The 144,179-nt window shown below is 39.5% G+C and overlaps 2 protein-coding genes and 1 long non-coding RNA gene across 8 annotated transcripts; 2 read left to right on the top strand and 1 right to left on the bottom strand.

Moving 5' to 3' along the window:
• Nucleotides 1-24,467: 24,467 nt before the first annotated feature.
• On the top strand, nucleotides 24,468-24,830 carry LOC135427373 (uncharacterized). Its single transcript, XR_010436040.1, has 3 exons — nucleotides 24,468-24,590; nucleotides 24,655-24,690; nucleotides 24,774-24,830. It is a non-coding gene; the product is annotated as an uncharacterized LOC135427373 (long non-coding RNA).
• Nucleotides 24,831-26,071: 1,241 nt separating this feature from the next.
• LOC135427419 (small ribosomal subunit protein uS7m-like) lies at nucleotides 26,072-26,997 on the top strand. The gene is made up of 2 exons (XM_064680935.1): nucleotides 26,072-26,202; nucleotides 26,269-26,997. Exons 1-2 carry the CDS (start codon nucleotides 26,165-26,167, stop codon nucleotides 26,879-26,881), a joined length of 651 nt encoding a protein of 216 aa, XP_064537005.1. The 5' UTR covers nucleotides 26,072-26,164; the 3' UTR covers nucleotides 26,882-26,997.
• Nucleotides 26,998-49,688: 22,691 nt separating this feature from the next.
• LOC135427388 (mitochondrial basic amino acids transporter) lies at nucleotides 49,689-78,281 on the bottom strand. Of its 6 annotated transcripts, none has more exons than XM_064680926.1 (4): nucleotides 78,263-78,281; nucleotides 63,595-63,699; nucleotides 50,395-50,856; nucleotides 49,689-50,319 (listed from the first exon to the last, which is right to left on the bottom strand). In XM_064680926.1, the coding sequence occupies exons 2-4, from the start codon at nucleotides 63,626-63,628 to the stop codon at nucleotides 49,724-49,726; spliced, it is 1,092 nt and encodes a 363-aa protein (XP_064536996.1). In that variant the 5' UTR covers nucleotides 63,629-63,699; nucleotides 78,263-78,281; the 3' UTR covers nucleotides 49,689-49,723. The 6 variants fall into 6 exon arrangements, with proteins under 6 accessions (XP_064536996.1, XP_064536969.1, XP_064536988.1 ...); XM_064680899.1 differs by lacking the exon at nucleotides 78,263-78,281 and adding an exon at nucleotides 77,826-78,019; XM_064680918.1 differs by lacking the exon at nucleotides 78,263-78,281 and adding an exon at nucleotides 77,526-77,635.
• Nucleotides 78,282-144,179: the final 65,898 nt, after the last annotated feature.

Below are 144,179 nucleotides of genomic sequence, written 5' to 3'. Positions count from 1 at the left end.
ATAGTATTGATACTCGGTGGGACAACGTCCGGACCTCTGCATTTTCGCCTAGCGTTTTGCCCACCAGGCTCCTAAATGCTGTTGTTATCTCTCCTTGTTGTTGAGCTGAAGAAGCAATTCTCCCTTTTGAGTCCTCTTTTCCGGCTAGCTTCTCGTCTGTCTTAACTTTTCGAAGTATTTCCGAGTATTTCGAAGCTCGCTTCGACTTTTTCTGAGATGACTATGGCACCCGGTCGCGACCTTTCCTTGAGCAGTCCCTAGCTCTTTTCAGGTTGTTTTTCTTTTGGGTGACCTCATTTCATTTATCGCCATCTCCTTTGGGGATCGGTGATACGGTTGATACGGCAGCCTGACTACCGACTGGTCCTCGGATTCTTTTTGTCTGGGGCGTTCGTGGCGTGGCCTACTCCCGCTTGACATCCGCCGTCGTCCTAAACAGAGGCGAGGTTTGTGGGGACTGATGCTTCCTAATAACCTCCTTTGCTCCGTCGTCGTGAAGCTCTTTATTGAGTCTCGCATGGGCTGGTGGATGGAGGGTCGCTTGCCATTTTTGAGCTTAACTACCAGCTTCGAGATCTCGTCCCCGAGTTCTCTAAGTTCCTCTGAGCTGCCGTCGTTTTATCCCGCTTAGAGGTCGTCTCACAGGTGACGGCTGTTGCTACACCTACTGACGATCCATTCTGCTGCTCTTTGCAAAAGCATTCGTTTGTTGGGTCCCAACTCCAAAGCCGTTGCCCTCGGTTGTTGTACAGTCGCGTTTTGATCTCATGGTTGTCTTTGCAAGCAGTGAGGCCATGCGAGGGTTGACACCCGCCTTCATGGGGTCGAGTGTTCAGAGCCAGATCCCCGTTAATCAGGAATATTACATCTGAACCTATACTGCCAACTAAATGGCGACGAGTCGAGGAGCGTGTTTGGAGATTTACCATGTTTTAACGGGATGAGGGCGGTAACAGCATTAGCCTAGCAGTCATTTCGGCCAGATTTCACACCGCTTACTGAGATGCTAGAATACTGTCAGCCATCAGCCCGGGGATCGTCTAATCCTATTGGGTTGTCCAGTGTTCGCAACCTTAGACGTTATTGGTCCCAGTCTCAGTCGCCTTCTCGTGTTAGCTAGGCGGTCACGGGAGGTCACGAGTTGCTTTAATTACCCAGGAACGGAATCGATCTGGCCATTGGCAGGTTAATGTCATTCAGAATCTTTCCGTCTACTAGAGGCACCTCTCCCGTAAGGCGCCGTCTATCCGAGCGTGCGTGTGTGTGTCGGTGTGTGTATGCACACTTTCATAAGTAAAGGACCATTTTGGAAAAATTAGTGATCGTCCTTCGTGTTCAGATCTCGTGAGGGTCACCAATGAGAGGGTTGTATTATTCCAACAGAGTTAATTAATGATCTTTGAAATTCTTTATTATCTATTTCGCCAGAAAGTAGGGATGAGAGTGAGAGAGGACAGGGATCCCAATCTGCTTAGCTCTTTCGATATCAATTAGAATAAAGTTTACAATAAATTAGGCCACCAACAATAGATGGCGTAAATCAGTGCCGCCACAGTACTCCCTTTCTAATGACTTTGTCACAAATTTGCAAACGTACACGGAGAAATTATACTTCTAATTGCGCAAGTTGGCATTTGCTCAGGTTGATGGAAAGGCCGTGGTCTCCCAGAATCTGTAGAACGGTGCGAAGATGTTGTTCATGCTTTGTAAGTGAATTGGACATGAATAATATCAAATGCCCCGAAAATTTTCATTCATTAACCTTTGGAAAGTCTGCGTAATTGAACAAGTCCAAAAGGAGTAGCTTCCGCTGTCTTTGGAATGTCACTGTCTACTTCGGATTGCGAAAGTAAGCACTTGCTCAGGTTGATGGAAAGGCCGTAGTCCCCCAGAATCTGTAGGACGGTGCGAAGATGTTGCTCATGTTCTGTAAGTGAATTGGACATGGCTCATATCTAATGCCCCGAAAAATGTCATTCAGTAACCTCTGGAAAGTCTGCGTAATTGAACAAGTCCAAAAGGAGTAGTTTCCGCTGTCTTTGGAATGTCACTGTCTACTTCTGATTGCGAAAGTAAGCACTTGCTAAGGTTGATGGAAAGGCCGTGGTCCCCCAGAATCTGTAGGACGGTGCGAAGATGTTTTTTGACTTTTGAAAGGAAAACGTTGCGGCGCTTAGGTTAATCAAAGCAACTCGATCACCTGTTTATTTAAAGAAGCGGTACTTTTTCAACTCACATGTTACCGACAACTGATGGTACACCAATATGTGAAATTTGAAAATGTGACATTTCTTAAGAATAGTGGACAAAGCCTATTATACATCTGCTTCGCTTAACATCAGTTTCATCATTGATTTTTATTGAAATTAAATTAACAACGAATACGACTTAGCATATTTATGCGAACATAGTCTGAGAGGGAGGGCGAACTCATGTATATATAGTTGCATTAACGTATTAGTACGCGTGCGGCTATGTATTTCTTGTACATAGTGCTCCCGGGCATTGCCCATGGGATGCATGGTCAGCGCTTATGCTTTAAGTTGGCATAAGACGGTGGCTGTCAAGTAGCTGATCACATTACATTTGATCGAGTCACTGAGTTGCACTTATGTTTTAATAACTTTGCTTATATCCATTGCTGTCAATGGCAATATTTCAGATTCTAACAAAGTGTTACAATGCGCATGCATGAATACACTACACCTGTGACTTCGTTCCACAGATCCTAACGTCTGGGGATGGTGTGCTGTATATTGGCTGTCTATTTATAGATATTTACATAAGTCGCTAATTATGGAATTCTTGTATTTAGTATCCAACAACAACATATTTTGATAAGTCTCAAATAATCGTGTCTGCATATTCGTTACCACATTCTGACTTAGGTAATGGACCAAAAATATTTTGCTCGTCCTAGTTATTTTTTTTTCAGTTTATATTTTTATTAACGATTTATCTCTTCGATAATAAGTAATTTATGTGGTTTGCATGTGGTTTTTGTGTGTGTTGGCAATGGTATTTTAAACGTTCTCACCAGTCGTTTCGCGGCCTAAAAACGCCGATCAAGTGGGTGGTATCTTTTAGGGCGTCGGGGGTGCAGGTTGCTGTCGAGGAGGTTTATTGCAAGGTGGTTGCATTGGTTATCCAGTCGGTCTGCGTGCTTCAGGCTTATTCGTTTCACTTCTTCGGTGACGGATGGGATTTTGAAGTCATAGTGTATTACACTGTTTTTTACGTAATAGAGAGTCTTATACAACCTGCGCAGAGTTTTATTTTGAAATCTTTGCAGGATTTCAATGTTGGAATTTGAGGCCGTGCCCCACAGCTGAATCCCGAATGTACAGATTGGCTGTAGAATGACCTTGTTTAAAAGCACTTTATTTCTCAAGTTTAGCAGCGATCTGTGCCCAAGAAGCCAGTTCATCTGCCGGAGTTTCAGGTTGAATTGCTTTCTTTTGTCTTTTATGTGAATTGACCACGTCGATTTCCTTTCTAGGGTTAGGACGAGATACTTTACTGTGTTTTCTGTTCGCAGCGTGTTACCGTTTAGGTTAACAGAAGGGCAGGCGGAGGCTTCAGCATGATCCGTTAACGAAACTACAAATGGAATGTCATCTGCAAAGGTGGCGATGAGCAGGTCGTCTCTGTTGGTAACGGGAAGGTCAGCTGTGTACAGGGTGTATAGGACTGGGCCCAACACGCTTCCTTTCAGGATACCAGCATTGATTTGGCATATTTCGGATTCGGCCCATTCGCTTCTCAGGTAAAACGACCACCTATGATGCCACATTCGGTCAAAAGCCTGATTTATAGCGAGAAAGGCCGCTGAACAGTATTTGTTAGCTTCAAAGGAGTTTAAGTTTGTTTGGTTTATCCTGTGACTCTGCTCTGGGGCTCCATGTTGGCTCCTAAAGCCAAATTGGAAATCAGGTATCATGTTCCCGTCCTCCAGTAGTGGCACTAGTCTGCCCAAACATAATCTTTCGAATACTTTCGGCAGTATTGCCAACAAGCTGATGGGACGGTAGGAGACAGGTTCTTGCTCAGGCTTCCCAGGTTAATGTATCATTATAATTTCCGCACACTTCCATTGCGAGGGAAAGAGGTGGATCCTAATGATGCCATTGTTGATGGCCGTAAGGAAAACAAGAGCATGTGGAGGAAGGAGCTTGATGGTGGCTGCGTCGATGTCGTCGTAGCTGTTTTTAAATTGGACACAACATTTTCGGCTTCTTCTGCTAGTATATGCCGTATCGGCAAGTCCATTTGCCAAGTAGCATCTAAAAAATAGCTATGTGGCTGTTACATCCGAGGCAGAACATATGTTGAAGGGTGTGAAAATTCTCTCCAGATGAAGTGCAAAAGTCTGGGCTCTCTCCTCGTTGGAGCGACACCAGGAGCCAGATGCGTTGAGAATGGATGCAATCCTTTTAGTTGGTCTCTTGAAGTATCTGGTGGCGTTCCACAGGTTGTGCTCTAGCCTATTAGGTTCAGCTGTGCGGAGATAGTCAGACAGTGCCTCGTTACGCAGTTCCAGTAGGAGAGTCTTCAGGTCTTTGCATGCACGGTTAAGGTCTGCCTTGTCGCGAGGATTTTGACTAAGCTGCCATATTCTGCGAAGACGACGCTTAGCTCTCAGTTGCTCGGTGACTTGCTCTGAGTGCAGATATCGGTCTCTGTCCGCTCTCTGGGTGTGAGCTGAGCTAGTAGAGTGCGAAGGAGTGCAAGAGTGTGCAGCATCATGTATTCTGCGTGTGAGAGTTTCAACAGCTTCCTCGTTATCCTCACCAGAGTCTAGATTGATGGTGGGATCCAATGTCTCCCCCAGTCTTGCCCTGAACCTGTTAACATTTGAGCTCCTAGTTAACAGCTGGTGATTCGCTTGCTGATACTTATATGTCTATTAATTCTTAGCACTACTGCACAGTGATCAGATAATAGATCAAAGTCATTCTCCACTTGCACTTGATTTGAGTTCACACCATGGGTAATCGCAAAGTCGAGAATGTCGGGCACCTTCCGAATATCCGTGGGCCAGTAGGTAGGATGTCCGGACGAAAGAGTGGTGAAATGCTTAGCTTGGATGCAGGATAGCAGGGAAATTCCCTTCGGTTTGCATAGCCTGGAACCCAACCAGGTTTTTTTTGAATTGAAGTCACCCCCAAATCTGTGCCCGAGATAATTAAAAATTTGGGTAAACATTTGTGCTGTTACTTGGTATCTGGGTGGTACATAGGCCGCTGCAAGTGTCAATCTTCCAGTTGGCGTGTCGTTTGTTGCCCGGCTGTTTCAACCAGGGCTCCAGGACAGGAGTGCGCTCAGCAAATTGAATCCTTGCTTTGATAAGAATGGCTGCACCGCCTCGAGCATTGCCATTCGGGTGGTTTTTGTGAAAATTAGGCTATATCCGTTTATTTTAATATTCAGAGATGTGCATACTATCTATATTGTTTCTCTTAAGGTACATATCAACCTCAGGCCTACTTTTGCATAGGCCGTTCGCATTCTATAATCTGGGCAAATGGCGTTTGCATTAATTTCATCATGGCCTGTATTTGGGCGATCAAAGGTTGATCTGGTGCGTGATTCACTTCGCTAAAAGTTGGGTTGGGGTGGGATCAACCTCCTGCTACATTGGCATTGCTAGCGTTACCATTCCTTACTTTTGAAGGGTTATTAATGGGCAATGTGTTTGTGAAGGTGGGTCTGACATCCTTCCTGCTTGACGTAAGCCTCGGTTTATCATGATCCCGTTGTTGCACAGTGGCTTTGTAAACTGTGCATCCATTGTAGGAAGCAGTATGGCTGTCTCCACAATGGAAGCATGAGACGGGAGCATCTCGACGTTTCGTGCAATTAGTGGATTTGTGATTACCACTGCATTTCACGCATCGATACGACTTTCAGCATTAGCGTTGAGTATGACCAAGCTCCTGGCACCTATGGCATTGAATAAGGTCATTAAACTTCCTTGGGGGAAGTCAACTAACAACATTGCCATGGGCGCCTTTGTAACTCTATTTTTGACATTTGCTATGTGGTGGACCGAGTGGCTTGGCTTAAGGCATTTCGGATGTGATCAAGCAGAGTACTGTGATGTAGATTCCTTATGACGGCTCTATATGCTCTCTCCTGTTTAAGCTGGTAAGTGTGGAATTGCACATCTCGCTAAATCATTTTCTTTTTTTTTAGCAGAGGAGAAAGCTTTTTGCGTTTGGGTGTCAATCGCTTGGATGTTTTTTGCCATGTCACGCTGGCAAGGGCGCTTCCGTGGACCCCGTCTCCATCGTTCAACTGGTGGCGAGACACCACACAATTTTTTAAGAGGAAAATGTAGAATTTTAAATAAACAAATATGTATATATATCTATTTTTATTTCGATCTGTTGATCAAGAATGATATGATTTGTTTAGGTGTTAACCAAAAATGTCACTATATCCTGCACATAGTTTATTTAATAGTTTATAAAATTGTTGGGGAAAATTCTTATTCCGGGTTAAGAATATTATATTTACTTAGGGGCTCAGAGGAAATATTTCATTAGTATGTGTGGTGTTTAATAGTCGGTTGTAATTGTTTGTCGAATCTGTAATATATTCTCAAATTAATATACCATTTTTTTGCCTACTTACACCCTATAAGTTAGTCGTGAAATATGTAACGCAAAGAAGGAGTCATCGTCGACCCTACTGAGTATATATATTTTTGATCAATATGAACAGCCGAGTCGATATATCCATGTCCTTCTATCCGTCTGGCTGTTTATATGCGAACTAGTCTCTCAGTTTTAAAGCTATCGTCATGAAACTTTGCAGAAGTGCCGCATTCTATTGAACGCAGTACATATGTCGGACTCAGCTGGATCGGACCACTATATCATATAGCTGCCATAGGAACGATCGGTCGAAAAGTGAACAACTTTTTTGTTTATAAAGATATTTTGATCTCATATATATGCAAAATCATATCAACATCGGAACACTATATTAAAAAGCTGCCATACCTTTCATGGGAACAATCGGTCGAAAATTAAGTTGTGTGAATAACTTTTCTTTTCAAGATATCTTAACCACATTCGGCAGTAACTAGTTTCCCTGTGCTTCTTATATACGGTCAAAGCACTATGAGCATTATGGAAAGGTTGGCACTGTAAGGGTATTAAATCTTCGACGTGCCAAGGATAGCCCTTCTTTCTCGATTATTTCTTGAATGGGTATGAAAACTTGTTGTTCAGATGATTTTATCTTAATTTGTCTAATAACTTCTGAACTGGCTGGGGGTAGAGTGGAATTGGTTCCGCACGCATGCGTGATTGCTATATGGATATTGTTTTGAATATTTTTGGATCTAACTATTAACCAATTTTGAGGTGTTTATAAATCTAGCAGGCAGTTGTACTTCGTGCGGAAATCCATTCCGATTATTTTATCACATGGCATTGAAAATTTGTCGTGCACTATATAAAAAATTATGAGATAAAATGTATATATCTGATTTACTCAGATAAAGAATATTTTTTTGTTTATTCATTAGCAAACTTTCGTATGATCCTTTGATCGACTCTATAGATTCTTGTGCTTTCCTTCGAATTCCGGAATTAGCCTTGAGTTTTTATCTAGAAAATCGACAGGGGATTCGGCCATGTTTACAATTGGTATTATGCTACTTGATTCTGCTTATTCGTCCTCCGTCGGCTGTGCCAGGAGTGACGGTTCAAACGTTACCGGTGTTTTATTACCGATGGTAAAGTAGCTGTAGATTGTATTTTTCGATTAAATTTATCAGATTATTCCTCAGACGTTGTTAAGTATCTGTAGTTTGCACTTTGTGTGAACTTAATAGTTTATGTTGACTGTTGACTAACCATTTTAATGATTTTATTGTTCTCATATACAAGTATCTCAATGGGTTTGATTATAGTTGGTCTTAAAACTGGTGCGCTTTTATTAAGGAATTTGTATTACTTTTCAAAGTTGGATTTATTCAGCTTTAATTTGTCAACTATTTAACGCCATTCTATGGGGAACTTTCCCCAGTTGGAAATTGGTTGTTATAGACTCGTGTTTAGACCTAATCTAGGTCGTAAGTCCGACTCATGTAACGCTTTCTCAGTGACTTTTTGTGAAGAAGGTATATCTTCAGAAGAAGGTCTACTGTGGTTATTACTATTAGTATAACTAACTACTACATTATTTTTTAGTTCATTCAATCAGTTTGTATTGAAAATAAATTGTTGAAACGGTAAGGCTTAAGATTGATCTCAATTAAAATTATTTATGTGATAATCATTGTTGGGCTAACAAGCTTTTTTATTAGCACTTAATCGCGAGAAGTTTATGGTGTTATAAAAATACAGCCTTTTCTTATAAATTCATACAACAGTTTTATTTTATTTATTTGCTTATACCGAGCGTAATTAACGAGACATACGACATACGAGACGAGAGTGAGTTGCGGCGTCGCTTGCTTTGATCCGCTAGCCGCTTAAGACAAAAGTGCAAAGGTAAAAGAGCGCGATAAAAGAAATGACGATGAGCGTAAAACGAGAAGCACTAGATAGTTAACAGCTAATAATATTGAGCTATTTTATGATATGCGAGAAGCGCCAAACAAACAAAATAGTTACATTGCTTGCCTCGCAGGGCAAGATGTAACTGAAATGTTATGCAAACATCATTCTAAATTAATTTTTAGCTGCTGAACATACTCCCCCCGTTGAACGATTGAGTTTCAACAAGATCGTTAAGAGGAAGCAGACACAGCTTATTAGTTGCTCGCTTTATGATTCCATTAGCAGTCTTGAGAACTGCAACGCGTGTGATGTTACATATCCTTTTACCAATTCAACCACTCTAGCTAGCGGCCATTTCAAAGGAGGTAAGTTCTCGTCTTTGACATGAACGATGTCGTTGAGAGCCACACCGGGCTTGGCAGTCTGCCATTTGGAACGCTGTTGAAGAAGATTTAAATATTCTTCTCGCCAGCGAGACCAAAAGACTTGGTGCATGTAGGACACTGGCTGCCAGCTACCCAGACGGTTAAAATTGAGCCGTTTCCCATCGGGTTCTGTGAACGTGGATTGTGGGCCTCCAACCAAAAAATGAGCTGGGGTAAGAGCATCAAGATCTTCTGAAATGGGAAGCAGTGGTCTAGAAATAATGACTGCCGTTATGTGGCACACAAGGGTACAAAGCTCTTCGAATCCCAGAACAGTTGACCCCACAACCCGATAGAAGTGTTGTTTTGCAGTTTTTACCGCGGCCTCCCAAAGTCCACCAAAGTGAGGGGAGAGCGGTGGAATGAAGCGCCAGTCAAGTGTGTTCGCCAAACAAAACTGGAGCACAGCCTCTTGATGACAGCTACTGAGGAAGAGATTTTTGAGCTCTACCAACTCGTTTTTGGCGCCGACAAAGTTGGTAGCATTGTCGGACCAAATCTGACGTGCCTTGCCACGAGTGCATATAAAGCGCTTTAGAGCTTTGAGAAATGCACATGTAGATAGTTCCTTGACCAACTCCAAATGAATGGCTTTCGTGGCGAAGCAAATAAATACGCTGATGTAGCATTTTATAGGAGCTTTGTTTCGAGTGCCAGGCTTGTAGTAGAATAGTCCGCAGAATTCCATACCAGTTATATCAAACACTCGAGTTTCAACAAATCGCTCCTTTGGAAGATTAGCCATTACGTGCTCCATCAAGCGGGGCTTGTTCCGGAAACATCTGATGCATTTGTTTACTATGCTGGAAACTGTTTTACGGCCACCAATCGGCCAATACTGCAGACGAATTGCTCCCAACAAGGCTCGTGGTCCAGCATGGAGATTCCGCTCATAAAAGTGAGTGACAATGGCGATGGTAACTGGATGTTGTCTGGGAAGTATAATAGGATGACGGACCTCATAAGGAAGGTTTGACTTTTCGAGGCGCCCACCAACTCGAAGAATACCAATTTCATCCTAAAAGGGCAATAATGATGAGAGTATATTGGAACGAGCGACCACGCCCTTTGATTGCACGTTCTTTATATCATCCCATAGAGAACCCTTTTGAACGTTTCGTAAAAGTATAAACGATCCAAAACGTATGTCGGAGATTAAAAGTCCGGGTCGCCGAATACGATGGATAAACTTGTACACATAGGCAAATACTCGTTGAATGGCAGAAAAAGAATTCACATATTTGCACCTTAATATGGCATCATCTGTAGGATCTGTGATGAGCAGCACTCTTTTGCGTAACTCCAGTATTGGTTTTTCAAAAAGACAAGACTCAGGCCAGCACTCTTGTGGACTACTCAAAAATGCAGGACCACATGAACAAAGTTTTGGCTCTATAAGCTCGTTGGGAGTGGCCCCTCTGGAGAGAATGTCAGCTGGATTAGTGGCTGTTGGAACATAATGCCACTGGAAGCCCGCTGTGATTTCCTGGATGGTGGTTATCCGATTTGCAACGAATAAGTTGAACTTCGACGAGTCATCTCGGATCCATGACAGACATATTGATGTAACTGACCAGCATTGGAATGTACCGGTAAATAATTTCATTACAGCTACTTCCTGCATCAATTGGGCCAACAGAATTGCGCCACAAAGCTCGAGTTTTGGTACCGTAAGAGTTTTAAGTGGACCCACTCGTGATTTAGAGCAAAAAAGACGTGAACTCGAATGATGTCCCTTTGAAACCACGTAAATGCAAGCTCCGTACGCAGTAATGCTGGCGTCACAGAAACCGTGAACCTCTACATCGCACATTGGATTGCAAACCAACCGGGGGAAGGTGAATAATTGGACATTGCTGAGAGTTTGGCAAAGTTCCTGCCAGGCATTATTTAGAGAAGTTGGAAGATTCTCATCCCACTCCAAGTTTTCCTTCCAAAGAAGCTGCATAAAGAACTTGGCCCTAACTATGACTGGTCCAATTAATCCTAGTGGGTCGTAAAATCAAGCTATAGTCGACAGAACAGATCTCTTGCAAGGCAGGCGTGAGGGAAAACATTAATTTATCTGTTGAAGGATCCCAAGCAAGGCCCAAAGTTTTTGTAATGTCCCTTCCATCACTAAATTTTAAAAACAAGTCCTTATCCTTGTCAGAAGTCGATCGCCTCGTGGACCGAGGCACCGCCAGATATAAGGTCATCTACATAGAAATCTCGGCGAAGAATTTTGGCACCAATTGGAAATGAATGTTGCTCGTCGACTGCCAATTGCTGCATTGCTCGAACTGCAAGAAAGGAGGCTGGTTTCGTGCCATACGTAACTGTGTCCAACTTGAAGACACTTATTTCAGAATCAGTAGAACTTGGCCACAAAATGCATTGTAGGTAGTTATCTGGGAACGTAACTCTGACACAGCGATACATCTTGCCAATGTCACCAGTAATGGCAACAGGAAACCTACGAAATCGCATCAAAATGTTAAACAGCTTCGGTTGTATGACGGGCCCAGCCATCAACACTTCATTCAGCGAACATCCAGTGCTGGTGACAGTCGAGCCATCAAAGACGACACGAAGTTTGGTGCTCGTGCTTTGTTCCTTCAGCACGCAATGATGAGGAAGAAAATATTTGCATAGACGTAACGACTCCGGAGGGACAAGAGTCATATGGCCGAGCTCCATATACTCTTGCATGAACGCGCAATACTGAGATTTAAGGTTGGGATGACGGTGCAACTTTCTCTCAAGCGATATAAATCTGCGAAATGCCTGTTGATAAGATTCACCTAATTGATCCAGACTGAGTTTGAGAGGGAGTCGCACGGAATATGCTCCTGTTGGCAACCTTTGGAAATTCTTAACAAAATGCTCCTCGCAGTCAAGCTCTTCCTTTGTTACTTTAGCAACAGGCTCTGGAAAACTTTCTACTTCCCAAAATCGTTGAATTAACTCATCTGTTCGGCCATCAGACTCAGTTCGGGCATCAGACGATACACGATTGGCCAAAAGAGAGGTACCGCCTTGCTGGGAACCGCCACCTGCAACTATCCATCCAAGGCGTGTCTTCTGCAGAAGAGGCAATCCCGGTAGCAGTTTTATTTGCCCGACACACATTAGCTCGTAGAAAAGACCAGCTCCGATTAATAGGTCAACTCGCTGCGGCTTGTAAAAGCAAGGATCAGCGAGGCGAATATTTCCAGGCACATTCCAATTAGTTGTATTAAGGGCGATACTTGGCTGGCGATCTGCTATAGTGGAAGCTACGATGGCTGTGATGATTGCAGAGTAATCTGACGTTTGAGATTGTAGATTGACGGTCACAGTGCATCCGTCAGTAGCGAAAGGAGCGTTTCCCAGGCCAGCAACTGCCGCTGAAGATGGACTTTTCTTCAACTGAAGCTGTTGAGCGAATCGGGACGTAATTAAATGCAGCTGTGACCCACCATCCAATACAGCGCGACACGGAACTAGAGTCCCAGACCGATTTTTAACTAGTACAATAGCAGTGGCCAGGAACACAACATCGCTGCTGAGGTTGTGGGCAACAAGAGAGGTAGAGGCGGGGGCTGAAGAAGCTGCAGTAGGAGTGACAGAGTGAGGAATCGAAGGCAAAACGTCTAAATGCAGCAATGTATGGTGTTTGGAGCCACATGTGCGACAAGTTCCGGAATTGCATGTTCGTAAAAGATGCCCCCTTTTAAGGCAGTTGAGGCATAAAGATAATCGTTTGCTTCCTTGAGACGCCATATATTAGCCTCTTCACCATTACAAAATACGCAAACAGTGGCCATTGAGTTAGCAACAACGAGTGATGTCCTACTGGGGTTAGTCTTTATGTTCTTGCCCACCTGAGAGCTCGGCGTATAGGTTGCCATAGCATAATCCACACTCTCTAGGGTTCTGCAGCGTTGCTCCAAAAATGTGGCAATTTGTGCCCATGACGGAATTAAATTTGCAAAGGCGGGATCCTCCAGCTTCTCTTCCCACTTCGCCTGCGTAACAGGATCCAGTTTTTGCAGTAGCACCTGAACAATGATGCAACCAGCAATTTGCTCCTTGCTACCCAAACTGGTGAGAGCACGAATATGGGCATTAAACTTATCCGACAATTCACGCAGCATGCCAGCGGAGCCATTCTCTACCTTCTTGAGCCCCAGCAGTTCAACTGTGTGTGCCTAAAAAACTAATCGACGGTTATCAAATCGCTTTTGTAATAAATTTAATGCTATGGAATAATTAGCCTCTGATATTTCCAATGATCGAATGGTATCCAGCGCAGAGTCCTTCAAGCAGAGCCGCAAATGCTGCATTTTTTCAATGTTTGTGAGTTCGGGATGATTTTCGATTACAGTTGTGAACATTGAAAAGAAATCCCTCCCTATACCTCCAGAAAAGTTGGCAATTTGATTGGCGGAAGGTCGGCCACGCTCTGGATCTAGTCATTGACGCAGCAGCAATAGGCTCATTTACAAATGTGGAGCTGGACGGCAATGCTCTATTGCGCTTAGCGATTTCAAACCGCACCGAAGTCTCAAAGTTACTGCAAGCTCATCAAAAGCCTCGCGTAGCCACTGCCGATTTCGTCAAAGTCTAGTTCTTCCAATTTGTTTTGAGCGTCTTCAAATGCAGATTCCATTTTTTCAATCCGTTTGAGCAGCACCGACAATGCAATTTCATCAGTATTGGCAAGGGGCGTTTGGTTGAGGATAGCTTGGAGCCACCTTGCGCTTTAAAAATGCCATCCTGTTTGTAGGCTGGGCAGCGATTCAGCACTAGAACTTTCCATGGCAACCGAAGAAACGAAAAAAAACCGAACAAAAACTGCACACGAAAGTTCGTTGACAGTTGACTTATTGTCAGCACTGTATTGTTAAGCGCGCGCAACAGTTAGGCGAATAAAAGCACAAGCAGAATGCAGAAAGCGAGTGCCAACGCGTCTGTATGTATGTGTATATATGCTTAGGTGCACAGACTCCGCTTTACTGCAACGACACTTGCTTGTACATATGTATGTATGTAAGAGCGGTTTTTAAATGCTGCCGAAACTAATAACAACCAGCTCAATTTTAATTTTAATAATTTTATGCAACAATACAATGTAATAAGATTCACGTCGGGGTCACCAAAATGTTGGGCTAACAAGCTTTTTTATTAGCACTTAATCGCGAGAAGTTATGGTATTATAAAAAACCACAGCCTTTTCTTATAAATTCATACAACAGTTTTATTTTATTTATATGTTTATAACAAGCGTAATTAAGTAATGCGAAATGTGCAAATTTTAACGGAGCGATCGATAAGAAATCCGATATAGCGAACATACGAGACGAGAGTGAGTTGCGGCGTTGCTAGCATTGATGCGCTAGCCGCTTAAGACAAAAGTGCAAAGGTAAAAGACCGCGATAAAAGAAATGACGATGAGCGTAAAGCGAGAAGCGCTAGATAGTTAACAGCTAATAATGTTGAGCTATTGAGCAAGATGTAACTGAAATGTTATGCAAACATAATTCTAAATTAATTTTTAGCTGCTGACCCGAACAATCATTTTTTTAATTCAGACAAATTTTAGAGGTTTCAGAATTTTATAACCTTACTTTACGTTTATTTTAAATAAAAGAGCAATGTTTTCTTTTTCTACAAATTAATATTAAAGAAAAATCGATGCGCGACATTTGAGCTCCTTCCTAAATTTTCATACGCCAGAAGCGCCAGATTGTCCTCGGTGACGACCATCACGACGACGCTTGGCAGGCAATGGTGCCACATGGTCCGAGCATGGATACTTAGCATTGCTTGAGCGACGGGACAGCTCGCCATCGGTTCAAGCAGGTCAGACCTTGCTGGTCCGGGGTCCCCTCTAAAGGCAGAGCCCTTAATATGCCTCCCACTAGTAGGTGGCTTGGCGTTAAAGCCTCGACTTTGATCGGCTCCACGCTTAGTGCTCCCAAGGGCCAAAAATTGAGCACGGCTTCTACTGCCTCTAAAGTCGTATGTAGCTGTTCGGCCGTTAGCAGCAGGCAGACTACCGTCCGTAGAATTAGGTGTTTTGCAGACCTCACAACTGTCTCCCACAGACCCCCAAAGTGCGGAGCTCTTGGCGGTATGAATGCAAATTCGCATCGGCTTTATGAAGCGTATTCGCCAATTGCGTCCGTATCTTCCCTGATTCGAGTTCGCAACTCCCGATTTGACGAAGTTTATCGCGTTGTCGCAATGCACCGTCTGTGGGACTCCTCGGCAGCCGACGAACATTTGAAAAGACATTAAAAATGTGTTAGTAGATAAGTCAGATACTAACTGCAACAGTTCGTGGGCTGGCACATAGATGGCGGTACTAGTATTGAATCTGTGGCGGCATTGTAATACACCGTCTGTTGTTCGTACCTAACATAATGTAAGATTAAAATTCATTTTATTGCATTCCTACGATTCTGGTGAAATGGAGGAGACTGTAGCGACAGCTCAAGTTTAAAATACCTATAATTTTGAAGTAATACAAATCTCCACATTGGTGACCCCGACGTGATCTGAAAACGCAGTACGATCACAAATTCTTCAAAAATTGACTTTTGTTTAGAAAAGTGTACATACACACACACACACAAGCACGCTCGCTAGACGGCGCCTTATTGGCGCGCTCAGCAAAAGGACGCGACTCACACACGTTTGCACAAAAGCTGACGCTATAAAATACAGTTCATGCACAAGTCTCGCTATAATTTACGATCATAAAAATGATCCATATAGAGGAGTCCAATAACGGCTACATTCTGCTTTCAGAGCAGATGCGAGAACTGCAGCGATTGATGCTCTGCAAATTGGTGCGTCTTCATCTGCAATGGCGGCTGTTCCTGTTGCGACCACACAACGTTCTGTAATTCATCTGCCAAAGTTCACCTGCAACAAGCCAAACTGTGCGCCCTGGTCTGTGGCTATTGTTTTTGGGCATCCAAACCGTGGGATCCAATTCGACCAGAACATTGAAGCAATAGTGTAAGCGGATATATCTTTCAATCGGTCGATCATGGTAAGGCAGTAACTAAATTCTCTAACCTCTGGCATTACAACAATGTCGATATGCACATGGTAAAATCGATTGTCCGGCATTTTGATCTTTTCCGGGATCATAGTATTGTGGCGATGGATCTTCGCTCGTTGACAGGGCAAACAGTTTCGAGCCCACGATGTCACATCCTTCCACATTAATTGCCAAACATATTTGTGGCGTATTTGCTGATTGGTGGCTCTGCTGCTGGGATGAGAGATACCATGATTTGACATAAAAACGCTATAGCGCAGTGGCTGTGGTACATATGGCCTAAATGCTCCATTGGATGTGTCGCAATAAACTGACACATTGTCAAATTTGATGAGCAGCGATTTAAGGCTCGTGCTACACAGTAATATATATTGAAGATCAATGTCGTCGTTTTGTACCTCTCTTATATTTTTTCCAGCGTGGGCATTGAGATGTATATATAGGGGGCTTGCGATATGTTTTGATGACAAAAACATGCACCTCCAGAATGTGCATGAAAAATCGTATGGCCTCATAGATAGCTAATAACTCTCTATCATACGTACTGTAGTTTTCTTCCGTTGGCGAAAGCTTGCGTGAGAAGAATCCCAGTGGCTGACATTCGCCATGAACTTGCTGTTCCAACGCTACACCTATTGCCGTGTCAGATGCATCGCAAATCAGGCTAAGCGGGGCTTTAGAAGCCGGATGGGCAATCATAGCAGCTTGAGCCACGGACTGTTTGCACGATTCGAATGCATTTACTGTCTGTTCATTCCACTCGATTTTGCGTTTGTCGTTCTTTTTCATGCCTCGACAAATTTCGCTGAGTGGTGCTTGAATGGCAGATACATGGCGAATATAACGACGATAATAATTAACAATTCCAAGGAATCGGCTGAGTTCGCAAACTGTGTCGGGTCTATTGAAGTTGACGATGGCGTTGGCCCGATCTTCTGGTGGCCGTATTCCATTTTTGTCAATGGTGTAGCTCAAAAATTTAACTTGAGACATTTATTTATATCAATGGCCAAACCATTCTTTTAAAGTATGGAGAGTACGGTTTGCAAATGTTTTTCGTGTTCGTCTGTGGTAGTGGACACAATCAAAACGTTGTCGATATAGCAATAGACAAAGTCAATGCCCCTGAATATGCTGTCCATAAGCCGTTGAAATGTTTGGGTAGCGTTTTTAAGACCAAACGGCATATAAAGAAATTCATTAAGTCCGATTTGCGTGCTGTTTTTTTATGTTCAATGTAATGTATGACGCTATGCGACTCTCGTTGTTCAGTTCTTTGCGGGAACTGTTGTACCGCTGACAAACGTTGATACAGAGGTCAACGTAGTATCTATCACTGTGCCATTGGTGTGGGCCTTTAGATCGATTAGCAAGTTATATTTGGAGAGCAGATCAGCTCCAATTATTGTACGTCGGCGATGATAAAAGGCCACCTCAGTGGACGACGCAGGCCCAAATTTAGAATCAGAACGTGCTATACATAGGTGTGAATTGTCGATTGATTTGCATAGAATAGATTAAGACTTTTAACTGTGGTTTTAAAACGAACTGTTAAACGTGGTATCACGGATACCACTGAGCCAGAATCGACAAGGAAAGGTGTCCTTGACTTGCGGTCGAAAATGTGTAGCGTGTATTCGATTTTGAGCAATAATTGGTGAGACTTTTGATTTCAAGCTGGAGCTTATTCACAGAGTCTATTAACATTTGTACAGTCGAATTGATGTCTGCTGACTTTGGCGATCGTGAAACAGCTTCCACACTAGTTGATGGTAGAATTTGCTGTTGCTGTATGGACATCTCGCACATAGCATTAGTGTTGGTTGCTTCCAACATTTTGTCAGCAATTTTGGCAAGACTGCTTAGATCATTCTCCTTCCAGACTGAAAATAGTGGCCGTACCGTTTGGGGCATTTTACAAATAAAAGTGTGCGTATGATGTGTTCGCTTCCAGCGTCTGGAGCTTGATTCCAGCTATTCCTTGGATCAGGCGCTGCAGTTTGCTTTCCTGTTTTTCTGCAAAACGAACCAGCAGACGATCTTTAGTGCTTGATAGCGATTTGTTAGTGGGGGCGTAGAAATAAGATCCTCAACTTCTTGCAGCACGTCGTCTTCCAGGTGGACTGCAATCAAATCAAATTTATCAGTTTCGGTTTCAGTCGGAACGATCATTCCAATTGGGCGAACTATAGTTCCGGGTGTTATTTGGCACGTGCACATGCTGCGGATTCGAGTGAAAACTCAGCTGCTATCCTAATGAAGCGCTAATTTGCTTCAAGTTGTTCTCAATGGCATCCAGTTTGTCGTCGAATTTTGTCGCAAATTTTATTGCACCATTTGTTGCGTCACTTTTTGCGCCGATCTGTTGTGAAATTCACACAGAAAAATGTTCTTCGATTTTGCGATGTTGCTGCAAGGTATGACGAATGCAGTCGATTGTTACGATCACGTGGGGGTCACCACTATAGTAATCCTGAATAACTAGTTTATTATTTAACATACAAGTTTTAGTTTTCTTAAACTAGTCGTAGTTTAACTCGATGCATCTCTATCACCTTCGTCGTGCTCTCGATCCGCTAATGATACCCATCGTTATCGGTATCGATAATTCGTAGTATTAGTTTGTGAGATATATCATTTCGAAAAAGCTACTTTTGTTAGTTTGAATGGGTGAAATGGGTAAAAAGGAATTTCGTGTGTTAATAAGGCATTGCTTTTTGGCGAAAAAAAAATACTGTTGAAGCCAAGGCTTGGCTTGATAAACATCATTCGGACTCTGCACCAGGAAAATCAAATGTTGAGAAGTGGTTTGCCAAATTTAAACGAGGCGATTTAAGCACCGATGATGACGAAATTACATAAATTAAGCTTCGAATTGCTTCCGCATCCACCGTATTCGCCAGATCTAGCCCCCGGCGACTTTTTCCTGTTCTCAGACCTCAAGAGAATGCTCTCGGGAATTAAATTTAGCGCCGATGAAGAGGTAATTGCCGAAACTTAAGCCTATTTTGAGGCTAAAGACAAATCGTACTACAAAAATGGTATCGAAAAATTGTATGACACCTATAATCGTTGTAATTAGCCAAAGTCACTCACGAGGAAGACTGATGAGTGCTCTTGGGCCAGCATGACAATTCATGAAATGCAGGTATCTAATTAAGCTTTTAACGAATTGCGAGCTTTTATTAAGAAGTAGCGTAAACTTAACATCATACGAAAGAAGACCATTTGCACTACTCGTAACAACGAAAAAGAGCACCAAAATCCATTATACTCATATATAAATAGATTGAGTCGCTGCAGGCTATAACTCACGCGCGCGCCCTTTCGAAATCTACTTATGACATCTTTTGAATTCAACTCGTTTGATGGCTTCATCTTTTTTCTCGAAAGCTACTTTCCTTTCGAGCGCCGTAGGGATACTTTCAAATTGTACTGCACGATTATTAAAATTTTCAACACATAAGCAGACACTCTCAGCAGCCTGGCATGCGATAAAAATCTTTTGATAGTTTCCAAGATATCTGGTCAGTCTACCATAGCTGCTATTCCAACAGCTGTTTTACGTACTTGTTAACTGGCCCATTAACTCGTCCGCATCGAAGCCTCTCGAAACTATATCTTCTGGGTTTTGCTTTGTAAGTACATGGCGCCATTCAGCGTTTTCTGTTCCCTTGGACTTCAGCTATGTACATATGCATGCGCAAAACGCTTTTATTGAAGCGTCGGCAAAACCATGTAACTTGATCGGTGAAGATGGCTCTGTAAACACATATCGTGGTATCTTTATTCTTTGCAACTGAATCAAAGTCGATTTCAGTTGCTATTGAATTATCTAAACTCTGAGGGATAGATTCATCCCAGTCTAACTTGTGAAGCCAGAGCTCTTGGCAAAGGATATTTTTCAAGCGAGTCAAATAGCGACGATATCACCGAGAGAATGTTCCGTATTGTCGCTCTGAGACTCATGAATGAATCGTCTAGCTTGAATTGAAAGGCATCTTCACTCGGCAACCACAACACGTCAAGTGTTTTAGTTGTGTCATGCTCTGAGAGCGTTATCGGCTTGGCTGCGTTTGTTGCGGAGAACACAAACTTTAAAGTCGTGCCTGATGACCTCAGCAACTTTAGGGTGTGATGACTCGCTCATGTCACTAAGCTTTGTTAAACACCGTATTGCCAAAAATGAGGCAGGCGCAGTGCCGTAAGTCACAGTGTTTAACCTGAAGGACCCCAAAGAGTCAGATGCGTTCTTTCTCCACACTATAAGCTAGAAATCTCGATCTGCTTCATGACTATGACTTGCCTATACATCTTTTGGATGTCAGCTGTCAATGCATGTTTGTGGAGCTTAAACCGAAGCAGAGTCGAATATAGCTCCTCTTGAATGATCGGTCCGACCATTAAAAGGTCGTTCAACGTAATTTGACGCGATGTCCTACAGGACGCGGCGAAACAACGCATAATTTCATCGACGTTCTTTGTGCTCTTAAACACACAATGATGCGGAGCGAAATAGTGTGGAGTACTTGGAATCTAATTATCTATTTCAGACATGTGACCCAACGTCAAATATTCTTCCACGAATTCCAAGTTCATATGAATAAGCTCGGGGTCTCGAGACAAGCGTCTTTCAAGCTACAAAATACGCCTTTAGCGCCTCGCCCATAACTACTGTTTAACTGTTCGAACTTTCTTTGCTAAAGTCAACTCTTCGATTGGCCATAATTTCTGCAACGTTTTGTCTATCGATATATAAGACTCCTGTTGAAACCGCAGGTTGACATTATGAGGTTTATATGATTTATCGGCACTCTGAGACAATCCAGTCAAAAAACTCTTTTCGATCTTCTGTGGCTTGTGAAAGTATGGATCAGCCAATAGCAGGATTTTAGGAATTTGACAAGAACTGACATTGACCATATGGTCAGGCTGGTAATCCGAAATGTTCTTTAAAATCTACAGATCTATCGAGAACTCGCTGCAATTGACTCGCACTTTCATTACCATATGAATCTTCTTATTTACTTGAGTGTTGCATTGAGCAATCCCAAGTAAGCTGATACTAGCCTTTTCTCTACTACAAAATTAATTTGTGAACCAGAATCGAGTTAAGATCTTGCCAAAACGAACTCGCGACCTCTCGTTTTCACGCTAACGACTGCTGTAGAAAAACTACACTATCACTCACATTCGCATGCGTAGCATGTGAAGTCGATGGTTGAACATGTGCGGAGACAAGGGGTGTTGGTAACGCTGCAGTTTTGGAAATGGCAGAATATCTATGCAACAATGTGTTATTGGAATAACTGCATAATCCGCACTTGGCCTAACATCTGGCAACAGTGTCCCTTCCGAAGGCAATTGATGCATTAAAGGAACGCCGAAGCGAACTCAAACCGCTGCTGTATCACTCCATAATGGAATGATTGCATTATTAAGTTTTATCTTCCTATTTTATCTGGTCATTGGGTCAACTTTGTTCATAACGATGAGAATGAGAATTGCGTTAGATATCTTTTTGTCATCACGTATTGAGAGGAGCGAGCCATAGATAACGGAGACAGTATCAATCATAAATTTCAATGACGCAGCAAAAAGTTTCGCTATTTTTGGCAGGTTTAAGAGAGCCAAAATATTTGCAATGAATATTATACATTCATTGTCGTATACTCTACTCAGACTGTCTAATGCTTTCAAATAATTTTCCTTGGTGACTTAAATGCTTAAGAGTTTTACCAGAGAGACATGAGCTCAGATGATTAAATTTCTCTATGCTCGGAAACGCATGTAAGTTATTAACAAGAGCTTCGAACAGGCTAATCTTCTTGAGCACGGAGATTTTCCACTAAACCTGGGAAGTTTCAGATGCGATAGACGTGGCGTGCTTTTGTCGCTATAGAGAAATTTTCTAGCGCCACAATAATCATCAACTGGGTCAAGTTTGATATTTTAACGAGTTTGATATTTTAACGCTGTATCTATATGTAAGGCCAGCATTTCTAATCTACATGTAGGTTTCATTTGCCCTTAATTATCTGAATATTTAAACTTCTCCTTCTTCTTCTTTTTTGAACCGTCAAAACTTTCTTTAGTTGCCTTGGAATATAAATTCAATCTAGTAATTATTAATTTAAATTAAAAATCGAATTAAATATTTGTTGCAACTATAACAAGTTAATTTTAGACTTTCACGCTTTATGTGCCAAAGGACTTCAGAAAAATGATCGGCCTGATTAATAAAGGGTAGGAGAGCGAACGTCTCTTGACCGAAACTCGCCGAGGGAAGTGCGTACAACAACAATTGCACAGCCACCGCTTAGCACACAGCGGAATGAAAATAAGCGGGCTGCAGCTGGCTTGCTATGTGCGTGCACTGCACTTATATACAAGAGCTTAGTCTCGAGCAACTGTGTAATTTACAGTGGTCGCGGGTAATTGCAAGAGAATTACACACAATTACAAACGACAACGACTTAATTTTGAGAATTAATTTTAACAACTAATTTAACATTCGCTCAGAAGCTCTAAAGATAACACAAATACTATATATTATATATTATATATAAAAGTCTCCAACCGGCTTTGCCACCCTCCAGCTAATTGGGGCTTACTGTGCGCTCGACTGCCCACCCCCCCCCCCCCCCCCCTCTGATACCATGACCTTGCAACGAAAAGATATCGACGGGCCGCTAATATCGGACGCAACCAAATAAGCAAACTATCGATGCTACCGATAATGTCAAAATGCGCATTTTCTATATTAGTTCGCCCAGCCGGCTATTAAGAACGCCCAACGTAGGCCACACCCACGACCCTGAGATATCAGCACTGGTACCATCGCCGCCAGCGTCTCTGCAGGAGTTCCATTCGGAAACCGAAGTCTTTGACGGGATCCGTGGCGTCCTTGCCGCCAAACCCGATGTCCCTCTGTTCGAGCTTCAGGTACGCCCCTTTGAATTCTTTAGTGCCCGCCTCCAGCGAAAATTCACCAGCTCTTCGGTCCCCTACCCGGAAGTTTCGGTTGTTGGCGCTGTGCCCGTTCCGTCTGAGGGCTCTCGACGAACCTCGGTCTGGGGGGTGAATACCTCTTCCTCCGCCTTTGTGGTTTCGGCGGTAACGGCGGTGAAACCTTCCGCTCTGGAGCCCTTCGTCATTCGGGATGGTACGTGCTCCCGGGTCCGGCGCGATGTGTCTTGGTACACCGGCTCCGGCTCACAGGTGCGGCGCAGAATCGAATATATATCGTCCAGGGTCACCTGTCTCCAAAGCTCATATAACTATGGCCAGCACACACATATTGTAAACACAGAGTGAGACAAAACAAATAGTAAACATTCAAAAAACTCTATGCAAAACCTACCCTAATATCACATTTTATCACAGGTTATTTTGTCATACCACCAGGCATTGATGGACAGTCGCAAACGCTTCGCCAGCATGCGAACATGTCTTATTGCCATCAACCGCGACAAGAAAACCCCTCATGTTAGGGTATGCTGTCCTAGGTCACCTGTCTCCAACTTAAACACAGAATTAGACAAACAAAACTAATAATTGAATAAATAAAATTAGACAAATCTACCATAATATCACATTTTTATCACAAGATCCCTTTGTCATCGCCAACCTGCGAACGTGACTTACAGCCATCAACCACGACAAGAAAAACTTCTCATACTCATGTGATATTCTGATAACTGCCTCCTTCGTGCTTCTTGGATTTCAATACACGCTGCGCGATTAAGGTCCACCTACTCGGGCCACATAAGACAAAAGCGGTGTGGATCCTAAAGCCAAAAAAAACTTTTGTCTGTACCTTCATTGATATTTTTTTTGATTTCCGCCCCGATTTCAAAGAATCCGGGCGCTTCTTCAAATTGGGCGCCATATTGTTACGAAACTGCTTGTTTCTCTTTCCGCGCCGGCTTGCTCATTGGTTCTCTGGGTGTTGTCTCAACCCGCAGTCCGCACAATCGATACCAAAACCGATAAAATCAAACAGCCGGAAATTAACATATGAACAACACTAACAGCTGTGACAACAAGTAAATATAAACAAAGAAGGTGAGACGCTATTATAAATTAATAAAAAAGACACCATTAATCCACACTACTCTTCTCCAGCGTACCCGCCCTACCTGTGACGATCACCTGATCTCGTCTCCCTAATTTTGGACACTAGATGGGCTTCATCAGCCCGTGTCGGCTGTCATGCCCCCTCTCCCCATCAATTGACATTTCTCCCTTCAGTAGGTGCGTATAATTGGTTGCGTTTCTTATAATTATTAATAATTTCAATATCTATTATCTCCTATTTGTACAGGGCATCCCCATTCTGCAATTTACCATTCCGGGCAAGCTGACATTTGTCTTCAACTCGTCAACAAGTGCGTATTATACTTTGCATATTCCTAAACATATTGACAATTAATTTTTTGAATTTCTAAAATTTCGTTTATAGCAGAACAACAAAAAAAAAGACGTCACCGAGAGTTATGGCCAATTGCCGCCGGGAACAACGTTGGAGAATTTATAAATCATAATTGAGCGATTGGCTCCCCCCACACATTCATGCCGTATATACGCATGTATAACCACGCTGAAATAATGGTATGTAGTAAAAATTCTTATAAATAAAATAGTAATATGAATTAAATCGCTTATTTACCCTTAGCCTACCTAAAGAGTTCTCTGGGATGCTAAGGGCGATGTAAGTAATTGATTATTTCGTTTTTATATGTATATACATATGTACGGATAGCGTGGAATCAAAAACTAACTTTTCCTTTTCAGATTCCCCTGGCACTGGCCGTAACCTTTGGGTCGTCTCTTTCGACGCAACCTCGGCTATGTATGTATTCCCTTCTTTTCTTTTAAGTTAAATTTTAGATAACAGAGAAGGCAAAAAAAAAACTAACTGATCATAATTATGTAAATATTTCTTGTTCATATTTTAGAGCAACTCAAATGGGACCCAGAGTTAGACTGCCCTTCGGGTTCCCTGGGCCCTGCCTCTAGACTGGGGGTGGCAAAACGCTCTTGGAACGGACTCACTCGATACTATGGGTGTGTTCTCGCCCGTGTCCGCTTCGTCTCCAGGTCGACTCTCGGCGTCAGCGACGGGGCGAAGAGATGCTGGCAGTCATCGACGCGTCTTCTAGTGTGGATCCTCTCGCGGCGATGAGATTGGCCGGGCCACAGATAACGGCTAGTGAGGCGGAAGAAACAGCCTGTCGTCCTCTGCGTGGCACCTTGGTTGGCACTTCGATTGTAATTCCTTTATTTTGTTATCTGCATCCAGCCACTGATATTTTGAGGCTGGGCTGAGCATTAAATGTGCGAATAAATTTTGGCGCACGACACAAAGTTTTTCTTCTTATTTACGGCCGACGATTTTGTGCGGCCCGACAATTTAAAGAAAATTAAATTTTTGCGCTGCCTGATCTATTTTCTAATTTATATATACATATATATATATATAAATATTATATACATATATGTTTTTTTTTATTGTGTGGCGTTATTTCAATTTATTTATTATTTCGGCACAATTAAACAAAAAAAATACCTGTTTTATATCGTTCGGTATAATCCAATCATACTTTATGTTCTCTGGAAATTTTTTTTAAAAGGTGCGCTTGCGCACAACACGCCTGCCGCTAACCGCTGACCAAATCAAACTCGGTGCCGTACATTTCGACACACGCATAAATGTAAGAGGTGGGCCCCGTTGCTGCCCATCTGTACAGCTGTACTCTAGTTGTAGAATATACAAATATACATATTGATCGACGCAGATAAGTTTTTCGGGAACAGCGTGGTGAATCTTTGGGCAAAATTCGTGTATATGCGGTTTAAAGGGGTGTTATCCGCAAACTACAATATTTAAAGAATAATGTTAACGTAGTAACTTAATTCCTTGGCTTACTTATTTCTTGATATTCTGTATTCACATTTATTTGGTTGCGCGCTCAATAACTTAATTCATTTATAAAAGAATGGTTCGCGCTACGAAACGAAATTCGAAAAATCGACACTATCTTACGATGCTAGTTTGACGCACGTACTAAATAATATGATTTAGTTCACTAAGGTGAACTACTGAATTAGTTCAGTAGCTCATCAATCACACCAAGTGTTGTCTGAGAGGTGTAATTCTTATTATCATTATATAAATAAAAATAATGGGATTTGTGCCGTATACTACTCTCAGTAGTTTAAGGTAATATTTTTGTTGTTGTTGCTATTAAAAATCACACATATTAACATAACTTTATTGGTGTATTAGGGTTTTAAAATGTTGCCGTTTAATGTCGATGTACCCAGCACATTTTGCTGAACCTATATTAAAAAAAGAGTCTGAAATCATAAACAAAAAGGACGTCTCTCATGTACCAATTAAAGCGGCTCCAAATGATTTATCCGATTCCATATTCTATGGTGCTCTTAAAAATAAACTTTTAAAATATATTACTAAGAAGGGTAATGGAAGTTTAGCTAAACAGCTTTTAACTGATACATTGGAAACTATTAAACGGACACAAATTGAAAGGTTGAACCTTAACAATGCCGAAAAGGAGAATGTTATTATTGATACCGAGAGAATTTTAATAAATGCAATTGAAAACTCTCGACCATTACTCCAGTTGTCAGAAATAAAAAGAGGTGGAGTAAAGTATCAAGTCCCCATACCTTTGACGGAGAAAAAATCTTATTTTCTTGCTATGAAGTGGCTCTTGGATGCAGCACGTGAGAAAGATCGTAAAGTTCATCTGCCAGATAAACTTGCCTGGGAAATATTGGACGCTGCGCATGGACAGGGCCGAGTAATTAAAAAAAAGGACGATTTGCATAGACAATGCGAAAGTAATCGAGCTTATGCCCATTATAGATGGAGTTAAAAACCAACGATTTTTGTGAGCAAAAATTTAATTGGGCAAGAGGTCTGCTTTTATTTTGAAATGTGAAATTTGAAACGGAAGTAAATAAATGTACGCTTACGCAATGTTTCAAGTTAGGCTTGACGGCTTTTATTGAAATATTGTACAAATGATCCGAATTATAATACAGATACAAATATGCCTCTACGAGATGACTGAGTAGTACGATACCTGCCAATCGTACGAGTTCTAACGACTGAAACCCTTATTCCCGATAAATAGAGTAGTTGTATACCTCTGGCAACTTGTTAATTCCTTTGGAAACACTGTATTATTGCATATCAGGGAAAGCCTCATATAGAAGGACTCCACCTAGCTTTTTTGCGGCGGTTTGAGCCTTAACAAAACAGTGGGAAATCGTGAATTCCCATACATCAACTTTTGTCGTAGATTATGATACAGAAAATGTTAAGGACATCTGGTCTTGTACTGCAAGAAGCAATAGAAGATACAGATATATAGTCGCTTACTTTAATTCAGTTGTCAAACTTTACTTGATCTACAGGGTTAATTTGAAAATAGAATCTCCGATTATTAGAAGAAAACGATTCCAATTGTGGACTTAACGTGAGCAATATTAACACTATTGACTTTTGAGGTGCTATTTTAGTTTAGTTCGCTTTTTTTATCGAAACTGATTTATTGGTATGGCTGTGGCAACGACAATATAAACACTAAGATGAGTAACGCCATACAATAAAATGTTACTATGCATCTGGACTCTCACAAAATTAAGAACGAAAACGAAATCAGTACCCTTTCGCTCTCACAGCTTAAAAAACGAATACGTTAAAACTATAATGTTCTTTTAGCTTCGGCTATTCAAGGGAAGAGTAAGGCAATTGTGTTTGCATGTGTGTGTCTATAAATACACCAAAGCATATTTGTAAGTGTTGCGATTCCCTGCAGTGGCTTTTGCTGCCGAAATTTTTTTCTACTATGATTTATCCCAAATTTGTATTCGCATATGTTTGTTGTGTACTAAGGTCTGTTCGGTAGAAATTCATTATCTTTCTTATATAATATCTTTAAATCCTGGGCACGCCGAAGATTTTATACCCTTGCAGTCCCAACCTTTCATAATGCTCAGTGCTTTGCCCATATCTAAGAAGCACAGGGAAAATAATTAATACTGAGTATTGCCAAGATATCTTGAAAAACAAATAATTTTTTCCAAACAGCAACTTACTTTTCGACCGATCATTCCTATGGCAGCTATATGATATAGTAGTCCGATGCAAATAAGATTTTGCATAAATGTAGGGAGCATAGTAAAACTAATAAATGCCGAGTTTAGTCAAGGTGCCTTGGAAAACAAAACAATTTTCCATACAACAACTTAATTTTTGACCGATTGTGCCTATGGCAGCTATATGATATAGTAGTCCGATGCTCATAGGATTTTGCATATATATGAGCAGCATATTAAAACTAATAAATGCCGAGTTTGGTCAAGATATCTTGATAAACAAAAATGTTTTTCATATAGAAACTTCTTTTCGAACGATCGTTCGTATGGCAGCTATACGATATCGGTCCGATCCAGCTGGTTTTGAGATATGTACTGCGTGCAACAGAATGAGGCACTTCTGCAAAGTTTCATAAAGATTGCTTTTAAACTGAGAGACTAGTTTGCATAAAACAGACAAACGGACATGGCTATATCGACTCGGCTGTTGATAATGCTCAGGAATATATATACTCTATGGGGTCGGAGATGTCTCCTTCTATGCGTTACACATTTCACTACAAAATTATAATACCCTCTGCAAGGGTATGAAAAAGTACGCAAATAAATTTAAAGAATTAACACTTAACATTATTAACAATTTAATATCACTTCTTCTTTGCAGGGAGAGCGAGAAAACGGCTTGACGAAACAGACGTAGAGGAAAAATAAAAAATTAAATTAATATAATTTTATCCTAAATAATAAATATTAAAAAAAAATAAGTTTAAGCAGTCGCCGCTTGCGCGCAGCCGCTTCTTATTTATTTTTTTATTTATATAAACTATTCATAGAGTTAAAACTAAATGATAAGTGAATATCAGCAATGGCTGCCAGGGCCTTCAGCTGGATAATAGTTGGTACGTAAATGTAAGAAGTATTACCACTTAATTACTTTAAAATATTGTATTTTTAAATGTAAGGTTGTTGGTGATAATTTATATAAATATATTTTTGTATTTGCTATATTTACATTTCAGTTAGCTTGTGTAGCTTAGTTTATTAAAATATCGTTGTACAACTGAGATTTTTTTATACATTTTTCTGTACATATGTATATTCTTTTAATTAGGGTTAGCAAGTCAGCAATTATTTTCTAATGTTGTTTTTTTTTTTCTATACTAAGTTGGTTATATATCTGGATATATCTGTATATATCATTAATGCTATTATTTTGTGTACAAATTAAAAGCATTTATGTGGCAATTTTTGCCACGTGATCCACTAACTTATTATCGTTAATTTGTGGATGGCCAGGGATCCAAATTAGCTTTACTTTAGGAAATAGGTTGATTATTAATAATATAATTGTATAAAGCCTGAGGACCCAACCAGGCTTGGCGATATATCACCTAAGCCAACTGTGTTTTAATAAAAATGTGTGCTATTTTTGATTCAATACAACAAACATTTAAAAAAAAAAATTTTTATTTTTTTTTATTTATTATTATCATGGTTGTTTGTATTCGAGTCGGAGCATATAATAAACCTTCCTCTCATATTCTTTGCTAATTTAACAGCTTTCAAAATGCAACTATTTCAGCGGTTAATACTGTTGAGAAGTAGGGTAGATTTACAAACTTTAGTGTGTGTGTGTGTTTCTGTTGTAATTGCATAGCCAGTAATGTTATTTTCTTGAGAACCGTCGGTGTTTTTTTTTTTTTTTTTTTTTTTGTATAGGTGGGAAAAGCATGCCGACGTTGAGAAGCGACACGTTGAGGGCTGCAAACGCGTCCAGAAAGAGACACCCACTTTGACTTGTTCTGCTGCTTCCCCACTCAACTGCCCACGCATTGAAATCGCCTGCTATGATTACGGCCGAACGGGTTCGTGCATCGTCCATGATGTTGTCCAGTATGTCGGCGAACTCGTTGATTTCTAAGCTGGGTGCAATATAGCAGCTATATATATATATACCTCTACACTTGGCTCTAGTGTATCCGGTTGCTGCTTTTCTTTGGGTAAGCTGCGCTGGTGGGCTTCCGCAGCTCCAAATTGCTACGCCACCTCCATTGCTCTGCATCCAAATGCTATCATGCTTGGGCCGGTATGGTTCACTGACGATAGCGAGGTCAGCGTTCTCTTTCCTTATAGTTTGGGCGAGTAGGTCCTGGGCCGCTCTGCAATGGTTCAAGTTAAGTTGTATTAACTTGATTTTTTGGCTGTTCCCTGCGACGCCTTGACGAACCACGGGCAGGCCCTGGTAAGGGTATTGTGTGCCGTGTTTGCGGTCTCGTGCCTTGTGCAAATTATGCATTTTTGCTTGCTGGTGCACTCCTTCGATGAGTGGTTGGCTTCTCCACAGCTGAAGCACAGTTTCGAGGCGTCGTGCTTACTTCGGCATCCTGCAGCCGTGTGCCCAAAGTCCAGGCACTTGAAGCATCGCGTCGGTTTCACTTTTTGGCGTATCCTGCCTTCTTGGGCAGGAGCATGGTAGCCGTCTGCTTTCCGCGGTATGCTTTCCTCAGCTTCGGTGAGGCTTCGGCAGGCAGGTCCTCTTCGATTTTAACAAATACGGCCCCTAGCACGTCGTTAGATGTGGATTCGTCCTCCGACTTGCTTATTCGTAGAATGAGCTCTCCGGCCGCAGTTCGCATGATGCCGCTAACCCTCTGTCTGTACTGCTTTAGTTCCTGATTGGTCTGCACAGTTTTGAGCACGTTGGCATATTCATCTGGGCTCTTGCATTTGACCAATATGGCATCTGGTCGAGTTCTTTTTGGCGGCTAATATTCCTTTGTTTCCCTGGCTTTTTGATGATATCTGGAGCCTCATTTCTTTCCGTAGTCCCGCGTTTGTCCTTATTTCGCCACTGGGATGTTCGCGCTGCTACTGGCGTCGCCTTCCTGGCAGACGTTGGGTTCGCACTCCGCTCCAGCTTATCTGTCGGGGGTTTTCTCCGTGATTGCAGCAGTGCCGGGGAAGTTTGCACTGCACTCTCTCTGCTAATTTTATGTACTTTAGCCGGTGCGCATGGCTGTACATGCGTGTTATGCTGGCAGGATTGCTGCGCTGATTGCTCACTTGCCAATTGTGCTGTGGCTGCCATTTGGATCTCTTTTATCCTGGTAAGGTCATCTTTCATACCCTGATTGATATGAAGCACCGGTGGTTTTTTGCCTCCAACAGTCGCGAGGAGCCTGTCCAAAATCGCTCCCAGCTCAAGGAGTAGTGTGCTGGTGCTCACGCCATGCCCTTTTGATTTTTTCCACGGGCGATCGCTTGTTGCGTTAGGGGGACTGCCTATATTCCTGCTGCGCTTAATGGTCGGTGTGCCATTGGCAGCGTCTCCAGCCTTGCGCTCATCTGCTTGAGCTGCCTGCGGTACCTTTAATGTTGTTTGCGGGGGGGTCCTTGTCATCTTCGAATTTTTGCGGAAGGGATCCATTTCTGTTGTTGCTGCTGTAGTGTTGCTTGTCGCATTGTCCGCTACGATAGCCAAGTGTGCTACCATCGTAGTAGTTTGATTGGTAACGGTTGTTGGAACCTCCAGAATGCGTGCCCCGACCGTGGACTGTGCCACGGGTGGATTTTCACTTGTGTGACTGCCACCTGGAGTAGTTTCGTTAAAACAATCCATTCCTTTCCATATTTTGCATTTGATGCCAACTGCCAGGCTTTTACAGTTTATACCAGCTGCCTGGTTTAGTTATACTGCCGGCCGATTCGGCGCAGACGCAGACCACCAAGCCGTTCAATGTGAAGCAGACGCTTGGTGGATTTGTGGTTGTGTGCGAGGTGCAGTCAAGTCTCCGCAAGGGTCCCGCGGTGGCCCAAGGTTTTCCTCAGCATTTAACCGTTCGGAGTTATACCGCTCCGACTCGGTCACCAGAGCTTTAGGTACACCACATGCGTGGTGGGGTTGACCATTGGTCGGTTCCGTGACCTTATGTACCTTTCCCCCTGGGAGAATTGTGATGTTAATTCTGAAAATGCCTTGATTTGCATATCAGTAAACATTAAGTATTGCGCCTTGTGGGTATGCAATGTTTCCCGCTTTACAGGTGGTGTGTGTCCCGGCTACGATTGGCAGCGCCCTCTATCGTTGGTTAACAACGCTTAGTAGAGCGCCCAATATCTGCAGCGCCACTACCGCCTTGCTAGGTACCTTGTCTTGGATTGCCTCGCACCTTGCAGCACTGCCATCATCTGTTTGGTTGACCATCTGATTGATTTTTGCAATCTCGACGTGAGACAGCAATTTTTGTGGGCGGCGACATTTTCCTCTATTTGGAGTAGTTTGATAGAAAGAAAGAACATAGAATAGTGCTTTCCCCCCACACACTCGGAGCGGAATACCAGCTTGGTGTTAAAGCCGGAGGACCATCGGACACGTAGCGGAGCACCCTGACAGGTACGTATTGGTGTTGTTGTTTACACCAGTACTTACGCGTTTTCTTTTCCTTGTAGCCATCGCAGCCAAAGATGGGGAATAATGGGAGCGACGAACAAAACGCGACCGCACACTTTCACTCCACACTGCTATGTCAGAACCGTTGGTGTATATAAATGTGTGTGTCTTATGTTGGTATTTAGTTCTGGATAAGTATTGTCTGAAGATGGGTGGTGTAGTATATTGTTTTCTACTGAGCCTGTGACGCAAGGTAACAATAGGGAAAATAAATTGTATTAATATTAAGAACGAAACTAACTAAGGATATAATGAATGAGAAAATGAATTTGAATATGAATATAGAAGATCGATTAAAGTTTAGGTCTAATTAGAAACAACCCTGAATGTTTAAAACGATTACAGGAGGAGCAGAGGAGTAAGTATGCTTAAGAAAGAGTTCTCACCACACGACAAAGGGTGCGAGAGAGGGTCGAGACGGTGAAGCTAAACAGCAGGTTCACTTTGAAAACGACAAGCGTAAGTAGTGAACGTGCGAACGGAGAGGGTCATTTATGTTATTTAGCGACTAAAAGATCGCTCTTTTTGATCGTTCGGTAAGCGAGACCGAAAAGTGGCAGTTTATATACGATTTTAATTCTGTGGCGGGGCGATCCCAGCAGCACCCATTATACCTACGAAGCCTAACCTACACCACGGCGGAGCGATCCCTGCGGTCCGCCCTTTCCTCTAACATAACTACTCTGTGGTACAGCGATCCCCCATCTTTTCTAGCATCGCGTCTCGGCAAGTTACAATTTTCTTGTAAGTGGACCTGGGTAGCCTGAGTTCTACAACCCCGGCTAAAAACCCTACTGTACAAGTGGCACTAACGTGGCCTGAAGACCCACGAGAGTACCGCCAGAGTAGATTTAGGGCTAGAAGGCAGCAGCAGCTGAAAAACTGACTGCCTGCAGCATAGAGAAAGGGAAGTGTTCGAGTCCTACTGGGGTGTCGGCAGCCAATGTACACGTGCAGTCAGACAAATAACGCGACAACAGACGGACAAATAACAAACTAGAGACCGAAAAACTAACGGACGGTCATAACGATTTTGTTGAGTGAGCGGCGCGCACGAGTGAGAGTGCGGGCGTACACACAAACACAAGCCCATACGTTAAGGCACAGGCTCGCGGTCGAAAATCGACAGCATGTATACCGGCAAATGCAGTTGACGTCTAGGCTCACAATGGGGCGTCTTTTCGGTACGCGACAAAATTTAATGGTGAGCGAGCGAGCGACGGGAGAACGGGGTGCTAAAAATAAGGTGAAAGAAACTATTACAATTATAATAACAATAATGAATAACTAAAAGGAGCAAAAATAAATGTGTGTGTGTATGTGTGCGTGTGTAGAGCTCGAAATTCAGAAATGCCAAAAACTACAAATCTTGTCAACTCTGAATCGGGAAGGCAGGCAGGCAACCAACACGCACACAAACGCATAAATGCTTTCATCCATACAAAAAAGTGTGTGTGCTTGGGAGGCCCAAAAAGATATCATGCACTTATGCCAACGTACAGGTACAAATTTCGCACAAGAGCAGGCCAAACCCTTTTATAATATCACACGACTGTTCCCTCGATAGAGTGTGCGTGTGCACAAGTAGAAAGTCGCAAAAATTAAACATTTTCAATTTGTTGTATTTTCTTAAACAATTTGCTACCACAGGCACAAAGGGCACACAATTGAAGAAAATATCTCTGGCTCGCGACAGACTTGTTTGTATCTACTTGTGCGCACATCCACACAACACAAACATATGTATGTTTGTAGATCTCGGGGTTTCTTGAGAAGATATACAGGGAAGAAGAGATGCACACAAGTGCGCAAAAGCAATAAGTGAGAGCGAGGTACTCTCTGCACATGCATGCACACATATGTATTTGGGCTGTAAGGATTTAAAACTAACATACATAAATTAAGAAAAAGCATCAGCCGCAGCGACGTCGTGCGCTGAGCGAGATGCGGCTTCAAACTGAACGTTCGGCTTTTGCGATCCTCTGTTCTTCTTGGTGGCCCTCCAGGATCAGGCCATATCGTATGACATCAACGTGGACAGGCTACCAAGGGCAATGAAAGAGGTAATGGTCGGCGAGTCCGCACGGTGGTTCATGGAAAACGGTTATGTGACATAGGCCATGTTTAAAGAGGGGTATTTGGGGCGCTTCTTGACGCCACGGTTTTTGAGCAGCTATGGGTTCAAACGGAACGTGGTGGACCTGCGAGCATTAATGCACTTGGATTTATCCCCAATGCTGTCATTATCGCCTTCTCTAAGCGATTGTCCGAATATTACCTGAGCAGAGGTCCCACCGTCAGCTTCTGGCCGCAAAGGTAGACCTGCGCGCAATCTAGCTTGGATTGTTAAAAGCAATGACGGTGCCTCTTTGCCCCACCAACTCCTGATTTATCTTCAGCCCCATCAGCACCTATGTTGACTGTTGTTTCCCCTTGTAAGCAAGTTTTTGTATCCCGACTTTCGTCTGACATCACTTGAGATTCATTGGCTGCTAAATAATTATATTTAAGTTTTCCACCTCATAAAATAGCATCATTCAAAATTAATATTTCACATGATTCGTTCCCAATCATTTGTGAACCTAAATTTTAGCAAAAAACGAGAAACCAGCCTGTCACCCTTCCGGTCCCCTCGATACAGGGAAACGTAACTGCCACAAAAAACTAACTTCTTTATCAGAATGTCAGAGGTCTCATTTATAAGCTTAAAAATTCGATTCGAATATAATCGCATTTTAAGAAACATGGTCATGAAAAATTGTATTGTGCATAGAAATGATCGGCCGACTCGAGCTGGTGGGGTATAAACTGCCGTTAAAGCCACTAATCGATAAAAATCAATATCTAATTCCTGTTATAGAGCAAATTTGTTAAATAATAAGAACTAGAGTCACCACACTTGACATATAGCTTCCAGAATAGTGTATATATATCAAGTATCTTTCATTTAATAGTTATCGCCACCTCCCCGCTACCACCACATAACCATAAATCAAGTAAGTAAGCCGATTAATCTATTAAAGCACAAGAGCTTTGAAAGAAAACGTATGGTTTTATATATATATATTAGCAGCCCACGTGTATAACGAATAAAGTCAAGGAGCGGATGGGCGGTGCTCCAAGTCGGAGTATGCGCTGGCATTGGCTGTGACTCGTCGGCATGCGGGTGGGTTCACTAAATCCGCTGGTTAACTTGCTCCCAAAGTTATAAATCTACTTCGTAAAAATTCGCGTACTGAATGAGGAAGCGGGAGAGGAATGAGGGATAGGGAGTACAATAAGAAAAAAAAAGATTATAGAAAAGTTATAACAGGCACTACATATAATCGGACCACTCAGATGGCAGACTGGCAGCACAGCAAGTTCCGAGTGTCGTTGTAGTCACTAAAAAAATATCTTCTCAAGAGCACGTCTGTTCACTTTGACTAGCACGTTCGAATGAATGATTTTCATCGTCCTCTAGCACACTTCTCATTCTCTTGTCATTCTACATTCTTCTCTGACTTTTAGTACTGTTAGTGAACACTCAACACTCTATACCAAACCGAACGTTATACAACACACTCGGGCCATGCTCGGCAGAGACTATCTTCTTTGTCCCACACCCTGCTTTCAGTAGCAACCCTAATACAAGTAGGACAAAAATATTGAATTGCAGTACACTCTGTCATATTCTCAGTTTCTTACTAAAACTTAATCGTTAACATTCATAAATAATACTCACAATAATTTGTTGGATATACGACATATATCTATATTTTTCTTTAGGTGGGTGGTGCGTACTAGAATTTACACATTTAGTTTTTTAAACAGTTATTTTATCTCCTTGCCACTTAATTTGCACTTCCACAATTTTACCACTATTCAATTTTTAAAAGGACTAACTATCTCACTAGGACAAATTAATACTAATAAGGCATATTTTATTTCGCACCCAATATTATCGGGGTGCTGTTGAGGTTAGGGTTTTAACCAATAACAAAAAATAAGGGACACAGAGCCGGAAAATTGGCCATGCGCACTCGAGTCTAAAGTCTAAAAAGACAAAAATCGACAAAAATATTTCAGACAAAGCTTGAAAGCCACAAGTGAAACAGAAAATATTTAACCTTTTTTTTTTAAAGGATTTGGCACTTACATGTATATAGAAATTCTTGCAATTTGCGCTTGCTGCTGCACGTGTTTGCAGGGCAAAACACATTTTATTTCGTGTTTCTTAACCGATCTTGATGAAATTTTCAGTAGTAGATCTTATTGTACTATAAATTTTTCGTGTATTCTCAAAATGACAATTGCATTTAACTTTTGGCTTAATTAGATAGTTGGTTTACTAACATGATTTATAGCTTTGTGTTGGTAGCGGGGAGGTGGCGATAGCTATAAAATGAAAGATACTTGATATATATACTATTCTAGAAGCTACATGTCAAGTTTGGTGACTCTAGTTCTTACTATTTACCAAAATTGCTCAAAAAACAGGATTTTAATATCGATTTTTATTGATTACTTGGAAACGGGGCAAGTTATCAATTATCGGGAAACAAACTCGATCTGCGCAGGGACTAGGAGGATCTACAGCTAAAATTTCAAGTCTCTATCTCTAATAGGTTCTGAAATCCTTGCGTTCATACATACGGACGGACGGGCGGACCCACAGACGGACGGACAGACAGACGGACATGGTTAAATTGACTCGGCTGTTGATGTTGATCAAGATTATATATTCTTTATGGGGTCGGAGATGCTTCCTTCTCCCTGTTACATACATTTGCACAAATACATTATACTCTTTTTTCCCATTTTCAATGGGTTCAGGGTATAAAAAAAAAATAATAATACAAACACACACACATATGCACCTTGTCCTTCCATTTTGATAAGCAAACTACCTAGTTTACAATGCTATTGATCTTGTACAACAACCGATATATAACTTACGAATATTTTTACAAAATATATAAGAAAAAATAATACTGTCACAACCAATTACAGAAAGAGAAGTCTACACAGCCACAATACACTCCACTAATAATTCGTATAACAAACACTCACTACACTACACACATAATTATATTTAAATATTGTTAAGCCTAATTAAGTCAAAATAACTTAAGACCTTTCAAACAACATTAAATCTAGGATAACTAGCTTAAGACAGATAAACCAAGAACCAGACTCCAAATTAAACATTCACACCCATCAAAATTAGATGTCTTCTATTGGGAAAGTTAAGAAACTTATCCCAAACACTAGGAGTAGGACCAGGATTAGTACTAGTTTATCGGACATTAGGGAAGATCCCGACCAACAGCTCCAGACAGTGACAAGAATACCCTCAACACCGTCAATGACTTTGACTTCCAGCTCACCTCCACCTAACCAAGCTGCGATAACAGCAAGCAACATAGACTTAGTTTCGTCTCTTAGAATCCCGAACGTGATCCGCTTCCTACCGCCTTATGACGGTAATCCCAAAAAACTTAGCGATTTTATTAACAATGTAGAGGAAATCCTCCTTTTAATTAGAGGAACGGATAAGACCCCATACAGACAAATGCTCCTAAAGGCAATTAGGCAGAAAATTGAAGGCAAGGCTTATGATGCGGCTCACACATCTGGAGCCGACCTTAATTGGGATAAGATCAAAGATGCATTAATTCTGCATTGTTCCGACAAGCGAGAAAAACAAACTCTCATGTTCGAATTGCATAACCTCGCATTTTCTCAATACCCAATACAAATTTTATTCGAAAAAATTTGCGAAATCAAAACGGCCTTTTTCAAATTAACAGATACAAAAGAATACGAACCAATATTGACCAAAACAAAGAAAGAATGGTTCGCAAATACTTGTCTAATTACGTTCTTAACCGTTGTCAGAGGCCCACTGGGATTAGCAGGAAGATCTAGGAGACCTACTAACCTCCAGGAAGCTTTCGAATGGGCTATTAAAGAAAGGGACTTTTATTTCAAAGAAAATAGGAGGCAGCAAGAAACCAGTAAGCTAGATAACAGAAAACAGAGTAGCCAACCTAACGGACAACAAAAGGGATATCAGGGCAACCAAGGTAACGGTTACAAACCAAGAGACAACGGAAAGAAGAGGGACTACGCCCCAAATGAAAAAGACAACTACCAACATAAGAAAAATAACGTACTGGCAATAATGCCAAAAGACCACCAGAACGAACAGAGAAGACAGGCAAACTCAAACTCTAACAGAACCAGGGGTAACATGGAACAGACTTCAACGGATTATGCGCATAGTTTTCAACTCCATAATATAGATGAGGACTCAAATTTTCCACGAAGTGCCTCGAGAAACAAACTGGATATTTAGTTAAAAAAAAGCCAGGGTCACCCTTAAAGTCCGGATACCCCTAAAGTTTTTAATAGACGCAGGTGCAACCTTGTCGTTCATTGTCCCAAAAGTTGTCACCGATTCAGAGCAAATTAAATTAACAAATCCAATTTCAATTAAACAGTACTTAACGTACACACTCTGCATCAAAAGACAGTGCTACCCTTATTTAAGGAATTTTCAGATAACACACGTTATCAACTAATCCTATTTCAACTCCACCCATACTTCGACGGTTTAATTGGAATTGACATCTTACAACAGTTAAAAGCGATAGTCAATATTTCCAAGTTAATACTAGAAACTCAACGTTTCAACATTAAGAGGCACATAGAAATTAACACAACTTCAGATCTTCACATTTTGGACGAAACATCCAAAAACATAGTAATGCCGCCCGTTATCATCGCTAACGGCGTATTTTGGTGCGAAACTACGAAAATTTCCGAAGATGTACTCATATCTGGAGGACTCTACCAAGCCAAAAACAATTTTAGTTTTATGGAAGTAATCAATTACTCACAAGACAAACAGAAATTGTGCGTCGACGCAGAACTTCAAGTTAATAAAAACATCGAGAATGATTACATTGAGTTAAATGCCATATCCGTAACAAATGATAACAAACCAAAAGACAGTATCAATATACTTGCCCAACTGCGGACAGACCATCTAAACGCTGAAGAGTTAACAGAGTTAAAAGACCTTTGTACAAAGTTTCCGAAACTTTTTCATCGAGAGGGAGACAACCTCACCTTCAACAACTTAGTCAAACGTAGAATACAGACTACAGAATAAAGAATAAATTCCATTGCATACAAAACCATTCCGATACAGTCTTGTAGAAAAACAAGAAATTTAAAGACAAATCACTAAACTTCTAGAACAAGACATAATTAGACATAGTCATTCTCCATGGAGCGCACCAATTTTTCTCGTGTCAAAGAAACCCGACGCTTCAAATAATAAAAAATGGAGATTAGTAATCGATTACAGAAAACTAAACGAAAAGCCCGTTAGAGATAAATATCCCACGCCAAACATCAACGACGTCCTCGACAGGATAGGTAGAGCCAAATACTTTATGGCCTTAGATCTAGCAAGTGGATACCACCAAGTTGAGATGGATCCAAAAGATATAAGCAAAGCAGTATTAGGCAATAGGAGGACATTTTGAATTTATAAGAATGCCCTTCGGGCGTTCAAACGCCCCAGAGAACGATATCAGAATGATGCACAACATTTTAGCAGACCTTAACGGCAATTGTTGTTCAATCTATCTTGACGACATTATAGTATTTTCATCATCACTTCAAGAACACGTCAACGACCTAAAGTTAGTATTCGAACGGCTTAATAGAGCAAATTTAAAGCTCCAACCAGAAAAATCCGAATTTTTCAGTAAGGAAATCGAATACCTAGGTCACGTAGTAACCGATTCCGGTATAAAACCTAACCCCAACAATCTAATTGCCATTAAAGTACTCCCCATGCAAAGAACCACAAGACAAATCAAATCCTTCCTAGGATTGCTCGGTTACTATAAAAACTTCATAAAAGATTTCGCAGCAATCACTAAACCCTTGACACAACAACTGAAAGGCAAAGCCACAGTAAAAATAGATGAGGAATATAGTAAAGCATTTGAAACTTGCAAAACACTGCTATGTAACGACCCCATCCTCCAATATCCTGATTTCAAAATATTGGGGCAGTCTTGTCTCAAGGTACTCTTAATCACGACAAGCCGGTGTCTTTCGCTAGAAGAACGCTATCGGACACAGAGGTAAATTATTCAACTGTAGAAAAAGAAAAAGAAAACCATTTTCGTCCCTATTTATACGGTCAGAAATTGAAAATCGTTACAGATCATAGGCCATTGACTTGACTTATGAACTTCAAGGAACCAAATTCAAAATTGGTTCAATGGACCATGACTACGAGATAGTCTACAAGAAAGGACCCCAAAACGTAGTAGCCGACGCTCTTAGCCGCGTCACAGGCGACGTAAATACTAACGACGTCGCTCCCCCCATAAACCAGAATAACACTATCACAATTCCCATTTCTAACAAACCTTTATACGAATTTAATGTTTAAACTGTTTTCAAAGTTGGAACACTAGCTGAAATCTTGACTTCCGTGCCTTTCAAAAATAAAATCAGAAGAACGATATCAGAAACACATTACGATAAGAAGAAAATGACTAATATCTTAAAAAATCTCTACAGACCTAACAAAACATGCGCTATTTTTGCGCCTGACGAAGTCTTTAAAGCTATTGAAGAAACCCTAAAGGAATGCTTCTTACCAACCCAATTATACACGGTCATTAGATGCGTCACCCTACTAAGAGACATAACCCACCCGAACGAACAAGAAATTTAAGAAGATCCATATATTTCCCCTTTATTAAAGACCAAAACTTCGCACATTATTAATGACTGCGACATCTGACAAACACTCAAGTACGACAGGCAACCACAGAAACTAGAATATTCAGAAACAGAAACCCCGTAATGCCCTATGCAGATTATACACACACACATTTATACGATTAACGGAAAAACCATCTTGACTATCATTTACAAATTTTCCAAATTTGCTTCGGGCTATACAATCCCGACCAGAAATAGTTTAAACATATTCAAATCTATGAGAAATTTCTTCTCTACATTCGGAATCCCGAAAAAACTTATTTGCGATCAAGGTTCTGAATTCACAAACAAACTTTTTAAAGAATTTTGTGCACAATATAACATATTAGTGCATTTTACTTAATTTCAACAATCTTCGAGTAACTCCCCAGTGAAAAGACTCCATTCGTCTCTAACCGAGATATACAGAATAATTTTAAACAAAAGAAAAACAGAGAAACTCACCTGCGACCACGAAGACATTTTCTTCGAAACACTGACATACAATAATTCAATCCACTAAACAACAAAATACACACCCTATGAGATCTTCCACGGAAGACCGCACATACTAAATCAGGACGCTTCCCCTTATAGCGAACACGATCATCTTCAAAAACTTAACGAATTCCGTAATACTATCTATCCCGACATAAAAGAGAGCATAGATAATAAAATAAAAGAAAGAATAACTAAAATTAACGAAAACAGAAATCCACCAGAAACCCTCAATGAAGGCGACACAGTATTTAGAAAAGAAAATAGGAGAAATAAGTTAACGCCTAGATTCACTAAACACAAAGTCAAGCAGGACAAAGGTCCAACTTTTATATCACACAAGAATCAAAAGATTCACAAATCAAAAATTAAAAAAAGGACAAAATTGTATTTACAGTCATATTTTGCAGATTCTGCTGTGTAACAGCACAGATTATTAAAGTACAACAGCTGGAGGAACACGACAGACTCGCAAGAGTTATAATATCATATAAGCATCTTTTACACAAAATCAACACACAAAACTTGTTAGAAAACACAGAAAAATTCGAAACAGCATTAAACGACTTAAGACAAGTATAGTTTTCAGGATAAATTATAGACAGTCTTAAAGCAAAATTAGTAGAGAAAAAAGAGGTTTAAAAAATGGTCTTGGTAGTAACAGGAAATATGGACGCAAAAGACGGCCAATCTATTGCTGATAAATTTAATGTTATTAAAGAAAACGAAACCCAAATTTGATTAACAATCAAATAATATTTAACCAAGAAGCTATCCTAAGATTTGAAAATCTAACTGAACACATAAATCAAGAACAGGGAATAATTAACAGTTTTATTAAAAACTACAAAAACAATGTACACAAAACACTAAATGTAGAACACAACGAAACACATATACTTCAGTACATTACTAGAATAAATTTCAATATACATTTCAATGTACAATCATATAAATAATATAGCAGAAAGTATTCTGCTAACTAAACTAAATATGATACCTATATTTATATTATCTGAAAAAGAAATTAGATTTATAAACGAATTCATATCTAACCAAAATGTAATATTAGAATCCGACGAACACTTATAAAGATTGTTAACCTTAGAAGCCTACATCAACGATTTTAACATAACATTCCATGGAAAAATTCCCATATTCAACACAAAAATGTATAAATTTGCACACATTGTTCCTCTGCCGTTACATCAAACTAAATTCCTAATTGTACCCAACTACATTTTGTACGACCAAAAGGGTTAAATTTTGTACTTTGAGAAGAGATGTCCCAAAATTCACCAGACCTATATGCGAAAACACACTTGCACAAACCAACCTGGTCAACATCGACTGTCTCAAGGAAATACTCTATGACCAAACGGCAACATGCGACATCAAGGATGTCGTCACATCTTCATGCCAGAGACGCTTCACAATCAACGGCTTATCATAAGATGACACTGTAATGGAATTCAAGCAAAGGACAGAACTGTCCATAGAATCGTTACCGAATCTACCATACAGGGTATATCCGATTCGGTTCCACCCGCCGAGAAACAGTCATTGCTCACACAAGACCAACACAGCATTGTGACGCTCTGTTGCAATGCTGATCTAGCGCTTTAGCAGGATGTTGGTTGATATTTTCTTTTGCGCCTATGATCTGCCCATTAACACACATTTGTGTCTGTGTGTGTGTGTGTACAGCTCGAAATTCAGAAATCCCAAAATATTGTCAAATGTGCATCGGATAGGCAGGCAGGGACCACAGGCACACATGCGCATAAATGCTTCTCGTCCATTTAAAAGGGAAGATATTTGAGAAAAATTGAATTTGTGGGCACTTTTGCTTGTGCAGACACATACACACACAAACATTTAAACGGTACCTAGACATGAAGAGAGCATTGAGAGCACTGAGAGTAAGTGCGAGCGAGCTAAAAATAAAGAGCGATGCCGTTCTATCGCACAAATCATATGGAAGAGAGTAAGCCAAAGCAGTTTCCTGTAGTGTAAGCTAATAAAAGACATCATATGTATATCCTACACTTTTTTTGGACCAGATGCACCTATTTTTTTTGTCCACATTTATAGTACGGCATGTCCCATCTATATGTTATTTGGTTAGTGATATAACTCATTTGTATGGATAGTGTCAAATAACCCCAATGGTTCTTCTAAAAAAATATATATTGAATGCTTATTGATTATATAAAGTTAAATTAAGCAAACATTGCTGATAAATATCCAATACTTGAGATAAATGCTGTATTAGCCCCATTGGGCAACAGCATTTTTTCTCAAAGTTTTTTTATAAATTGGTTTCCAACAGATTCTTTTAAGAATCGGATATCGAAAAAACAGTATTCTCTATTGACAAATATGAGTTTACATGACTCTCATTCGGGTTGATGACCATATCAGAAAGATATTTTTTATTTATATAAATGACATTGTCTTTATCAAAGATAATAAATTGCATGCCAAAAACTTAGATATAATTTTGCAGGCTCGGCAACAAGCCAACATAAAATGCCAATTTAAATGAAATGTTGGCTATTATTTTGGCTTTAAAAGCGCTCAAGAATTACTTCGCCATAAAGGCCAAAGTCGTAATTTTTACGGATCATCCTGAGTCCAGTCCAGTCTCTTAGTAGTTGGATTTGGAATGGTAGAATAAGTTGGAAGGCATACTTCGCATACTTACGCATACAAAATGTTGTATAAGCCCCAATCACAACTATACAATGCATAGATATGTCAAACAGCAGAATAATCGAAACACGATAAATCACAACGAGTGAGCCCCATGGGTGCCTGCGCCCAATTTAGTGTGTCCAGAAAGAGTAAGACTGCTGAGAGTGGCTGCCGAACGCCGGCCTCGAAAGCCGAACGTTAAAGGTTATAAACGTATGTTGCATGAGGGCACCCCAAAACTATATTCGCGCCAAAGCACTATATTCTAGCTTGGACTGTCAGTATGTGTCATCTTGCGCAAGTGTAAACAACATACACAACAAGACCATTCAATATGTCGACTTTCGGGGCGAATAAACGGAATTTGCGGGAAGCTGTATTGTTCTGCTCCCATTTGAAGAAAACTGCTGCTGCGAGTCGGTTGCAGCTCGAGGAAGCTTACGGGGGTTATACTCCATCGATTTTAACATGTGAGTACTGGTTTCGACGCTTCAAAAGTGGTGATTTTAACACCGATGACAAGGAACGTCCGAGTCAAACGCTCCAAGAATTGTCCGTATCATTGGGGGTTGACTTGTCAACAGTCGGCAAACGTCTCAAAGCCATGGGTATGATTCAGAAGCAAGGAAATTGGGTAATATACGAGCTGAAGCCGAGAGACGTGGAGAGGCGGCTTATGACGTGCGAACAGATGCTCGCGCGTCAAAAAAGGAAAGGTTTTCTGCATCGCATCGTCAATGGCGATGAAAAGTGGATCCATTATGATAACCCCAAACGTAAAAAATCTTATGGATACCCCGGCCACACATCGTCATCAACGCCAAGACCGAATATCCATGGATCCAAGCCCATGCTCTGTATTTGGTGGGATCAGCTGGACGTCATTTATTATGAGCTGCTCAAACCGTACGAAACCATCACCGGGGTTGCGTTTGAGCCGGACATTGAAGGAAAAACGGCCGCAATTCGAGCAGCGGCACGACAAAGGCATTTTGCAACATGACAACGCTCGCCCTTATGCCTCAAAACCCGTCAAAAAGTACTTGGAAACGTTGAAATGGTATGTTCTGCCGCACCCGCCGTATTCCCAAGAAATTGCCCCGTCCGATTACTTCTTGTTCCGATCGATGGCACATGGCTTGCTTGACCAGCACTTCATCTCTTACGAGGAAACGAAAAAATGGATTGCATCAAAAGACGAACTGTTCTTCCGAGTTGGTATCCGAAAATTGACAGAAAGAAGGGGAAAAGTAGTGGCTAGTGATGGACAATACTTTAAATAATCGTTTTGTAACCATTTTTGCTCAATAAAGCCTCAAATTTCGAAAAAAAAAACCTTTAATTGTATTCCTGTGATAGCACACACATTTAAATGCTCTATCATGTATTTCTTCGTCCAGTCAGGCATAATGAGAAGAAGCTCATTATACCCTGAACCCATTTAAAATGAATTAAAAGGGTATTATGTATTTGTGCAAATGTATGTTACAGGCATAAAGTATATATATTCTCAACAGCCGAGTCGAATTAGCCATGTCCGTCTGTCTGTCCGTCTGTAAGTCCGTCTTTAAGTCCGTCCGTCCGTCCGTCCGTCCGTCCGTCCGTCCGTCCGTCCGTATGTATGAACGCAAGGATCTCAGAACCTATAGGAGCTAGAGACTTGAAATTTTAGCTGTGGGTCCGCCTAGTCCATGCGCAGATCGAGTTTGTTTCCGATAATCGATAATAGCAAACCAACTTGTATTGCCTATGTAATTAAGCCACAATTGAAATGCAATTGTCATTTTAAGAATACACGAATATTTTATAGTACAATATGAATTGCTACTGAAAATTTCATCAAGATCGGTTAAGAAACACGAAAGAAAATGTGTTTTGCCCTGCAAACACGTGCAGTAGGAAGCGCAAATTCCAAGAGTTTCTGTATACATGTACACACACATTGCGATTGTATTGTTTTCTGTGCTGCTATTTTAATTCGTTTTTTACTACTAAAGCAAACAAGAGCAAAGCGCGATCTGCATTTGGTGTATATGAGAATAAAAGGGTTCAGGGTATACCCTAGTCGGGAGCTCCCGACTAGAACCTCTTACTTGTTTTTTATTTAAATAAAAGTAAATGACACAAATGAAATATTTATATTTTTTATTCTTGTATTTTAGTTTTCAATAGTTTAAAATAGTTTAAAATAGGTCCCCACACTATTTTATTTAAAATAAAAAATAAACTAAGTCGTATTTCTGCGAGGGTAATTCATCGTCGGCTTGACGAAGAATTCTAAGAAAATACCAAAAATTGAACATTTTCCAATTTTGCGACTTGTGCACACGCACACTCTTTCGAGTGAGCATTCGTCTGATATTCATTCATGTGCAAAATTGCTATTTTCCATGCTTGTTGTAAGGGTAAGGGTACCTGAACGATGGCATAAGTGCATGATAACTTTTTGGGCCTGCCAAGCACGCACACTTACACACTTTTCTATATGGATGGAAGCATTTATGCGTCTGTGTGCCTGTGGTTGCCTGCCTGCCCGACGCGAATTTGACAAGATTTGAAGGTTTTGGCATTTCTGAATTTCGAGCTGTACACACACACACTCACATATGTGTGCGAATGTACCGATCAAGAGCTTGTCGTAAGACAGATATTTTCATCAATGGGTGCGTAAATTTAGGCGACGGGCACGGTCTTAGTATTATAACATTGACAGGCTCAGACAAAAACAGAATACAGTCATAAAAAATCGCAGCAAACAATCGAACGTCTGGACAAGAAATATTTGTAAAGGTTAACAGAAGATTACGTTAAAAGTTATCATCTATATTAAAAACTGAAATTGGTTAAGACGATAGCAACACGACAGTTATAACAAACTCGGCGAAAAAGGACATATGAACAAGAGGATCAAGGATACCAACACCAAATGCAGCGCGAGCTACAACACGTAAATAAAAAATAAAATTTCAATTGGACTAGATCCTGTAACTGACTGCGCTATTTACTACCATCTCTACACTACAGTCATAATACAAATTCATTTTTATCGAACATAAAATAAAAAAAGTGGCAGCACATACACACAGCTCAGAAAACACAATCGCAATTGCAATCCTGTTTATAAAATAGCTATTAAATGAAAGATACTTGATCTTTATATACTATCCTAAAAGCTACCTGTCAAGTTTAGTGAATAATTCTTGTAACCTACGAGTATTGTTAAAAAATAAAGAATTAGATTTTTAATCGAAACGGGATAATTGATCGATTATAGGGAAAAATCTCGTACTGGCTACAAGCACTAAACCACTAACCAAATAACATATAGACTGGGCGACCCGTACATTTGGTGGTGACAAGCGTTTAAAGTGCGGCTGGTCCAAAGTCGCCTTCGTTTTTGTTCGGGTTCTAGACATGCCCGTATGCTTTCACAGCAAGAGAGTAAGAATACATATGACCTGTGTCGTAGAACGGCATCGCTGTCTTTTTACTCGCTCACTCTACAGGAAACTGCTTTGGCTTACTCTCATCCATATGATTTGTGCGATAGAACGGCATCGCTGTTTTTATCACGCTCCCACTACAGGAAACTGCTTTGGTTTACTCTCAGTGCTCTTTCAATTTGTCTATGTACCGTTTAAAGTTTTGTGTGTGTATGTGTCCGCACAAGCAAAAAAGCCCACAAATTCAGTTTTTCTCAAATATCTTCCCTTTTGAATGGACGAGTAATATAAGCTTGCCACGTCGATGCGAAATTCTTGCATTTTAGCTCGTTATTGTTGGAAAGGGTACCTAAGTGTTGGCATGTGTGCATTTAAAAGTTTTTGGACTTGCCATTCACGGATACTTGCATATTTTCTACATGAATAGAAACATTTATGCGCTTGTGTGCCTGTTGGTGTCTGCCTGTCCGATGCAAATTTGACAATATTTAGGGATTTCTGAATTTCGAGTTATATAAAGAGAGCATTGAGAGCACTGAGAGTAAGTGCGAGCGAGATAAAAATAAACAGTTCTATCGCACAAATCATATGGAAGAGAGTAAGCCAAAGCAGCTTCCTGTAGTGTAAGCGAATAAAAGACATATGTATATCTTACTCTTTTTTTGGACCAGATGTCACCGATTTTTTAGTGCCCACATTTCTTCTACGGCATGTCCCATCTACATATACATACATATGCTCTTTGGTTAGTGCCACAAGTAAGTATTTAGCTCTTTAAGGTTCTGAGAGCGACGCGTTCATATATACGGACGAACACGCAGACAGACAGTCGGACGGACAGACAAACGGACGTGGCTAGATCGACTCGACTATTGATCAAAAATATATATACTTTATGGGCGGATATGCTGCCTTCTCCCTGTAACATACATTTGCTCAAAAGCAATAAGCCATGTTCACAAATTTTCAAAGGGTTCAGGCAAAGACTGTGAATACAAATTTGGGATAGGTGCATGATCAGCGCTACAAAAATAACAAAATTTATTTCTGTGCCAGCCAAAGCCAGAGCAGTGCATAACAACATATACATACATATTTTGATGTAGCTATGCATGCATAATTCATACATACAAACATAGGTGCTTGCACGCCATTGGCTAAACTTCTCTGGAGCATACACTGTCCAAAAACAAAAGTGAAATAAATCTATGTGTGATATTTTCTTAACATAGTTATTGCACAAGTTGCGCCCTGTAAAAAAATTATTTTATTTTTAAATTTTCCTGCAAAATTAATAGTTAGTATCTAGGGTAATGTATCATTTAAATAAAGCATGCATTTCATGGATAAACCAAAAGTACTTTGCGATCGTAAGTTTAAAACTATTCGCTCAATGTACTTCGAAAACGAAGCGACGCAAAGCACCATCGACCAGCTTTGCTGAAGGCAGGCTGGCGACTAACTTCGTTGCTCGTGTCAGCGCATCAGCAAGCCGCGACTTCGGCATTCCGTTCGTCTGAGCGAACAGCGAAAACTCCAACGCCAGATGAAACGCCAGACATGAAATTTTCCGTCGCATGCAAATGCATGGGCGTTACTCATCTTAGTGTTTATATTGTCTGTGGTTAAGGGTATAACAATTGCCGTACTTTGTGCAATCGCGTACTAGTACGTAATTGCGGTGATTAAAGCTAAAACTTAAAATGCCTTTCATTTTCGGTTTTTAATTTATTTATAATAAATTAAACTTATGATTGATCGGAACTATTTTTAACTTTTAATTGCGTGGTTTGGATGTTACTTTCGTATATTTGTTCACTTGGATAATAATCTATAAGTTTTCCATTAACGGTTTCATGTGTAGATTCACGAAGCTGTAATTCATTCTCCGAAATTATTTTTCGGACTAGTTCATCATCTGTTCCTTGTTCGCTTTGAACATAGGCTTGACTCCAGTTTTCCAAATTAACAATATTTAGAGATTGTTTTGAATGTCCAATCATATCGATTCCATTTTTCTTACAGAAATCTAATGTCCATGCAACCACAAAGAAGCATGCTGCATTCATTGGAAACGCTCGTAATAATGTAGAATTTAATCCGCGGAAAAAAAACTTTATGCCCTCTTTCTCATACTTTTTTACTGCACAGTCGACGAACCCATTATATAAAGCATGTTTCCCAAGGGCATCTGCTTGCATATGTGTTTTGACGACATCGATGGGATAGCAGGCTAACCACGATGACATTCCAGCACAGCCTCCTGCCATAAGCATATAGAGTACATTGGGCTTATCTTTAAGCTGCATTATATATTCGTATGAAACGAAGTAGCTGGCAAAACCTTACAGAAAATAAATAAAAATCTAGTTTTTATTAATTCATAACTAGGTTGGAAATTATATAGATTCTCTTTTACCTGGAATATCCCTTAGTATTGTTGCTGTAAGTCCTTTGAACGTGCCTTTGAAACCTTCTGTTCGATGTATGTAAAGCAAGCAATCAATAGGTCCTTTAAATTTATGCTGGCTGTCGATCTGATTCGATAATTGCAATCGCGTTTTCGCTAACTCCATGGGGGAACATATGAAGCCCTGTGCTATACCGGCAGTGGCTCCAGCCCAAAAGTGTGACATTAAAGAATTTGGGTTATCAGATAATCTCTGTATGTTTCCATAAACTCCAAACACTATTGCGTTTACTAAACCGATTCCCATCATTGGACTGCTGATTCCCCGATATAAGCCACGAATATTATCTAACATTAATATTGTTTTTAAACAGTGAATTGTTCCTTTATATTTTGGATTCTTAGGGTCATCAGTTTGCAAGTGAACTTTTACTGTATCGAAAGGGTGGCCGACAAGTACTCCTGCAGCACCTAAAATATTTATTAATAATTAAATATGAGTGTAGTTATTAAATCCGTAGGCAAAAATCATGGAATGCCGAAAATTAAAGACGCATCATTACAAGTATGTACATATGGATAAATTGAAATAAAGAGTATTACTTTGTCTATGTGGCACTCTCCATTACATAGTAAAAAATCTGATATTGATTGATAACTGGTTGATTGCTTATTAATGGTTGCAGACAAACTCGGAAAGTCGGCAGGACAGACCGACAAAGGTTAAGGAGGCGAAGTTTCGGTATAAGCTCATTCGGAAAGATTTGTCAGAAAATTCGGGTCACAGATTTTAGGTATCTCCCCAAAGTTTCGTCCGATCAGATATAAGTTTAATATCAAAGCTCCACATATTAACTTAATAAATACGTCTTTAAGCGATTTTGGAAATTCTATTCATATATAACTAGCTTAAGTTGCCTTATAAGGTAGTAGTGATCTTGTTAACAATAAAATATATATACATTTTTAATAAAAAAAATAAAAAAAAAAAGGAAATTCTATTCGAAACTGGGGTAAATTAGTCGGTTAAGGTCGTATGAAACTTAAATTCGTGAATTTAAAAAAATCTAGTCTTAGGCGTGCCCTTTACTGACAACAAGTAACCTAGTTCTTACAGCTTGGCTTGAACATCAACCCAAAAATTGAGTCAGCCAAACAGTCAGGACAATCAGTCTTATATAGATAACATTAATATTGTTATTTAAATTTATTAAAGAAGTTTTAAATATTTTTAAAAGTGGTAAACATAGTCATTGCATAAAAAGCTCGAACTGCCATCCAAATCTAGAGTCGATAGTATTATTTACTGTGCATCCCTTGTTGATGTTGAATGTTGACCTCGAGCTATTTTAAAAATGTACATGTTTATTGTACTTATCTAAATGTGAATGCATATGTATGTAAGCATTTAAGATACTATATGTAACTTTATATTATTGTGAAGTTAAATGATATTTTGCATTTTGCAAAAGGAAGCTTTTATTTTATTTTATTTTATTTGCGCTGGAATCGATCAGTGCCTTCTGATCTCTACCAAGCGAATATCTAAGGAAATGTTGTATAGTTACTATTAACTTATATGATATATACAATGAAATTATTTACAATGATGAGGAAGAAGATGATAAAATAATACGCCTGGTAGGTAGGTCGTCGGGGTGCAGCCTTCGGAGGCGCTCTCACTGATGGGGTCAGCCAGGACCTGCAGGTGCTGCAGCAGCTTGTCAGCAATCCAGTCTTCGATAAAAATCTATCATTCGTTTAACAAAAATTCAATTGAACTCAAAATATAAAGCTCTTCGGTTATTTCGAGTTTCCAATAAAATAAAATATTACAAATTTAAATTGGTTTTGCAGCGTTATATAGACAGTTCTTCAATATAATAAAATAATTACCATATTGAAAAAACTAACAATTAAGTGGACCAAAATGTGTTAATTTTGGTTAATGTGTTAATTAAAACCAAAATTTTTTGTTAACAATTTTTTTTTTTCATCTCCATATATAAATTGTTTATTCAGACTGACTGATATGTGATCAACGCCCCAGGGCAAACAGCTAGGAAGATGGAGTTACCTTACACGGGGCTTTAAAAAATTCTACCCGCTGGTGTAGAAATATCACAAAAAACATGTGTATGGCTTACCAACTGATAGGTTAAAATTCATTTATTAAGAAGCTTTATGAAAATTCGTTTGAGACGTTTTTCAGTCTTGTCCGATTTGCTTCAAAGTTATTTTCAAAGCCCTTTATATGGAGGAATCGATTTTGGAAACTCCACCCGCCACGGAAAACTATTGCTGCAACTTTTTTTTTGCCATCGGATCGGCTTTTTAATGGAAAATGCTCAAGGGTTTAATGAACAAGTTAATTTTTCGTCTTCAAGATTCTCACCACAAGAATAACATGTGTGGAAATCGTTGATTACAACTAATGGTTCTCTATTCGATTGACTTTAAAGTAGAAGTGGAGTTCAAGATAGAACGAGCAGAATTAAATTTTACACATGCGGAAACTGGGTGAAAAGTAATATCTAAAATGTTTAGCATAACACCCTCCACGGGAAAGGGCCGTTAGCGTTGGTCAAAGGTTCCATAGGGAATGATGAAGATGTGCGCTTTCAAACGTTTACTTGAACACCGTGAATCCATCTTTGACCTTCGGGAAAAAAGAGTAATAGTGACGCCGTAGAATGATATAGAGAAAAAACAACTGCTACTACGCAACGCAAATACATGATAAGGATACAAGAGCTGTAGCTCAAAGACCTAATGAAAATATTGGAGAGCTACAAGCAGGATGCTGAATTCTCTTTCAAAGACGAGTTACTCGACACAAGATATATAGATTACAAGATATTGATGACAATTTACGAGCTTGAGAGAAAGTTCTCAAAATCGTGCCATACAGCCAGCTTAGCAGTCTAAGTTAAAGAGAGATGCGAGAAACAATGTGACTTGCAAATTGAGCGTAGACTTCTTTCTGCAAGTTAAGCTCTTGAACAAAATAACTTTATCTGCAAAGTTGCCATGCAGCTGCAAAATAGGGAAAGCAGCCATATCAGAGCCATGGCGCGGCAGCAACAAACAAAAGCCCAACATATTCTGCAAATAAGCGAACAAATGGAAATCACAAGGTAGCTTGAAAGTGAAGTGCGAACAAAATTGTGCTGCAACTCAGCAACAAAACGTAACGGCAGCTACAGCATTGCCAGCGTTGCCTAGAACGAATGCTGAAACAGAGACGGAGGCATTGTCTATGCTACTGTTGCAGAAACTCAGCAAATTTGTGAAAGACCAGAAGAACAGCAAATCACTGCAGAATTCGCCTTAACAGAAAAAGCGACGTAGAATTCGACGGAAACGGTTGTGCACACATGTGCAAGATTTGGATGACAATTACTTACGCATGCTATTCAACACAAAACTGAAAGGAAATGCAGTGGTTATATGCCAATAAAACGCACATACTGGCGCCATTTCAAAATCAGACATACAACTAAAATTCGAGCAACGGAAGTAGCAAACATAAGAGAAGTTTTACTTTGAAGATAAGATAATGCTGACCAGACCATCAATGTCGACTTTGACAAGTTTTTAGAGCAAATTTTCGAGGGAGTACCGTACGAGACGTTGCGCGACCAAGCCCGGATACAACGCTTCGCTAATCCTGAGCAGATGTAACAGGCGTTTGTCAACATAGTTTTGCCAAAGCAAGAGAGGTGGACATCAACAACGCCACTGGCCAACAATGACCTACGTTGTCGAAACTGCAACTAACTAAAGAGATTTCCTGGATCTTATTTCGCATGCGGCAAAACTACAACAGCTGCGTAAGATGTTTAAAAATATATTTGTCGTAATATTAAACTATTTACTACTAGCGGGTATAACCCGGCCTTGCCCGTGGCACGTATGTTATAAAATCAAAGTTTTCTAAAAGCTTTGAAAATGATTTTGAAACTGATCGGACGGGAATCAAACAAACTTAAAATTTACCAAAAAAAACTTTGAAATGCATTTTACACCGAAGGAGGTTAGGTTTTTTCGAAAAATGTGAAACACGTCTCAAATGATTTTTCTTATAGATCTTTGGAAATAAATTTGAACACAAAACGTCATCCACCAAATCTTCGACCCCCATTTGCACCAAGGACGGATGGATTTTTCAAAAAGTGTGATGCACCCCTCAAATGAATTTGAACATAGATCTTTGAAAATGAGTTTGAGGCCGATCGGATGGTAAACAAAAAACTTTCATACAACCGTTTTCCGCCAATTTACCACTGTTGCGGGTGGAATTTTCCAAATCGCTGAAATACGTATTCATTTAGTTCTTATGGAGAGCTTTGAAAATAAGCTTGAAGCAAATCGGACACAACTTAAAACTTCGCCCAAAAAATCTTTGAGTCGCATTCCACCCGAGAAAGTTTGGATTCTGCGAAAAGTGTGAAACACGTCTCAAATGATTTTTCTTATAGATCTTTGGAAATGAATTTGAGCGCGAAACGTCACCCACCAAATCTTTGACCTCCATTTCCACCAAGGAGGAACGGATTATTCGAAAAGTGTGAAACACTCCTCAAATAAAATTGAACAATTATCTTTGAAAATAAGTTTGAGGCCGATCGGATGGTAAACAAAAAACTTTCAAACAACCGTTTTCCGCCAATTTACCACTGTTGCGGGTGGAATTTCCCAAATCGCTGAAATACGTGTTCATTAAGTTCTTATTTAGAGCTTTGAAAATTAGTTTGAAGCAAATCGGACACAACTTAAAACTTTGCCCAAAAAATCTTTGAATCGCATTCCCCCCGAAGAAGTTTGAATTCTGCGAAAAGTGAAAAACACGTCTCAAATGAATTTTCATATAGATACTTGGAAATGAATTTGAGGGCGAAACGTCACCCACCAAATTTTTGAGCCCCATTTCCACGAAGGAGGCATGCATTTTCCAAAAAGTGGGAAACACCCCTCAAATGAATTTGAACAAAGACCTTTGAAAATAAATTTGAGGCCGATCGGATGGTAAACAAAAAAGTTACATACAAACGTTTTTCGCGATTTTTCCACACTTGCGGGTGGAATTTCCCGAAACCCCGTCTTAACGTGCACCTACATCACATAAGGTAACTACAGTGAAAATTTCAGCTTCCTAGTTCTTACGGTTTGGGCTGTGCGTTGATCACCAATCAGTCAGTCAGTCAGTCAGGACAAACAGTTTTATATATAGAGATAACAGAATGCCTCATAGACTCCGGCAGCGCGATTTCATTCGTAAAAAATTTTGTATACCCAGTAAAATCCGTTTAATTCAGTTTTTAATTCATATTTTGGACTAATGAAAACAAGTATAATATATTTGGGATTTCTTTTAAGAAGGGAAGACATGAGAGTAGATGACAAGGGATTAGAATCGATATAAAATTTATCGGTACCAGGCAAAACGCATACAGTACATTTTTAGGTTTGTGTTCGTATTTAGAGCGATTCATTAAAAAATTTTCAACAAGGGCTAAGCCATTGTATGATCTCCTAAAGAAATACATAAAGGTCGAATTTAATGTAAAAGAATTGGAATACTTCGTCAGTCTTGAAATAAAACTAATTCTAGCACCAGTATTAACAATTTCTAATTATAAATATGAGATTGAGTTACATTGTAATGATAGTGCTCTTGGCTTTGGCGCGGTGCTAATAAAAAGAAAGAATGGAAAGTTGCATCCGGTATTATCTTTTTCTAAACCAACGTCTGAAGCTGAGTGAGATAGAACTGGAAACGTTGGCAATCATTTATATTCTTCGAAGATTTCGAATTTACTTACAAGGAAAATTTAGGACAATTTTATCATTTGCCAAGCAAAAGATAAAAACTTCGAAAAAAATGATCACAGGCGGTTTGAAATGAGAAACGGGGTTGCTTATAGGAAAACAAATGATGGTGGGTTACAGTTTTGCGTGCTAGAGGATATGAAAAACCATGTTTTGAACAAGTATCATAATGAGTTTGGGCAGTTCAGGCAGAGACAAGATGATGGATACAATTTCAAAGAGCTATTGAAAGATTAGCTGAAAGATTTTTACCAAATATACCCAAAGAAGATAAGCCTTTTGAATCAATGCATATAGATTATTATGGACGGGAAGAACAAACAAACTCATGTTTGTGGTAATCAACGGGTTAACCAAGTCTGTCAGGTTGTACACTACCAGATTTACAAACACAAGAGGTTGCTTTTATAATTGTTGTATTTGTTTTAGGGCAAACAGTGGGCCAGAATGCATAGTTTCTGACAGGGCAGTTTTTTCACGTCTATGGACTTCGAGTAGTTTTTTTCAGATTTGATCATAAAGCACATAAAAATAGCTATAGGATTTCCATAGGCAGATTAACAGGTTGAACGTGTTAGTAAGAGTTTAGGCACAATGATCAAAAAGCTGGAAGAAATAAATGAAGCAGCTAGGAAAGAAAGCTTAAACGAAATTAGAAAAGCGGTTAAGGAAAACCATTCGCAAGTACAGTCTTACAATGAGCATATTATAACAACACGAAAAGGAAAGTAACAGCTTATAAGAAAGTAGTCTGCGTCATAAAAATGTTTTAAAATGCATGCTGCTTTTAAGCATTTTTGATCTCCTTTGGGTTTTTTCTAAAAATAAGTATTATCTTCTCTAAATTAAAGACAGTATTTACTTCTGCAAGCAATGAAATTATGCCACTAACGTATCAGCTATTTTCAAAAGCCCTTTCGACGATAAAAGGAATTACTATAAAGACAAAAATTATATATGCACAAGAAAAAAAAAACAAACAGTTTGCATTGCTGGCTGAGCTATCTTTCTTCTTGCTCAGGTTATTCTTATATTTTTCTTTTCCTTATTGATACTTCGCCGCAACGAATTAAGAAAAATATTTAAAACATGTGAGAGGCTCTAGTTGGGAGCTCCCGACTAGGGGATACCCAGAACCCTCTTCTTCCATCACCAAATGCAGCTCGCATTTTTCCTCCGTAGGGTTCGAACTCGCAACAGACCGTACTACTTGCCGCCGTCTCTACTCCACAGCAATAATTGAGTCTTAGAAAAAAGCAATTAAAATAGCAGCACAGAAAACAATACAATCGCAATTGCCATGCTGTTGATAGAATTCAATAAAGGCGCGTATGAATGTGTGTGTATACAGAAATTCTTGTAATTTGCCCTAGCGAAGAAGATTTTCTGAACCACAGCCAAATAATCTTACAATTTATATAAAGTCGATAAATAAAACTGAATTATAATGTGTTGTTGTGAAAAGCCTAAATTGACTTTATTTCTTGGCTAAAGTTTCAAAGGAATTGCTAAAAAACATTAGCCACTCAACATTTGCCCCGGCGAGATTTAACATTGCAGTGCATATAAGCAAATTAATCTATTTCCAAATTAAAAACGCCATTATTCAAGTGCAACAAAATTATCGTAAAGGCAATTACAAACGCCAACTCCCAAATTTCGGATATACCAAGACGCCGCTAGTTGACTTACGCGTTCTCCCTTTTGTGCGGTCATTCGGCTCAGCTTACATACATACGCTAGTACATAAGCAGCTGCATAATTCGTCTCGTTTTCTGTGCTTACCGTTCTTCAGCTAGTCAGCAATGGTGTTCTGACGACAACCGAGACGCCCCAGAGTCCCCCGACTACCTACGTGATGATGCAGCCTTATTCAAAAAAGCCGCCTTAGACGTTTGTCTACGATAAAGCTTGAGGACTCAACCAGGCTTGGCGAAATATCACCTAAGCTAACTCTGTTGTAATAAAAATTAATGATATTTTTTTTTTCAATACAATAAAGATTTATAAAAAAAAACGAGAAAGAAGGGCGATTGAATAACCTTGCGGATCCAACCTTTTCATAATGCTCATAGTGCTTTGCCCGTATCTAAGAAGTACAGGAAATGCCGTGAATGGTTAAGCTATCTTGAAAAACAAAAAAATTTTCGATACAACAACTTAATTTTCGACTGATCGTTCCTATGGCAGCTATATAATATAGTAGTCCGCTGTAAATTAGATTTGGTTTAAACGGAGGGAGCATTGTAAAACTAATAAATGCCGAGTTTGGTCAAGATATCTTGATAAACAAAAAAATTTTCCATACATTAACTTAATTTTCGATCGATCGTTCCTATGGCAGCTATATAATATAGTAGTCCGATCTTAATAGGATTTTGCATATATATGAGGAGCATAAATACCGAGCGGTTCGATCTATTGATTAGAGCGAGCCTCTTCTACAAGCTTTTGTCTGTTGGGCAAATTATGCTTTTGCCAGGATTACCTCTTCTGCTGAAGACTCGCCTTGGCTGGGTCGTGAACGGGGGTTTTGAGAGACTACGCAGTACCTCGTTTTTGGCTGCTGGCCTCATTCCTGACAGCGATGCTGGATGCGATGCGATGTGAGCAGCACTTTGCCAAAAACTTCTCCCGCTTACCATCTGGCGAATACTCAGTGCGATTGCCTTTGAAGCGGAGTGCAGAGCTGCTAGGAGAGAGGCCATAAGGCCAGGCTTATCGTCGATTTCTCAGTCTTGAGGGAAAATTGGGTCGGCATTCGCATCTGATGGAGCAGTACTCGGCATACATCAAAGAATTTCTGGATCTGAATCACATGCTGCGAGTTAGTCCAGAGTTAAGTCGCTGTTGCAAATACTTCCTCCCACATCATTGCGTCTTGATGGAAGACAGTACAACAACCATATTCAAATCAGCATCAATTCAGCCCGTGCGCGCAATGCATCAGTTGGCCATAAATGAACGTGATTCATTTCCAATTGGATCGGATGCCATCAAGCAGGAGTTTTACGTTAGCGATTTCATTTCCGGAGCCAACTCAGGTGCTGAAGCCAGAGAGAAAATTCGTCAGACGATCGGGATATTGTCTCGTGGAAACTTCAAGCTTCGAAAGTGGTGTTCCAGTCACCAAGAAGTCCTCGATGGAATAGTTTATGAAGATAGGGAACAGTACTTGAAGTTCGATGATGGAAGCGATGTCACCAAGGTCCTTGGTCTTGTATGGGATCCAGCGATCGACCAGTTGCTATTTTCACTTTATGTTCTAGATTCTACTGTTAATGCCTGCAGACGCTCAGTTCTGTCTATTGTTGCCCAGTTTTATGATCCGCTTGGACTTTGGGACCAGTCATAAGCAAAGCAAATATCTTTCCTCAACGGCTTTGTAAGGACAAATTATCTTGGGATGAAAGCTTGCCGATTGCTCGTGATACGACTTGGAGGGAGCTATGCAGCAGTTTTCGCAACATTCGGCATGTGTCGTTTCCTAGAGTGGCGCTCTTCGAAGGAGCTGATGTTGAAAAACATGGATTTCGCGATGCCAGTGTGGAGGACTATGGAGCCTGCATCTACGTGGTGGCCAAAAGTTTTCTAACCACAAGTCGCATCCTTTGCTCCAAGTCTCGAGTAGCACCGCTAAAAACATTGACCGTCCCAAAACTGGAATTATGTGGAGCGAAGCTGTTGGCTAATCTGATGATGAAGTCAAGCGCACAGGCATTTTTGTCAGCCGGTTTTATTGCTGGTGCGATTCGTCCGTAGTCCTATCCTGAATAAGAGATGAGCCCTTCGAATTTAATCTTGTCGTGGCAAATCGTGTGGCTGCCATACAAGAACTCACCGCCACTATGGAGTGGCGATATGTTCCGACGGACAGAAATCCAGCTGACATTCTTTCTAGAGGCGCAGTTCCCGACGTCATAGCCCAATCGGAGCTGTGAAATAGTCCAGCTCCATCGCTGATCTGAAGACCACGGCTGGAATCATCCGAAGAGCCGTAAACAAGCTGTGTCTGCTGCTCCTTAAGGATTCTGTTGAAAGTCAGGCTTCCAACGGGGAGAGTATGTTGGATTCTACAGCAACCGCATCAAATCAGCATAATCAATTATTCATGTAAACATTAGAAGAGGTTGTAATCTTAGTTTAGTGAAACAGCTGTTCGTTGTAAACAAGGTTGGCAAGCCTCTCCTGCACTTGTCACATAAAAATGCTGCTATAAAAATGCATATCTTCTGAGCCACAGCCAAATAATCTTACAATTTATATAAATTCGATAAATAAAACTGAATTATAATGTGTTGTTGTGAAAAGCCTAAATTGACTTTATTTCTTGGCTAAAGTTTCAAAACAGTAGCTAATAAACATTAGCAACTCATCGAAGACAATTGCTTCAAAAATTTAGTTTAGGTTGGTGGGTAGTTGAAATGTATATGATTTACTGCTACGTAATGGCTTTTAACAATTTTTTATGTGTTCAGGGTATAAAAAAAAGGTACCTCAATAGGACTCCACCACGCGACAGACCACACTTCCCTTCACCACCCCTACTCAACAGGCAAACCAACAGTCCATCTCCATTCAGAAAAAAACGAATAATAATAACAGCACGTACACATAGCACATACACAGAATACAATACAATCGCAATTGCAATGCTGTTGATAGAATTCAATAAAGACGTGTGTGAATGTATGTGTACATGCATATAGCAAAAACATGTTTTCTTTTAATAACTTTTTGTTTTTATGAACCAATCTTGATGAAATTTTCAACAGCAGTCCTTAACGTGCTAAGGAATATTCGTCTATTCTCAAAAAGTCAATTGCAATAAAATTGTGGATTAAATTGGTGGGCAATACAAGTTGATTTATTAACTTGACTTATAGCATTGCGGTGGTATCGGGGAGGTGGCGATAGGTATTAAATGAAAGATACCCATTAAAAATGGGTAAACAGGGTATATTGTATTTGTGCAAATGTATGTAACAGGCAGAAGGAAGCATCTCCCACCCCATAAAGTATATATATTCTTGATCAGCATCAATGGCCGAGTCGATAAACACGTGCGCACATAAACTTTGTGTTTCTTTACCGATCTTAATGAAACTTTCGACAGTACATCTTATTGTACATCTTATTTAAATTGGCCATTCAAGTTGGATTATTAATTTGATTTATAGCTTTGTGGTGGTAGCGTGAGGTGATGATAGGTATAAAATAATAGATACTGAATATATATATAATAATCTAGAAGCTACAAGTCAAGTTTGGTGACTCTAGCTCATATTATTTACCAAAATTTCTCAAAAAGGGGATTTCGATATCGATGTTTTCGATTAGTTGGAAACGGGGCAAGTTATCGAATATTGGAAACAATCTCGATCTGCGCGGGCAGTAGAAGGACCTACATCTAAAATTAAAAAAATTTCAAGTCTCTAGCTCTTATAGGTTCTGAGATCTTTGCGTTCATACATACGGACGGACGGAGAGACAGACGGACGTGGCTAAATTGACTCGGTTACAGATGCTGATCAAGAATATATATACTTTATGGGGTCGGAGATGCTTCCTTCTGCCTGTTACATACATTTGCAAAAATACATTATACCCTTTCACCCATTTTTAATGGGTTCAGTATATAATAACTTTGGAATAACATTGCTAATGGCAAACCCTAACAATCTTATCAGACCACCCGTACTTAAAGTAGGAAAACAAGTACAAAACACATCAAAGACGGATGCATAGATAACTAGAATTCCAGCATCGAAGCAATGTGGAGAACCGAGAATAACTGATAGCACTCATTGCTGGTGTTGTTACACAAGCTATCAACGAACAAGTACCAAGCATAGTTAGAAAAATCAATAACCCAAACCAAAATTTCCTTAATGTACCAGATCGTGAAATTTGCCCAGAACATCCAGTGAACCTAGCTGAGTTAAACCGAACGTGGTGAAATGCATTCGCTAATTTTCGGCCCTACCTCCATTCTTGAATATCAAATGACAACAATCACACAGACTAACAACCAGTCAGTAGACGAATTCCAACAAGTAGTTTATAAACTATAGTTAATTAATTATTAATAATTAACAAAATTGGATTACTGCGAGAATTAGAAGAGCCGATGTCAAAGCTTTACCTAGTTAAAGCTTTGGATACTTTTATTCGAGGCCCTAGAGGCGACCTCCCACGGCTTCTGGGTACGAAAGAACTAACTGACCTACCGCAAGGTTTGCACTTGTGCCTCAAGATCGAAAATCAAACTTTCAGATTTAATAGGAACGGCTGGAAGGCTGACAATGCGGCTGCGACACTTTCATCAAGAACCAAACCTTAAATAATCTGCAAACCACGCCACGCGCTGGCGCTCTTCCACTGCGTACGTCGACGCTGCCGCTGACAACAAATTAATTATAAAGGGCCAACTCTTCAACTATTATTTAGTCTAAAACTTGTAATCAAACTTAAAGGTAAATATCTTCGGATCGTTAAATAAAAGAATATATATTTTTGTAAATAAAATAATCTCTTTATTTAACTTATATGCCTAATAATGCAAAAATTTGAGGGCTTGTAAGGCGACAGGCTTGATTGTATTAAAATTATAGCTCAGGGAGAGGTAAACTGAATAAAAAAAATGGGACTCGGTCAATATAGGGTCAGAAGCTGTTCTTGTTTAATGCTGCGCTAGTGTCAATACGACATCTGTTGCCCACCCTACTATAGTCACCTGAGCCGCTTGACCAGACAGAGGATGATCCCTAAACACAAATTAGCACATACTAAAATTCAGATCAAATTTATTGATTATAAGACAACATTTTATTGTACCTACCAAATTCGAAAACTACTCAAATGAACTTAGGAAAGCAATGAAAGGTGTATTTGTATAAAAGCAGGCGGGTATAGTGATAATAATAAAACTTACGGCTAAATATAGCAAGATTCTTTATTATAAGCCCCCATCTACATCAACACCAAATGCAGTTTGCGGTACGAGCTTCTTTGCTTAAGCACATAACAAATATTGTGACTCTTCCTCTTAAAATCTAAAATCTCGATTTTTACATATTATTTGAAAACAAAAAAAGGTATAGGTTAACGAAACAAACTCGTACTGCGCTGGCACTAGGAAGAAACACGTTTAATTGCAAAAGTCTAGCTCTTAAAGGTTCTGAGATCGACACGTTCATACATACTGACAGACGGATGGACGGACAGACAGACGAACATGGCTAGATCGACTCGGCTGTTGACGTTGATCAAGAATATATATACTTTAATTTGCACAAATGCATTATACCCTTTTTTATTTATTGATTTTTCTGTTTTTAAATATTAATTAGGTTAACGTAAAAACAGATATATTACCTCCAAAGAGCCCAGCAATAAAATCCACAATCATTTTTATTTGTCAGCAGCCACAAGTTTTTGCAATTTTCTCCTTTACTGTGGGAGGTCGTTTGATAATAGGAGCTGTAACGAATTTTTTATAAATTTTATTGATTAAATATACAGATTTGTAAGAAAAAATGATCTACTCGGGAGTGCCCGACTAGGACAAATACTAAACTAAGCTTGGCGTCACTAGCTTGTAAAATCTGCCAGTTATGGAAATAGCGCAAATTATTGATGATTTTAATGCCTTAGACTATAAGAGAAGCTACGTTTCTAGATGGTTTTCCTAGGCAATAGTATACATATATGGGGTCGGAGATGACTCGTTCTATATACATTTGCACAAAACTATTATACCAACTTTACTCATATTCAATATGTTCACAATAGAAAGTGGTTTCGAGGTAAACAGTAGTAGTATTGATTAGTCTATAGAGATATCTCTCAATATTAATTAATTAGAAAGATTTGGATTTAAAAGCATGGACTTTTATATTAATTTCGAAGCAAATTATATTTTCGAAATTAGTCGTTCTATCGTTCTATCTTTGTGACATATAGGATAAAATACACTTGTTAAATATGTGAGGAATAAGAAAGGTTGTAACAGCTTTGTTTTTCGGAAATATCTTATTCTTTCTAAAGAGCTATGTGATATGGAAGTGTGATCATAATTGCTCCATATATAAAGATCATAGAGATGCTAATCACCGCACGATTATTCCTTACTACTGCATATAAAAATGCAGAATATGGTTAATATAAGGTGATATATAAGCAGTTTTTTCATACAAAAACATAACCTTGGACCGATCATTTCTACAGCAGCTGTATGACATGGTGGTCAGATCCGCCAATTCCGACATAAATATGATCTGCGAAAGTTTTAAAAAAGAAAGACTAGTTTACATAGAAACATACAGACGGACTAATTTGTTGTTACTGGTCAAGGGTATATTTAATTGAAAAATATATTCTTTGATGCGTTACACATTTGACATATGACCAAATTATAATAAACTCTACAACGGTTTAAAAACAATACCACGGCTTCACAAAACCCATGAACGTAAGGTAATGGCACAGAAGAGAGAGGCAAGCAAACCTCCGTTATCTCCTATCCTACAGAGCTCACAACATCAAAAGTTAATTTTAAAGAAAATTACAACTGAACAATTCCTTCTTATTAGCATCAGCTTACCATAAAGCTGCCATAGGAACGGTCATTCGAAAAGTAGGTTCTTGTGTACAAAACTTTTTTTTTAATCTAAAAATCATGACCAAGCCCGGAATTTATTAGTTTGACTATGATGCTTACATATGAGCTAAATCTTTTCAATATCAAACTACTATATTATACAGCACTTTAGGAAGAATCGTTAGAAAATGAGTTGTTGATGGCAAAATATTCTGTTCTCGAAGATGTTTTAATAAATCTACGCAATTACGAGCTTCACAAGGGTATTAAATCTTCGGCGTGACGAAGACATACTTCACGTAAACCAAAGAATAGTTTCTCGGGTATTAGAGTGAATTATCTCTACGCTCCGTCTATAGAATAGACGAGTATCTGACGAGTAAGTGTATAAATACATAGTGTAACAAATATAAATGACAGGACGGACGAACGCTCCGCCACTCAGATATCGCATAATACAAAATTAGATCATCCAAAATTTTATCAGTAGTTTTCTAGTTTTTTTACCTAGTGTGCACATTGTGCGTATTCTGTCAATGTAAACAAGAGGTTCTAGTCGGGAGCTCCCGACTAGGGGATACCCTGAACCCTCTTATTCCAACCCCAAATGCAGCTCGCGCCGCGCGCTTGTTTGCTTTAGTAGTAATAAAGATAAATTAAAACAAGTAAGAGGTTCTAGTCGGGAGCTCCCGTTAGGGGATACCTAGTAATAAAGATAAATAAAAAAAAAAGTTCCCTTGGCAGGGTTCGAACTCGCAACTCACCGCATTACTTGCTGCCGCCTCTACTCAACAGCCACACCAGCCAAAAAAAAAAAACGAATTTACTTAGCAGCACAGAAAACAATACAATCGCAATTACAATGCGGCTGATAGAATTCAAAGCAGACGCGCATGAATGTGTGTGTGTACATGTATACAGAAATTCTTGGAATTTGCGCTTGCTGCCGCTGATACGAGGAAAGCCAAAACACGTTTTCTTTAATAACTGAGTTTCTTAACCGGTCTTGATGAAATTTTTTTTACAGTATCTACGTTTTATTGTGCTTTAGAATATATGTGTCTTCTCTAAAAGTCAATTGCATTTAAATTGTGGTTTATATTGGTGGGCAGCATAAATTGGTGTTTTTACTTGATTTATAATTATGAGATAGTAGCGGGGAGGTGGTGATAGCTATAAAATGAAAGATACTTTATTTATATATTCTAGAAGCTACATGTCAAGTTTGGTGACCTTAGCTCTTATTATTTACCAAAATTTCTCAAAAAACAGGATTCCGATATCGATTTTTATCGATTACTTAGAAACGGGGCAAGTTATCGAATATCGGAAACAAACTCGATCTGCGCGGGCAATAGGAGGACCAACAGACCAATTTCAAGTCTCTAGCTCTTATAGGTTCTAAGATCCTTGCGCTAATACATACGGACGGACAATAAATTTACGAAAATTAAATGGCAGCGTACCTTAATTTTTACAGCATACAGTCCACTATTTTTTTCGTTTAATATTGGAGTTACGTACCCCCGACATAAGACTTTAAGATATTAGATACCAGATGTTCAAAAATTGAAAGATATTTTAAACAAATGATTAGAATATTATTACATTATCATACTGGCTTACTTTTCCTAAATAAATTACCAAAGTAGCAGAAAATACCCCTGATTAAAATACATTCAGCCTAGCGTTTCCGACAGGACTTTTACCGCGTGCGTTTTGATTAGGACATCTGTGCAAACGCTACCCTGCCCCACCCTTTTAAAACAACCTTATCCATTTTTATACCCTAAACCCATTGAAAATGGATAAAAATGGTATAATGTTTTTGTGCATATGTTTGTAACAGGCAGAAAGAAGCATCTCCGATCCCATAAAGTGTATATATTCTTGATCAGCATCAATAGCCGAGTCGATCAAACCATGTCCGTCTGTCTGTCTGTCCGTCCATCCGTCCATCCGTATATATGAACGCAAGGATATCAGAACCTATAAGAGCTAGAGACTTTGACTGAAATTTAAGCTGTAGGTCCTCCTAGTGCCAGCGCAGATGGAGTTCATTTCCGTTATTCGAATATTTTCCCCGTTTCCATGTAATCGATAAAAATCGATATCGATAACCTGTTTTTTGAGCAATTTTGGTAAATAATAAGAGCTAAGGTCACCAAACTTGACATTTAGCTTCTAGAATAGTATAAATATATTAAGTATCTTTCATTTTTCATCTATCACCACCTCCCCGCTACTACCGCATAGCTATAAATTAAGTAAATAAACCAATTTAAACTGCCCACTAATAAAAGCCACAATTTACATGCAATTTACTTTTTGAGGATACACAATTATTCTTTAGCACAATAAGATGTATAGTAGAAAATTTCATCAAGATCGATTAAGAAACAGAAAATATTAAAGAAAACGTGTTTTGGCTTTCCTCTTATTAGCGACAGCAGCCGCAAATTGTAAAAATGTCTGTATACATGTACACACACACATTCATGCGCGTCTGCATTGAATTCTATTAACAGCATTGCAATTGCGATTGTATTGTTTTCTGTGCTGCTAATTAAATTGGTTTTTTTTGTTGGCTGGTGTGGCTGTTGAGTAGAGGCGGCAGCAAGTAATGCGGTGAGTTGCGAGTTCGATCCATGCCAAGGGAACTTTTTTTTTTATTTATCTTTATTACTAGGTATCCCCTAACGGGAGCTCCCGACTAGAACCTCTTACTTGTTTTAATTTATCTTTATTACTACTAAAGCAAACAAGCGCGCCGGCGCGAGCTGCATTTGGGGTTGGAATAAGAGGGTTCAGGGTATCCCCTAGTCGGGAGCTCCCGACTAGAACCTCTTGTTTACATTGACAGAATACGCACAATGTGCACACTAGGTAAGACTCAGGGATTGCTGTGGCTGTTGAGTAGGGCGGCGGCAAGTAGTGCGGTCCCCCATATGTGTACATGTATACAGAAATTATTGCAATTTGCGCTAGCTGCCGCAAACACGTGGCCTGCCAAAACACATTTACTTTTGTGTTTCTTACCCGATCCTGATATAATTTTCATCAGTAGATCTTATTGTACTTTAAAATATTCGTGTAATCTCACAATTGCATTTAAATTGTGGATTATATTGGTGAGCAGTATATGTAAATTGGTTTATTTACTTGATTTATAGCTTTGTGCTGGTAGCCGAGAGGTGGCGACAGGTATAAAATGAAAAATACTGACATATATATACTATTCTGAATGCAACATATCAAGTTTGGTGACTCTAGCTCTTATTATTTACCCAATTTGCTCAAAAACAGGATTTCAATACCGATTTTTATCGATTACTTGGAAACGGGGAAAGTTATCGAATATCGGAAACAAACTCGATCTGCGCGGGCATTAGGAGGACCTACAGCTAAAATTTCCAGTCTCTAGCTCTTATAGGTTCTGAGATCCTTGCGTTCATACATTCGGACGGACGGACGGACAGACGGACAGACAGACGGACATGGCTAGATCGACTCGGCTGTTAATGCTGGTCAAGAATATATATACTTTATGGGGTCGGAGACGCTTCCTTCTGCCTGTTACATACATTTGAACAAGTACATTATACACTTTTTACCCATTTTCAATGGGTTCAGAGTATAAAAATCAAGTAAGAGGCTCTAGTCGGAAACTCCCGACTAGGGAATATCCTGAACCCTATTTTACCAACACTAAATTAAGATCGCGCTACGCGCTCGTTTGCTTCAGCAGTAATAACAAGTAAGAGGTTCTTGTCAGGAGCTCCCGACTAGGGGATACCCAAAACCCTCTTCTTCCAACAGGCGATAGGTATAAAATGAAAGATACATGATATATATATTATATTCTAGAAGCTACATGTCAAGTTTGGTGACTCTAGCTTATATTATTCACTGAAATTGCTCAAAAACTGGATTTCGATATGAATTTTTATCGATTTCTTAAAAACGGTGCAAGTTATAGAATATCGGAAACAAATTCAATCTGCGCGGGCACTAGGAGGACCTACAGCTAAAATTTCCTGTCTCTAGCTCTTGTAGTTTCTGAGATCCTTGCGTTCATACATACGGACAGACGAATGGACACACAGACGGGCATGGATAGATCGACTTGGCTATCGATACTGATCAAGAAAATATATACGTAATGGGGACGGAGCTGCTTCCTTCTGCCTGTAAAATACATTTGCACAAACACATTATACCTTATACATGTGGAATGGGTTCAGGGTATAAAAATAGAATGTACCCTCAGCTTCGGCTCTTTGAGAGCCGTGCAAGCAATTATGTTTGTATGTGCTTGAATATACATACAAAACAGCATATTTGAATGTGTTGTTATTCACTGTTTTGCCTTTTGCTGGTTATGAAATAAATTTTGTTAGTTTTCTAGCGCTGATCATGACCTATCCCAAATTTGTGATGACATACTTATGAGTGCATGTTGTGTACTGAGGTTAGCTTCGTAGGAAATCTGTTTTTTAACGGGCATGGCTAGATCGACTAGTCCCTATGAACTTAATAGTTCCATAGTTCTCTTATATAATTACAATAAATAACCGGAAATAAAATGACAGCGTACCTTAATTTTCACAGCATACAGTCCGTCACTATTTTTGTGTTAATATTAGAGTTATTGACCCAGAACATAAGAAGGTACGAGATTAGTCACCAAATATTCATAAATTTCACAGATACTCTGAACAATATTTAGAAAATCATAACATTATCATACTGGCTTACTTATCCAAAAAAAAATTACCAAAGTATCAAATAATACACTAGATCCAAAAATATTTTAAACTAGCATTTCCGACGCGATGTTGTCCGCGTGCGTTTTGGTTAGGCCATCTGTGCAATCGCGTGCTACCCTGTCCCACCACTTTAACACAACCCTTTCAATTTATTAATTAACAAAGCTATAAATAAACCAGCCACGGTCATGGTTGATGAAGGTGCAGATCTACTCCAACCAAGGCTACCACGAACCACCTATGGGCTTCATTAAACTGGCAGCCGTCCCAAATTGTGGACCGCCCTTTTTAATTTTCTTCCACTGGCCGTGCTGACTTCTGCCACCCTAATAGTCACCGTCGCTTGAGTATTCGCTGAGCACTCCCAAGGGGCAGGAATTGAGCACAACTTCCAATGCAACTAGAGTCGACTGCAGCTCTTTGGCGGATAACAGCAGGCGTAGGTGCTTTGCAGACTCCACACCTGCTTCTAACAGACCCTCAAAGTGTGGACCTCTTGGCGGTAGGAACGCAAATACAAAACACGTCCTTCTCTTCATCGATTCGAGCTCGCAACTCTCACAACTAGCGACGCTCGTCGTGTTGTCGTAGTGGATAGTCTGTAAAAGTCCTCTACGGCCGGCAAGATAAGATTAGCGATGTACAACATATACGTAAGCTTTGTACGCATTCGAACGGTCGTGCTTTTTGGGCCACAATAATCGACGCCACAAAGAGAAAATGGGCGGAGCGTTCGGAATTCGAAAACCATTTGGTTAGTTCGAAATCTGCGCTTTGAAGTATTCACGGCACTTCTGACTTAATCGACTGATGGATCTCTACAAATTCAGCACCAGTCATTAAATCTTCTACATCAAAGTCGTGCCTAATAACGTCAGCAGCTTCTGGGTGTGACGACTCGCTGTTAAGCACCGTAATGTCAAACACCGGGCAGGCGTAGTGCCGTAAAATACAGTATTTACCCTGAAGCCTAAACCTCAAAGATTCCGACAGGTTCTTTCTCCACACTACGAGCTGTAAATCTCGATCTGCTTCATACACCACCTGCCTATACATCTTCTTGATGTCAGCTGTCAATGTATATTAATGGATACTTAATTGAAGCAGAGTCGAATATAGTCTTCTTGAATGCCCGATCGAACCATAAGAAGGTCATTCAACGCAATTTGAGACGAAGTCCGAAAGGACGTTTTGTGGTCTTAAGACACACTAATGCAGAATGAAATAGTGTGGAGAACTTTTGTTTTAGAATCTGATTATCTTTAATGTAAGATTTTCTTCCATGAATTCCAGGTACATGCGCCTAAGCTCGTTATCTCGAGATAAGCGTCGTTCAGGCAGCATAAACTGCAGATTAGCAACCTGGAAAGATGCGCCAAGTTGATTAGGATCTGATCTAAATGATTACAATACTAGCCTCTTCTCTACGAAGCTGCAATAGTTGTGCTAGCACGTCTGTTACAAAGTTAATTGTGAACAAGAATCGACTAAAGCTCTAGACAAAACAAAACCACTACTTCTCGTTTTGACACTAACGATTACACAATCAGACACTTTCGCATTGACAGCATGCTGAGGTCGACGGGTGATTTAGTGAAGAATCAAGGGGTGCTGTCAATGCTCGAGTGTTGAAAACGGCAGAGTAGATACTCTGCAACGGTGTGTTATGAGAACGACTGCATAGTCTGCATTTCTTCGCTTTACATCTGGCAACAGTGTGTCCCTTCTGAAGGCAATTTATGCATAAAGAAGCCGCTGGGTCGAACACAAACCGTTGATGCACTGTCAATGTGGCATATGCTGAGCAATTCAGTATAGAATGGTCTTCGGAAATGCAATAACAAGTTTTTTTGGGTCATAAAATAGTTTCTTACATTGTAACAGGGTAGCAAAAGACCTCGCTGGGAGTTGTGTAGTCAAGAGGCTCAAGAGAAGATCGTTCAAGGACCTCCTCCAACCATGACATAGGAGACGTCCCAGAGTCCCCCGACTAAAAGGCCGCCTTTGACGTTTTTCCACGATAAAGCCTGAATCAGTAAATGATCAAATAGATATATGCAAACGTGCAAGGTAAGCTGAACGATATTACAAACTTATTTATAAACTTATTTATTCAGAAAGCAGACAGTGTGGACACAGAGCACTTGTTATGAAACAATTTAAGCGAAAAGCCTGATAGGTATAAAACGTTTAAGGAGTTTAATATTTGCCATAACTTTATCGGAAATAAACCTGATCAGCCCTACCATTTTAGATGACATAAATGTTGAAGAAATAAAGAATGAACATGTCACCAATGCTAGCGTATCAGATAGCCTAGAATTAGCCAGTGTTAAAACATTTCAAAAAGAAAAATTATTGTTTTTACTTGTTGAGAGTGGGCAGCAGAGTGCAGTATATGCGCACACATTTGTAGCTCTTAGGCTATAATTGTGATTATGCTATTCTGCTGTTGGCTGCTGCGCACAAACGTCGGCAGAACGGTCGGTGTTGTCTGTCTTTGTTACTGAACCAAACATTCTCCCCTATTGAAAGGCAAGGGCTATCGACATCATTATATTTGGCAGCAAAGCAAATTTTTTTACGGCTCTGGGTATGACTCCAGTTGCGGTCTGAAGCAGATCCCGAGATCAGCTCAGTACTCTAACCAGTTGCCACAGCTGCTTCGCTCTTCCTTATTTGCTGTGAAATTAGTCTCGGTAGAGCATTCCACAATTGATGATTGGCCCTAGTTGCAACCCAACCAAGGCGAGTTTTATTTACCATCACCAGTCCAGCAAAAAGTGTAATCTGCACGACGCATAGCAGATCGAAAATCAAACTAACTCCAATCAACATGTCGACTGGCTATGATTTGAAGAATTCAATTTTAACTAGTTATATATTTTATTGAATGTTTCATGATGCTGGATCAAAGGTGAAGCTTGACTGGTTCACGGTGATGGAGGGTGCAATCAACGCCGGAATGCACGTGGAGTACTCCGACACTCGAGACTGGACAATATGTTGACCGAAAAACCATCGGATAAATAATGTGCATTTGCGAGTCGAGCAGCGCACGGCAGAGCACCAAGCAATCAGTGCGATTTTTTACATTGTTGACTGCAGTGGCAAGTAGGACAACATCGTGCTTGAGATGCTGGGCGGTGGTGGGATGAAGATGAAGTTGCAGCTAAGATGTTTCGGGATAAGGAAGAAGCTTGCTGTGTGTGCTCGGGTCTGCAAGTATTGAATCCGCAGACTTTCAGCTGATGGATCTTTTGCAAGCAATTTAAACACAGAGAAAATTTGCGAGGAAGGAGCATTGTAAACAGAATGGCCTGCGACGTCACAAAATAACCATGCACACGATCTACTGGTAGGAACTACAAATTTTCTTCTAGTACTGTTGTTCTGGCACAAGTGGGAGCTAGGCGCGTACATTGCCGTAGCATGATAAGTTTTTTCCAGCCTCTGGCACAAGTAAGCACTCGGTAAGGGCCGTAAGCTTCTCATAGAATGGAATAACGTCCAACGGCGATATGTTCCACACTGCCCATCGATTTTAGCGCACGTAATGAGAGTTTCCCTTATCCGAAAATTCACATAGTTGTGTTGTCGCACCCTTAACCACCTTTCTTAAGCCCAGAATCTCAGCGATGTGTGCCTGGAAAATAAGAAGCTTGTTATTAAAACGATTATCAAACACTTCAAAGCCGGCGGCCTAATTAGCGTTTGACATTTCCATTGAAGAGACACCCGTAACTGTCTAATGGTTGACTCAAATTTTGGCTGAAAATCCTCTTCAATGTTGGCATGATTCATATTCAGCATTCTATCATAAGTTGTTTTAAAGTTTGACTGCAATCCAGTTGCCATGCTTGTGCAATCATGCAGCTCGTAGTTATCAGCATCGCGAAGTCATTTGGGACCCAGTTTAGAGGATAATTTATTGAGGCGAGCACTTAAATTCTTTGTTTTTATTTAAAAAACAGCAGTCTGGTTTCCAACCGCCAGGCCATAGCCACTTGTACTTGCACTTTCATCAAACATTATAAGTGTAGCGCACAACAAGGTTTACACAGCCAAACTGCAACACAATAGTTACAGAGCACAACGATTAACGGTGGTTTTGCTGCATCGATCATGCATAATAAACAACTGTATGCAGTTGCAGGCAAAAAGCCCTGCACATTAGTTGAGGGGCGTAGCACTTTGCAAAAAAGTTAATTTCAAGTCCAATTGTATTTAACCACGCAGGGCATTTATTAGCGCTTATAACTATTATTTGGCAGCCAAATCGAATTAGTTGTGCCTAAATGGAGATCAACGAACAATGATATAAAAAGAGAATGAAGTGCAACTAACCGATCACCGAACGAATGCAAAGTGCTGAGAGCTAGGGAAAGAGGAGTTCAGCCTAGTGCAATGTGCGTGCCAACATTATTAGCTCTTAGGCTGTAAATGTGATTATGTTATGCTGCTGTTGGCTGCTGCGCACAGAGAGAAAGCTACCAGCGTTGACTGTGTTGGTTACCTGACCAAACATCTTTATTAAATTCGCCAAACCCAAATTGGTTTGTATAAGGGTTAAAGTTCATCCAGTTCAGCGTAATAGGTTAATTCTATATTTCGGAGACGGTAAATCTGTCGCTGAATGTGATACAAAAGCCTTCGGTGTCATCGAATGTGATTCATCGCTCGTGCTCTACACCTGATGTCCCCAACTGCCGCGCAATGCAACATTTAACCGGGTAATTTGGACACGGTTACTGTGGTCGACGAAGGAATGATTATTATCAATGACGCAACCATCTATAGTAATATTGATACAAATATAGGACTCAGTCTATCTAATATCCAAGAACCGAGCTTGTAAGCATTAGTAACTTACAAGCTAAGTTACTAACGAGAACAATGCTGATCTACTGCACCACCTTTGTCCTGACCTCCTAGTTTAAAATGATTCGAAAACAAACCCATAAAATCGATTCAAATTTATATCAAAACCAATTTTTTTAAATCTATGTATCGCAGCTATTACAGTACAGCTATTTTGGCATTAAGGCTCTCGTACAGGTGCACACTGATTATACAAGATTATTTTCAGGCCGGTCTAGTGTAAAATTTATGGTACTGCTTTAGTGGAAGAGGATGTTATTTGGTTCATAGATTTCGAGTTGACGGTGGTACGGTGGTACAAGGTGCCAAAATACCGACGTACATTATTCTCCGGAGAATCTAGGTACGCTTATAAAAGTCACCCATCCTGAGATCGGTTAAGAATTCAGAGGTCCGGCGCTGTATTATTTTTAATCATTTGCATTACTCATAGAGTGGGGCGTAGCGGCAAGTGTGTCTGTGTTTTTTTTTAATTGAATTTTTCTTAAATTTTTGTAGCATTTCTTACCTTTCGAAATAACGTCGATGCGAAATTGTTGCATTTTAGCTCGTTATGTTTGGTACCTGGGTACCTAAGCATGGGCAAGTGTCCATCGAAACTTTTTGGGCCGGCCATGCAAGCACACTTACATAAGTTTGAATATGGAAGCAATTATTATTGTGCGCTTGTGTGCCTCTTGATTGCCTGCCTATCCGATGCAAGTTTTACAAGATTGTACATTTTTGACTTTTTTTGAGGCAAAAGAAAATTTTATTTTTGCGATTTTGACGTGAGCCATTTTTTGTATACTTCAAATATATGTAAGTATTTATGTTATAAGGAACTTCACAAACTGTTGGTGTTAGAAGTGATCTTTTGTGTGATCAAGTCAGCCGGCTGTCTTATAGCCTGATTCTATTATAATATCAATATTTCCTTCATTTTTGCCATATTTCAAACTGTTATGAACGTGAAGTATATTACCTACATGTTCTGCCATAAAAAACAACATGCAGTATTTCAAAAATTGTTCTGACAAAACGAAAAATGCATATTTTCTAGATTAAGATGTTAATTAAAATGTTTTTATTTTTACATATTTTGTATCGATTTATTATCTTAGAACTAGTTTAAAAAAATATTTATCGAGATTCATTGCTTCAGACCATTTTAAAAAATTAACAAGTCGGGAGCTCCGACTATTGGATACCCTAAACCCTCTTATATCAACACCAAAAGCAGATAACGCTACGCGTTACTTCTATAGCAGTAAAAAAAATATAAAAAAAGTAGTTACATCGATAGGACTCGAACCCGTAACATACTGCACTACACGCAACCGCCTCTACTCAACAGCCATACCAATAACTGTCGGGTAACGAGAAAAAACGTATTAAAATAGCAGCACAGAAAGCAATACAATCGCAGTTGCAATGCTATTGATAGAATTCAATAAGTGCGCTGATGTGTTTGTGGTAGCTGCCGCTGCCAATATAATAATAATTTTAATAATTTCTGTTTTTTTAACCGATCTTGATGAAATTTTCAACAGTAGATCTTATTGTATTATAGAATATTTGTATATTCTCAATACAGCCACCTGCATTCAAAGTGTGGCCTTAATTGGCGGGCAATACAAATTGGTTTATTTACTTGATTTATAGCTATGTGGTGTTAGCGGGGAGGTGGCAATAGCTATATTATGAAAGTTACTTGATATATATTATATATATATATATATATACATATAATATTCTAGAAGCTACATGTCAATTTTGGTGACTCCAGCTCTTATAACGTACTAGATTTGCTCAAAAAACATGATTTCGATATCGCTTTTTATTACTTGGAAACGAAACAAATTATTGATTATTGGAAAAAAACTTGCACCACTAACCATTCAATGCATAGACATGTCAAACAGCAGAATAATATTATCACGATAAATCGTCAACGAGGGGACGCAAAGGGTGCCTGCGACCATTTTAGTGTGCCCATATAGAGTAAGACTGCTGAGAGTGGCAGCCGAGCCCCGGCCTAAAAAGCCGAAATTTCAGTATGAAGCCGCGTCTCGCTCAACGCACAATGTCGCTGCGGCTAATGCCATTCTTTATATATGTATGTTAGTTTTTCAACCCTTACAGACCAAAAACATATGAGTGTATGCATGTGCAGAGTTTGCCTCGCTCCCACTCATAGCTTTGCGCGCTTGTGTGCATCTCTTTCTCCCTGTATAGCTTGTCAAAAAACCCCGAGATCTACAAACATACATATGTTTGCGTTGTGTGGATGTGCGCACAAGTAGATCACGGCCCTAGTTTTTTTTTTGTCATGCTTGCGGTGGGCTAGCGGCCGCGTAAGGCACAAATGTGTGAACAGTCAATGAAAACAGGTGAACCGCCTTGTCGCTCGTTTACTCTATCTGGGCACACTAAAATGGCCGCAGGCACCCTTGGGGTTCCCTCGTTGACAATTTATCGGGATACGATTATTCTGCTGTTTGACATGTCTATGCATTGTATGGTTAGTGCTTGTTCTGCGTGGACTGCACTACAAGGACCTACGTTCAAAATTTCAAGTCTCTAGCTCTTATAAGTTCTGAGATCCTTGCGTTCATACATACGGACGGACGGACGAGCGGACAGACAAGCGGACAGACAGGCGGACATGGCTATATCGACTCGGCTCTTGATGCTTATCAAGAATATATCTTCTTTAGTGGGTCGGAGATGCTTCCTTCTGCCTCTCACATACATTTTCACAAATACATTATACCCTCCTTACCCATTTTTTATGTGTTCAGGGTATAAAAATTAAAATTTATCAAAAATTATTTTTGCAATTAGGAAATATAATATAAATATCGGACACCATATATCAGGTTAGCAGCCTAAAGTGTGTTGAAGCAGCAACCGACATGCCTGCGTTCATATATGACTTTATACATGTACATAATTATATAGAAGGAAGCTACTTATAATGCCTTTTTGATAAACTTTGAAGATGATAAACACGAATATAGCGAAAAGCGTATAAGTTATTTTTCTTTTGTCACGTACATAATAGAAATACGCACCATAATGGAAACTGACTTTTAGTCAGGTCTTGTCATTTACAAATCTTTAACTTGTTCGTGACTCCACATATTACATGATCAGCGTCAAGAATCTTTCTAGTAATATTTTTGATGACCGTGTCACCTGGAAGATATTCACAAATACATGCAAATACACATGTTATCCATTTTGAAATGTAACGTTTTGGATATCTCACCGGATCCCACCAAAGTTTAAAAAAAAAACTAACTAAGGAAAGTATACCCTTTACTATTTGTATGCATGGACATATATGGACTCTCGAGACATAGTTTGCTTACCTTTAATCCATCGAAAATGAGTCAAATAGGGTTTAATGGTATTTAGTAACATACATACATGTATGTTACAGGGTCATATGCTCGATTAGCATCAAAATTCATTCACTAGCCGGCCCCTCGGACTTAAAGGTAGACAGTTATTGTTCTAAGTTGTTAATATTGATTCTGCACAAAAAAACTTGTCACGCACTTATGCATATATGTATGTACATATGTCCGTATACATGTATAAATACGTATATATGTATGAATATTTTTGTATTTAATGTACATATATATGATTTACTAATGTACATACAATATTGTATATATTAGGAAAAATAGATATTCCTTATCCTTTATATACATTTACATTATATCGGTATTTGGGATCAATCCGTCTACTCTGTGTGGATCGCACATATTTATACGTAGATAAATATGTATTATATACATACGCCAGATATTCCTAAGAATTTGGTGTTAAATTTAATAATTTGAAGTCTTCGAAACTTAATTTTATTTTAATTTGTAAAGTTTGTACTTATACTTATGAACGTACAAATTAAAAAAAAAATCCGTACCGTATTTATTTTTGCTAAATTGAGAGGCAACTGAATTCCTATCAGTAATATGTATATGTATTGGAATGGACATCAAAATGAGCTTAGTTCCTGATTAGAAAATCAACGTGTCATAAGGTCACATACTAGATTTGGTTTATTTATTAACCCGTGTGGGCCTATAATTTGCCTTGCCAAATAAAATGCATTATCACACACCTTTTATACTTGTTTCGTTATTTATTTAAATTCCAAATTCGATGAATCGAAAACTAAATTATATCAGTATCAAATTATTATAAAAATAAAAAAGTCAGAAGCAGGAATGTCCTAATGTAGAGTTATTCTTGAACAGGATTACGAGCTGCGTTGATCTAGCCGAGTGGGTGGATCTCGAAAACTATAAAAGCTAGATATAAAATTGTGTGTCTTGACTGACTGACTGGTTGCTGATCAACGTACAAATGAAATTTTCACTTCACGTCAGCTTATGTACCGCCATTTTACCCGCAAATATGAAAGTGTACGAGGAGTGTTTTATACTATGCCAAAAATCGATTCCATCTTGGTATAAGTGGGGGTAGAATATTTGGTGGGTGCAGTTTCTAGGTCAAATTCATGATATCTGCAGACAGACTTGAAACTTATTTTCAAAGATATACGTGAAAATTCATCTAATACGTATTTTTTTTCTGCAGTAAGCTCATTTAATAAGATACTTAGGAAAATTTATTTAAGACGTGGTTCATAGTTTTCGGTGATTTCCATCCGCCTAGACAGTGCGGTAATTATTCCCTGAACCCATTAAAAATGGGTAAAAAGAGTATAATGTATTTGAGCAAATGTATGTAAAAGGCAGAAGGAACTATCTCCGACCCCATAATGTATATATATTCTTGATTATCATCAATAGCCTAGTCGGTCTAGCTATGTCCGTCAAAACCTATAAGACGTACAGAAATATTTATTTTTGAACGGTAGACCCTCCTAGTGCCCTCGCAACACGAGTTTGCTTCTGATAATCGATAACTTGTCCCGTTTCCAAGTTGTCGATATTGAAATCGTGTTTTTATGAGCAAATCTCTTACGTTTTAAGAGCCAGAGTCACCAAACTTGACATATAGCTTCTAGAATAGTAAATACATATGTATATATCAACTTTCTTTCATTTTATAACTATCGACACCTCCCCGCTACCACCTCATAGCTATAAATCAAGTAAATAACCCAATTTGTATAGCCCACTAATTTAAGCCAGAATTTCAATGTTTTTGATGTCATCAATATTGGTTAAGAAACACAAAAGTTATTAAAGAAAATGTGTTTTGGCTGCCACGTGGTTGAGGCCGCTATTTCTGTAGTCTTATAGAAGAAACTATTTTTTTTTATACTCTGAACCCATTGAAAATGGGTAAAGAGGGTACAATGTATTTGTTCAAATGTATGTGGCAGGCAGAAGGATGCTTCTCCGACCCCACAAAGTATATATATTCTTGATCGAAATCAACAGCCGAGTCGATCTACCCATGTCCGTCTGTGCGTTCGTCCGTCTGTCCGCATGTATGAACGCAAGGATCTCAGAACCTATAAGAGTTAGAGACTTGAAATTTTAGCTGTAGGTCCTCCTATTCCATGCGCAGTATGAGTTTGTTTCCGATAATTGATAACTTACTCAGTTTCCAAGCAATCGATAAAGCCAATAAGAGCTAAGGTCACCAAACTTGATGTGTTGCTTCTAGTATAATATATATGTATATATCAGTATCTTTCATTTTATGCATATCGGCACCTCTACGCTACCACCACAAAGCTATAATTCAAGTTAACAACCCAACTTGTATTGCCCACCAATACAAACCACAATTTAAATGCAGTTGTCATTTTAAGAATACACATAATGTTTTATAGTATAATAAAATCTACTGCTGGAAATTTCATCAAGGTCGGTTAAGAAATACAAATGAAAATGTATTTTGGCTGCCTACGTGTTTGCGGCAGCAAGCCCAAATTCCAAGAATTTTTGTAACCCTTGCCTGTGTCGCAAGAGCAGCGTTATCGCTTATGCTTAGTCGGCTTGCCGACTGCTGTTGCAAAAGCTACAGGTAATTATTTTATGCACCAGCTGCTGTGGCTTTTAGTTCTTAAGATTCAGTTCTGTTCACACTTTCAACAAGCGCACTTAAATATATATAATATATATATATTAAATATATACTCCGGCATTGCCGTATTTTACATCATATTGTTTTATTGCTGCGCCATAAGGCCAGCATTTGGAAAACTTCAAACTACAAACTTAGATTCCAGCACTCTGTAATTGGAATAACCTGGAGGACCATGTCATCGGAGACTCAGCCACTGCCTTCGAATTCCTTCAGTCTCACCAGCGACGACGACACCTAAGAAAAGTGACGACGCACGCAGGCAATTGCATAATTTGTACACCCACATATTCATGCGCTTCTGCTTTGAAGTCGGGAATTCCTAGAACCTCTTACTTGTTTTAAATTAATTTCTACTACTGTTAAAGCAAACGAGCACGTGGCGCGACCTCTTACTTGTTGCACCTCCAACAGTGGAAATTAGGCGCAACACTGGCATCTTTTTTAATTTTATCCGACCAGTTTCAAACTTATTTTCAAAAATCATTATGAATATTTATTTGATATGTGTTTAACATTCTTCTTAAAAGACATCCCTCATAGATAAAAAAAATACGGGTAAAAGGTTAAATGAACGAAAGTTTAATTTTAGACGTCCAGTTTCAATCCACGGGACTAAAATTTACGGAAAACGTAGATTACAATTTCCGGAAAACCTTTTTGTTTACCATCCAATCCTCCTTGGTGGAAATGGGGGTCAAAGATTTGGATGGGTGACGTTTCGTGTTCAAATTTATTTCCAAAGATCTGTACGAAAAATCATTTGAAATGGGTTCACTTTTTTGGGCTCAGTTTTGAGTTTTGTTCGATTTGCATCAAAGTTGCATAAGAAATTAATAAATACGTGTTTCAGTGATTGTAAAATTCCACCCACAACAGTGGTTAATTAACGAAAAACGGTTGTATGAAATATTATTGCTAACCATCTGATCGGGTTCAAAAACATTTTCAGAGATTTTTGTTCAAATTCATTTGAGGGGTGTCTCATAATTTTCGAAAATCCATCCCTCCTTGGTTGAAATGAGGGTGAAAGACTTGGTGGGTGACGTTCCGCTCTGAAATTCATTTCCAAAGATCTAAATAAAAAATCATTTGAGACGTGCTTCAGACTTTTCGCGGAATCAAACTTCTTCGGTAGAAATGCGATTCAAAGATTTTTTGGGAAAAGTTTTAAGTTTTGTCCGATTTGCTTCAAACTTATTTTCAAAGCTGTACATAAGAACATCATGAATACGTGTTCATCGGCAGCAATGGTCAATTGGCGGAAAACGATTGTATGAAAGTTTTTTGTTTACCATCCGATCGGCTTCAAACTCATTTTCAAATTAGCACGGGCAAGGCTAGTATATATATATATGTACTACATAGTACATACATATAAAAGAAATCTAAATCTTATACTTAGTATTATTTATTGCAGAAAAAGAAAACAAATGCGCAATAAGGTTTGGCCTTCTATTTCAACTCTCCGGTCTCTGCCTTTAGTCTGGGGGTGAAGAAGGGCTTCACGGAACGGATTCAATGGTTAAACGTCGCCATTGTCTCGCTCACTGCTGATTCTTAGGTTAGTCCTTCTGGTTCAGCTCCTAGGTAAAAGAAGCCGGGGATCGGCCAAAGTGCTCTACTGGACCGGATCCTTCTTTTGTTGGATCGCTGCCGACCACTCTGGTTCGAGAGCGTCGTGCACCCACCTGGCGTCTTCAACTTGGATCCCTTTGGTGCTGGAACCATTGAACTATTGTTTTAATTTGTTCGGTTATTAATTGTATATTTTTCGTCGATTGTAATGACTTTATATTTGTTAATTTTTGTTAGACGATCCCCATTGATATTTTTATCATCCGGAATGATTTTATATATGTATAATATATAGGTTTAGGTTTGTTATTTTTAGAATCATTATGCCGGAATTTTTTAAGACCGTCTTCGACCGCAAATCAGACTTTCTGTTGCTATGGGCAGCAACGAAGTAGATGCTCAAATCTGCATAAGCATACATTCATATTTTTGTGTGTTGGTGTTCATAGGAACAGCTGCTTATCTTGGTCAACGACCGTGGAAGGTCAAGGGCTTCCCAAAGGACACGGACTTCGCTCATTTATACCACCCACAGATTCCTAAGGACGGGAAGGTACTGCCGGAAGCACTGGAATGATTAAGCACTGGGCTCTTCGCTTGATCTCCTCCTGCCTGCGTCCAATTTGGCCAGCCTGTCACTTCATTGAACTGAGACGTGCCCAACATGAGGCACCCCACGACCTTCTTCTACGCACGTGTATCCTGTGCGTGGTATACTCTTATGGGTTTCCCTTGCAAGTCTTCCATCCCTGGCCCTTGCGAATTTCCTCGCAAATTTTGCGTTAAAGGCATTCCCGAAATCACTCAGTGCGAAGTTGCTTCGGCAGACTTAATGGTATGGTTTCGCGTGCTGATGACTGCGTTCGTAGACATCTAATTGCCCTTAGACTCCCTGCCGAGTGATATTTATGTTGTCTGCTGGGCGCAAAGAGAAATTTCATGATCATCCCTCCAATGGATATGAACACTTCTATTTTTGGAAGGTAGAGGTCCCACTAGCGGTGATCTTGCTCTAGGACGAAGATTCACCTGTGCCCTTGATTTGACTGCGGGTACTTCCCAAAAAGATCACGTGAAGCTTTTGGAACAGGTCTTCGGCACCTTTCTTTTTTTGCACATCGCATTACTGCAAGTAAAAGGCTTCCCTTTTATAAACGGTCTAAATTGATTAATGGGCAGTATCGACGCTAAGCACTCAGTCATGGAATATTTTTGTTAGCTGAAAAGGGGGCTATGGATCGTTACTGATTAACGGCGTCCTTTTGGAACAACGGCGCTCCCACCCCAAACTGATACGCATCGCACTGCAGCGGATGGTATAGCCTCTTCCGTCAACGCAAACTTGCCCTTATCCATCATCAGCATTTTCTTCAGTGGTGAGACCATGGTACTATCTAAAAATGGGCGGTTTTGCTTGCGCGAACGATGACTTGAGATTCACGTAAAGGCTATATCCCGTTCGGGGTCCAATAATAAAAACGGGATATATTAAAGATTTGAAGCATAATTTAAGTGTGAGCAGCCCGATGTAGAGATTTGCTTCCCATAGGCACTGTAACGTATCAAGTACCTTAGATGATTTTGGAAGTCTGGGCAATATTCAGCAGGTCATACAGATAAAGAAAATTTTTAGACCGCAGCTAGGTGGGGATTACCTTGTTCATCAGGCGAACTAGTCGTTGTGCTGCATTTCATAGCCCAATATTATGACTCGGAATTGATATAAGGGTCTGTAAATGTAGTTTAGGGATTGGTTTAAGTCTACACCAGAGGTGTAGCAGGTCCGATCTATCCTGGATAAAATACTTTCCATACAGAGTAGCGGATACGCGCCTTTCACTGTCAAATTTCTTGCATGCATGGGGGAAAATTTGGTTTTTTCCCGGTTCTCGCACTTTTATCGTGCTTTTTCACTCTTCTTTTACACTAAGCTCAACATTTTGTCCACTTCATTATCCACTACTTTCTGGATCGCTGGCGATAACGGGAAGGATCGATTTTTGAACGGTTGGGCACTTTCCACTTTGTTCAAAAGACAAAAACTCCCGCTTGACCGCTTCCAGCTCTAACCTTTCATCCACAAACAACTTCCATGAATCCATAGTGTGTCATCGACTCTTATATTTAGTTTTCTGTTGAGATTAGCTTCTCTGGACTCAAAACGAATTACATAGTATCAAATATCTCCTTTCTTTCTTTTCAATATTTCTTACATCTTTCTTCAGGAGCTAAATGCCGAATTAAATACCTATTCTTATTCCTACAAATTTCTTCCGGTCGCTCGGCTATTCCTTCTTTTGGTCGGATAACATACCCGAATAGTCTCGGAAATCGTGGTTGCATTCCCCACAGTTCCAGCATCCGAGTCTGTTAGTGCGCCTCTGATCAGAGCTCGAGTTCATGCTCAGACTACGAACTCCAAAACCTGTCAAGCATCGCCCTTCTCAGAACTGGCCAACTATCGACTGTCGATTGCCCCACTTGCAGCCAATACCAATTCCTAGCTTTGCCAGTCAAGAGCTCTGATCTGCTCCCTAATCGCAACACCTATCGCCTCGGATAACGACTGCCTATAAGTGGTCTTGAACCAACGCCACATTTATTTACAGAATTTACTCTTCCGCCGAACCCAATACCGGCGGTAATGACTCAAAAGTTGCTTGCGCTCATCCTCGTAAATGGGTTATGCTTAAACAATTAGCCAACATTATTTCGCTACAATACAAATGCCTATCAAAACTATTTCAAATAAAAAGAAAACTCACAAGTTTGCAGCTTCATTGCAATAATAAATCAACTTAGAGTAGGGACGGAATGTCATGTTTTGGTTGAAATGCCATCTAATCTGAACTACGCCATCCAATTTCCCAATGCCCAATAGAGTGCAACGAAGACTGAACTTACGATCCACTGCTACAACTCTGAAGCCAAGATCGACATAAAGACTACTACGTGTGGGAAAACGGATGTTTGACTAAGCAAAACAACAAAAATAAAACCAACTTATTTATTTTCCCCGCCATTATAATTTAGTAACCTAACTCTACTAAAACAATCCCTGGAGCAATCTACGGCTGGCTCTCATAGGCCGTTTAAGCATCCCGAGTCTAAATTATCCTCTACTAAGTCAACTAATCGTTAGAGTCTATGCTCCTGTCAAGTCGCGGTGGAATGATCCAAACGGCAGACAACTTATTGCGAGATTTAATCGTCTCGTGCTTTATTTATAATATTTTTCAATTTTGCACCGATACAGCCTAAGCTGACATTCTGCACTCATTGGTCGCTATATTGTTACATGTCGGTTTATCCTTTATGGGGTCGAGCTGGCTAGACAGTAGTCTCTTTAGGAGTGGATATATCCGCGTCCACCGTCTCGAACAATCGCTCAACACTGCACTTAATCTGCAGACCACTAAGCAGCTGACTTCGAAATGTACACAATAGCTAGTGAGAAAACAATGCTTAACAAATAAAGCTAAATATACGAACACAAAATCGGATGCAATCGATGGCTTTACTGTTGCTGCCATGGAGCTCCCACCCACCCTGTGGTGCTAATAAATTATTTTTCAATTCCAGACTTTCCCCTCCCCTCCATCGACAAAATTTTAGCTGGATGTGTTTCATATATATATATCTATATATATATATACTAGCAGGTATATCCCGGCACGTATATTATAAAATCAATCTTCTCAAAATGCTTTGATTCTGCGAAAAATGTGAAACAAATGATTTGTTATGTAGATCCTCGGAAATGAATTTGAGGGCGAAACGTCAACCACCTAATCTTTGACCCCCATTTCCACCAAGGAGCAATACATTTTTGGGAAAGTGTGAAAAACCCTTCAAATGAATTTAATCAAATTTCTATGAAAATGAGTTTGAGGCCGATCGGATGGTTTCCAAAAAACTTTTATACAAATATTTTTCGCTAAATAACCACTGTTGTGAAATTTCCCCTATGTAGAGCTTTGAAAATAAGAATAAAGCACATCTGAAAAAACTTAAAACAACATAAAAAAAAATTTTTTTAATCGCACTTTCCTCCGAGGAGGAATCTTTGATTTTGTGAAAACCGGGAGACACGTCTCAAATGATTCTTTGTTTAGATCATTGGAAATACATTTAAACACGAAACGAAATCCACCAAATCTTTGACCCCCATTTCTACCAAGGAGGAATGGATTTTTTGAAAAGTGTGCAACACCCCTCAAATGAATTTCAACAAAGATCTTTGAAAATGAGTTTGAGGCCGATCGAATGGTTAGCAAAAAAGTTTCTTGCAAACGTTTTTCGCTATTTTTGCACACTTGCAGGCTCGATAATGCCGAATAAGAATAATTGTGCAAGCTAACAAGTAACGCTCGCGCTTTTTGCAGACACACAACATTTGAGTTTAGCGCTCTTGCTACTACAGTCAGCGGCGGTAACCAGATACTTTTGTTATGTCGCACGAGTTTTCGTTATCGCTTACGAATATGCTGAGTCGGCTTGCCGACCATGATTTTGTAGCGTGTTATTTAGAGTTATGCTTCAATTTATTGCCTTTAGCTTAAGCTGCACCAAAATGTTAATTGCAATTCAGTTCTATTCATATATCCAACAAGCGCACTGCTTCTGAAATACATTACTCCGGCATTACCGTATTTTATATCATATTATTTTATTGCTGCGCCAGAAGTCCAGCGATTGGAAAGCTTCAAGCCACCATCCTAATCTAAAGAATTCCAGAAATCCGGACAACCTAAACAGCAGTGATCCTACAATTGGAATGACCCTGGAGAACTTAGTCTTCAGACACTCTTCCATTGGACCGTCACCGAATTCTTGTAATCTCGCCAGCGACGACGACACCTAGAAGGAGTGACGGCGCACGCAGCCAATTGCGTAATTGGCACCCAACAGTGAATTTTCGATCTACTCAAAAAATAAAAATATAAGTGCAGCAGTAACAGCATAAGAGATATCTACTTGCGAAAGACAACGCAAACTACAGTGGCGGACGGTCACTTTTATTTATAAAAAACACACTCACACAAAACAAAAAGACATGTAAGTAGAGTGCCTACTTAAAATTCTTGTAATTGGAAAATTCCATGCAAAAAATATAAATTAACTCCGCTTAACGAGTCCGATATAAAAATGATACTCGAGTTCGCAATTAACACTGACTCGCAAGTCAGGCTCAAGTGTTTGAACAAAAAATAAATGATTTAGATAGAAAATTTGCTAACACGTCAGTGCTGTTCCCGAAGTAGAAGTATTTAAAGGTGCTGAAATATTACCAGACATACAATGCAACGAAACATTAGATATTGTGAAGTCAGTACCTGACTTTGTGGGAAATCACGAAACGTACATTTCATGGCGAACAGCCGCCCATACAGCGTATAAAATTATTAAAAAGTATTCAAGAAGTTCAAAACATTGCCAGGCACTGGCTATTATTAGAAAAAAAAAAAAGGCCCTGCCGATATGATGCTGTCTTCGTATGACACGACACTGAATTTTAAAGCCAACATCAGGTTTGGTCTTAGCTCTAGAAGTTGAGTCTAACCATAAACGCTTCCAATTTACAAATAATTATGTAAAAAGTCTTGAGGAGAGAGCTCAACGGAATGAGCAACGACAACAAAAAAACTTAGTTACGGACAGTAACAAATCAGAACAGGGTAAAAGCCCATTTTTCAGCAAGCAAAAAGCTAGGAATAACAGCCCTTTCCCAAAACAGGAGCCACCTCAACCTATGGGAAATAACAGTTTGTCCAGGTTTGGACAACCTACTTAACAAACAAAATAAAACGTCCCCCCTTATACGCCATTTGCAAACCAAGTCTCAAAAAGAGCAAATAGTGGAATTGCTAGGTACACGGGACCAAAACAACAAAGAGTAAATCACCATTCGCAGGAAGAAAACCCACCTCACCAAGAGAAGCAAGAATTCCACGCTATTGCCAAATCTGAGGTAGCCGACAGCTTCAGCTAAGCTCAAACTACACTCAGCTGATCGCCTATAATCAGCCGTGTGCGCGTGTGTGTGAGTGAGCAGAGCTTTTGCCAAGTCTCAAGCCTCACTAACACAATCGCTTCTTGTTCACCAAAGTCACTTTTTATAAAAATACTGGACATTTTTGTAATTAAGTGCAGCTTGAAAGTTTTGGTAAATAATTCATCTAATGGAGTCAAACAAAAGTCAAAACCCAATTCAACTTATCCGAGACTATCCTGCGTCACCCATATATACGCCTTCGGAAAATGTTCAACTACGTCGTGCATCACCACAACTGCCTGCGGCGCCTCTCAATGAGTGCCCTTTCTCTAAGGTGCTAAGAATTACTGTGCCAGACATCGTCAGCTTTGCCACGTTCTGCAAGGAACTAGACAGCATCCTAGGCTCGGACACCTACACCGTGAGAGCGCTCAACTCTGGCGATTGCATCGTCCAGTGCCGCAATTCGGATGATTACCGATCGTTGACATGGCACCATCACGAAAACGGTTGCGTGTTCCATCACCACCTACTGACAGAGCACCGGCCATAGTGCTGAGAAACATCCATCGCGAGGTCCGAAGACATTTCAGCGCAATTGGCAGACAAGGGGCACCACGTTGTCCGCATATACACCCCGCGAAGCAGAGTCAATAACGAACCACACAACATGAGATTTGTTGACCTGAGAAAGGCGGACAACAACAACCTAATTAAGTCCATAAATGTTTTATGCAGACATAAAGTATCGTGGGAGAAACCTCGTAAGATGACGAGCCCAGTCCAACGCAAACAAATTAGCCCAAGGCAAATGGCAGAGATGCAAGCCGGTCCAGGGATCGTCGCCCCAAACAGCGCCCGCAGCTTTGTTCCCGGTCAACAATACTTGGCCAGCGTCCTGCGCGGTAGCTAGCCCGACGAGCACAGAGCTCGCTCCGCATCTAGCAGAAGGAATACAAGCGTCATTCCCAATCAGTCCAATCTAGATGCTACCAACAGTTCCAACTCAGCTCTCGAGCTCAGGTTGGATAAACTGTTTGCCAGGTTGGATGGAATGATATCTCTCTTAGAGAGCCTAATGCAAGCGCTTATAAATGCTAGCGCAAAAAAAAAAACAGTGCCTAAAATGACCTCCCCTAGAGTAGCACTGTGGAACGCCAATGGAGTCTTTTCGAAAGCGAACGAAATCTCAGCCTTCATCGAGCTCCGCCAATTAGATGTGTTTCTATTCACTGAGACTGAGAAAATGAAACCAAAGGCATCGAAGTTATAGCCACTGGAGAGGCAACGTGCTACACATATAGTGCTACTGCAACACCAAGCGCACTCGACTTCGGGTTCTAGAATGGATTCAGACAGGAACAGCTGAGAATAAGAAGCCTCCTGGACCTGGTCTCGGATCACCTCCAACTACTGATTGAGCTAAAGAAGACTTCCAAGTGAGTCGTTGGCATCCGCAAAATACTCCCGCCGCGCTCTAACTTGAACGTCTATTGGACCTGCCTCGAGGACACCTTAGAGCTCAACGTCGCTATAAATATGGAAAGTAAACTGGAGGGCTATGTTGACCACCTCACGAATAACGAAAGCTGCCAGATGTGCAGCCCCGCAAACTCTGCCTCGCACTCACACCTTTAGAAACCAACAAAAGACGTCTGAGGAGGCTGTACAACGCAACGGAGATCCCTCTTCCAAGGCGGCAATGCTCTGCGCGTCCAACCGGCTCCGACGAATGCTGGCTAGGACCACAAACCTAGACAGTTTCCTGGAAAGGCAAACAATTTTTACTTCGCCGATCACGGGTCACTCTGGCCTTTGGCTTCGATCAGGCCCGCGAGACTGCTGGTGGCAACTTATGCGGATGACACCGCCGTCCTGCATGAACGTCGCCATAAGGGAACCATTGAGCACACCAGCTCATTTTGCTACTTGGGCGTCCACTTGGACCGAAAACTCATATGGAGGTCCCACATCGCAGCAACGAGAGCAAAATGCTTGAGAAAGCTTCAAAAGCTGGACTGGCTACTAAAGCCTCAAAGCAAGCTGCATGTTTCCACGAAAGCAAGTGAAAACGATAGTAACGTCTATCTGGACATATGCTATTCAAGTTTGGGGCATGGCGTCAGCACACCAGCTGCGTCGCATAAGAGTGGTCCAAGCCAAGGTAGCACGCAAGGTTTCTAGCCTGCCATGATACGTGACAGCCGACGCCATCAAACGCGATCTCCTCCTAACAAAGGTCGGAAATCAGTTAAACTTCTTTAGCAGCAAATACGCCCACAAGTTGCTCCAGCACGCGAACGCGGCCGCCAGTATACTGGCCTCCATCAGATAGAGGCGCATCCGAAGGCTACACCACGGCGACCTATCTACTATAAGAACTATTTAAATATCTCTTTCCCCTTCTTTGTAAATAATCATATAATCAGTGTAAATATCAAATAAGTTACTTACATTCTTCCTTTATATATTCGCTTGGTAGAGATCAGAAGGCACTGATTGATTCCAGCGCAAAATAAAACATATTTATACAAAAAACCTGTCAACTTTTGACGGAATAATAGGATTTGACCTACTTCATAAAGTAAATGTCCCTTTGAAATTTGAAAACAAAATTTTAATTTTAACTAAGTTTTTAATTTAGTCATTTATTTCTATTGTCTTTTTTTCTCTTATTCTTAATACTGTTTATTATACAAACCTGGCTATCACAATTGTAAGAGCATTATAGAACACAATTGAGTTCTGATTGGCACTTATTAAAATTTAAACTAAAAAAAAAAAAAATGATTGTAAACTTAATCAGGATCTGAAATAATCAAATTTTTAATGTGCATAAATGTCAACATTACAGAAGTTGAAAACACAGAAGTCCCCCAACAAATCCAAAAAGATTTCCAAAATATGATATAAAAACGAACAGGGGTCTTTGCTGATCCTATCGAAGCCCTCCCGTATAATACCAATATCGTCGCTTTTTACTATTACTAATTTACTAAAGGATAACATAATTAGGCCATCTAGATCACCTGGTGTGGGTAGTAGACAAAAAGGGAATAGACGAACAGGGAAACAAGAAAAACCCCTTGTTATCGACTTTAGAAATGAAATTCTAAAACCATTGCCGATATATACCCTATACCAAATATAGAAGACATTTTCTCAAATCTCGGAAAAGCGAAGTATTTTACAACACTTGACTTAAAATTCGGGAGTTCACCAAATACTAATTGCGTAAGAGAGTAGAGAAAAAACTGAATTTTAATGTTATGTTTTAGTAGATGACCTTATCATCTCCTCAGAAAACATGGATGAACTCTATGACGCACACATGAGAGTCTCACACGAAAAGTCACACTTTTTCAAAGAAAAAGATGAGTATCTTGGATTCGTGGCCTCTCAAGGCGGTATAGGCTAGGCAACAAACTTATAACTTGTATAAAGAAGTTATTATAGAAGCTGTCCTGGGAACAACGGTTCTAATAAAAGGGAGAGAGGTCCATAAGGACAATTTAATATAAGTTTTTATTTCATTACTTACCTTATTTTGTATTTTTACTTCGGTTTTCGACTGTGCTACTTTCCGTAACATTACTAACTGTCAAGCTAATAAATTACTCAAACTCATATTACATTCCACAAAAGGACGGAAATGCAATTATCTGTTTAATCTTAGACACTCATCGAACTGAACCGTGTACTCGGAAATAGCCGAGAAACCCACTTTCCCCAGTCTCGCATGAAAAAAATATTAGAGTCTGACATAGGTCATATAAAAACACTTTAAGAAACTGTTAACATTCACCATAGACAAACAAATTGTTGGATATTGGCTGCGCCATGTGCATAGCCTTAAACTGCCCGTAGATATGATGCGGTCTGCGGCGTGGTTACCAAACGAGGCGGCTTTGAGGGTTTTGCACAATTGGTGGGAAAAATGAGATTAGAAAAAGTCCCAGACTGTTGCTCACATATGTTCACGAGCGGAGTTGTTCTTGTTAAAAGACTTCAACTTTTATTTATTTAGTTTATGTATTTTTATACCCTGAACCCATTGAAAATGGGTAAAAAGGGTATAATGTTTCTTTGCAAATGTATGTAACAGGCAGAAGGAAGCATCTCCGACCCCATAAAGTATATATATTCTTGATCAGCATCAATAGCTGAGTGGATCTAGCCATGTATGTCTGTCCATCCGTTCGTCCGTCTGTCCGAATGTATGAACGCAAGGATCTCAGTACCTATAAGAGCTAGAGACTTATCCAACTTGTATTGCCCATCTATTTAAGACATAATTTATATGCAATTGACCTTTTGAGAATACACAAATATTCTATATTCTTTTCCACAGTAAGATGTACTGTCGAAAATTTCATCAATATCGGTTAAGAAACACAAAAGTTATGTGCGCACGTGTTAGCAGCTGCTAGCGCAAATTCCAAGACTTTCTGTATACATGTACACACACACATTCATGGGCGCCTTCTTTGAATTCTATCAACAGCATTGCAACTGCGATTGTATTGTTTGCTGTGCTGCTATTTTAGTTGGTTTTTTTCTCATCAAATCTCAATTAATGGTGTGGCTCTTGAGTAGAGGCGGCGGCAAGTGGTGCGTTTAGTTGCGAGTTCAAACCCTGCCAAGGGAACAATTTTTTTTTTATATTTTAATTTTCTTTATTACTACCAAAGCAAACGAGCGCGTTGCGCGAGCTGCATTTAGTGTTGGAAAAAGAGAGTTCAGGGTATACCCTAGTCGGGAGCCCACGACTAGAACCTCTTACTTGTTTTATTTATTAACCAATGCTGGTAGCTTTCAGGTTATCTTAACTTACAAAATATTATCTTAAATAACTAACTAAACAGAAATATTGAAACTTACAGAAAATTTACAATTAATGAGATTTAAAGAAAGAATTCTTTAAGCTTATGTTTAATATGAGCACTATTGGCAGACAAATCAAAAGGCATTTCAGTTGGATGACTGTTATAAAGCTTTAGTGATCTGATAATAGGCTCATTACTTGCATAAGCAGTTCTATGAGTCCCCACAGAAAAAGGCAAAGATCTGCTCGGCACATTAAAATTAACGCGAGCTAGAAGGGAAGGGCAGTCAATTATTCCTACAATTAAATTGTTTAGAAAAAGCAGCGTTGATATCAGTCTTCTATCTTCCAGAGATGACAAATGTAGTAGTCGACACCTAGCTCTGTATAACAGTAAGGTGTCAGCAGTAAGGTGTCACCAAAGTTAAGGCTATGTAAATTAAATTTTAAAAACTGTTTTTGCAGTCTTTCAATACTGTTTGTGTGCACAATTGCGAAAGGGCTGGATTGACCGTACAAAGGCCGAATATAAAGACAATCTTGTGAACGAGTCTTTAAACTGGCTAGAATTGCGCCTAACAAACCCAAACATCGCATACGCCTTAGGCATAAGATAGTTAATATGCTATGAAGTAATATGAATAAGAGTAAGAGATATGAAGTAAGAGTCAAAAATTACTCCGAAGTCCAAAGCTTCTGGTTTACGAGTAAGTTCTTGCCCGTTAATGGAATAGGATGAAAGAATGGCATAAAAACATTTGCTAAATGTGATGTGATGGCATTTAGGTATGTTCAGTGGTAACTGGTTATGTCTACACCATTCAGACAAGTTGCGTAAGTCCTTCTGCAAAACCTATACATCATAGTGAAACGAAATGCATTTGAATATTTTAAGGTCATCGGCAAATAATAGATAATCGGACGAAGGAAGCAACTCCCTATATCAATAATAAACAAGTTAAATAAAAGCGGACCAAGACAACTCCCCTTAGCTACACCCGAAGATGCGACATAAGGTGCGGACAAAGTATTGTTGATGCGTACGCGATAATAACGATCAGACAGATAGGATTTTCACCCGTTTAATAATGAAGAGTGAAAACCCAGCCTAGACAGTTTCTTAACGAGACCGACGTGACTGACCTTATCGTCAGTCAGTATACACTGCATCAACCCGCTCAACACAATTATAATATTTTTGAAAGTTCGAGCTAAAATATCTGACAAAGATATCTGCTACACCTAAATCCGAATTAGCTGTCAGTGTCCCAAGTGTCATAGTTGACGGCATCGACTAGGCTGTTCTTCTCGAATTGACAAACGACTAGAACTTTTTTGGGCAAGTCTTATTCCCATCCGCGATATTTAGTATACATTGGTTGTAGTCAAATTTGATTAAAAATTCAAATTCTCGCTTATGTAGAGAACATCTTTCCCAATCGGAGGGTCTCCGATATTTACAAAATTTTTAAAAAAATTTGTTGCGTAGGTTTTTCAGACTTTTTGTCTACCGAGGCAAACCATGCAAACCCTTCCTTTTCCGTGGTACATGATCATGCAGAACATGATAAAGAGCTGAAATAAAGTTATCAAAGCAGTAGTCCAAATTGCTATGCGATAAGATTCTCCGCTAATTGAGTGTAGAAAAACAGATATTGATAATATTAAAGTTGCAGTGTGTAAGATTATAGTCATATATGTTATATGACTGTGTGAGAGGCAAGAATTTATACAATTTGACTAACAATAAGATAGGAACATAATGCATGTCACTACTAGTTAGAGGGTTTAAACATTTGCTTTAATTAACATTAACGTCTAAATTCAGAAAAACTATGTCTAATATTTAATGCAATTGATTGAAAATTGTATTAATTTGCGATAAGCCCATTCTACATAATTTATCAATAACAACAATTTCGTGTGGATGATGAACATTGGATGTCAGATAGGTTGTGGAATTTGGAAACGACCATGCCAGTTAGCCAAGGTTAAAAGCTCCCATGTCCAGACTCTGGTGAATACTGCGAATGTTGTCCACGTGCGCTTTGTATAGATCGGAAGGGCTATTAGGCGGTATATATGAGACACATATACAAACAGTGTCAGTGCCGCCGACCACAAGCACGGCCAACTGGTCGAGTGTAGAATCATCGTAATTTAGATGTAGCATTTCACATCGCAATGTGTGTCGCACAGCTATTATAACACCATCCCCTCTCGAGCGCTGTACTTTCACAGCGTCTCTGTCTTTACGAAAGACACGAAAGGTTCTGGTATAATAGAAGTCCGAGCCATGTCTCAATTAGTACTATTACATCAAAATCAATTTGGAATGTTGCCATGTGAAGCACTTGAGATTTGGTTCGCACTCCAAATATGTTCTGATAATAAATCTTGAGACTGAATCTGAATCTGAATCCAGCATTAAGGCAGGCGCAATTGAATGGTGTGATGGTATTCAGGAATTATTTCCCAAGACGTGAAGGGTATCAGAAGAGCGACTAGCTAGTTGCCGCACTGGCGCCGATACAGATCAACAAATCATAGCCCAAGCAAAGCTCTCCAGAAGTCCAAATAATCCAAGCGAGGAGGGAAGGTATGGCCTTATAAGATAATCGTAAAGCCTCTTGCCGGTTGTCAAAAGGCAGTCCGGTGACGAGAGCGAAACTTGAAGATAAGGGCAGAGCTCTGAAAGCGAAATTAGACAAAAAAGTTGTTGTACTGACGAAAAAGCAATTAGAGATTAGCCGCTACAACAACAGCACTAGTAACGCCACTGGTGTCAATCACTGGGTTTTTTCGCGATAGGCGAAATGTTAGCGAAAACTTGCTCTATCGTTGGAGATGTGCGTGGGCGATTTATTGCAGTATTATCGTTCGATTTTGGCCTGTGCACCAATCTATACACTTTTACTGGTAAAGGCCAAAGCGAAGTGTTATAGACTTTTGCAAATAACGGTTCTGGAACTCCCAGCTTAAAGTTGACAAATCGCGTTGGTGATAAATCCGCATTTAGTTTAACCAGCTTGAAGCATCAATATTAACTTTAAGATTGTTAGCAACATATCTCAACACCGCCTCTGGTTGCGTTTTGGTTGAGAATTTACCAACATGTAAATATTTTAAGCTGTGCTTTACGTCAAGCTCTGCGCAATCAGGCGCTTCACCAACCACAAGCTTATTGTTATTGTTGGCCCGTTTCCTCTTTTGCTTTTTCCCGATTTTACCTTCGCTCTCAAACTCTGCACGCATTTCGGCTGCATGGACGGTGACCTAAGTCAATGCCCCTGCAGCTGTTGAAACAGATTGTTGATCGCTTTCTATGGCGCGCTGTTAACTCTTTGTATTTATTATGTTCTTAGGAGCAAGATTAGGATCAGGTTTGACAATGCAATTCTGCTCTATTGTTGCTTTCAGACCGTCATAAAGTTTTTAAAGGCTAAACACTTTAGCACTGTTCATCAATTTTCGTGTGAGAATCATTAGACACGACACAGTAGTCACACTGCCATAGTAGATTTGGCAAGCTTGTTAAAAGCTTTAAAGCCTCACTCGATAACTCAATGCACGCAATATTAAAAACTCGGCGGCAAATGGAAGAGCACTGGATTTCACCAAAGTTTCTCAGCTGAGCTGCTGACACCTCAGTACTGCACTCAACACAAATGCAAAACGGCATAGCGGATTAGAATAACACGTCTGAACGCTGCGAAGCTAGATGATCGAATGTGAACTTAACCTCTATTGAACTTAACCTAAATATTACAATTAATAATCTGACCTACACAAAGCATACGCCCGGTGACTTGAACTGACGCTCACAGACTTCAACATGCGTCGCAATTTCCGCTGTTGCTAAGCTAGCAAATTCAAAGCTAAATAGAATTACAAAATACAAGAAAGTAGGACAACTTAAAGTAACAGGACTTAAAGCTCGACCGCTTGAGAGAGCCAATAAATACAACTCAATTCAACCGAGATAGCGAGTGATCCATTGAGTGATAAGACATTACTCAATGCGGCTGATCTAAGCACAGATGCATTTTCGTCCCTCGCTCTTTTCATGGGCTCTCTTATAATTTACGCTCTTAGGCCGGCGCGATTGCTCTTGTGGGTTAGCTGTAGCCCAAACATTCTCCTCCCTTTGATGATTGCAGCATCCATCATCAAATTTACGTCCACTATCTTTCAGAGTTCGGGCTTGGTACCTTAACTTAAACTGAAAATAGAAGAGTACAATTTAACATTTACGTACAGGTTAGGTGTCAATATCAAACCAATTCTTTTGTGTGGGTAATGGACAGAGCTTTGTTACTGGCCATTTGATAACACCACTGCTTGTTTTAGAGTCACATTTCTAACTAATCCATCTGCACCAGCAGGAGTGCTTGTAATTCGACCCAAAGGCCATCGATTCGAAGAAAATCGTTCATCCTTTATTAACACCATGCATCCAATATCCAACTGCAACCGTGTCAAATATTCCGATTTTCTTTTTTTATAAATGTTTATTGTATTGGTTCAAAATTAGCATAAATTTTTAAGCCTGGTTGAGTCCTCAGGCCTTATTCAAATTTTCAGCGTTCCGCCTTTTTAAAAATTGTTGTGAATAGTATTGATAGTTTCTCCACCGATGCATTAAGCTCAATTGAGGTACTTCAGGTGTCGGAGGCGACAAGAGCGCATCAACAGTGAGAAAGTGACCGGGGGTTAACACCATCAAATTTTCAGGATAATTCGAAATAGCACATAGAGGCCTTGAACTAAAACAAGACTCAAATTGTGATAACACTGTCGCAATTTCCTCAAAGGTTAACACTCGCTCTCCAATGGTTCTGAGATGAGTGATACTTCATTGACATCCACCAAAGTGTTGAGCTGATGGAGGGGTGAACTGCCAAGTGCTTCCCTTGTTCAGCAATTTTGGCGCGATCAATCTTGAAATGTACGAGTAGTATTCTTCCCTATCAGCTTGTAGTTTTTTGTTGGCTCCAACAAAGTTTGTACCACAGTCACTATAAATATCTGTACATAGACCACGTCTGCCTATGTGTCGATGTAAGGCTCCTATAAACTATAAATGTATGGCCTTGGTCACCAAACATATAAGCACGGCAACGTATCCCTTTTGTTCTACCCGTCCACTTCCCTTTGATGAAGAGATATACATAGGTCCAGCATAGTCAACTCCGACAGATGAGAAAGCTCTTCCTATTTTTTGACTTGAAAACTGAGGCTTTATTTTAAAACATGTGATACATTTATGTATACCAAAACGAACAGCGTTACGCCCATTGATGATCTAAAATTTCTTTCTTATATAATTGAGCGTGAGGCTCATAGAGGCTCATCGCTATGCAAGATACAAGCATGGCTATAATTTACGACAAGACTCACTGGCAACAAGGCATCGCGCAAACTTCCTCCGAACCGTAAGACGCACTCTTCTAAATCAAAATATGGGCTGAGAGGTAATAAAATGGGACTGGCTTGCTAGAAGACAGTGCTTTCCTTTCCTTTTCAAAACAGTCCTTCTCCACGAACCTTATTACTTCTCTGAGGTTTTCCTCTAATTCATCTGTTGATACCTCAGTTCGCTTTCGCTCAGACTATATTATGCGACAGTTTCGAATTATATAATCACCATGTTATATATCGTGGTATGCGTATGTCTGAAATATTGGGCAACTCCGTTCAAAACATCTCCCATTCTCTTTTAGCGGCTATCTCTGTCATCGCACCCAATCTTATCCTTCCATTGACGCTGCATCAGTATTTTCCCGGTTATAACAATCGGACTTAGCTATCCCATAGGATCGAATACCTCGCAACTGTTGACAGAACTAACCGCTTCCGGGCAAGCCGGAATATGACCCTGAGTTATATCGGCCGATCAGTCTCCTGCCTTCCTTGTCGAAGGTCTGGGAAAGACTGATTATCGCCCGATTTGCAAGGCTTATGGATCACATGGCCATCCTTCCTGATCACCAATTTGGGTTCAGGGGCGGCATGGCGCTGTTCTACAGGTTCACAGAGTGATTAACCATATTCTTAAGGCTTACGACGACAAAGACTACTGCTATGGAGTCTTTGTAGTCGTTTAGCCACGTTAACGTGGCAAGGCTCCAGCAGTCTTGATAGATGGCAGCCCCCTTCACCCTGGCAGAAGCGCCAAGTATCTTGGAATTGTGGTGGATAAGAGGCTTAGCTTTCTGGCGCACATCGACGGCCTCCTCAAGCAGTAACGCTATAAGATAGCCAAGGCCAACTGGTTACTAAGCCCCAACAGCCCATTGCCACTTCGCTGCAAAGGGGCAGTTTACAACGTCGTGGTGGAGCCAACTTGGAGATACGGTATCCAGGTTTGGGGCATTGCATATCGGACAAATGGAAGACGGATACAGACACTCCAAAACTTGGCCTTGCGCCGAATGACCGGTGCTGACTGGTACGTCAGAAATTCTACCTTGCACAGAGACCTCAAAATGGAGACCATAGACAGTCAAGTCGGAGCATTCGCCAACCGGTACACCGAACGCTTGCAGCGACACTGAAACCGGGTAGCATGAGACATCGCTGGGAGGTGTGTAGTCAAAAGGCTCATGAGAAGATCTTTCAAGGACCTCCTCCAACCACGACATAGGAGACGCGCCAGAGTTCCCCAACTACCTACGTGACGATGCACCCTTTTTAAAAAAGCCGCCTTTGACGTTTGTCCACGATAAAGCTTGAGGACTCAAACTGGCTTGGCGAAATATACCCAATCCAGCTGTGTTGTAATAAAAATGTATGCTATTTTTTATTCAATACAAAAAACATTTATATAAAAAAAAAAGAATTAACCGCTTTGTAGGTAAGCCTGCTGATACTTCAAAATTTTAATTATATCGAAATTCATCGTCTAAGGGGCTCCAGTGTATACCCAGCGTAAAAATTGTGTCCTCGCCATCACGGTGTAACAATCTCTTCGTTTCTCGAAATTCGATAGGTAGCCTTTCTCACAATTTTGGTAAATTACTTGCCCACTTTCTCAACTCAAATGTGCCACTGCGTAGCATACCAATAGAGTCTATCAACACTATCCGCCCCGGAAAATATGTCAGCAACATAAATCTGATGTTTCACCACATCCACTGCCAATGGAAATATCTGTCTTCGTCCGCAGCTAACTGTTGCATGACTCGCAGAACTAAATAGGGTGCTGAACTAGCTCGAATCATAACTGTTAAGCATGCATACCTCTCGATGTGATCGATCAGCCATAACCAGGAATCTTAGACCACGCCAATTGAGAATAACTCCAGATAGCTGCAAGTGTAATTTTGGCCCAATTGCTAAAATGTCATTTAATGACTTCCCATTGCTCGAGCCGTCGAACACAACTTGGACCTGCGTAGTTGATGTTGTTTCCTTTATAACTAGACGATGCATTAGATAACAATGTTGAACTCCTCCTTCGGATGATTGCATGATATTATAAATTTTAGGCGTTACCCGTCCCATTTGACCCAGCTCTAGATACTCATTATGCTACTTTCAACAATATGCTTCTTTCAACTTGGGGTCTGCACGCAGGCGCCTGTCTAGATAATCTAATCGCTACAGTGCGCTTCGATATGACGAACCAATCACCATAGTTTGATCCAAATGAGACAAAAAGTAAAGATGAGTATTGACAAAAAAGTCCTCGAACCACCTCTCCACCGGTGGGAGACCTGAAGACTCATTGTCGAATTGCTCTAGTTCCGAAAACTTACCTAAATTATTGTCGAGCTCCTCATTTGCAACATGAGTTTGTACCTTCACTGTGTGCGATGCCACCAACGACGCACGTTCGTTGATCTATTTTGTGCTAGAGGTGAACTTGTGAATTTGTTGAGCAAAAAGTCGACACCTTGTGGAAAAAATAATTAGGATCGGCTAAACGGAAATCCTTTAGATGTGGCCACTTCGAGGTAGATATTCTTCTGTCAGGCATTCTTTGACTCTCCTTGGGTAGGGGATACGCAAATATCCTATGCTTTACCTGTGGATCATATAGGAATCCTTATTTTATTTTCTGTAATTCCTGTAGACGCTTTGGTGATCCTTTCATTCACTAAACCGTTGATTTTTATTTATACCCTTTTCCTTTTCAGTCGTAGTTGTTGGGCTGCACCGTTTCTAGGCGCATCAGTTTGACGACGCGTTCTATCCAGGTGGATTAGAGTATGGTGCCACTCGGGGCACCTTGCACAATTTCGCGAGCTGCCACATGCAGTGGCTTGATGATTCAAACTAAGATACTTAAAACATAACCGATGTTTCAATACAATTGCCTCACGATCCAACGCACACATGTCCTTGCCGCAGACGGTGTAAATGTCCGCTTGTCGAGTAATCAATGAAGCTGTTGCGTCTCTTTGGCTTGCACATAATGGCTGAGTTTGCTCGCAGCGTTCTATATTGGGACTCGAGGTAAACGCAAAGCTTTTCAAATGTCGGTAGATCTGGCGACGACGCTAATGCACGTTTCCAATCTACTCTTAATTGCTTGCTGCCTTTTCATCATATAATATACCAAAACTTGAGCTCCAGCTTCCTCCAGCGAGTTCACACATGAGCGGCAGGTCTGTACACACCTCCTTAGACACTCGGCGTCCTCATGTTTAAATGCTAATTGATGATCAAAAACATCCATGTAATGTAAAAACAATACTCGTTTATTGTCATATAAATTCACCAACATTCTCCATGCCACAAGAAAATTCGATTGTATCAAAAGGAGCTTCCTCTGAAAACGAATCCTTTAAATAATGGAAGCGATGTAAGTCAGTAAGTCTCCGACTGTGATGGACACGCGATAGGAACACCTCCTTGAATGCCTGCCAATCTATGAATTTAGCGCTGGAAGTTGGCAGCCTAACCGTGGGCAGCTTCACTTCCTCCATAGGGGTTATACACTGTTCATAGTCTGATGCAAACACGTCTCATTAAATTCGTTAGATGCCGGATGTCTTTGCTCCTTATTCTGCTTAATTCTGCTACTCCCATAATGTAGGTCTCCTCAAACACAACCCTGATTGCCGTACAAAAATACTTTTTAATCTCCTCGTTGTCTCGCACTCGTACAAGCTGCTGAAGGTTGCGTTTGAATACTGCGTTAATTTCTACCAGCGATTCGATACTGGATTCAAGCTGGGTTTCCGTATGTACCGATTCATCAGCCATGTATATTTTCAAATATTTCTCCAACTAGGCTAACAGGGCAGTTTGCTTACAAGTTAAAACCATGACGTTTTCGGCCATTCTGATCACGTAACCTATCACGTTAGTGTCAAATTGCACTCACCCTTTCAATTAAGTCGCACTGTTTTCAGCAATCACAATACAATGTCCAATCCAAAACTTTTCAGTCCAAGTTCCAAGAATCCTTCCTCACAGGAGGCACTAAAATTATGTTGGATATCGGCTGCGTCATGTGCGGAGCCCCAAGCTACCCGTAGATATGATGCGGCCTGCGGCGTGGTTACCACCCGAGGCGGCTTTGGGGTTTTGCACGATTGTTGGAAATATTTAGATTATAAAAAGTCCCAGACAGTTGCTCACATAAGTTCACGATGGGGTTGTTCCTTTTAAGCGACTTAAACTTTTATTTAACTTAACCTAAATATTACAATTAATAATCTGACCTACACAAAGCATACGTCCGGTGACATGGACTGACGCTCACAGACTTCAACATGCGTCGCAAATTCCGCTGAATAGAATTACAAAATACAAGAAAGTAAGACAACTTAAAGTAACAGGACTTAAAGCTCGACCGCTTGTGTAGTGCGTATATGCCCTTACAGAATACCCTGTACTTAAATATAAAGTATGCAGCACTTTGTTGCATACAATAACAATAATATAGTAAACAAGCCCAGAGCCACTTTATGTATTGGCTCGGTCTCAGTTCACTATATATGTATATCCATAGGCTAAGCGCATATTATTAAAACCGAATAAATTTATTCTGAACACAGATACAAAACAGCACTGACGTGCTGGCCTCTTTATTAAAGAGTGTTCATTTTACATGGCGACCGTGACAAGTGTCACGAACATGTTAAAAAAAAATAACATGTGCATATAAAATATAAAATATAAAATATACAACTGGAGGTGCAGCAGCGGCAGCAGCAACAACAATCATCGGCAGAACACATACTAAAATTGGAACGATACAGAGAAGATTTCCATGGATTAACAACATCATCGACAAAAATACAACTGGAGGTGCAGCAGCGGCAGCAGCTATATATATATAAAAAAAAAATAATAACTACAACCTGCTTGGAGCTGGACTGGAGCTGGAAAAATCAAAAAATATACTGAGTGAGTACAGGGCATGAGCTCTAAGGCAAAAAATAAGCCAAGACGCAGTGGCATTAAGGAGCGAATCAGACGGAGAAAGTCTGAAATCGTAAGACTCCTATATAAATGCAAAAATCCCCTCCCATGGGACACTGCAGTGAAACTAAATGACGAACTCGAACATCTCGAGTCGTTATTAAAATCAAAGAGCGAGCCCTGTCCCTCAGATATAAATATTAAAAAACTAACAAAGAATCATCGTCCACCGCCAAGACAGATACCAGCACGCCCACGCAGATGCCCACCAGATTGTGAGGGCCCCCTCTACAGCCCCCATTGCGAGGGCACCTGCCGCACTAAGGAAGCAGAGTCAACCAACGCATGAGAGGCAAACCGCCGCTTATGCCTACGAGGGAATACAAAGCAACTAAGACGAGTTGCATGAGAGGCAAACCGCCCCTTATGCCTACGTGGGAATAAAGAAGACCCTATAACAACAGTACCGGCAGCGCCCAACATATTAAATTAAATAGTAATAAATAAAACTTAAAAATTGTAATGCCCGACGACAATTGAGTCGACCGGCAAGACGTTTGGCCCGTACAGCCATTCGAAACAATAGGTAGGAAAAAATACAGATTGTAAAAAAAAAAAACAATTAAGATGCGTTTTAAGCAGAAAACAAACAAGCAAAACAAAACCCGACTTGTAAACAATAAAAGCATCAAATTTAATAATTATATGTAATAAAAACTCAAAATGAACGATACAAACAACAACTTGTCTTGTAAAAGTAAACGAAAACAAATTTAACATTACGCATTTGTAATTTTTAAGATAATTCCTTTTTTTTTAATTTTATGTATGATCCTATATTATATATGAATATTTATATTAAAAGAAAAAAAAAAGCTTAACAAAAAAAATGGTCTTCTGCCTAGATTAAAAACCGAAAAAAAAATATATATATATCTAATTGTACATAAGTACAAAAACATTACTAAACTTTGAGAATATACAAGAATTTTAAATTGAAAAGAGGAAATTAAAAAGTAATAATTCGTTCAGTTAGAATACAAAGAAATAAGTGCTCCGTTTGCCTCATTAGGTATTTCAAAAATTATGTTCAAGAATTAGTCATGATTGAGGACAGGATTAGCAAGGTATATAACGACTATACAGACTTTCGTATGCGAGCCATACAAATTTTGCAAAGGCATAGAGAATTCATATCAGTATATGAGTTCGAATCCGAATATATAGAAAAATTCGGCACAGTGACAAGTCCACTCTATTCATGTTCTAAAATAGAGTGTGGAATAATCTTGTCTACACTACCCTACGTCAAAATAAAAACAATTATTGACGAGCATCCGATTCTTGGGCACAACAATTGTCTTAGTACGTCTGCATAGGTAGTATTCAAAACAAAAGCAAGAGTAATTATATAGGAATATGGGGGGAAAACAATCAAAGGCAGATGATAACACTGCCAATGTAGTTAACGTAGTTGAAGTTGTAGACACCACTCCCCATGTGCAGTTAACAAACATACTGCTAATAATACTCATTGTAATAGCCTCAGCAAACATCCTTCTGAAGATTTATCTTCTTCATAAAAAATCACTGAGGAAGCGTTACATGAGTCGAGCCAACGACTTAGACAAGGTCTAAGCCGCTGCTTAAATAAAATATTTAAGTAGGGGAAGTTCACATGGACTGGCCCCAAATAGTAGAAAAAATAAAGCGGCATAGGGAAAATTTTGATAAATCATACAAGTGCCTTAATAAAAGCGCACCAGTTTTAAGACCCACCATAATTAAACATACTGAGATCCTTGTATATGAGTACAATGAAATCAGGAGTCTAGTTACCGAGTGTCAAAATAAACTGACAAGTTTACACAGAGTCCAAACTTCAGACGTTTTACAGCGTCTAAGGGATAATCTGGTAAACTTAAATAAAAAGTATGATCTCCAGCTTTATCTACCATCAGTGTTAAATACACCGGTAACATTTGATAAGTCACTCCTGACAAACGACCAAATAGAAGACAAATTAGTAAACATGGCACAAACAGTTGTAGAATTTATCAAGCTAGCCACATCTCTGATACCAGAGTTTGACGGTAAGCCGGAAAATCTACAAAGTTTTCTAGATTCTTTGAATCTATTAGAAACCTTAAAAGGCACACATGAGCTAACAGCCATAAGCCTTATAAAAACAAAGCTAAAAGGCCATGCGAGAAATTTAATAAGTAATGAGCAGACAATTGCTGCAATCATTACGCAACTATCAAATGCAGTAAAAGGAGAATCGGTAGAAGTTGTATCTGCTAAGCTTCTTAATCTGCAACAGAAAAATAAAACGGCTAACCAATACACCCAAGAGGTGGAAAAACTGGCAAAGGCCCTTGAAGGCGCCTATATCAGTGAAGGTCTAAGCCAATCACTAGCAAACAAATACAGCACTACAACAGCTGTAAAAGCTATGACCCAAAATTGTTCAATTGATAAGGTAAAACTTATCATGCAGGCAGGCACATTCATAAATATGAATGATGCAGTCTCCAAATTTGTTAATAGCTGCACGGAGATAACAGGTCAAAGTAACACTGTCCTGCATTATCGACGAGGTGCAAACAATAATAATAGAGGAGGCCGAGGTTATAATCGTGGCAGAAATTACAACCACAACAATTATAACCGAGGCGGTAACAACAATAACAATAATTACAATAACCGTGGAGGAAGACGAGGCCAAAATAGAGGAAGAGGCCGAGGTAACTCCAACCAAGGTTATAATAGTAACAATGTGAGAATGGCGCAAAATACGCCGGAAAACTCTCAGAACCCTTTAGGAAACAACCAGTAAATGTAAAGGTTCATTCCATCAATTACAGTCTTAATATATTTGTCACTTTTTATAATCATTCAACTGAAAATAAACTCACATTCCTAATAGATACTGGTGCAGATATCTCACTTTTAAAAATAAATTCAGACAATTTCAAAATTCAAGAAGAAAAAATTATAAACATCCAAGGCATAGGCCAAGGTGTAATAAAATCTCAAGGAACAACTTCAATAGAACTTCAATCAACAAAATATATTATTCCACACGAATTTCATTTAGTAGATTCCGATTTTTCAATACCGTGTGATGGAATAATAGGCATTGATTTTATTAAAAATTCAATTGTCAATTAGATTTCAAACCAAGTGAAGACTGGTTTATAATTAGACCTCAAAATTTAAATTATCCAATTTATGTTCCATAACATATAGATGCTGGCCAATCAGAATACATAATGGTTTATAGGAAGATGTTGCAAATACAATAGCAGCATCCAAACATGTATACATTCGCCTTCTAAACACAACTAATTTCGACCAATTGGTCAAAGTAAACAAAATCCAATATGAAAATTTAACAGATTACGACATTCATAGCACTAATCCAGAAAATAGAAGCGAACAAGTACTTTCAAAATTAAAGAAAAATTTTCCAGAACAATTCAAAAGTCAACTAACAGAATTATGCACCAAGTATAGTGATGTGTTCGGACTGGAAACCGAACCAATAGCGACAAATAATTTCTATAAACAAACATTAAGACTTAAAGATGATGAACCCATTTATATTAAAAACTACAGAAGCCCGCATAGCCACGTTAAAGAAATTCAAAAACAAGTAGGGAAATTAATAAGACAAAACGTAGACCGTCTGTTCCGAATAACAGCATCGTTAGTTCGAAATCATTACCAATTCGAAGAAGAATGGCGATTAGTAATTGACTATCGCAATCAACAAAATACTTTCTGATAAATTCCCGCTCCCAGAATTGATGATATTCTAGACCAACTGGGCGAGCTAAATACTTTTCATGCCTTGACATAATGTCAGGTTTCCACCAAATTGACTGAATTCAAGAATATATAACGAGCAATGGCTCATACGCTTCACGCGATACCATTGGTCTTAAAATAGCACCAAATTCATTTCAGAGAATGATGACTATAGCATTCTCGGGTTTAGAACCCTCTCAGGCATTCCTTTATATGGATGACTTAATGGTGATAGGATGTTCCGAAAAACACATGATTAAAAACTTAACTGATGTTTTTAATGTATGTAGGAAATATAACCTAAAGTTGCATCCAGAAAAATGTTCATTTTTCATGCATGAAGTGACATTTTAGGTCACAAATGCACTGACAAAGGAGTATTGCCAGATGACAAGAAATTTGACGTCATCAAAAATTATCCTGTCCCTCATGATGCGGACAGCGCGAGACGATTTGTAGCATTCTGCAATTATTATCGTCGATTTATAAAAAACTTCGCCGATTATTCACGGCACATAACTAGATTATGTAAAAAGAATGTTCCTTTTGAATGGTCAAGTGAATGCCAAAACGCATTCCAATACCTTAAAGAAAAGCTTATGCACCCCACATTATTACAATATCCTGATTTTCGCAAAGAATTTTGCATTATAACAGATGCCAGTAAACAAGCTTGCGGAGCAGTTCTAACTCAGAACCGTGACGGAATTCAGCTCCCAATAGCTTATGCATCTCGTTCATTTACAAAAGGGGAAAGCAATAAGAGCACAACAGAACAAGAGTTAGCGGCAATTCATTGGGCAATTACCCATTTTAGACCATATATTTATGGCAAACACTTTACTATTAAAACGGATCACAGACCATTGACATATCTTTTTTCTATGACTAATCCCAGTTCGAAATTAACTCGCATGCGGCTAGAGCTTGAAGAATACGACTTCACAGTAGAATACCTAAAGGGGAAAGACAATTTCGTAGCAGACGCACTTTCGCGTATTAATATAAAAGAACTCAAAGATATGCAACATAAAGTCCTGAAAGTCACTACCAGGCGACAAAGTAGACAAAATAAAAACTGTACAGTAGAAAATTATGAACTTCTGCCAAGGCAAAGTCATAAAAATGTATCTAAGCCCAACGTACATGAAGTCATTACAAATGATGAAGTACGAAAAGTAGTGACCTTGCGCATAACAGCATCTAAATGTTTATTTAAACATGGAAATAAAATTATCGCAAGAATTGAAGTTAGCGATTTATATACTAATGGAGTTCTCGACCTAGGTCAGTTCTTCCAAAGAGTCGAAAAAGAGGCCGGTATATTAAAAATCAGCCAACTCAAAGTGGCACCGAGCGAAAAGATCTTTGAATCAGTTTCAATAGATTCTTTTAAAAATATGGGCAATAAAATATTAAAATCTTTAAGAGTAGCGCTACTCCAGCCGGTGACCCAAATAAAAGATGAAAAAGAGATACAACAAATATTGTCTACATACCATGACGACCCAATTCAAGGAGGTCATAGCGGCATAACAAGAACGTTAGCGAAAATAAAAAGACACTACTACTGGAAAAATATGACACGTCATATAAAAGAGTACGTACGTAGATGTCAAAAATGCCAAATGTCTAAAACAAAGACGCACACAAAAACTCCTCTGACTCTCACAGAAACACCTGTGAATGCTTTCGATATAGTGATAGTGGATACAGTTGGTCCGCTACCCAAATCGGAAAATGGTAATGAATACATAGTCACATTAATATGTGACCTTACAAAATATTTAGTAGCCATTCCAATAAAAAGCAAAAGCGCAAATAATGTCGCAAAAGCTATATTCGAAAATTTCATACTCAAGTTTGGTCCAATGAAGACGTTCATCTCGGACATGGGAACAGAGTATAAAAACCAGATTTTAACTGATTTATGCAAGTATATGAAGATCAAGAATCTCACCTCTACTGCATATCATCATCAAACATTAGGGACAATAGAACGAAGTCATCGAACTTTTAATGAATACATTCGTTCATACATATCTGCAGACAAATCTGATTGGGATGTCTGGATTCAATATTTCACTTATTGCTTCAACACGACACCATCAGCAACGCATGAGTATTGTCCATACGAACTAGTATTTGGCAGACTACCGAAACAGTTCATAGATTTAAACAAAACTAATTACATAGATCCTATTTATAATTTAGATGACTATTCTAAGGAAATAAAGTTTAGATTAGAAATAGCATACAAAAGAGCTAGAATTATGTTAGAAAAAGCCAAGGCTTATAGGAAATTAGCATATGATGAAAAAACAAAAAACTTTGAATTAAAAGTAGGAGATAAAGTACTTATAAGAAACGAAACAGGGCACAAATTAGACCCAGTATATTTAGGACCATATATAGTAGAGAAAATAGAAGATAATGACAACATTTTTATTAAAGATAGTAAAGATAAAAAACAAAAAGTTCATAAGAATAGATTAAAAATTTTTAATTCTTAATAATCCAAAATTTCTTTATGAATTCGAATTCCAAAAAAAAAAAAAATAAAATAAAAATATATGACGGCCTGATCAACCGAATGAAAAAAAAAATTTTTACAAATAAACGAAATATTACAATAAAATGTATCTTGAAACAAAATTTTTATACCTTTAATAATTTTGTATTTTTATATTCCAACATTTTTAAATTTCTTGTTATATCCAAAAAATTTCAATTTTTATTAAAAACAAAAAAAAAAACCTCAATAATTAAGTTCATTTTATAACTACACATTCATAATGTTACGTTATTTCTCTAAAAGGGGAGGTGTAGTGCGTATATGCCCTTACAGAATACCCTGTACTTAAATATAAAGTATGCAGCACTTTGTTGCATACAATAACAATAATATAGTAAACAAGCCCAGAGCCACTTTATGTATTGGCTCGGTCTCATATTACGCAGCGCGGTTCACTAGCCTCACTAGCTGACCGTCTGAGCGCATTCCGTGAGCAATATATATGCTCACTAATACAGGCATATGCGAGCTACTCACTCTCCCTCTCTTTGTAGCTGTTAACGAATAACAGCATAAGTATATATGTATATCCATAGGCTAAGCGCAAATTATTAAAACCGAATAAATTCATTCTGAACAAAGATACAAAACAGCACTGACGTGCTTTTTTTTTATTAAAGAGTGTTCATTTTACACTTGAGAGAGCCATTAAATACAACTCAACCAACCATGATAGCGCGTGATCCATTGAGTGATAAGACATGACTCAATGCGGCTGATCTAAGCACAGATGCATTTTCGTCCCTTGCTCTTTTTATGCTCCTTTATAATATTCGCTCTTAGGCTGGCGCGATTGCTCTTGTGTGTTAGCTGTAGTCCAAACACAGGAAGTATTCATTTCCTAGGAACCGATTTGAAAGTAGTTGCTGGAACCCCTAATTTTGAGGATTATGAAAAATTAAAATTTAATCAACAAAGGTTAATCGAATCAATAGACAGTCAGGCAGCTATGAACACTCGAGTACAAGAACAAATTAATAAATTAACCGAAACTGTAAACATTCTTGTCAAGGTTTCCAAAGAGAAACAAATCGAAAAGGGCCACCTCTATGAGACACTACTCGCAAGGATAGAATTGTAATCTCAGAGCTCGAGAGATAAATTTGGACAGTTATACTTGCAAAGATAAAAATTATAAGCCCCGCTATTCTTGACTCCAAAGATTTATGAAAAAACTGAAATAATGGAAGTAGCAGTTGTTAATGTATTATTAGATCATAATTTGTACATTTTATAAACAAATATCCTGATCCTAGCCTAGTTTATAAAAAAATCACTTTGGTTCCTGTTTAACACAATGGAACAATATTTAATTTCGCTGATAAAAATAAAGTCGCAGACTGCGATAATAAAATACAGCCAATTGGAAACTGCACTGCTACGCTCACGTCAACATTTTGCAAGCAGCTTCCCTCCACGACATGTGCGCTACAATTACACTCCGGCGGCACTGCACATTGCAGCACTCGACCCAGTTACCTGGAGGTAGTGGACGACGGGATCGTAATAACAAACGAAGCAACTGTTAAAATAAAAATCGGCAACAGTACAGAGGCAACGTCCATGGCACATTCCTGCTGACATTCGACGACGAAGTCGAATTAAATGGGCCTTTATTCAAGAACACGAGAAATATCGTCAGAAGACAACCAGGAAACTTTGAGTCTATCCTACCTGCAAAGGCTGAACATCGAAAACTTGCTATACATTGGCGACATAGAAGGAAAGTTGCAACAAGACGTGCAATGTTTAGCAATTCCATCATTCTTTCTCTGGAAAATGTATCAGAAACGGAAAAGATCTAACCCCCAATCTTTCCTAAAAAATCGTTTTCGACAGCCTGGGAAATACCGAGGACGGCCTTCACCTTAGCAAGGGAGGACTTCCGGTCAATCATAGGTCAACGGCCGCTCGATTATGCAGAATAAGAATAATTGTACAAGTTAAAAAGTCATCCTCGCGCTTATTTATTTAGTAGCCGTCGCATGTGCTGACACACAACATTTGAGTTCAGCGCTCTAGCTTCAACAGTTTGCGGCGCAAGAGTTTTCGTTATCGCCTACTATTATGCTGAGTCGGCTTGCCGACCATGACTTTGTAAATTTATTGTCTTTAGCTTAAGCTGCACCAATGTTGTAATTGCAATTCAGTTCTGTTCATACATCCAACAAACGCACTGCTTCTGAGCGACATTACTTGGGCATTTCCGTATTTTATATTATATTATTCTATTGCTGCGCGAGAAGGTCAGCGATTGGAAAGCTTCAAGCCACCATCTTAATCTCCAGATATCCAGCAATAGGACCAACTCTGGATAACCTAAACTTCAGTGATCCTGCAATTGGAATAACCTTGGAGAAATTAATCTTCAGACACTCTGCCATATATATATAAATATATATAATTGAATAAGCCACTTCGCGTTACTTTAAAAATATATAACTTTATTTTAAAATAGGCGCGACTTATGGGAATTTACAATTTGTGCTCGATGAAACTTGACGGTTCGAAGTCGTCAGATAAACTCAATTTCTAAAGTGTTGTCAATGCTTAGCAAACCTCGGCTGAAAGCTCAAGATCATGAGCTCACTCTCTTTTAGCAATGCTCTCATTCTCTTAATAAGTTTTCTAGAATATTCTAAGAGCATGAATTTGAGCTACGTTGGCAATTTAGGCATTTGGTGGGAATAACGATTGTGGGGGATGTTTATGTATAGTGGTCTTTGATTTTATGATCGGTCCACTCCAGAATTGTTTTGTCACCAAGAATTTATTATTTTGGGCTTCTAAGGTTTATGATTACAAAAAATATTTTTTTTAAAGTAACGTGCAGAGGCTTATTCAATTGGCGCAGCCGGTAGGATACGCGAGTGATATTAGACCATTAAAGGACAATTGTAGTCCCAGGCCTTAAATGCAAATCGTAGTCGGCGCAAAAGGGCTCACGTGAAACTTGCCGCGAGTACCTATTGACTAGCTTAAGCAAACTACCGACATTGCAATTCCTTTGCAATCATCTAGTAACTCAATTAAGTATTGATCCTTTAGACAATCAGAGCTACTAGGTAGTGAGCCTTGTTCAGTGAGTGTGCCCTTAGTCTTGCATATCCTTTGATCCCTGCAAGTCGCACTCATTGGTAATCGTTCGCGAAATAACGCCATAAGAAACTTAAAAGAGTACACCAAGACAATAGTGAAGAGAGAGAACAGAACCATTACTCCAATTGAGAGAGCAACATCTATCACAAGCACTGGGCCAGATAAGGCAAGTGCCCACATTCCATGGAGCAACCGAAGAATTAAGCGCATTCATACGGCGTATCGATTTCATCATGCAATTATATCCGACGAGGGATATCCGCCACGTAGCGTCCTTTTTGAAGCCAAAGAGATGCAAATAGGAGGAGACGCGCAACACATGGACTGAATTGAGGTCAGCGCTCATCACGGAGTTTAAGACGCAAACAACATGTGAAGAACTCTTAAGAAGAATCTACATCACACCATTCACTGGAAGTATTCTTAAGTTTGTTGAAGAATTAGAATACAAATCCTATGCTATATCTGTGTAGTTGCAAGCTTTTTTGCAACTAATTAATTCTAACTGATTGTGTGCAGCGAAATTCAAACACTTATATTTATTTTCGAATATATTAATTGCCGCGCAGGGCACTTAGTAGAGATTATGTTTTTATATTGTTGCTTGGCAGCCAACTCGAATTAGTTGTGCCTAGGTTGCGATCAAACGAAAAACTAAACTATGACAATATGTAAAGCGAACGAAACGAAACTCCAATAAGACGCTCGCCGGTTAGCGCGAAGGGCAGCGGGAGTCAATGCAAAGCAAAGCAATGCAGAAAGAGAGTGGGCAGCAGCTTACAAAGAGCGCGCAAAAACTATTTGCTCTCAGGCTGTAATTATGATTGTTATTTTCTGCTTGGATGATGTCCGCAGCCGTCGGTGTTGTCTCTGCTGTTACTTGACCAAACAATATCAAATAAGCTCATATTAGAAAAGAATCAAATGAATACAATGCTATACACAAATGCAACACAGTAAAAGACGTTATAATGAGGAAGTTACCTGATAGGTTGTTCATGACGATAGCATGTCATGACATAACAACAGTTTCAAAACTTAAGCAAGTGGCACAAAGAGAAGGTGCTTACGATTTGATATTGTCCGATAGAATCAAAAATCCACATAATCAAAATAGTCCGTCTACTTCCAATTAAAATCGGAGTAATAATGATTATCGTGAGAATGGGAAAACTCAAAATTATAGTCATACATGGAAGCCACAAAATCATAATCATAGCACACAGAAGTCAAAATCTCAGGTTAACTGTAGCCCACAGATAAACCAGGAGTTTAGACAGAATTTGAACAAAATCAGGGCACATAATCCCCTTAATTATCAAACCCAACAAAATCAGTCATCTGCCCCCAATCCGCTAGTAAAAAGGCAACGCGAAAGCGGACACTACCGAAAATTTTTTTCAAACTGACTCGGAGTCAGAAACCGAAGAAGATCCAACCCATACATCCATTTAACCATTAATAATAAAATTCTAAACTGCGTAATAGACACGGGGTCGTCTATTCAATTAATGAAAGAAAATGTCGTACAATTCCCTATAAAAAACTGTCAATTAGAAGTACACACAATTAATGGTACAATAATACTAAATCAATGTATTTCGCAGAAACCCAGCACACTCCGCCCCACTCATCAGAAATTTTTCAGAACATTATGATTTGCTCAAGCCCTAATAGATAACAAAAACAAAACCGTACGAATAAATGAGTACACATTCACAATGCAAAACAATTCAGAAATCGAATTGTCAGCGGACGAGTCAAAAACTGAATATCTCGTTCCACCCCTATCCGATGACGAACCATTTGTGTTCGGCATCAACAACGAACTCTCAGAGTTCAACGAATTCCGCCTAGATCATCTAAACGATAAAGAGAAAGGCAAATTAAGTCAAATTAATAGACTTACATGAGTTTGGTGCCATTCAGTTTGGAGAAGGTGAAAATTTGACCTTCACAAGTAAAGTGATAAACATGTAATCCAAACCAAACATGAAGACCCGGTGTACAAAAAACCATATAAAAAACCATATATATATAAAGTTAAGGGAGGCCATTCTAAAACTACAATTGGATAAATGTGAATTCATGAAAAGACAGACTGAATCCCTAGGCAATACAAAAATTCCCAATACCTAAAACAGCGAAGGGAGTCAAATCCAATTAGGACTTTGCGGTTTTTGCCGAAAGTTCATCCCAAATTTCGCAAAAATAGCAAAACCAATGACTGCAAAACTAAACAAGTAAGAGGTTCTAGTCGGGAGCTCCCGACTTGATTCATTGACTTTTTATGAGAAAAAAACGAATTAAAATATCAGCACAGAAAATAATACAATAGCAATTGCAATGCTGTTGATAGAATTCAAAGAAGACGTTCATGAATGTGTGTCTGTACATGTATACAGAAATTCTTGGAATATGCGCCCCAAACTCAAGGCCAGCAACAACATGCTTTATTTAATAACTTCTGTGTTTCTTAACCGATCTTGATGAAATTTTCTACATCTTATTTACTATGGAATATTTGTGTATTATCAAAAAGCCAATTGTATTTAAATTGTGGCTTATATTGGTGGGCAGCATAAATTTGTGTTTTCACTTGATTTATGACTATGAGGTAAAAGCGGAGAGGTGGTGGTAGCTATAAAATGAAAGATACTTGTTATATACATATATAATATTCTAGAAGCTACATGTCAAGCTCATATTATTTACCAAAATTACTCAAAAAACAGGATTTCGATATCGATTTTTATCGATTACTTGGAAACGGGGCAAGTTATCGAATATCGGAAACAAACTCGATCTGTGCGGGCACTAGGAGGACCTACCTACATTTCAAGTCTCTAGCTCTTATAGGTTCTGAGATCCTTGCGTTCATACAGACGGACAGACAGACGGACATGGCAAGATCGACTCGGCTATTGATGCTGATCAAGAATATATATACGTTATGGGGTCGGAGATGCTTCCTTCTGCCTGTTACATTTGCACATATACATTATAACCTTTTTAACCTTTTTCAATGGGTTCAGGGTATAAAAAGGGTGCAGCGATAAACACAAAAGATAAACAGTATTTAGTTATATAGATGGAACTTAAAAGTCAAATTCCACATCCATTAACACAAGTAAAATATTTCGATACAACAAAAAAAGTGAATATTTAGACGAGTAGATGTGAAGGCTAGAGAGCTCGAGTATAAATTTCTGTGATGCCAGATCGCCACACTACCCCCTCCTAGACTGCAAGTTGTGAAACGAACACGGAGTCTAATTGTGCGGCGAGGCCTTGTGCGTCTTGTTGTTGACCTATTGGCGATGTTGCTTCTGTGTTGGTTGTCTTTGACTGTTGCTGTGTTTCCATGAAAGCAGTCGTGGTTGGAAGTTTGAATTGGTCGGACTTAGGGCATCATTTCAATTAGATCCTTGGCGAAATCAGTTCGTGGTTGAAATTGGCTGGGGCTGTTGAAAAATTTTCCAATGAGTGCTGAGGCTACTGTTTCAGCTTGGATATCTTCGATAGCGACTGCATCTGCAATTAAAAACCAAATAAATCAAACCTTAAAGTCATTTAACATTGAGACGACCGAGATCTACGCCGACTGCGTCAAGCTAGTCGACCAAATTTCCCTTTTTACAGCCAAGCTCAAGCGGCGCAAAAAGAAGGACAAGGAGGCATGCAGCAACCGGCGGGACTACGTCAACCTTAAATGAGTCAGTCCCTTCCGTGAAGTCCTTCCTTCTCCCAGGCTAAATGCAGATACCAGAGAACCCGAGTAGCAGTTCAATTCTGTTGCCCTTTTAATTTTCTATAAAACAAAAAATATATATATATTTTTATGATTAGGGTTAGTTTTTTTGTCTTTTCTTTATAATTTAAATTTTATTTAAAAAAATGTAATGGTTTGCGTGCAGAAAGGAGTTGACACAAAGTATATGGTCACTCAAATGCATACATGAACTATTCACCTTATATATATATATGCATCGAAATACCCCTTTTCATCGCCCCTTATCGCCCCACGAAGCTCTTTAGGCAGGGTAAGATTATTTTATCGATTTACATAAACGTTTTATGATAACTTTAACGTACCTATTTCAGCGTTGTAACATATATATATATAAGGCCATAAATAATTTCCTTTTTATTTTCCCTTGGATTTTGGACTCACTCAACTGATGACTTTTTTGGCATGAAGGGTGGTAATCGCGCAACGTGTAGTGGGATCCAAACAGCACGACGGAGGCAGATCTTGCTAGAATATCCATGAACACGGGCAGTTTTCTGGTCGCGGTTGATGGCGAGTAGTGCCGTTCGCATGTTGGCGAAACGTTTGCGACTGTCCATCGTAGCCCGGCGGTATCCGAAATGACAAAATAGCCTGTGATAAGATGTGATATAAGGGTAGTTTTGTTAGGTGTTATTTAATTATTCACTATTTGTTTCGTCTTATTCTGCGTTGATTTTTGGATGTGGGCTGGCCCTAGATATAAGAGCTTCGGAGACAGGTCACCAAGCTCGATATAAGTTCGATTCTGCACCGCATCTGTCACACAGCATACCCAAGAATGGCCAAAAGTGCGACGGGAGCTCAATAGTAAAATTTCTCGGATGCCGTTCTTCAGTCGAACTGAGCACTGAGCATTTGACGGATTCTTAAAGGCTTGTCCACTGTCCAGATTGTGCGTAGGTTATTATAGTTAGCCTTTGATAAGATTGGTTTTCTCTCTCACCACAAATTATATGAAATTTTCTAAAACAAAAATATATTTTTTTGTGTTATTTGTGTTGTGGTAATTTATTTATTTAATTATTAATATTTTCAAGAGTTTTTAAAGACAGTGACTTTGATCAGACGGTGGAGCGTACTATCGGCCCCTCTGCAAATGCGGCTGCTTCTCAAAGGAGGGCTTACAATATCAATAGGCATCCGATGCCTTTATGGTCCAAAGCCATAGAGCCTTCTCAGCAAATAGATCCTACTGCAGATGACTGCTACATCTAGGACTACTACGTCAGGACCAAAAGCACTAAGCGGAAAAATATCAGCCCCTCTGGCGACCGCAAAAGGGTTGATGGCAGAAACTCGCCGCAAGCTATTTCAAGTCCCCGGCCTCGGGGCCATAACACGCCTCCCCTAGAATGGACTCCAACTAATAGATTTGCCGAGTTATTCGACGACTTGGACGATGACGAATCCGATTCGGATCATAATATGGACATACCACAATCACAGCCGTCAAAAACCCTTTTGGAACAAAAGAAGCAGCTCAGAGTTCTAGTAAGAAGCCGCCGCCAATTGTCTTAACAACATTAACAATATTTATGTCCTCAAGACCGTCATTGCCCCTGTAGTGGACTTGAACAACATAGTAATTGGCTCTTATATGGGAAAACCTATTCGTCTGCAACCCAAGGACGTGCCCTCGTATAGGACTATAGTCAGGAAGATCTCAAAATTAAGTTATACAGCTTTCAATTACACGAGTATGAGCCCTACAGGGTGGTGGTGAGAGGATTACACTTCCCCACGTTGCACAACCATATTAAGGAAGACATGCTAAGTCTGAAGCACAAAGTTTTACACTTCCACAACCTTATAAACAAGTCTACCAAAGAAACTATGAATTTGTTTGTCTTAAACTTAGAGACCGCGTCCAACAACAAGGAGATACTCAATATTAAAATACTTAACAGGCAAAAGATCAAGATCGAGCCCATAGGCAAGCAAAGTGAGATTGCTCAATACAGCCGCTGCCAGAGCTATGTACATACTGCCCGCTTCTGCCGGATGCCGACACGATGCGTCCGCCAGCTGGCTGTCAATGAGTACTTGGAGAAATCGAGTGCAGCAGGTAACATCACCAACAAACGTTCTACTAAACCGAGTCGGGCTCGTCAGGGTGACCAAGTGGCCAGTCCCGTTGCTTACCAGTCTCCTGCAGCATGGGATAACGCCATCAACAATAAAACATCCAAATTCACGCTCCAGGGAAATTGGCCTCTGGCAAACAGCAGCAAGGAGCTGGAGTGTCTTATACTCTGATGCAGCCAGAAGTAATGGCTCACCACTACCCACTCTATAACAACTTATAACAAGAACAGCAGCTACAGCAGAGAATCCAAATGCAGCACAACAACAACGCAAAAAGAATTTCAACGGAAGTAATGATGAGCTATTATCCACTGTCAAGAACGTGACCAAACCCATTGATAGACTGGCTGAGATGCAGGCTCAAATGTTGGGGACCCAAAATCAAGTCATCAGTATTCTCACCACTCTGCTCTCAAAATTACATCCTTACGCATATTGATCTAGAATGCTAATGGCATTTCAGGAAAAGCGCCAGAGCTTGAGCTTTACGTTCACACCAACAATACCTACTGAGTGAAACAAGACTTCAGCAAAACTCTGCGCCAAGGATTTTTGGCTATCAAGCATACACTTTCAACACACTTCAACAAGCTCGGGTCGGGGAAGGTGTTGCTGTGCTGGTGAAAAATGAATGAAAACACTAGCCGCTGGTCACAATTGCCAACAGTTAACTCCAGCTTTCTACAGTGAGTGTGGATACTGCCTTTGGCGTCTTGGAGCTGGGCTCGGTATATTTATTATTATTATTACGTGATTAATTATAATACAAAAAAATAATATAATAACTAAAGGGAGGGAGTGCTAGCTTCTAAGGCCATCGACTCAGGGCTCGGTATACATCCAGCCCAATGGTAGAACCGAAGTCAGCGACTTCAAAGTTATTTTCAAATCTGGGAGACCCAAAGCGCTTATTGGCGGCAATTGGAATGCGTGACACTGGCTGTGGGGAAACCGCATCATCAGCCCCAGAGGTACACTGCTTCCTAGATGTCTGGCTTCACAAAGCGCAAGAGGGCTAGTGACAGGTTCTCCAACACGGTACACTTACGGCCGTAGAGGTAGCTCGTGCTGCCTAGACTTTCCACTGTATCAAGGAATACCCATTGGGATCATGAGGATTTCAGACTCCTGGGACAGCGATCACCTGGCCTTAATTGTGGAAATACGTACACAGCCCTCGGCCGTCTTGCTAAACTATAGGCTGTTCTCCAGACACTCTTTATTTCTTGCCTTCCAAAGTCCTGCAAACGAGTCAGGACTTTGACGATGCTGTGGAACTTCTAACTAGATAAATCCAGCAAGCAGCCCAACAGGTGGGTCCTAACATCACAGCGCGACTCTCTATTGTCATAGTAGAGACAAGAGACCTGATTAAATTAAAGAAAAGGCAGCGCAGGCGATTCATTTGCATCCGCCAACCCGAAGGCAATGCACAATGGCAACGCACGTGCCACCAACTAAAAGAAGTATGCAAACTCAAGAGAGTAGAGGACTTCGAGCAGAAGAGTACTGCCGATCAGACGAAAAGCATGCAGAAACTTTCGCCTCCCGTCTAGTGAAATGATTCCAGCCATTCGGCATTGCCGCCGACGACGCCGTATTGGAGACTGGGCAAGAGCTTGACTCCCCGCTGCATATGGCCTTGCCGATAAGACCTATACGAGTGGAAGAGGTGATCAAAGTGGTCAATCATCTGCCGAGAAAAAATCCCCGGGGCACGACAAGATATGCCATGCCACGTTGAAGGCTTTCCCGAAAAAAACGATTCACCTTATTGTATTGATTTTCGACGCTATACTAAGGATACAGTACTTCTCATTCAGTTGGCGGCTGGCGAGAATTTTAATGATCAAAAAGCCTGGCAAGCCTGAGGATGACCCCGTGTCATACCGACCAATCAGTATTCTTCCTTCGCTGTTGAAAGTTGTTAAGAGATATTTTCGAAATATATACCGGACCATCAATTCGGTTTTATGGAAGGACATGGTACTATTGAACAAGTTCACAGGGTTGTTAATCACATGTTTAAGGCATACGATAACAAAGACTACTGTAACGGTGTTTTTGTAGACGAGCAGTTGATTGCGCCTGGCAAAGGGCCTCCTCGCTAAAATTAAAGGAAATCTACCTGCGCCCTTCTACCTCCTGTTTCGCTCATACCTAGAGGGGCGACTGTTCCTGGTGAAGGTCAAGGCAGCGGGAACCGGGAACAGGGAAGCGTTCTTGGCCCGTTCTTATACTCCCTCTTCATAGCAGACGTTCCTTTGCCTAGAGAATGCTCAACTGCCGCCCTTAGTGGTAAATCGTGATTTGCCTCATACGCAGACGACATCTGCATTTTTTACTCGACTCCATGCGAGTACGAGGCAGCCGACGGGTTGCAAGAGTACCTTGCTTGCGTGCCCAGCTGCAGATGGAACATTCTATTGAATCCGGCTAAGCGCAGAAATGTCTGCTTCACTTTAAGCAGAGGCGAGGTGGTAAAAATGTGGCTTAACGATATTAGCATGCAGATCGAGCAGGAAGTAAAGTACCTGGGCGTTATCCTGGATAAGCGACTGATTTTAAGGTCGCACATTAGGAGTTTTTGACGCAATTGTGACATGGCCTTTTGGATAGGTTCAGGGGCTAACATTCGGAGCATGATATTATGAAGGTTTCTACCTTGCACAGAGACCTCAAAATGGAGACCATAGACAGCCAAGTCGGAGTATTCGCCAACCGGTAGCAAGAGATCGAGATCTTGGAGGTATGTAGTCAGGAGGCTCAAGAAAAGATCGTTCAAGGACCTCCTCCAACCACGACAAAGGAGACGCCCCAGAGTCCCCCAACTACCTACGTGACGATGCAGCCTTATTCAAAAAAGCCGCCTTTGACGTTTGACCACGATAAAGCCTGAGGACTCAACCAGACTTGGCGAAATATCACCTAAGCCAAGTGTGTTGTAATAAAAATGTATGTTATTTTGGATTTAATACAATAAACAATTGCAAAATAAAAATAAAAAAATGAAGGGGGTGGATGATTATATCCACCACATGCGTGAACCGGGAGTTGGTGAAAATAATAAAGCGGGCGTTGAAGGAGAGTACGGCGAAGTATGTATAAGCAAAGAATGTACTCACAGTGGATGAGCTGCGGCAAAAAGGTGGAAAGGCACATCGGTCGCAGAGGGCTATCTGAATTCGCACAATCGTCGCGCGAAAGCGAGGGTTCACAAGCTTAAAGTACCACCACATCGTGCGGAAACCACGCCAAGAGAGCTGCAGGAGGCATTTGTGAGGGGCAGGACACAACTCCGGCTAGTATGCTAGAACTGTAGACAGTTCGACTACGGGACTGCCTTTCCAAAGAGAGGAGGATATTTTGCTACAGCTGCGGGAAGCCGCCCACTCTGTGCTCACAGTGCGAAAACTGTCCAGGAGAGGAGTACCTACCAAAGCCAATAGAGGGCGAGAATAATTATATATAACTACGAAGGCTAACAATAATGAAAGAGATAAGGTTATGGATAAGGACATTTCTAAAAGAAAAACATTATGAGGCTTACCATATACGGAACGGGTTCGAGCATACATGTCGGCCCGAAATAGGAGCTAGGAACGCTGGGAACAAAATGAAAGGTCTGTTGGACACGGGAGCCTCTGTCAGTTTGCTGGGACGAGGATGCCGGGAGTTAGTGGAGGAATTGGGATGCGAAGCGCAGCCACACGTATTAATGGTTACGACACCGGCGGGTGCCATTCGGCCAATTTTAGGCCGCATCGTTCTGCCGGGGAAAAACGATCGTAGAAAAGAAGAAATCATATTTGACATGTGCCCCGACCTGCAGCAAGAACTATGCCTGGGGGCCGATTTCTGGCGAGCCTCGGACAGGCAACATCCGCCCTCACCAGCAAAAGAGGAGATCGTGTGGGCTGAGGTAGACAAGATGCTGCAATTATTCATCATCGAGGAGAGCGACAGCCTTTGGAGCAACCGGACGACAGTGTTGATGAGGCCTGGGACAAACAGATTCTGTTTAGACGCCCAGAGGCTCAATAGCGCGACGGTAAAGGACGCTCGCCCGCTGCTGTGCATCGAGGGAAACTTGTCGCGCATCGAAGGGGCGCATTTTATATCAACCGTCGACCAGAAGTTTCCGTTTTGGCAAATCGAGATAGAGGAGAAAAGCAGGGCGTATTCGGCGTTTGCAGTATTGGGGAGGCCACGGTATCAATTCCACTATATGCCATTCGGGCTATGCAACGCGGCTCATATACAAGGTGATCCTGGTGACTTTGAGATTTAACGTATTCGAATACTTGGTTGATCATTTAGGCAGATTTTCATATGCATCTGAAGTATATGAAACTTAATGCTAAAAGGCATGGCGAAGTCCAACCTTTGTTTTCACAACCTAAATTATTTGGGATTCACCATAGGCGGCGGGACACTGCGCATGGATTTGGGCAGAGTGGAGGCGAACCGGTACATCCCGAATCCGAGTAGAGTCAAGGCACTGCGAAGTTTTCTACGCACAGCGGGGCGTTATCGCCGCTTTATAAAAAATCTTTGTTCCATTGACTGACGCCCTGAAAAATAGAACGGGAAAATTTGTGATAAGTGATGAGGCATCTACGGCAGTGAAAGATAAAAGCTAGCACTAACCACAGCCCCGGTATTGGTTCACTCTGATTTCAAATGACATTTTTTTATCTAGTGCGACGCATTTCACTTTGGAGTAGGAGCCGTGCTGTTCCTGCTGTATGACGAGCAGCAACAGAGGCCGATCGTATTCTTTTCGGCAAAACTCATCGAGCATCAGGTGAATTATACGGTTACGGAGAAGGAATGTATATCAGCCAAACTGGCTATCCATTTTTTTAACCGTAAATGGAAATGATGTCGTTCACGATAATCACAGACCACGCGCGCCTGCAGTGGCTTATAAGTCTGAAAAACTTTAGCGGATGCGATACAGGAAGGGAGCCGATAACGCGCGTGAAAGATTCCAGACCCTGGAATCTGAAACTACTGAGTATCGGGAGCTTGTGAACGAAATGAGCCAACAACAAAAATGACCGGACTTGAGAGAGCAGAACTGCCTTTTGTTCAAGAGATCAAGGGATTTACAGCCATACACGTAGTTAGCTCACCTCCTCGTCAGACGTTGGCGGCGGCAGTGCCCGGCCCTTTGATCGGTGTAGCGTGTAGGGTACTTGTCGTGGGTGTGGCCTTCGCTGAGCGTTTCCAATTAGATGACTGTGTGGGCAAAGGTTAAGAAATACGCAATGACGCAAAAACGCCTATTTTTATATATTTGTCGGAGAATTGAAGTCGTCTCCCTGCAGGTCGTCATTGTTGGTTGCTTGACCGTTCGGATTCTGGTGTTCCGTACTCAGGCCTGGCGGATGCCTTTGTTGCTCATTATTGTCTCTTAAATACCCACACGTGAACACCTCACGCCACGCCGGAAACACAGAACAGACAGCCGAGAGAGACCAGATCTAGCAACGCATACGAAGCCACACACAGCCTCAGTTCGCAAACTGAGTCCCCATTCTACCAGAACTAGTATCTACCAGCACAACCCATGGTCACACCTTAAGGTCTCATGCCTATCGAGATGCTACAGTGCTTCCTCTCCGACACGGCCATCCTGACATATACACGTCCTCGTGTCTACCATAAACATCTCAGTTTCATTCCAACTTTATAATTTCATTGAATACTTCAGAAAAACAACCAAATAATCTCAAATTCATATAATATTCCATAACATAACTTTACTTCTATTTTTAATATGTCGTAGGTTATTTTAACATATCTTAGGTTATATTCTCTTATAAACCATTTCTTTCATTTACATTTCCAAGCAAGAGATCATTTAAACATTTTCAAATTATACATTAATCAGTTCAAATCACCAATTCGTAATCCAAGATACATAACTAGGCTTTTATTAGCCAACTTTTAAATCCATCGCCAAACACATTGACTTCACGCATTCATCAACCACATTGCTCGTCCATCGCCCAACACTTGGCTTCACGAATTCATCAACCACATTGCTCGTCCATCGCCCAACACTTGGCTTCACGAATTCATCAACCACATTGCTCGTCCATCGCCCAACACTTGGCTTCACGGATTCATCAAACATATTTCTAAAGCAACCCTCGTCCATCGTCAATCACATGACTTCACGAACACTCTTCTGTATCGACAGACTTTTCCAACAGACTTTGTTCTTTATAATTTACATCAAGCTCTTCTGGAATTTGCACATCCGGTAACTTCCGCAAACTTTCGTGTGGATACTTGTAACGTCTATTGTTCTGTGTAGACTTTAAAACGTATCGGTCTCCATCCAATACCTCGACCACCAAAAAAGGGCCTCTGAACTTTGGATCTAATTTCGTTTGCTGTCTCTCACTGTTTTTAAGCAACACAAAGTCACCCACACAGAACCTAATTACCTTAGCCATATTCTTATCAAATTTTGTCTTCTCATATCTAGCGACCTCTTCCAAGTTCTTAGCGGCCAACTCCCTTAATTTAATCTAGTCAATTTCAGTTTCGGTATCACTAATAGGAATCAACCCAAGTGGACGTGCAACTTTACCAATAAAAAGTTCTAGAGGACTACACTTAGTGCTACGATTAACTGTACAGTTAAGGGCTAGCTGTACATCCCCCAGTGCATCTTGCCACGATCTAGCACTTGTCTCAACAGCCGTCAACAGATTCTTTAGTGTACTCATAACCCTTTCGACTTGACCGTTGGCTCGACTTGCACCTGTTCCAATTAGATGTAATTGTATCTTTTGGTTAGAACAAAATTGCACAAACTTTGCGCCCGTGAAGCTGCACCCCTGATCGGCAATTAAACGTGTTGGCACGCCAAAAATGGCAATCGAAGATTTCATTGCGTTTATACAAGTATTAGCATCCAAAGAGAAGGTGTGAAACAGATAAACGTATTTAGTAAAAGCGTCGATTTGTACAATGATATGTTCTTTACGATCACTTTTTCCGCTCAATTTTCCCGATATATCTATGTGAACGGTATGCCAAGGAATGCTAATTTTTGGAATTGGGTGTAATTCAATTTGAGGTTTTCCTGACGTACACTTAGAAACTCTGCATGTAATGCAGTTCTCCACAAATCTTCGAACATATTTTATCATACCAGAAAACCAGTAATGATCGTACACCTTGTCTAGCGTTTTCTACCAACCTAGATGCATGATAGACTCATGTACCTGATTTATAACTGACCAGCGGAACGCACGAGGAACTACCGGTAAACAACGAGTTCTTGAATTCCTCTGAATCTTTCTATACAAAACATTTGATCTAATTTCATAAGTGGCAATTAATGCCAATGGTAAATCCTCATTCTTCAACTTAGTTAAGATTTCTGATATTTCTGGATCCTTTTGTTGTTCCGATAGAGCTGGCGTCGGTATGCAGTTCTATCGGAAACTGGGGATCAAAAATAATCAAAACAGGCTTGTTTGTTAATACACTGATGATTTTACTGCGACTTTCTTCATGCTGTAGCTGCCAATCAAAACTATTCTTTTCAGATGTGAGAAAATATAAAGGCTTCATCAGTTGTGAAAACCCCGGAATAAATTGACGAAAATATGACGCTAACCCAATGAACTGTCTTAGAGTAGCAACTGACTTCGGTGGAGGAAACGCCACTAGCGATTTTATTTTGCTTAAATTTGGACGTATCTCCCCCGCTTTTATCTCATAGCTAAGGTAACAAACTGTAGATCTCAAGAAAAAGCACTTCGAAATGTTAAATGAGAATCCTGCCTTCACTAGAACGTCTAATACAAGTTGCAACCGCTCATACGCTTCTTCCTTCGTTTCTGAAACAATTAATATATCGTCCATGTAAACGATTACAAACGAGTGAGCAAGACTGCCAAGTGCTTTCAATACAGCTCTATGAAACACTGAGGGTGCGTTCTTTAATCCAAAAGGCATCGAAAGAAATTCGTACTGCCCATCAGGAGTAACAAAAGCAGTATATTCAATTGACTCAGGGTGCATTGAAATCTGGTAATACCCGCTAGCCATGTCCAGAGAAGTGAAATATTTAGCTCCCCTGAGTCTAGCTATTTGGTCTGATATCAACGGTAATGGAAACTTATCAGCTACTGTATTTTTATTTAACTCTCTATAATCAACACAAAGTCTTGCTGCACCATTTTTCTTTTTTACTAATAATGCAGGACTAGCAAATGGTGAACTACTAGGTCTGATAACTTTATACTCGGTTAATTCTTTAATTTTAGCACGTACTAACTCCCTTTCGCTTGGACTAAATCTGTATGGTCGCCTTTGCACAGTCTTAGTCGAATCAATCAAACGAATATGCATTTCCCCAGTACTCACACGCGTTTGCGGAGTGCCTTCGATAAAAGATTTTGAGTGTTGCTTTAGTAATGATATTAAAATTTCTTTTTCATTTCCGACCATTTCAGTTTCAATGTTATCAAAATTAGTAGGTTGAACGGTTTCACAAACGTTCACAACTTTAGTTTGAACAATCTTAAAGTTATCGTAAGAAACTTCCACTAAAAACCCTTGAGCCAATATTTCTCAGCCAATTACAATATTTTTTTTCATACATTCGTCTGGTACTATATGAAACAAAACAACCAAAAAATTACCATCAATCATGACGTTTGATTCAACTTTTACAGTACTCTAAGTATTGGCATTACCTATTCCCTTTAACGAGATAACGCTATGAATCCTCTTACCAACTAGCTTATTAGAAACGCTTTCTTTAATTAATGAGCACTCAGCTCCCGAATCAAATGTAATTGGAAATCTCTCACCATTGACCAGCATACTCGATTGAGGCTCTACTATAGCGCACAGCTCCACTCTTTTTTCCGATCTTACTCCCAATCCGGTATTCTGCACTTTTTTTTGGCAATTACTGGCAATATGTCCCGGCTCCTGGCATCTGTAGCAAGTTACATTTGCCCTTCCATGACGAGGCTGCCCTGAACGCCACTCCTTTCCAGTTGTCGAAACCTGGAATCCCATTCCAGATCTACAGACTTGCTTTTTATGACCTAGTTTTCCACACTGATAACATTTGAGTTCCACAGTTTTAACACGCTTGGCCTCTGGTTCCCAGTTTGATGCTCTTTCAGCGCAGAGAATACTTGCAGCTCCGCTTGCAGTTCACGTCGATTGTTTACATGCGTTGTGTGTATCATTCGTTGCAAACGCCGGTCGAAATTAGCCATGTGCCCAAGAACCAGCGCGATAGAAATTTGTTCAGAACTCAAATTACGCAATTTTGTGCACAGTTACGTCACGCTGCGACTCGCAAAAACAGGCAAGCTTTCACCGTTCATTGGGCGACTATTAAGAAAATTTAAAATAACGGCGGTTGGCGTCTCCGATGTCTCGTATCGCTGCTCAAACAATTGTCTGAACTGTTGCCAAGTTAGTCCTGGGTAGCATATTTGTGATATCCACTGGGCCGCTGCGCCTTCCAAAGCTTTACTCAACGCTAATAGAAGAGCGCTATCACTTAACGGTTTTGCTCGTAAAATGATGTCGACCGTAGCGCACCACTGCGTGGCATCCACCCCAGCAATGTCCGGATTATATTTCGGCAAGCAAATCTCGCTAGTCTGTTGTAACTCGCTCGCCGGCATCTGTAGCCTCTTAACCAGTTCCAGAAAATTCCGGTTTTGCTGCTCTAACAACGCGAAGACATCCCTTGAAGAAGTTTGGTTAGGGCCGAATCCCACTTCTGATGTCGGAGAATTGAAGTCGTCTCCCTGCAGGTCGTCATTGTTGGTTGCTTGACCGTTCGGATTCTGGTGTTCCGTACTCAGGTCTGGCGGATGCAGCGAGTCTTCGTTGCCTTTGTTGCTCATTATTGTCTCTTAAATACCCACACGTGAACACCTCACGCCACGCCGGAAACACAGAACAGACAGCCGAGAGAGACCAGATCTAGCAACGCATACGAAGCCACACACAGCCTCAGTTCGCAAACTGAGTCCCCATTCTACCAGAACTAGTATCTACCAGCACAACCCATGGTCACACCTTAAGGTCTCATGCCTATCGAGATGCTACAGTGCTTCCTCTCCGACATATTAATATATTAACTGACAAGCAAATAATGACATATGAGGAAATCCTTGCGATAGAAAAAGTGGATGAGATCGACACCAATGAAGAAATATCTTCTGACAACGAGATCAGAGATTCTCATTTTAATGGAGAGGAGAAATCTGATCCACACAAAATTATCAAATATTTTGAATCGCTCAAATATAATGATATAATAATATTTATACGCATCCATAATAAAACACTATACAAAATACCTTGGCCTTACTCTCAAATTCACGAGGAAGAGGTAAACACCGAAATCACTGGTGAACAATTCTGTTTAGCGTGAGTACTTGTAAGATACTGGTTTATTCATACAAATCGTATACTAACAGAGTGTCTTATTTAAGGTCTGCTGTCGATGCATTATCGGCAGCAGCGGTCATAAACTATTGCTTTTAATAGGGGTATTTTTCTCACCCTTGCTTCTTATTATTCTAACATGATATTTCTTAGCGTAGGTCACTCTTAGTTCAATATGGTGTGATATAAATTTACCGAGCGTCTAAGTTAGACTCGTTGTCACGAGTTCATGTGTGAACACAAGGTATAATCTGTCTTTTTTGCGGCACCTCCCGTGTAATCGATCGGCCGCACTAACAATTTCAATTAATATAAACAAATTTTGATTTTGGTTAATATAAATTTATATTTTCACACTTGTTTTTACCTATATATTTATACCCTGAACCCATTAAAAATGGTTAAAATGGAAAAACCATTAGGGGATAATGCAAATGTATATTTCTTAATAAATTTTTTGTTTTTTAATTACTGAAGATGTTGGCAGTCAAAACGGTAATATATATATATAACAAGTAACAGGCTCAAGTCGGCAGTTCGTGATTAGGGGATCACCTGAAATCTCTTCTACCAACACTAAATGCAGCTCGGGATACGAGCTTGTTAGCTATAGCAGTAATAAAAATATATTAACAAAAAAAAACAGTTCCCTCAATGGCACTCGAGCTCGTAACAGACTGCACTACCTCCAACCGCCTCTACTCAATAGCCACTTCAGTATTTAAGACTTAATGAGAAAAAAAGATTAAAATAGCAGCATAGAAAACAATGCAACCGCAATTGCAATGGTGTTGGTAGAATTTAATAAAGACGCGTAGTAATGTGAGTGTGCTTGTATACAGAAATTCTTGCAATTTGCGCTAGCTGCCGCAAAAACGACGCCAGCCAAATAACTTTTGTGTTTCCTAATCGGTATTGATGAAGTTTGAACAGTAGATCTTATTGTGCTATAGAATATTTGTATATTCTTAAAAGGTAAATTGCTTTAAAATTGTGGCTTATATAGGCAATACAAATTGATTTATTTACTTGATTTATAGCTATGTGGTGGTAACGAGGAGGTGCCGATATCTATAAAATTAAAGATATTTGATATATGTATGTATATATCTATTATTCTAGAAGCTACATGTCATGTTTGGTGACTCTAGCTCTTATAAATTAAGAGATTTGCTCAAAAAACATAATTTTGATATGGATTTTTAACGATTACTTGGAAACGGGGCAAGATATCGATTATCGGAAACAAACTCCTACTGCGCGGGCATTAGGAGCACATACATTCCAAATTCCAAGTCTCTAGCTCTTATTGGTTTTGAGATTCTTGCCTTCATACATACGGACGGCAGACGGACGGACAGACGGACATGGCTAGATCGGCTTGGCTATCGATGCTGATCTAGAATACTTATATACTTTATGAGGTTGAAAATGATTCCTTCTGCCTGTATATACATTTGCACCCTTTTTACCCATTTTTAATGGGTTCTGGGTATAAAAACAATAACAATAATTTATTGGTGCCCGTAACACGAGACTCCCGTTTGGATGCTTGCCCTTTAAACAGGAGTGGAATCGGGTTTTATCGATGCGGCTGTTATCGTTGCAATTTGTGTTTCGTCAGCGTGAACGTAGGTCATCGCCCACACTCTGAGATGCATTACGACGCAGATTCTGGGGTTTTATACAAACACATCGTAACCACCGACGGGTACTGAATGACATCTACTGCTTCAGGTCCCTTGTGTTATATTCCCATCGGTACTCCATGCAGCGTCTCAAGTTCGTAGACACTGTTTCCGACCGCCCTCACGGCTCTGCACTTGGCATATTTGTGCCAGACCTTTGCGTTGCGCTTTTTGCTAAGTCACTCAGGATGAACATGCGCTTGAATATCTCCTGTCCAGGTAAGTAAGTTATTTTTGTGGGGACTTCAAATTGTAACTTCTGGTCCCTCTCTCATACAGCCTATGTGCACTATAAATTTCATGTTTATCGATACGGGCTCACTTCTGCTCATCCGAGTTGCTTACGGCCTTTAACCTACATGCCAGTATGTAGTCCGCTCCCTTTATGAAAAAATGCTGTCCGAACATAGCGAAGTTCCGATACTGCTGTGACCGCGCTACGCAGTAAAAAAAGGGATCAACCACTATAAAACCTATAATAAATGGCCAACTGAAGGCTTTATAAACTTGGCTGGTAGACTTTTTTAATCTCGTATATACAATATATAGATGGAACAGCTAGAAATAAATGGGTAGCACTTAATTTGTCCCAAATTAATATCTACATTTTTTTTCCATCTATATTTTGTGTGGTGTATCGCATAGTCAGTTGCAGCCGACTGCAATATACTTACTTGTGTATTTTATTATAATATAACATTTTTTAAATTTGGTTGTGTTTTATTGAATTCTTCATACGTAAAAGATATAATTGAATCAGTTTATTTTTTCTCATGGAGAGCGTAAGGCTTATATGCGACTAAGGCGTTCTTCTGATGAGGGGAGCATCACCTTTACCATCACCAAGTTTTTTCAGCGATATACTTTGAGCTACACATGTTGATTGTGTTAAAGAGGTTGCATTTCCATTTCTTCTTAGTTCGCTCATTGGCAGAAAACCTTAAAAATATGAAAATTTATCAGTTAACTGAAGGCTCTTGTAAGCAACGGAAAGTGTTTGACTATTACAGTTGCCACACATAAAGTTGTCGTAAATATAAACAAAATTTTATAAATGCACCAAATAAGTTTCTATACAGGGGGGCTTGTACATACTATACTACACTATACTTTATATAATACTATACTATACTTTATATGTCATGAAATAAATAATAATTTTCGGATATAATAAAACTTTTGGAAATAAAATAAAATAATATTTATTGATTAGTTGTGTAGTTGTGTGGATTTATTTTTTTTGCGCAATATCACCAAATTTTTTATACAAATGAAAAAAAGAGAAGTTCTCAACAGAACAAATATGTTAGCAAAAAGAAAATTGTTGGAGCGAAATATTTACCAGACATTATACAATCTATAATTCTTAATTTTTCACCATATTCACATAAAAATGGTTATGAATGCTTTGTATTTGGATGTTCTGGCTGCCTGAATGACACGCCTTGAATTGGTAAAACACATTGGATAATTCTTGAAAAGATTGGGTTTTGAATAAAAATGCATTACATTTGAAAAAATGAACTCCGAAATGCTGTAAAAATTGGAACATCAAAATAATAATGCGAAGTCGTTAAAATAAAAAGCGTGCTCATCCTCTCCTTACTGCTATAAATTCTTTTAAATCTTCTTACTCCTTTGGGCCTGACAATATTCCAAGTTGTCTACTCAAGGAGTGTAATTTTTTTTTTCTTCGTCTATTGCTAAAGCTTTTTAATCTATCCCTTGAATCTTCTTTCTTTCCATCTTATATCATTCCTCTCCACAAGAAAGGTGGTATGTCTGATATTCAAACTTACAGGGACATTGCAATACTAGCCGCTATCCCTAAATTTTTTTAAAAAATTATCATTTCGAATTTGCAGCATTTCTTTAAATCAGTTGTCTCCCCTGTTCAACATAGATTCGTAAAGAATCGGTCAACTAATACCAATGATGCTTTCTGACTGACTTCAGTTAGGCGTTTGACTCTGTGCACTATGATCTTTTACTTCTTAAACTTGACCGTTTGGGACTCCCTCCGTTTTTTTGTGCATTGGATTTCTTCTTATTTAAAAGGTAGGTCCCAAAGAGTAAGGCTGGCTACCTCAAAACAGGTCCACGTTACTTCTGTTGTTCCTCAAGGAAGTCATCTTGGACCTATACTCTTTTTATACCCTGAAGCCAGAAAATGGGTAAAAAGGGTATTATGTATTTGTGCAAATGTATGTAACAGGCAGGAGGAAGCATCTCCGACCCCATTTCTAACTAATTTTAAAATAATTGAAGTCGAAGAAGTTATAAGCAAAAACGTTGAGCCAACGATGATGCACAAAGAAATGTACAACAAAAATACTAAAAATGAAAATGTGAATAATAAAAAAGTAGAGAACAAAGTAGTGGAAAAAGTAGAGAGCAAAGTAGTGGAAAAAGAAGAGAACAAAGTAGTGCAAAAAGTAGAGAGCAAAGAAGTGGAAAAAGTAGAGAATAAAGTAGGGTAAAAGCAGAATGCAATACAGTAAACATAAAAAAGAACGAAATGGATAATAAAGAACAAGGTTACAACGAGCAAAGAGGAGAAAGATACGAGACAGAAAATTTTGAAAAACAAATGTTGGCAATAAACGTAATAGGCACAGACAAAGAAAGGTACAAAGTAGGAAAGGAAATATGTCAAAATAGTTTGGAAAGGTTTGAAAAGATATTCGAAAAATATTATGTAGAACCAGACAGACCTGCGGAGCCTAAAATATAAAACTCAATGAAAATTACTATTGAAAACGAAAAACCGTTTCGCTGTTCCCCAAGAAGGTTATCATATGCAGAATAGATAGAAGTACAGAAAATACTAGACGAAAACATAGCTCGAGGATACATACGACCAAGTGAGCCAGAGTATGTGTCACCAATTGTCCTTGTAAAAAAGAAAACAGGAGAGCTCAGAATGTGTGTAGACTATCGTCGGCTTAACAAAGTAACAGTGAAAGATAACTATCCAATTCCACTGATAGGTGATCTTCTAGAAAGACTAGCGAATAAAAAATTATTTTCAAAGTTAGACTTAAAAAATGGATAAAGAATCGGTTAAGTGCACATCATTCACTACCCCGCTATGACAATTTGAATACCTTAGAATGCCATTTGGATTAACGAATGCACCGCCAACGTTTCAAAGATATATTAACAAAATATTTGCAGAAATGGTGACGATAGGAAAAGTGGTGATCTACCTCGATGACATTATGATTGCTACAAAAGATTTAAATGAGCATTTAGAAATTCTCAGAGAGGTTTTTAAACGTGTTGTAGACAACAAACTAGAACTTAGACTCGATAAGTGCGAATTTTTGCAGTCTTCAGTTGATTATTTAGGTTATACTGTCACTGGAAATGGCATATAGGCTAATGAAGCTGGGCTAGAAGCAATTCGATCTTTTCCCATACCTACAAAAGTCCATGAAGTTCAAAGTTTTATCGGCCTATGCTCATACTTTAGGAGGTTTATTCAAGATTTTTCACTAATTGCAAAGCCATTGTATGATCTAACAAAGAAAGATAAGAAGTTTGAGTTTAAAGAAGTAGAACTAGATGCTTTCAATGCTCTAAAAAATAAGTTAATAGAAGCACCGATATTAGCAATATATGACCCTAGAGATGGAACGGAATTACACTGCGATGCAAGTTCTCTAGGCTACGGGGCGCTTCTGTTACAAAGGAAGAAGGATGGAAAACTCCATCCTGTTTTCTACTTTTCAAAACGAACAACAGAAGTAGAGTCAAGATACCATAGCTTCGAATTAGTGACCCTAGCGATCATAAATGCGCTCAAACATTTCGAGTTTATTTACAAGGCATTAAATTTAAGATAGTGACCGACTGCAATTCATTAACACTAACACTAAATAAAAAAGAAGTGAATCCACGTATTGCCAGATGGGCCCTTGAACTGCAAAACTACGATTATGATCTCGAGCACAGGTCAGGGAAGAGAATGCAACATGTAGATGCATTAAGTCGCACCAACAATATCCTAATAATTGAAACTAACACGTTCGAAGAAAATATTAGAGTATGCCAAGGAAAAGATGAAAAAATTAAAAAGCTCAAAGAAATGCTTACAGAAAAAGAAAGTGAACACTATGAAATGCGCAATGGTGTTATATATAAAAAGAAAAGTGATAGACTAGTATTTTGTGTTCCCGAATCCATGGAAGAAAATGTTTTATATAAATACCATGACGAAATGGGTCATGTAGGATTTGATAAAGTAACTGGTTAATAAAAGCTATTGGTTTCCCAATATAAGGAAAAAAGTAGAAGTTCATGTAGAAAACTGTCTTAAGTGAATAGCCTTTTCTAACAAGTCTGGTAAAACTGAAGGTTTCCTACATTCCATACCAAAGGGAACCAATCCTTTTGAAGTAATTCACATTGATCACTATGGCCCAGTCAATAGCAAAGACACGAAAAAGAAACATATACTAGTAATAATAGATGCATGCACTAAATTTGTTAGGCTATATGATACAAAAACAACTAGTTCGAAAGAAGCAATTGAAGCATTAAAGGATTATTTCAAAGCGTATAGTAGGCCAAAAAATATTATATCTGATAGAGGAAGCTGTTTTACGTCCAAAGAATTTGATGAATTCATCGAGGAAAATAACATTTGCCATACAAAAATAGCTACAGCCTCACTACAAGCCAATGGACAAGTGGAAAGAGTGAACAGAGATCTAGGCCCAATGATGGCAAAACTAATAAATGTAGAGAATAGTGAACCATGGCATAAGGTGTTGGACAAAGTAGAACACTCGATGAATAACACGAAGAATCGAAGCATCAATGAATACCCCAGCGTTATGTTATTTGGAGTCAAACAGAGAGGAACTAACATAGATAGCTTAAGCGAAAATGTTATAGAAGAAAATCAAGAAACAGCAATAAGAAACTTAAGAGAAATAAGAAAGAAAGCAGAAGTCAACCAACAAAAGACACAAGACTACAATAAAAGTTACATAGATGCAAAACGTCAGAATCCCAAAATATTCTCAAAAGGAGATTATGTAGTTGTCCGAAACTTTAATTCACAACCTGGAGTATCAAGCAAACTGATTCCTAAATTCAAAGGACCATATGTGGTGTCAAGGGTGTTAGATAATGAAAGATACTTTATAGAAGACGTAGAAAATTTTCAACAAACACAAATACCATATTCAGGAATTTGGGCAGTACACAATATGAAACCTTGGCTCAACGGTAGAAAAAATATTGTAAACAACGACACACAAGAAGAAATCAGTTCAGATAGTGATACTGAAATAAATTTAGAAAACAATAATGTAAATAATGTAAGTAATGAAAATGACAAAAGTAAAAATGAAACCAAGCAAAACAATACCGAAAATAAATTAAGAAAAGAAAATTGTCTAAGTAAATATGGCCAAAGTAATATTGTAACTAGAAGTATGTCAACGAGTATCAGGAGATACTCAACGTCAGAACGGCCGAATTGTAGTAATAATTAGCATGTAAGATTCTACTGTGATATAGCATTAAGTGTCCCACTGTAAATATAACTGTAATCACATCGAAGGCTTCGCTCAGAGAGCGAAACATTCGATGCTCTTACTCTCGCTCTGACACGAGCATAAGAAAAACGAGAACGATGGTGAAATAAAATGATCTGCGACGTCATTCTGAAAGTGACGCGCACAAGAACGGTTGCATTTTATTTGCGTCAGGCCATTCCTACACCTCTAAAAGATTGGTAGTTTTTCACATTCTTGAACCTAAATTTTGGATCAAACCTTAAGAAATACAGTGCCAAATTGCGTTCATAGCATAAAACATCCCACCCGTCAAACTTACTAAGTATTAAAAATCGATATTTTCTTCCACAATGAGCGTATGCAACATATTTTATTTTTATTAATTTGATTTATTGATTTATTCTTACTGGAATCCTAGAGCTACAAGGTTCTCATTAGATCAGTATAACTCCGCCCTTAACTGCTACATAATGTATGTAATTGCTCGCTCACGAGTGACACTCAATGTGAACATAGTGAATACATTAACAATTGATCCAGCAAACTTACTTGTTTTGATCTAAACAGCTCTGTAAAATCTAAGAGACTGCGAAGAGCGGTTCAGTCAAAGAACTCGTCCCTAAGAACTCAGTGGCAAGCAATGATAAACAAGGACTGATAAATCATAACTGATAAATTCGTATATTTAATCATTTGGAAATCGTACTTCCTAAACGTCAAAGCCAATGTTGACAATAATTTGAATTTTACAAAATTTTTCATAAACTTTTTCAAATCGTTCCTTCTTTCTGAATAATATTTATTTATTTACTTTGCAAAGGCCCCTCCTTATTTTGTTATCTTAAAATATTGCACTTCGAACTTTTGCATTGCTTAGCACCCTCAATAAACTTTTTGCTGGTCCGGCTTAGCCATTAATTGATCGTTACTTCATCAGTAGCTTTATATTTATATCTTTCAACTAGCTGCTAGTAAGGTGTACATAATGAGCGACTACAAGAGCATCCGGTAGGAAATACAGCCACGCAGTGGCAATCCTTAATGAAATTCGCGTGTCGCTGAATATAAGCTTTCCAAACGACAATATCAGTTATCGCGTATTCATGCTAAGAAATGTAATAGAGATTCCTGGCAAACTAATTTAAACATATGGTTTAGAATTAAGGGCAATGGAAGCAGGAGCGAAATATAAATCGAAGTAAAATTCCTTAAAAAATATCACCAGGGCCCAAGGCTTATTCTCACTAATGTGGTAATTAGATAAGGGTTAGTAGATCAATAAATGAAAAATTACTTTTGTACCTTAAAGACAAATTTCTATTATAGGCTTATTAGTAACTTACAAATATTTGAGAACATCCACCAACGAGATCGGAATCGAAGCGATTTAATTGAGGTCTTAAATATACCTAAGGTGTGCGTAATACGAGCAAAGCATAATGCACTTACCTAGTTTTACCATGATTTCCTTCCATACACGTTTTTTAAAAACGAATATAATAAAAACAAAAACACCCAACAGGACGTTAAATGAATCACTAATTGACCAAAAAAAATTTTTTTTGTGATCATAAAACAATATGCTTGCTATTTCCAAAAGCCATGTAATTCCCATTACAAAGCAAAGTTTTGTATTCATAATAAATCTTGTTTTATCCATAAAAAAGCGACTCCTCAAGGTATGTTTTTCAGTGTTTGAACTTTGCATTCTAAATATTTCTCTTTTTACTTTGTTGCAGTATTTCAACGTTAGCAAGAACAATACGAGATTAACGATAAAAAGTATTCCAAGAGGTCCAGAGAAAAACAGCAAGCTAGCAAATCCAACTGTATCATCTGGAAATGGAGAATTAATACTTTAATGCATATTAAAAAAAAAAAATATGATTTGAAACATACAGGTAAACCAACATCGGCCGTGTCCAAACATGGGTCGGATAGTTTCATTTAAAACATCGGATTTACTTAATGAAGCAGTTATTATCGTTAAAACTGTGGGCATACCCCAACCATAAAAAGAATACCATAAAAAAAGGGTTCGCTGCTCCCTTTTTTGTAAATTTGTGGATTTGGTTGATCTGTAAAAAAATTAAGTGAATTATCAACAATAAGACTTTTGTTTACAACGGAAATCTTTATAAATTTGCATATCCTAATCAGTGCAAATAAGAAAACTGAGTTTTAGCAATACTCTTTTAATTCTTGAAACCATAATAAATAGCAATATATGTATTCAAAAATAGTTATCAAAGTGTAATATTTTTTTAAAATTCAATTCGTAAAGTTTCTTTCTATTCCAATGTCTTTATTCTTAACCAATTATTTACTATAATAGTTATAACATATGAAATTAAAAAACTATTGAACCTATGAACCACGATTATCACAGCGTCTCACGAACTCAGACTGCTACAACAAACAGCAAGTAAGAGGTTCTAGTCGGGAGCTCCCGACTAGGGGATACCCTGAACCCCCTTCTTCTAATAGGTGATAGGTATAAAATGAAAGATACTTGATATATGTATATATACTATTCTAGAAGCTACATGTCAAGTTTGGTGACTCTAGCTCAGATTATTAACCGAAATTGCCCAAAAACCAGTATTTTGATATCGATTTTTTTCGATTACATGAAAACGGGGCAAGTAATCGACTATCGGGCGCTAGGAGGCCCTACGTACCAAACTTCAAGTCTCTAGCTCTTATAGGTTCTATTATTCTTATGTTAATACATACGGACGGACGGACGGGCAAACAACCGGACATGGCTAGAGCAATTTTGCTATTAATGCTGTTCAAGAATTTATACATTTAATGGAGTCGGCGATGCTTCCTTCTGCCTGTTACATTTGCATAAAAACATTATACCATTTTTACCCATTCAAATGGGTTCAGAGTATTACAAGTAAAAGGCACTAGTCGGGAGTTTCCGGCTAGAGGATCCCTGAACCGTCTTCTACCAACATCAAATGCAGGACTCAAACTCGTAACAGATCGCTCTACTTACAAATATTTATTACAAGATGGTTCGTTAGGAAGTCAGGAAAGATACTATATCCTGCGGATTGCCAAGTCCAATGGATTCATACTATGTAGTCTTCTTCTGCCCCTGCTGGGGTCTATCCTTATATTTCCAGTAGTCCTCTGACAAGGTTATTAATATTATACCAAGCATAATTCTACGATTAATTAAATAAATAAATCATCAAAAGTCTACTTTATTATGAAGTAACCGCATACGATGATCCCCATTTAAACCACGAAGGGCAAACAGCAGGAATTGTTTTTGTACAGGTTCAATTCTGTCTTGATAAATAGAATATTCAATAATATATAAAAAAGGCGTCTTTACCGTGTACGGATCGTCAAACCTTTTAAGCCATCTTTTGGTGAAACCCAAAACAATTCAGGTCTTACTGACCACGGTCTTAATGTGAGTCGCGAATACAAGTATATGATCAAGGATGACACCTAGATTAGTAACTACATTGCTGGTACTATTGACATGTTCGAGCAGACAGCTGTCGAAGATGATAAAAGCTATTTAATGATTTGGAACCGTTTAGATGTAAAAGGTTTTGACACAAAAATTGTAAGGCATGAATATCGGCTTGTAATAGATTATAGGAAATTCCTATGTGCAAAGAAAGCACAGTTCTACATTACCAGCATTCATTAGTGCTCCAGAGTGAGACAATATTGGGGGAATGTCATTGGGAACCCTATTATAACCTGATTACATTAAGAATAATATCAAATACTCTGAGATTCAGTTGAAAGATTGGCTGAGAAGCCAAGAATACAAAATTTATAAGGCAGTACGGGCTCATTAATGGATTTGGAAGCCTTACTAGCTATAGATGAAGTCAGTCTGCAATCTTTTTCTTAAAACAATCAATGGCGATGAAAGTTAGCTCAAGAAAGGAAAGCTGGGACAGTGAAACAATAGAGCTGCATAAATTTTGCAGTTGAGCTGTTATGATACTTTCAAAGTTTTTAGCAATAGAGGATAATTTGGAAATACCTCTATAGTTTTCGACATCATATTTACTCTCTTTCTTATGGAGAAGAATTATAAACGATTCTTTTGAAATGGTCGAAACAAGCTGTGTTTACAGATAATGCTATAAGTTTTAAAATAGGTTTAACCATCAGGGCCTGATGAGTAACCGACTTGATTGTGTTAAAGTCACCGAGTAGCGAACTTTCAGTTTAAACTGCATCTTAAACTCTATATGAGAGTTTAAGATGCAGTTTAAACTCTGTAACTGATGTGCATGAGGCTAAATTTTAATATACTTCGAGAAGGAAAAAAAGAATAGATGTTTTGTGTTTGGAGCTAATAAAGTTGAAATATTGCTTAGAAGAGCGAGAATCTCTGCACTATTGTACAGTATAATTTAATACCAATGGGAACATGAACAAAAATGCAAAAACTACCAAAGTTACTTTTACGCTCAAATGCTCGATTTTTAACACTTTGATACATTTAATATTGCCATTGCCAAGAAACGATACAAACGAACCAAACAAAGCATAAGTCAATGACTCAAACAGCCACATGAAGTTCATAGCTGCACGCACACATACGGCGAGCTAAGCAAAGCAACAAAATGTGTCAATCATTAAGCGAACACTCTTATGGAAAAAATTAAGAGGCTCTAGTCGAGAGTTCCTGAGTAAGGGATACCCTTAACACCCTTCAATGCCCTACGAGCTCGGCTGGTTTATCAGCAAAGAAATTAAAAATATAACGTACCTTGAATTGAACTCGAACCCGTTCCGACTGCACTACTTGTCACCTCCTCTGCTCGATAGCCATAGAGACAATTCGTGCTCGATTAAAAAACAAGTAAGAGGCTCTAGTCGGGAGCTCCCGACTAGGGAATACCCTGAACCCTTTTCTACCAACGCTAAATGCAGCTCGCGCTACGCGCTCGTTTGCTTCAGCAGTAATAAAAAAAAAAATAAAAAATAAAATAATTATTTCCCTTGATAGGACTCGAACTTGTAACAGACCACACTATTTGCAACCGCCTCTACCTAATAAATTCTGTGTTTCTTAACCGATCTTGATGAAATTTTCAACAGTAGATCTTATTGTACTATAGAATAATCGTGTATTCTCAATAAGACAATTGTATTAATATTGTGGCTTAAATTGGTGGGCTATACAAATTAGTTTATTTACATGTTTTATAGCTATGAGGTGGTGGCGGTTAGGTTATATATAGGATATATATACTATTGTAGAAGCTACATGTCAAGTTTGGGGACTCTAGCTTTAATAACCTAAACCTCAAAAAACTCAAGTCTCTTGCTCTTATAGGTTCTAAATTCTTGCGTTCATACATACGGACTGTCGGACGGACAGACCGACGAACATGGCTAGATCCATCAATAGCCAAATGCTAATCAAGAATATATATACTTTATGGGGTCGGAGATTCTTCTTTCTGCCTGTTACATATATTTGCACAAATACATTATACCCTTTTTATCCATTTTTAATGGGTTTAGGGTATAAAAGAACTAATTTAAAAAAACCCAATACAATGGAATTCTAATTACAATGCTGTTTATACATAAACGCACATTAATGTGTGTATGTACATTTATACAGAAATTCTTGCAATTTGCGCTAGCTGGTCAATATAAGCACACGTTTAATTAATAACTTCTTTCGCTATAACAGATTTTTATGAAATTTCAAGTCAGCATTGGATCTTATATGGGTATTCACATATTCTCATAAAGACAATAGCTTTAGAATGTCAATTTTGGAGACTCTACCTCCTAAAGAAAAAGATTTTTGTTCAAAAATGGAATTATCGATTATCACAAACAAGCTCATACTGCGCGGGCACTAGGAAAACCTACGTTCAATTTTAAGTCTATATAAGTCTTAATAGGTTCTGCAATCGACGCGTTCATGCAGGAAGTGTCCGACTAGGGAAACCGTCATCTGAAGCATCTTCTGCCAGCTCCAAATGCAGATATCGCTACGCGCTCGTTCGCTTAAGCATTAAAATAAAATAAAAATTGCTCCATACCGGACACGAACTCGCAACTTCATTTAACACACCTTAAGCACATACCAAGACTTCAATTTCGATAAAAAGATCACAGATCACGGTATTCGATACAATCGCAATTGGAATTGTGTGTAACCACACATTTTCTTTTAAATAAAATATACTTGACCCGTTTATACTATTCTAGAAGCTAAATGTCAAGTTTGGTAACTCCAACTCTTCAAAACTAAGATGCTTGCACAAAAAAGGATTTAATATCGATTTTTATCGGGAACAAGTTCGAACTCCGCGGGCTCTAGGAGGACCTACATACAAAATTTAAAGTCTCTAGCCTTTATAGGTTCTGGATCGAAGCGTTCAAACATACGGATCGACGGATGGAAAGACAGGCAGACGGGCTAGATCGACTAGGCTATTGATGCTGAACAAGTCGGGAACTCCCGACTAGAGCTTCTGAATAGTGTTTAGTTTATTGTGGTTTGCCGTTAAGTATAAAAACGAATACAAGCAAAGTCAATAGGCTAGGACCATCTACTTGCCCAAAAGAAGAAAAGACTCCAAGCTGAACTTTGTGTAATCCTTGTTGTATTCATGGTTCTTATAATAAATCAATTGATAGTTGTAAATACCCTGCATATCCTATCTTCTAACTCGGGTGGTTTCAACCATAGCCACACATGTCTAGGGGCGTGCAATTGTTTGCTTAGCCTGTATTCGGCTCGGTGGATAGAGGATTCTTCTTCTTGCCACTCTGGCGTACACACAGCACAACAAAATTTAAGTGCTCTGTACGAACAAAGACGAATAAGATGGATATAAAGAGATTGATTCTGTGTACACCCTATTTTGGCAAATTCTAGCCCATTTTACGATAGACATTTACACAGGAAATTAAGCTGGTGGATTCTGCAGAAGTCGCATCACATTAGCATGAGCAAACATTCATGCAAACATAAAAAGAGTGAAACAGCTGTTCGTTGTAAACAAGGATGGCAAGCCTCTCTTGCACTTGTCGCAGCTGCTAAAAAATGCATATTCTATATTATCTCACTTACTTGTTCTTTCGTTGTTGATCAAGGCGAAGCAATGAAATTGTTCTGATCCATAGCTAAATAACTTTTAACCAATATAATTTTGATTTATAAACGCATTATGACGAAAATTTTCTTTGATTCTTGGACATAGTTTCAAAACAGTTGCTAAAAAACATCAACAACTCAACATCTAGAGGCCTCGGCGAAATTTATAATTGCAGAGCAAATTAAATCTGAAATTGCCATTATTCAAGTGCAACAAAAATTATTGTGACTTATTATAATAGGGCAAATGCAAAACGCCTATGTGTGCTGACAATTTACAGCTCCCAAAATTCGCCGCTAGTTGACTTTCGCGGTCTCCAATTTGTGCGGTCATTCGCCGGCTCAGCTAATATATACGCTTGCACATAAGCAGCTGAAGAATTCGTCAGCTAAACAGTAAAATAAATCATGCAAAGCGAAAACACAAATGATACACACGCAAATAGGGTCCATTTTCTTAAGCACAAGGCAGCTGCATTGTTCGAGCGAGCCAAGGGTATTGAAAGGGATTTATCTGAGGAGAAAATGATTGCCTCTTGTGCCGTCGACTTAGAAGTTCGTCTACTGTTAATTGAACGAACTAAGTCTGCCTTTAATGAGAGGAGAGGAGATACTAAATCTCCTCTATTTAAATGCCATAAGCACTCATACACATGAACGAAATCTCGCTCTCTTCGAACTCTGTGATGGCTCAGTTCCTTGAATTTTAAGTCATGTTAAGA

Source organism: Drosophila montana, unplaced genomic scaffold, assembly GCF_035044405.1.
Source record: "Drosophila montana isolate Dmon_TW-CO22-7 unplaced genomic scaffold, ASM3504440v1 contig_1334_1, whole genome shotgun sequence".
Lineage (NCBI taxonomy): Eukaryota > Metazoa > Arthropoda > Insecta > Diptera > Drosophilidae > Drosophila > Drosophila montana.
The sequence above is the reverse complement of the archived record's forward strand: the minus strand, read 5'-3'. Positions and strand labels throughout refer to the sequence as shown.

Excerpts from the sequence above, each read along its gene's own strand:
- LOC135427388 (XM_064680882.1), bottom strand. The coding sequence starts at position 58,793 with ATGAGGCCAGCAGCCAAAAACGAGGTACTGCGTAGTCTCTCAAAACCC. Across the intron at positions 50,857-58,705 it reads GCGAGTCTTCAGCAGAAGAG|GTGCTGCAGGAGTACTTGTC; the intron begins GTAATCCTGGCA and ends TAAATATTTTAG. Across the intron at positions 50,320-50,394 it reads AATACTAAGGGATATTCCAG|GTTTTGCCAGCTACTTCGTT; the intron begins GTAAAAGAGAAT and ends ATTTTCTGTAAG.
- LOC135427419 (XM_064680935.1), top strand. The coding sequence starts at position 26,165 with ATGGGATTTGTGCCGTATACTACTCTCAGTAGTTTAAG. Across the intron at positions 26,203-26,268 it reads ACTACTCTCAGTAGTTTAAG|GGTTTTAAAATGTTGCCGTT; the intron begins GTAATATTTTTG and ends TTGGTGTATTAG.